This window comes from Pseudopodoces humilis, chromosome 12 (assembly GCF_049639895.1).
Source record: "Pseudopodoces humilis isolate 2021_Gansu_Grassland_sample_001 chromosome 12, ASM4963989v1, whole genome shotgun sequence".
Lineage (NCBI taxonomy): Eukaryota > Metazoa > Chordata > Aves > Passeriformes > Paridae > Pseudopodoces > Pseudopodoces humilis.
Window position 1 is genome coordinate 370,872 of NC_142211.1, and position 144,179 is coordinate 515,050.

General features: G+C 43.1%; 1 protein-coding gene and 1 pseudogene across 1 annotated transcript; one reads left to right on the forward strand and one right to left on the reverse strand.

The window, feature by feature from the left end:
- Positions 1 to 7,099: 7,099 nt before the first annotated feature.
- LOC148183260 (mitochondrial nicotinamide adenine dinucleotide transporter SLC25A51-like) lies at positions 7,100 to 101,919 on the reverse strand. The gene is made up of 2 exons (XM_088061534.1): positions 101,847 to 101,919; positions 7,100 to 9,292 (listed from the first exon to the last, which is right to left on the reverse strand). Exon 2 carries the CDS (start codon positions 9,250 to 9,252, stop codon positions 8,380 to 8,382), a length of 873 nt encoding a protein of 290 aa, XP_087917660.1. The 5' UTR covers positions 9,253 to 9,292; positions 101,847 to 101,919; the 3' UTR covers positions 7,100 to 8,379.
- Positions 53,856 to 54,666, forward strand: LOC148183261 (uncharacterized; annotated as a pseudogene).
- Positions 101,920 to 144,179: the final 42,260 nt, after the last annotated feature.

The window sequence follows — 144,179 nt, forward strand, 5'->3', positions numbered from 1 at the left end:
CTTTCATTCTCTCTGCTTCAGGAGAGTTTCAAGGATATTAGCCTCTAATATCACCACCCATACCAAAGGCTGGTTTGTGCAGACAGGCTTTTACTAAAATATAAAATATTCTCTACAACAGTAGTCTTCTTTCTTTTCCCAGTGCTCCATGTAAATGTACTACTCTAAAAGCATACTTTGAGTCTGTCCATATGTTTACCCTTTTCCCATTACTCAATTCCAGTGCTCTGGTTAAGGCAACCAGTTCTGCCCTCTGGGCAGATGTGTTTGGTGATAGTGCTTTTGCCTCCACTACTCTACTGACTGTTGTTACCGCATATCCAGCGTATCTGGTCCTGTTCTCCACGAAGCTGCTTCCATCTGTGAATAGCTCTCACTCTGGTTGCTCTAGTGGGATGTCTTTCAGGTCTTCTCTTGCTGAATAGGTGTACTCTATTACTTCTACACAGTCATGCTCTAATGGGCCTTCTTCAGTTGTGGTACCTAGGAACAAAGCTGGATTCAAAATGTTAGTTGTCTTTAGTGTGACATCATCCTGCTCAGTCAGGATTACCTGGAATTTCATCATCCTACTTGGAGATAGCCAATGGCACCCCTTTTGTTCTAAAACAGTGGTTACCATATGTGGCATGTAGACATTTATATGTCTACTCATTGTGAGTTTTCTAGCTTCTTGTATCAGCATCACAGTGGCTGCAACTGTCCGCAGGCATGAAGGCCATCCAGCACTCACGTGGTCAAGTTGTTTGGAAAAGCAGCCTACCAGTCCTTTCCAGCTTTCTTGAGAGACCACCAGCTTTTTCACCACTCTTCACAGAAGTAACAGTGAACGCCGTTTATTTCTATCTTTAGCACACTTATATAGGGTTTTACAGGGTCCGCGGGCTAAGCAAGTTACCATTGGCTAATGCACATATGTTTACATTTTTTCTCCTGTACACAAGGATATTGTTTTGCTTTACTCTCTCTTCTGCAGGAAGGTTTCAAGGCCTTCAGCCTTTAATATCACGACTTATTTCAAAGACTGGTTTGTGCAGACAAGCCTTTACTAATATATAAAATATATCAATACAGCTTCCCAAACGTTGGGTCAGCACTCCCAGTGCTAGGTATAGTCTTTCATGTTCAAACAGCTGAAAATCTTTGGACAAATAATCTTAATGCCGGAGCAGTTGTCAATGCATTCTTTAGTTTGAGGAAGTCCTCCTTCTGTGGTTTGCCCCAGGTAAACGGCTGCGTCTTCTGAGCTTCATACAGGGGTTTTGCAATTAGTCCATAGTCCATGATCCACAGGCGGCACCACTCTGTCATCCCAAGGAAAACTCGCAGCTCATGCAGGTTCTGGGGTTCTGGGATAGCACAAATAGCTTGAATACGATTAGTACCCAGCTTATGTTGCCTTTGTGAGATTTCATATCCCAGGTAAATCCCAGTCTGTTGGCCAATTTGTGCCTTTCCTTTAGACACCTTATATCCTCCCATTCCCAGTTGATTTAAAATTTCAATTGTTACCTTTATGCAGGTTGTTTTCTCTTCTGTAGCTATCAGTATATCATCAACATACTGTAACAGTAGGTATTGTTCTCTCGGTACTTGCCCATTCTCAGTCCAAATCTCTAACTCCTTCACCAGCTGGCTTCCAAATAAGGTTGGACTGTTCTTGTATCCTTGTGGGAGTCGTGTTCAGGTGAGCTGAGTTTTCCTTCTGTTTTCTGGATTTTCCCTCTCAAAGGCAAACAGTTTCCTACTTTCTTTGTCAAGGGGTATGCAGAAAAAGGCATCTTTTAAATCAATTGCAGTAAACCATTTATATTTCTCTTTTACGGATGTTAACAATGTGCAAGGATTACTTACCATCTAAATATCTTTAGTTATTCCATTTACTGCTCTCAAATCCTGTACTAGTTTGCAGTGGTCAACACAGAAATTTGGGCTCTAGTGTTAACTGCAGAAGTAATAGGTGCATGTTTATGACCCACTATTGCTATAATCTGTATGTCTCCAGTTTTGTTATTTCTAGTGAGCATTTTAAATACAACTAACTTCCACCTCTCTGCTCACCCATGAGAGGCAGAGTTACCAGTTTCCCTGATTCTAAAGCTGTTTGGGCTCCACGCCCAGAAGCTGAGAAGGAGTCTGCTTTGGCTCACAGCCCAGAGCCTGTGGGGGTGTGCTGGGTTGTACAATGGGGGCATTCGATACAATGAACTTGGGACAGTGCCAATTAGTAACTACTTTACTCAACTTTTAAGTGATAAACCATCCATTATGTTTCTGGGGACCCCCTTTATCTTTAGTGACCACCAATACAGGCAATTTAGAGATTTGTTTTCTCTTTTCTGAGTTTTCGTTAAGAGAACCAATATATCTAACACCCTTTGCTTTCTCTGATTTTTTTTCTGGGATTTTACAGGTCCATAATTTCTACTGTAATTAATTAGCTCTTTTGCAACTTTTCTCCATGTCCAAATTTTATGGTTCCTAGCAGGAGAATGCAATTGTGAACCTGTCGGCTGAGAGGGGGTGGTGAAGAGAGTAAACCCAGGATCAGTGGAACCAGGTCGATCAGTCGGGTTCCCAAGAAATCTATCTAGTCTATCCACAGGGGTTATAGCTGCTATGGTTTGTTATTTTTTTTTTGAAGAAAATTGCTGTAGGTTTAAGTGATTCTGCAAGGCCTTGAATTAAAGGGGTCATAATTTCAGTTTTCACAGGTAACAACATTGGTGATTCATAACCAGCAATTAATTTTCTTTTGTGTATCATTTGCAAGCAGGCAGCTTTGGGAATGTTTTCCAGTAGTTGGTTGGGGCTACCAACTATAGCAATAAAGTCCCCCCTTTCCAAGGGGTTAAGCCCCTCTGCCCAATAAGCTGCATGCTGAGTCAGGGACCTTGGGTTACGTCTGTCTCCTGTTGTTAAGACCACATGTCCCCAGTGCTCACTGCCTTCCTGTTCTCTCAATCAAATTTGATCTCCTCCAGTGAGAGACACTTGGAATACATATTCTGTCTCTGACTCGTGAGGGAGAAGCCCGTACTCTTTTTTTAACTTAGCCAATTCAGTAGCAGTGTTCAGGAGGTTTGTTTTTAGTGGTTATATGTGAATCAAGATCTTCATCATTGATATAATTATATTTTGTTTTAATTAGAGGTTTCAAACTAGGACACCAGTGTTCCCCACAATTTTATCCAAGTTAGCTCCTTTTAAGGGTAAATTTGATTAATGAGAGGGGTTTGCCTCTCTTCTGTTTTTTTTAGCGAGTCAGCATTTTTAAAATTTTTATCATGGAGGGCTGCTCGCCACAGACTGATCTTACTCCTTTCTTCCTTTAATTGTTTTTGAAAAATTTCAACTAGGCTTTGGAAGGAGTCTATTATAGTTCTTTCCTCACTTTTTCCCTTAAAGTTTCTATAGCTGCTGTAAGACAAGCTCCCAAAACTGAGCATAGTTTTATTTTTGCCCAGTTTAAATTTTGTTTGATGTTGTCAAGAACATACTCCATCAATCACATTTTCCAAATTAAACCAGTTATTAAGCACCCATTCTTCCCCTCCCGGAGAAGGTCTGGCATTATGTTTTGCTAAGAGAGCATAAAATGCAGCTTTAACTTCTGCACTGCCATTTTCAGTCATTTTTACAAAGGGAAAACCACTACAGGGAGGTATAAACTTAAATTATACACACACACACACAGCTTTTTGCTTCCCTGTATGGGTGAAAAGACCAAATCTGCTTGGGAGGCACTCCTTCAGTTTAAAATTCTGGTTGTCTCTTCACTACACCAAGCAGTCAAAATTCATACACACAACAACAAAAAACAACAGTCCCCCCCTTTTGCACTAAGAGATCTTTTGCAAAAGTCTGCAGACAGATCCCTCAAGCAAGTGTGAGGTGATTTCCACCTTGGCGTGTGCAGTTTGCAGGAAATTCGAGTCTCCCCCCTTGCTTTCTAGACACCGCTCACTCTTTTGGGAGTGTCGGGCTAGGTGGGGCTGGAGCAAAACGTCCTTCCCCTAATACAGACTGCACAACAAAACCTTCAGCCCCTTCTGTCTGTCAGAAATCCTGTATGTGACTCCAGTTTAAATGTCACGATTCACTAATGCAAGTGGGAGTTGTGAGAAGTTTGTTTGGGCTCAGAGTGCAAAAAGGACACAAAGGGATTTCGGTTTAAATCACAACAGCAATAATGCACCTTTATTTTAGTGCCAACAACAAGGGTTATGCGATAGAGGAGAGGGAGAGGGGGAGATAAAGAAAACAAAGTCAAGAGAGAGAAGAGGGGGTTTATAGCTACCAATGGATGAGATGGGGTTGCTGGGGTCTTCTTCCATGGGGAGATCTCGCTGAAATTAACTTAGTCTTATATAATTCTTCCCCAAAGTTACTTTGTTTACAATGTGCTAATAAGCACCCCAAAGGAGAAGTACCTGGTATGGGAGCATTGCTGCCCAAAACCCCTTTAATCTTCTCCATATTACAACTATAATACAACACAAATGCCGAACCTGCAATGCTTTCGCAGTCGTCTGACAGACAGCGCCTAGGCAATACCAACAGGAATTCCTTTATCCCAACCAAGCGTAGCTTTCGCTGCGTCTTATTGGCAGGCACCCAAAGCAAAGTAAAGCACCTTACCTTTCTCTCCCGAGGACATTGTGAGCAGCAGAGATGGTCGCGGCCGATGAGCTCCTTGAGAATCCCTCGGTGCCGGCTGGAGCGTGATCGGGTCGCGAGCTCACTCAGCAGCACTCACAAGGTCCCATCTGGGTCGCCAAAATGTTAGCATTCAGGAACACACATAATCACGGAATGTTTATATGAAGGTGCTTTATTAAGAGCTCTGGGTGTCAGGGGTACACATACCCAAATCTGACCCATCTTGGTTTTGAACTGAACATGTTTTTATACTCTATCATTATATAACTTACATATTAATTATTAAACTTCCATTGTTCTATTGTATGCATTGTTTCTACCCAAGCATGAATTTCTCGTGATCCTCTCTCAACTCCCTAACATTGTTTCTCGTGTTCTTTAAACAATATCTAATCACATCTAACAATTGTATCATTTATCATATACTGATTACACAGGTGCGGTTTCACATGATCTTTAACAAGCACAAGGCTTAACATCTCCCAGGGCCTACCTTTCCCAGGGCTTGCCAAGTCTAACTTTCTTTCTAAGTCCCCGAATTTTCTGTGATTTTAAAACCTTTTACTATCAGCCCCCTCCCCAATAGATCAGTCTTCTTGGCTCCCTTGAGTCTCACACTCTCTGATAACAGAGGTTCAGTAAATTCCTCCTTGGAGCACTGGTCACTGCTGTCTTCATCTGGATAAGATAATCTAAGAATGCGGGGGGGAGGGGGCGGGGTTCTGACTATCTTTTCAGTTGCTGGGTTATATGAACAAAAGTAGTTTTTATTTTAATACCATGCTACAGCCTAACATATATATGTATTATACCACTATTTCTAAATTTTATCAATAACAAAAATAAAAGAAACTATATTAATACAGCAAAGTTTTCTAACATAATGCATATAGCATTCATTTTAATATTTGCAACAAGCCAATAATATAATATACACTTTTAACATTCTTTACACATATATTCTAACTACTGTTGTGTAGTTATATAGTTCGTATCTAGTCCCAGTACTTTTTCCCACTCTGATAGGCAGAAAGACAAAACACATAGGTCCCAATCCTATCTTGGTTCTTCTTGGGAACCAAGATTGAGATCAGCTTTTCAAGACACATTTTCATAAACAAAGTTTAGCTTCCATCTGAAGGGGGGAGGATTTAGGAGGGGCTTGAACTGGGGGGGTGGGGATTGCCTCACCACTTATGTCTCTAATTGGTGGTTTTTGTCAATTATGCTAGTTAGCTAAAGTTATAAAACTGTATTCGCTCCCTGCAGGACTGGGCATTTTGTGGACATTTTCCATATCTGCCCCTGGAGGCCTCCAATAAAGACCAAACTTTATATTACCTCCTATACTAATATTGTCTCAAAAGTGTGTTGTTTTATTTCTAGGTTCTTTAAGGCATCAATATGTATAAGTAAAACAAAAAATTTCTTGTTAGTGTAATTGAAACTTGAGAGTCTAATCATTATCAGTCTGGATCTAATTGTTACACAGAAAGAAAGAATCATGATGTATTTTAAATTGCAACACAAACCCCCCATGCACACCCACCCACCCCCAGCCTGCATAGTTTTTATTAATTTTCATGGTGTTATGCTTACTCTTTCACTGCTCTCCATGGCCAAGAGTAATATGATGATCATGTTGATGGTTTCTTTGGTTTTTTTCTTCCGCACTCCAGGATTCAATTTGGGTCACATTTATATTTGCTAATACCCTTTTACACCTTTCTGTGTTGGTGAATGAAACATGCAAGTAACCTTCATGCACAGCAGCTGACCACACCACTGCCTTTACTGCATATTGTTATCTGATAACCAAATTAGAAATGCTTGAAGTGTAAGTTATTAGCCACAGAATTCCTTTTATTTTTACTCTATTACCACTGATAGTTACAGAAGGCCTAAAGCATAGGAAAAGAATAACTAAAAATAGTTTCTGAAAGTTCTCCTGCTCCCAATTTCAAAACAAAGAATACTTCATAAACTTTCATGAATAACACACCCCCAAATAAAGAAAAAAAAAAAAGAATTAAGAAAGAATTAAGACACATGTTTGGTAGTTATGCTTGCTTTCCCTTTAAGACCTTAAATGCTTATATCCAGAAATCTCACTTTGTCAGTGCTAATATAAAATTCTGTCACAGCATAAATTAAACAAAAATAGTTTGCAAAAGAAAAAAAAAGAGATGTAAATCAAGTAGTTTTCTAATCAAAGGAAGATATATTACTGTTTGAGCATTACAGAGTGAGATCAGTTTTTTGTTTGCAACAGAAACAAAGCAATACAAAAGCAAAAAACTTAAGTATACCAAATTTGCAAATAGGACTTTCAACAAGTAACACCTTTAAAGCTTGAGATAAAATTCCTGTCATGCTCCTTCCATCTCTTCATTTCAAGGCACACTCATACATAGGCACAATCCCACTTTGCACTTGGTCAATTTACACTGAAGTTAAATATTCAGTAGCTATTGATAAATGAGATGATGCTCATGTTAAAGCTGAGTGGTAAAATGGTTAACAAAATAGTTTGTATAGGCTCAGTTTAAAACTTGAGGTTCAGAAAGAAAGTCATCCTAATAAAAAATTGGTAGCTTCTGTTTAAACTCCTGTGAAAAACGACATTCACTTTCCTGGTAAATTTTAAAAGGTTTAATTAAAAAAAAGACAATAGGAGACAAAGACAATAAAGCAAAGGGTTAAAATGGCCAGATGCTTGGCTCTCTGCCAAGACCACACCTGGTGTTTTGGAAACAACCTTTTATATACCATTTCTATTGCATCAACTTGATGTATATTCACAGACTTTATGCATATTCAAACTTTTCTATTAACTAGTTTACATTTTCCAGCAACTTTTTAGCATGGCCACTCCATGGGTCCACCTTTTTAGAGCATGCGCGTTTCTTGGCTTGTGGTTTTAATCCTCATCACCTTTTAATTTGGGCCTTGGCTCCTTCTTTCCACAGACGTTGAGTGTTGATAATCAGCAGGGTCCCCATCATCTGTTCACTGGAGGTTATCCTAACTAAGCAGACAGTTCAAACATACTATATCGACTATTACAGCAAAGCCATTTTAATATTATACATTTATACATGTAGCATTCATCCTAATACTTGTGAAAAGCCAATATTATAATATGTATTTATAACACTCCAAAGATAATTTAGAGCTCCAAGACATTTGGAAGCTTAGTTTTTAACCCTCTGTATTGTTTCAAACAAGATAATTACCTTTCATTGTCTCTCTCTTTACTTTCAAATTATACAATGTGCAGCATAAAATTTGATTATTGTGAGTATTGGAAAATGTAGGAAATTATAGAATAAGCTACGAGACCAATATACAGATATTTTTTTACTTTGCATTTGTCCAGTTATTCCACTATGGGTAAATTTATCCACCAGCATATAAATACTTTAACTTGTTTAGACGTATATTGAATTGCATCAAGATTTAGATATATTGCCATTTACCCCATAAATATTCAAGGTTGTTGATAAGACTAATTACATTCCACACTAAGCAGCCACTAAAAATATCATCCATCTCCCTACTGAAATGTAATGGCTGCTTTGAATTCTCTCAAAGTTTCACGGTACTCCATGTTATTCACAAAAAGTTTCATAAATTAACCTATTTCCAGAGACAAAGTGACCTAAAATGTACAAATACCCAAGTGAATAGAGATGTTTCAAAGGAAGGTAGCATTTCTCATAATAGCTTTAGCAGGAATTCATATGTTGCATTGATTATGCCCCAGGACAGGACAGAACGATGGCAATTCAGATGGACTCCTCTGAAAAGATGCATCAATTTTTTATCACGTTCTAGCCATATTGTCACAAAAACTTTTGAAAAAGACTGAAATTCACCACCAATTTGAGATTGCATGCGAGTTTTTACAACATTCATTGGGAAAAATAAGGATCCCAGCATGGCACCCAACAGCCCACCACAGATAAAGTCATTGACCAAGTGAGTGCTATAAGAAGTTGCTTCAGGCAGACATTGTTTGATAGGTCCTCGTAGGCCAAAGAAGAAGATATTACTGCTTCCATTCCGGAGCAGAATAGGCACCAAACCCCGATAATATTCTCTAATCCCATAGACTTTTAGTACCTTGAAAGCCTGGTAAGTGTTTGTAAATTTGTCATGATGTTTGTAGTCTTGAAGCAAATTCTGGACTCGTTCAAAAGGTGTAAGAAGGGCTTCTGTGGTCCCTGCAAGCACTGCTGCCATGCTGCAAGTTAGAAGTTCAGGTGCACTTGTGTGACTATGGAGCAAGGAGGAGAAATCTTCATACAAGCCAAACATTAGAGCCAGAGTAGTTGTTTTTTGCATTAATGGAGGAAGAATTCCACGATAGAGATTTCGAATTCCATCTTTCTGCAGCTGATGTACTGCATCCTTTATTTTCAAGCCATACAACTGTTGTCGAAAGAGGACCTTCTGGATGGGAAAGGTGACTATTATATTGGTGAAGGCTGCACAATAGCCACAAAGATAATGTTTACCAGAGTTACCCTTTATGTGATGGCTCATATCTTGCTTTGAATTTGGTGGGACACGATCTTGTGAATCCATCTTTTTTTCCCCCCTCAATATATATCTTAGATTTCTTTTCCTATGTCAAAAAAAGAAAAAGACTGTGAACAAAATGGCATATGACACAGTTTTTTTAGTTTACACACACACATTATGTACACACTGTTCAACATCACACTGTGCAGCATTTTACGTCCTGAAGAAAATTCATCAAATTCAGTGGAACAGTGTGACAAACTGTCATCAACTGATAGATGATGCAAAATGCACAATTTTCCACACTACATCCAAGGGCTTGAAACACCAGATATTTTTGCTCCCTTTATGTTTTGTTGATTAGAACCAAACTAAATTAAAACAAATAGACATATGAATGCCTCCAGTGCCACCTTACAAGTGAAAATGTGAGGAAGAAATCACACATTAAGTTGCCAGTACAGTATGTCAAGGAATTCAAACACTGAATGATCTATTCTAACACTAGTAAGATACAATACAAATTACCAAGGTTTTGGAAAACACACATACTACATACAGCTCAGCATTACAAATTCTGACCATTCCTGCCTGTATTTCCCTGTGGCAGACAGAAATAAATAATTTAAATAGGAATTTAATCATCAGCATTAGTTTACTATAGAGTAGTAAAATAATATAGAAATGCTAAAGAATACATTGAGCTCTGCTAGAGCTAAGGTCCTGAGGGACAGTGAAGGGAGTTTCATTAAATAAAACTGAGAATTAGTCCTTAGTAGGTGATACATGATCTGCTATTTGCATAATGTTATGCTCTTCAATGTTTTCTAAGGAACAGCACCATAGAAGTCATTTACAAAGGTTAAACATTTTATCCTGATATTAAATCATACCAGTAGTGAGAAATTGACATCAGGGAAGTTGTACCACTTCATCTATACTAATATATATTTTTCTTAGGATCAACTTAGTTCTATCTGCATATAGTAAAATAGCCACATCCACAACTAAGCCACAGTTTTATCTGGCAGCCCACTTTTATATATAGTTATACCAAGTCTGGATAAATGTGTCATTCAGTAATACAACATGTAAACCACAGGATTCATAAGACTTTTGACTATTCACCAGTTGTGTTGGCAATAGCAACTTGTGGCCAATATCACTTCTGATTTCTTCTGAGAAAAAAAAAGAGCTCTAACTCAGTTTTATAAGGTACATATTTTCTCATGTAGTTTAAGTAGGTTCTCATGATTATGATTTGAGAACTTGTAATGATCAGGCAATGCAATTTTTCTCAGATGTGTTTATGACAGAACCTTTGTTTTCCGCCTTAATTTTGCAAGGCCCAGCTGTTTCACTGCACTGATTTTGGCTGGGATACAGTTAAACTGGGAGGGAACACAGGTGGGACATCTGACCCCAACTGATCAAAGGGATATTCCATACCATATGACATCATGCTTAGGATATAAAGCTGATGGGAAACAGTGAATTAATTTTTTGATGTGCTTTATTTGCATTCATGACTCTTGATTTACCATAAAGCACAAGATCCAGCAATCCCCAGGAGCAAGAAATCAGACAATGAAGGCAAGAGACTGGCATGGCTGAGTAGGGACCTGCTGGTAAAACCAAAGGGAAGAAGTAAATTCACAGGTAGTGGAAACAAGGACAAGTAACCTGGAAAGAGTATAAAGTTTGGTTTTGTAGGGATGGGGTGAGGAAGGCCAAGGCAAAGCTGGAACCAAACCTGGAAAAGGACACAAAGAATAACAAGAAGGGCTTCTACTGGTGCATTAATCAGACTATGTCAATGAGCAGCTGGAGTGAATGGGAAGGGATGAAGACCTGACTAGGAGCTTATGGGTCAGGATTAAAGGGAGGGCAGGGACAGGTCACATTATAGTGGGGGGCTGCTATAGGCATTAATCAGAAAAGGAAGGTCAAAGGTGTAACCCCTGATAAACAGTGCTGGAAAACTCATAACAACAGATGAGAAGGCTGAGGTGCTTAACTTTATTGCCTCAGTCTTTTATGGCAACCTCTCTCCCCACACCTCTAGAGTGGATGGACAGCAGAATGGGGACTGGGGGAGCAAAGTCCCTCCCACTCTAAGAGAGAATCAGGTTCATGGCTACTTGAGGAACTTGAATGTACATAAGTCCATGGGACCAGATAAGATGCATCCCATAGTCATTGGCTGATGAAGTTTCCAGGACACTCTCCATGATATTCAAAAAGTCATGGCAATTAGGTGAAGTGCCAGGTGACTGGAAAAAGGGAAACACTCTCGCAATCTTTAAAAAGAGCAGAAAGGAGGACCCTGGGAACTAGGGACCTGTCAGACTCACCTCTGTGCCTGAGAAGATCATGGAGCAGATCCTCTGGGAAGCTCTGCTGAGGCACATGGAGGACAGGAGGTGATCTGAGCCAGAACAGCTTCACCAAGGGCAAGTCCTGCCTGATCAACCTAGTGGCCTTCTATGATGGAGTGACTCCATCAGTGGACAAGGGAAGGGCTACAGATGTAATTTATCTGGATTTCTGTAAAGCCTTTGACATGGTTCCCTACAACATCCTTCTCTCTAAATTGGAGAGAGATGGATTGGATAGGTGAACTGTTAAAAGGATAAGAATGTGGTTTGACAGTCACATCCAGAGGACAGTGGTCAATGGCTCAGAGTTCAGATGGAGATCAGTGACAAGTGGTGTCCCTCAGGGGTCTGTATTAGGACCAGTGCTATTTAATATTTTCATTAATGCCATAGACAAAGGGATCGAGTGCACCCTCAGCAAATTTGCAGATGACACCAAGCTGAGTGGTGCAGTTAACACACTTGAAGGTTGGGATGCCATCCAGAGGGACATGGACAAGGTTGAGGAGTGGGTCCATGGGAATCTCATGAGGTTTAATAAGAACAAGTGCAAAGTGCTGCACCTGAGTTGGGGCAACTCCTGGTATTAATCCCAGCTGGGGGATAAACAGATCAAGAGCAGTCCTGCTGAGAAGGACTTGGGGGTGCTGGTGGATGAGAGGATGAACATCAGCTGTCAATGTGTGTGTTCACAGCCCAGAAAGCCAATCATGTCATGGACTGCATCCGCAGCACTGTGGCCAGCAGGGCGAGGGAGGGGATCCTGCCCTTCTACTCTGGTGAAACCCCACCTGAAGTGTTGCATCCAGCCCTGGGGTCCTTAGCACAGGAAGAAAGTTGAGATATTGGAGCAAGTCCAGAGAAGGCCACCAAGACGATTAGAAGGATGGAGCACCTCCCCTATGAGGAAAGGCTGAGAGAATTAGGATTGTTCAGCCTGGAAAAGAGAAGGCTTTAGGGTGACCTAATTGTGGACTTACAGTACCTGAAGGGGGCCTACAAGAAAGATGGAGAGAAACTTTTTCCAAGGGTATGTGGTGATAGGACAAGGGGGAATGGCTTCAAACTGAGAGAGTATGTTTATATTAGATGTTAAGAAGAAAAACTTTACTGTGAGAGTGGTGAGGCACTGGTACAGGTTGTCCAGAGAAATTGTGGATGTCTCTTAGGGGTTAGGTGTCCTTCTTTTAGTACTTTTAGTTACCTGTGGAATTTTTACCCATTAATTGCAGGGAAAACCTAACTGTGGGTACTTGGTGGATACTTGAAGAACACAAAGAGTTCGGCCGGGGCCCAGAGGGGGGAAGGGGGCTGGAAAACGGGGAGGGCAGGGACAGTTTGGCGGGCTTCTTTTGGCTTCGGAGAAGGACACTTTGGGCGCGCAGAGCTGTTGCAGTGGGGATAAGGGAATTTTGCCATCACCCAGACGGAGCTGCTGCTTCTTCATCTCCTTCTTCCTTCTTCGTTGGTGGCCTCACACCCCTTGTCCTGCCCGGATGTGTGGCAGTGCCATCCACCACCGTGGAGCTGCTGATACACCTCAGCCACCAGCCCAGGATCTCAGCTCATCCCTGCTGTTACAGCTGAGTGCTCCTCAGTGCCCTGCAGGAGCACCAGGACTGCCCGCCCGAGGGGGTTTGTGAAGCAAAGCCTCTACTCCATCTCTTCCCGTCTCGGCCGAGAAGGCTGTCACGGGGTCCCTAGTTCTCTTCTTGCTAATGCTGTAGTTATTGCTGTTTGCTGGCCTTGTTATAAATACTAGTAAAAAACGGTTATTCCTATCCCCAGATCTCTGCCTGAAAGCCCTTTTATTTCAGAATTATAATAATTCGGAAGGAGGGGGTCTACATTTTTCATTCCAAGGGAGGCTCCTGCCCTCCCTAGCAGACACTTGTCTTCCAAAACCAAGACAATGCCCCATCAATAGAGAGGTATTCAAGGCTGGGTTGGATGGGGGTCTCAGCAAACTGATGTAGTGAAAGGTTCCCTGGCCATGGCAGAGGGGTTGGAACTAGATGATCTTTAAGCTCCCTTCCAACCCAAGCCATTGTATGATTCTATGATTAAACTGTCTTTATCTCAACCCATGAGGTTTCCCACTTTCAGTCCTCTGATTCTCCCTCCATCCCACTCAGTGGTTCAGTGAGCGAGTGGCTGCATGGTGCTTGGATGCGGGCTGGATTTAAACCATGACAGCCCTTTTTGGTGCCCGACGAGGGGCTCAAAGGGTTCAGGATAATAATTATGGATTTGATTGGGATGTCATCCTGGGGTAACTTTATGATGCTTGTATGCCCAATCGCCTTGTTTATCCTATATATTAAGTTCTGCACCTTTAAGACTGGCTCTGAGAGTGAAGGGGGGGGAAGAAGAAGCCCGCAGTTTGTGTTCAGAAAGAGCACTCACTCCCCCGCATCCTGCTTCTGGACTGTGTTGTCTGCAGCATGGACAGACAGCGGGACAGAGCTCTCCTTTGCTTTTAGTTACTTTTTAGGTAGCTGAGGCAGAGAAGTTCCCCAGACTGGTTCTTTTCCCTTTTTCTTAGATCTGTTCAAACCTGCTCTAGACTGAAAACCCAGACAAACCCTGGGAGCTCACTCCTATGGCCTACCGGGGCCTGGGCCTCGGCACTTTCCAGCTCCAGAGAGACTGATAAGTGACCAGGTGAACTGAGCTATACCACATGAAAAAGACTTTTTCTAGATTTGCCATCTCATCAAACAGCGAGAGGTTTTATTGTTTAATATTATTCCATTTCTGTTAAATAGGTTTTTTCCACTTTTCTCCAAAAAATCTTTTCCTGAACCAGTTGGGAGAGGGGCTGCTTGAATTTGTTTTCTAGAAAGACCCCATTCAGAAGTTCTCTCCCAAATTTGCCCTAAACCAAGACAGAGGTGATAGATGGAATTTATATCTGTTAGTGCTGTTTAGCTTTTAATGGGCAGGCTCCTGTACATGCCATGGGGCTTGCTTGTCTGACTGTAAATTAAAGTCTGTTGTTCATGGCTGCTTTTTGCTGCTTGCTGTGCTACTCATCTGCTCATCTTCTTACTCTGCTGTGCCTGGGACCATTTTGATAACAGCAATGGTGATGTGAATGTGCTGGCAGATGGCCAGGGCATCATTGCTGTTTCTTGTGTTGCTATACTGGACAAGCTAGAACTCCAGTGTGAACTCAAGCTGAAAGGACTGTGGATGAGTCCACACAGGAACAAGACACCCTCAAGTGTCTGTGGCCATGGATAAGTCTATGCCAGAGGGGGTAAATCTCAAAGCATATGTGCCTGTGGTTATATCTGTGCCATAGCAGGTACATCTTGAAGCATCAGTGGCTGTGCATGAGGCCATACTGGAGGACCTCAAGATGTGTGGCCATGACTAAGCCCATGACAGAGCACGTACACCCCTGTTGGGACTGCAGACATGGGTAAGGCCATGTTGGAGAAGGTTTACTTCCGAAGGGACTGTGGGTAAGGCCATGCTGGAGCAGGTGTGAGATGGGGAACATATGTGGCTATGAAAATTCAGAATTTTAGAAACCTATAATGTGCTTAAACAGGTGGAGGGGAAATAGAACACATAGAAGAAACAATCTGTAACAGACCACATAGGAACTTAGTTGCCAGGGAAAAAAACATTATGATATATTGTGAAAACTCAGCAAAGGATGACTTAGGTATGTCGCTCTATTTGGAACGGCTGGGAATGAGCAACACAGACTCTCATGGAGTCGGTTAGGAGAATATCTCATAGTTTATTATTTCAGCTCTGTTTTATAGACTGATCCGTGGAAAGTACAGAAAGGAAACTCTCATTGGTCAGCAAACCACTACACCACCATCACTGGTCAGTGGTGCACAGTACCCCCTGACTTTCTCCTTCAAAGAAAACAAGGGACAGACAAACAGCACCTGGCAAGGCTGTTTTCTGTCTCTGAGAATTGTTTTGAATACTCCCATGAATTTCTCAGGCTAGCTTCTCAGGCAGGACTGAGAGCTATGTGGCCTGTAATTTCTACAGGCTCTCTGTTTCAGAGTTAGACACAGAGTCCACATTAGGTATTATGAAAATCTGACAAAGCAGAACCTGTAGCTCCAGAAACCAGCCAGGACCAGACTTGTGGTTTTAGCCCTGGCAAGTCGACCTGAGAGAGCCAAACCTCCACTGTGCCTGACCAGAAGCAAAGATCAAACAGCGATCACTGAGGAAGACATTTGGCCTTCCTCCCAGAGACCCCAGCCCACAAACACCAGGAGGCGTGGCAGCTAATTATAATACAAAGCAAGAGAAGGCAGAGATGGGCTGGCAGGGAGGTGTGGGTTTGTGGGATCAATGTGTATTTATACCTGGAACCTGTCTTGACCAGGTACACACGGTTTGGAGGAGACATCCCCCCATGTGTCCTTGATGCTGTCAGCTGATAGAAATAAGACATACCGCTTTACAATTTTGGTTGTAAAATCCTAATTCCGCAAATCAGGTGCACCTCAAAGTGACTGTAGTCTGTGGATAAGTCTAAACCAGAGGAATTACTATAGCAGGAACCACCCAAACCAGTGGAGCAAAAACCTCACAAGAAGCAGTTGCAGTGCAGCAGTGACCCTACCTGAGCTGCATTTGGTGCCCAGTAACTCCACACAATACACCAGCTCTCTTGTCCCAAGTGACCACCAGAACAGGTAGACTAAATGAGCTCAATGGACATTTGGTGGATGTTTTGTGGACATTTTACAGGTGTGGATCATAGACGACAAGTGGTGGAGTACTTGAGCTGCTTCCCAATTAAAGTTTATTACAAGGGAATCAGTTCTTGGAAGCTTTGGATTACCTGTGTTATAAATTGTTCACCACAATCAGGTTGGTCAATCAATAAGGCAATTTATTAATTTGTTGATAAGGGACGAGCAATCAGCACTGGGGATGTGGGGAGTCTCTGCTCCACCAACACGTCCGCCTTAACCCTAGTCTCTACCTCTTTTATAGGCAGTTTCTTGTTGGGCTGTGTCATACCTACTGTGCTGGGGTACAAGTCCGGGCAAGCCCGAACATGTTGGCTATCTCCCAAGCAGCAGAGGCTGCAAGCCCCCACCAGGTCTGCACAAAGTTCCAACATGTTGCCAGGTTACACTCTTAGCAAGTAGGTAATGAAACAGAGAAATTAAGAACTAGGAATCAAGCATAAATAAATGCTTTGACTAGAAGAGGGGGCTGCCAAACCCTCTGGAATGCTTACTGCACCCACAAGAGCAGGAAGGGAGCAAGATCACAAGATAAGATAAAGAGCTAGAATATGCAAACAGGATGCAAGGACAAAGGCACCACAGGATAAGGGGATTCTTTGGACCCCTAAGCCGCGAGAAATGGTATCAAAGTCCGAAAGGTAGTCAAAGGACTAAAAGCAGCATGCGCAAGGAGACGAGGTGAAAAGTTCAACCGAGGAGAAAATCGCTGATTTCATCCCAAACACCCCCAGACAACCACCAAAGTGACCAACAAGGAACAGTGCGCAGCCGCAAAGGGGCGTGGAGCTAATTTTAATATGAAGCGGGGACAGGCAGGGTTAGGAAATGAATATGTTTTAGGCGTATTGTGTAACCCTAGTTTGTAGAGAATAAAAGGAGAGGGGCAAGTCTTCAGGGTGTGCGTGTCTTTGGAGGAGCTATCTCCCATGTACCTCAGCGCTGAATAAATTCATACCTGCTCTTATAACTTACTCTGTGAGTTATAGAGTTTTCTTTCCGCATGTCAGTAACAGCAGTAACAAGTTTTTACATGTTCGCACAAGCCTGCTGTTTTCTTTATACATAAAGAGTGGATACAATTCATAATTATTTACTAAGCAATTACATAGTGGCAAAAATACATAACAGCAAAAGCTAGCAATTCACAACAAAGGGATTTAAACAAAAATAATGAAATCATTATATTTTCCTTTGTTTCATGTCCATGTTTTACTTCAAGATCAGTATTCTTGTTTATACTGATCCCATAGTGTGTTTCCATAATGACACAAATCACAAATCAATGTAACATCTCACACCTGTGTTTCCAATATGCACAAATTTCTGCAGCCATTACAATAGTCCATTTCTGTACAGAAGTCCACCCCCCCCCCCGTCCCCCCCAGTTTCAGAACACACTACAAGGGGACACTGACAATTCTATTTTTGACATGTAACAACAAGATCATCTAGAGCTGTGGTCTTCAAATTTTTTAAATCATGCACCCCATCAGTAAAAATCTTTTGACCATGAACCCTTGTTGGAGGTTAGGTTTCTTTCCTTTTGTTCTTTTTACTTATAGATTTTTTTCCCATAAATTGCTAGGAAACACTAACTACTGAGTACTTAAGAAAACAAGTGGCCAAGCTCAGGGGAGGAGGGCATCTGGTTGCACTTCTCTGGGAGTTTCCCTCAGAGGGGCAGACATACTGTGAGAATTGGGCAGGTAAAGGGGCGGGAGCAGCTGCTAGTCTCTCTCTCGCTCGGCTTTGGAGGAGGATAGTCAGAGCTGCTGGTTGGGGAAAGGAATTCGCTGCTGCTGCCAGAGCCCAGCTCAGTCCTACTTTTCTTCTGCTGTGGGGTTAGCCTTTGCTTGTGAGAGCAGCCACTGAACTGGGACCTTATTATCACCTAGCTCACTAAAAGAGGGACCTATCACTCTGCTCAGGTGCCCGGGATCCTGAGCTCGCCCCTCCCTGCCCTGCTGGGAGCCATGTCGCCGCTACCCCACCCCCCACTGTTTCTTTGGCACTGCTCCGGGTTTTCACTGCACTGTAGCCCCGTACCTCCTGCCTGCTGATACATCTTGCCAGCCCAGCTTGCTGCTTCCGAGAGTCTTGCTGGGGCAATGGGATTGACCGCCCCAGGGCTTTGTGAAGCAAAGTCTTTCTTCCATCCCTTCCTGTCTCGTACAAAGCTGCTATTACCGTGTGCTCCCCTAGCACACGGCCACAGTGACCCCTGCAGCCGCAGGGGAATCAACCCACCTGCCCTGTCCACTGGGAGCACCAGCACCCCTGCCGGCTGTGCCCAGAACTGCACCAAAGGGGAAAGTGCCTGCGGCCAAGAAGGCTGTCACTGGGTTCCTGGTTCTGTTTGTCGTTAATGCTGTAGTTGTTGTTTGTTTGCTTTATTAGACATACTAGTAAAGAACTGTTATTCCTATTCTCATATCCTTGCCTAAGAGTCCCTTAATTTCAAAATTATAATAATTCAGAGAGAGGTGGTCTACATTTTCCATTCCAAGGGAGGCTCCTGCCTTCCTTAGCAGACACCTGTCTTTCAAACCAAGAAAACACTGAATATATGTATATTTATTTATAAATTATACACATGTACTAGTGTCTTAATATATTATTATAAAATATGCACAAAAATAGAAATTAAAAAGTATGAGATAAAGATGTAAGAAATGCTGTATTAAAATAATTTTTATTTATTAACACTACCAAAATATTTTCTTTCCATACCACAATGGATTGTCTTGCACATCCACTTTAGAGACCACTGATCTAGACTGTAGTTGTGCTATCCTTAGTAATCTAGCCAGAGACTGAACAAAAGTTCAGAATATTCCCTGATCCAAGGTCCATCCTTTCAGGTTCCTATTACTTCCATACCATCCTGTGGTATATAATATTTAGTCCTTCTAAGAAGACAGAGTTCAGCAAAATTACCTGCCTAAATGACCATGGTTTTCAGAATGGCAAAACTCTACCCACAAGGAAAAAAAAATTTGTACCAAACATCCCTTTATCTCTCTGTGTTCATAACACTGGTGACAGATGTTATGGTATGTGATTAAAAGCTTATCTACATACCACAAAGGAGAAGAGAAAAAATTGGCAGGTGGAGTAGCTTAAATAATATCCTACTGTCCTGGAGTGACTTTATGATGCTTGTATGCCAAATCACCTTGTTTATGTTACATATTAAGTTCTGCACCTTTAAGACTGGCTCTGAGAACGAAGGGGGGGAAAAAGAAGGGCACATCTTGTGTTGAGAAAGAGCACTCACTCCCCCGTGCGCAATCATGTGAACAGTAGTTTTAGAATCTATAAATAAGTGTATAATGTAAATAATAAGCGGCTTCTGCGAAATCATATTGGTTCGTTTTTCAGAGGTCCAGAGCTCCTGCATGTTGGTGACCCTAGCGACGTGATTGTAGCAACAAGATCCGAAGGAACACGACGTGATGACAGTACCGTGATATGAAGCAGGGCCCATAACCCTTTGAACTTTGAAGGGGGTCCTGTGGAGTGAAAAGGTGGGAGACCCAGCTAGAGATTAACACAGCCAGAGTGTGTTGGGGGGAGTCGGAGTGTTGTGGCAAAAGTTGTTAGAATGTTGCTAAGTTAGTTTATGTTTGTAGTTGATAGCTTGAAATGTATCTTTTCCCCTCTTCTAGTCGCGATTTTTCTTTCCCCCATCTCTTTTTCTCCCAGTTCTTACCGAGTCAAGTTACCATGGTTACCAAAGTTTTTTTTCCTTGGCTCCGCAGCGGGAGGCGGCAGGGGGCCTGATGGAGTGGAGGGGAGGCCCTGCTAGCATTTCCAGCTGCTTGGAGTCTCTTTAACCTGGGAAAGCGCAGGGGTGGTAGCGGTGGGACCCTGCTCTCCGGTGCAGGAGCTTGTGGCTTTGTTTACTCTGCCCCAGAATACCTCTGAGTTTCCTTGCACTTTTTAGTTCCTGTGACCCAGCTATGGAAGCCGAGAGGGTATTCTTGCCCTCCCTTTCTTTCCCTCCTGAGTTGCCAGGAAACCATTCCGTTCCCCCCCCCCACCCCGCCTCTTCTGTGAAGTCTACTCCTACACCTCTGTAGGCATTTGAAGAAGTCTATCTGTTATTTCTTACCTTAGTGTTATAAATCTGTATTTTGATATTGGCTTTCACAGGTATTAGGATGAATATTATATGTTAAATGCTTTTTGGCTATGTATGTACTTTTTTCTTGATAACAAGTTTTAAGCTTAAAGGAATTTTGTAGTACAAAGCAAGGAAACCCCAGAGGGCAAAGACAGTGGGGCCGAAGCTGTTATCAGCAGAAGAACAATGGAGACCAGGCTGTTATCAGCAGAAGAACAATGGAGACCAGGCTGTTATCAGCAGCCAGGACCAGGCCGCTGGCAGAGGAAGGATGTGAAGCCTAGTTGTCACCAGTGGCAGGAGAAAGGGGCCCAGACTGTTATCAGCACTGACTGCTTGCAAAGAAAGGAAATCTAATTCAAATAAAATGATGATCAGCAAAAATAAAAACCTTACAAAGCATGCTCTGAAGAGGCGGGTTCAGGGCGTAACCATGCAAAATGCTTCTTAGAAAAGTTTGAATATGCATTAAACCCTCACAGCAGGAGGGGATAAAAAGGATGCTCCCAAGATACTAGGTGTGTTCCTGGCAACGCGCCAGGGCACCCGGTCGTTTTAACCCTTTGCTTTATTTCCTTTGTCTCCTAATTATCTTTTTGTTTATATTAAATTTTTTATAATTTATTAAGAGAATCTCGTTTTTCACATTAGCGTGTGTAACATTGATTTGTAGAAAGTTTGTAAATGTACTATCTGAAGAAATAATTGGTTCTCTCTCTGATGTTCCCTCCCTCCAAGAAACCCTGTTAAAAGAAACCCCCAGACCCCAAACCCTTTGTCTCTCGTCCTCTGGACTTCCCTTCACAGAAATAAACTGTGGAATGCAACCCCGGGGGGGATTTCACCCTTTGTTTCTTTACTTGTTCGAGAAACTTGACATCCAGAAGTGAATCAGAGAGCTCCAAATCCAACTTATGCTGGCTCGAAACCAGAGTGAGGAGAAAACCCCGTCACTGAGCTGGCTGGGACACCGGGGGATCGAATCATCGGAGGATGGCTCCATATGAAGTGAGGGAGAGACAGAGGCTTCCGGGAAGAAAAAACTCTGGATCATATACATAAGTGCTATAGTGGTACACCAGAACAGGTGAGCAGTCGGGGCTAGAAAGAATGGGGAAAGCTCTGTCAAAAGAAGAGCAGGCTACACTAAATATCCTCCAGCATATTCTCTCTAAGAGAGCAATTAAATATGACCCAGAATTCTTAAAAAGACTGCTAAAATGGGATCAGATAGAGAGAAAAAAAAAGATATCAAATGTTTTTAAATCGATTGTGGACATACAGGGGCAAGATATTAACTCTACCTTTGAAGAGGAGCCAGATTTAGTTCGGTTTCCACCCGACCCAGGGGGGCATGGAAAGGGAGCATTGAAGTGTGCGCAGAGAGCAGAGGCACCCCCATGGTGGAGCTGCTGCAGAAGAAGCTCCAAGGCCATGCTAGACAAATATCAGCAATTACAGAGACAGTTGGGCAGAGCCATGGCAGCTCAGGCAGCTTCAAAGGGAGACAAAATAGCCAAAAAATCACTAACTACATGGCATCTAGTTCGAAATTCATTACTGTAATTAAAGGTTGATCAAGAAGCTGCAATGACTGCCTATGTGGCTACCACCTTATAGAGGCTTATAGAGGCTCTCCGCTTAACATCACCTGTTTTTGTAAAATCGTTCCTTTTCCCTCTGTTTGCGAACAATGAGAGATAAGACTATATTGAGAGAAAGAACTGTGTTTGTTAAAGTTAACTTTGTGGGGTTTTTTCTCTCTGTTTTTCCCCTCAGCGAGAGTATGTGGGGGATGGTGAAGAACCTTCTAGAGATAACAGTAGCAGCAGCGGAGCAAAGCCGTTCAGCCTCCCCGCTCTCTCTCTGAGAAGAAGTGCTGGGATAGTACCCAGTTTGTTAAAAAGTCATGATTCATTGTTTTCTTAGAACGTCTTTATACACCTTTTTAGAGTTAATTTTGTGGTTTTTTTAAGTAATTATGAGTTCTTGCAGTTTTACAGTTTTACTGGAGAAATTACTGTGATTCCTTAGAAAATTCAAAAAACCTGTCTTTAGAAATGCTTAGAGTAAAATTAACAAAATTAAAAAGTTACTTTGCAATAATTAGTTTTAAAACCTAATGTCAAAATATTGAGTGATTTACAGCTACTAATAAAACGACCTTCCAATTAATGTTATCCATAGATGATATTCATGGTTTAAAAAATAATTAGCTAGGAAAACTTCACTGTACAAGAAGACAAAGTTAAGTTAACCATATATTACCTGTTTGCTTGGTCTTTCCACAATTTTAATAAGGTAGTTTCATTGTGAATCTTTTTGCTATAAAAACACATGTAACAGCATATATACCTATTTGGACTTTGGATTTTAATTAAAAGTTGGACTTGATGTTTCTGCCAAGTGCTACAGAAGCTGAATGGCAATTTGTCAAACCCTGTGTTGTTGTGGTTTTTCTCTAATAAAACTGTACTTTAAAAGTCCTGATAGACCTGCACTAGGAAAATTCCTACTATGAATTAGTATTTTCAATAATATCTGCAGTTATTATGAGTTATTCTGAAGGCCAAATTACATAAAATCATAATGCATTTGGCACATTTTTATTATCTCTATAGTAAATCCATGTTGCTGTTATATTATGTTCAAAAGTTATATACCAAACTTTCAGTTGCCTTTTTTGTAATAATAGAGTAAGAATGAGTTATGTTTTCATTTGATACAAATTTAGTGTTGATAGAATTAAGCAAAGTTAAATTTTACTATGTTTAAGTCTGAGTGTTCTTAAGTTAGGTTTTATCACTTTGGTATTCTTTTGAGGTTAAGTTTTGTTATTTCCTTGTGTCAAAATTAATTTCTACCAGGTTTGAATATTGTTTAATTTAAATAGTCTCACGTTTTGTTGAAGACACTTATCTAGACTGCAAAGTATAGTTATTTTCCTGGAGAGATGAGGATGACTACGACTGAAACAGCTGTGATGGAACACTGATAAACACCTGCTTGTGGATGGAAGAAGATACAGTCTGTTACACCATTGATTTCATCAAAAGTTTTATTATTTGTTACAATCTCTACTGGTTTTGTTTTCTATAGGTAACAAGGAAGAATAGTGGCTGCTATTAATATTAAGAAGTTTAAAAAGTTTTACCTTGTTTCACTTCTTGCCATTGACACATGAATGTTTTGAAAATGTTAACTTCCTCAGACACTTACTGCTGATATATTCATTGTATAATGTGAATTTACAGATTTTTTATGATGAGCATTATTCATAAGTTATTATTACTGTATTTATAGCCGGCTTTTCATATGCTTTCCAATTTTTGTGTAATTACCTTTAAGATACGTGCCATTTTGAGATCTTTTTGTTTTCTAACTGTAGATGCATCTCTGTAAACAAGCTATACAACTGTTCATGTACAGGGTTTTTCTTGCTCTTTAACCCCTTCCCTTGTTTAAGAAGGCTTGCTCTTGCCTAATTCAGTGTAGCTTTATTGTTTTTCAGTGCTTCTAGAATTCCAGGAAAATGTATTGCTGCTGAAAGCCAGTTACCCTGAGGGAAACTTCAGATTAAACCAACTGCTAGATGGTTTGATTGGTCTGTTGCCTAAGACTTCTAATAATTTCCTTTCCACAAATGCACTTCAACAGTTTGCTGTGCTTTAAGCATCTCATAGCTGCTATTATTAAGAACCTTGTTTTGAAAATGAGTTAAAAGACATCTTTCCAGTTTAAGGCCTAGGCCCTGGCCAAGCCTTGACTTTACCTGGATGGAATGTTTGCCAGAAAATCCAGATGTTTTCTGTACCAAATCAATATTCGAGTCACTTCTGGCTTGGCAATGTGACCCTATCAATATGACAGCTGGATCAATTTTCAACTGGGCTTGGTGAATCATTTCCAGAGGTGTTTATCCAATACTTCACTGATTTGAGGTTTATCAGCTGTTTGCAGACTCTGAGATGCTGGTACAGTGTTCTAGTGGTTAATAGTAATTCTATATCACATATGTTATTAATAATGGTTATTATCTGAGTGATTTCTGACTTCTGTGGGTTTTTTTATCATTATGTGTATAGTTTTATTTTGATAATTTTATGTGTATGATAAAAGAGGTACATCTAATTTTTTTTAAAAAAAAGCAAAAGGAATCAATGCCCTGAGAACATTCAACTAATGTATTATGTACATTAGAAATTTAGACCACAATTCATTTTGAATAATGAAATATTTACACCAAAAATTTAGAAAATATCATAAAATCTGAATTCACAATTAAGTGTACCACAGCTAAGTCTAAATGTTCATTAACATAAAAGGGAGGGATGCCTATATTTTATTGATAGGTTCAAAAGAGTCACCTGACCAGTCACCGACTGCCTCCAAAAACGAGACCTAGTAAACAGAGAAGTCACCATACAGCCTTAGTATTCCAAACAAGATCAGAAGTGGAACTGCCAAGACACAGTTATTCTGAAAACTACACACACAGTTTGCCAAGAGAAGTTTTATGTTATCATCATAATGTTATGTCTCTACTAATTTTCTTCAGTTATTCCCTGTTTCAGGATTTGAAAGAACATTCAGTGATGTTAAGGATCGATGTTTTCAGCTGATTGACTTTTGCCTGCTTAAAGAGCACATCTGGAGTCTCAACTATTTGGACCTTAAAACAATAGTAATTTTTTCGTTTCCCTGGAGGACATTGAACATTTTTTTTGTTCCATTTGCAAAGCTGTGACCCTCGGGTTTTATATCAATGCATAGGGTGCAAAAAACCGGAATATTGTAAAGCTCTTTTGGCAAAAGCGTGGTATTAGCCCTTGCCTTCCTACTCTTGAGGAAGACTATAAGAAGGAATTTGCAAAAGAATCAGAAGTTGTCTATGGATGCTGAATGCAATAAAGCAGGCAGGGAGCACAGTGCCTGTGTGAAACTAGTTCTCACTCTGGCCTGAGAAATTATGAGGAATCCGAACAGTCCTTGGAGAAGGACAACAATCTTTGCAGGTGTTGTTTGTATCCTTGTTGTTTACTTGCAAGAAACAGTCAAGGGGTATAGTTCCTAATTGTCCAATGATGGTGATGTGTTGGTTTAATGACCAATGAGTGTTTTACCTCTTGGACCTTCTTGGACCTGTCTACGAAAGAAGATATGGAATAATAAAACTTGTTCTCTTGTGACACTCATCTAGATAGTCTATGTCGTACTCCTTTGCCATTCTTAATATAGTGCAACAGATGTCCAAATTAAAAAAAATAAAAATTGAGTGTGCACGAAGTACCTTTGTGCCTCATTGTTGAGTTTAAAAAAGTTTAAACATGTTTAAACATGATTAAAAAAAAAAAAAGTGCTGAAAAAATTGATGAAAATTAAAAATTTGAAAAACGAACCTTTTGCCAAAGGATAACCTTAGAGAAATATGGAGTTCAATCAAATGTTAAGCTTGTATTTTGCTTTGTTTGCTTTGTTTGCTTTTAGTAGTGTAGCTTTGTCAGTTAGCCAGCCTAGAACCAATGTTTGAGTGAAACGTCAGATGTTTTAAATCAAATGCTCACTGATGTAGATAGTATTAGACACGGCACACTGCAAAATAGAATTGCTATAGATTTTTGCTGTTAGCACATGGGCACAGGTGTAAGGATTTTAAAAGAATGTATTGTTTTAAACTTCTCTAACCATTCTGCATCCATTCACAGGAAACCTAAACAACTACAAAATAGCATAAAGAAATTAACTGTGAATGATTGGGGTTTAGATAAGTAGTTTAAGGGATGAAGTATAACTAGATAGTTAAAAGATATCGTAAAGAGAGCTTTGTTATTACTAGTAGTCATTATATTGCTTTATATTATTCTATGCATAATAAAATTGGTGCCTCACTTGGTAAAAAATACAGTAAACAGGGTTTGACTGGTGCAGGAAGAAGAAGGGGGAATTGTAGATATGTGTCTGAACAACTTAGGCCATAGTGTGCCCCAGCCAAACTGTCTGTAGAATTTCTTATCAGACCCTCTGGAATTTGTCAAGGTTTCTGAGACATAAGCTGTTCTAAAATAAGAAAGAAAAGGCTGAGAAGCAGGAAAACAAGAGCACAAGAACCCGATAACAGAGGACGGTTGAACACCTGGACTGTAGCAAATCAAACCTGTGGAGTGCGTGCTCAGCACATGGACAAGATAGAAGCACCAATCAAGTAATGCGTGATCACGTGAACAGTAGTTTTATAATCTATAAATAAGTGCATAATGTAAACAATAAATGGCTTCTGTGAAATCATATTGGTTTGTTGATCAGAAGTCCTGAGCTCCTGCACAAGATCACCAGGAATTAGTGGTGAGTGGTGGTAGTGGGTGACTCCCTGGTGCAAGGGATGGAGACACCCATCTGCTGACCTGATGGTCATATAGAGAAGTTTGCTGCTTGACGGAGGTGGGAATCTGAGATGCAATGGAGAAACTGCTGAAGCTTGTCAGACCCTTTGACTATTATACCCTTCATAGAATCATAGAAAGGCTTGAATTGGAAGGGACTTTAATGATTGTTGAGTTCCAAGTCCCCTGCCATGGGCAGGGATGTCACCCACTAGATCAGGTTGCTCAGAGCCCCATTCAGCCTGGTCATGAACACTTCCAGGGATGAGGCATCTACAACCTCTCTGGACAATGTGTTCCAGTGCCTCACCACTCTCACTGTTAAGAATTTCTTCCTAACTTCTAATCTTATTCTCTCCTCATTTAGTTTAAAACTGTTCCCCCTTGTCCTATCACTATCTACCCATGTAAAAAGTCACTCTTCCTCTTTTTTATAAGCCCCCTTTAAGTACTAGAAGACTGCAATGAGGTCTTCCTGGAGCCTTCTCTTCTCCAGGCTGAACAGCCCCAACTCTCAGCCTGTCTTCATAGGAGAGGTGCTCCACCTCTCTGATCATCTTCGCAGCCCTCCTCTGGATTTGTTCTGTCTTGTGCTAAGGGCCCCAGAGCTGGATACAGTACTTCAGGTGGGGTCTCATAAGGGCAGAGTAGAGAAGAATTACCTTCCTTGACCTGCTGGCCACACCTCTTTTGATGCAGCCCAGGGTGCAGTTGGCTGACTGAGCTGCAAGCGCACATTGTTGGCTCATGTCCAACTTTTCATCCACCAGCACCCCCAAGTCCCTCTCTGCAGGGATGCTCTCAGTGAGTTTATTTCCCAGTCTATACTCATGTCTGGGGTTGCTCCAACCCAGGTGCAGCACCTTGCATTTGGACTTATTGAACCGCATGAGGTTCTCATGGGCCCACTTCTCAAGTTTATCCAGGTCCCTATGGATGCCATCCCTTCCTTCTGTTGTGTCACCTGCACCGCTCAGCTTCATGTCACCTGCAAATTTGATGAGGGTGTACTCAATCCCACTGTCTATGTCATTGATGAAGATATTGAAGAGCACCGGTCCCAAGACAGAGCTCTGAGGTATACGACTCATTACCAGCTTCCACCTGGATATAGAACCACTGACCAAAACTCTCTGGCTGTGTCCATCCAGCCAATTACTTATTTACTAAATAGTCCACTCTTCAAACCCATGTCTCTCCAATTTGGAGATAAGAATGTTGTGTGGGACTGTGTCAAAGGCTTTACAGAAATCTAGATAGATGACATTGATCAGTCTTCCCTTGTCAACCTTTGCAGTCACTCCATCATAGAAGGCCACCTGATTGGTCAGGCACAATTTGCCCTTGGTGAAGCTGTGCTGGCTGTCTCAGATCACCTCCTCATCTTATATGTGCCTTAACATTGCTTCCATGAGGATCTGCTCCATGATCTTCCCAGGCACAGAGGTGAGGCTCACCCAACTGCAGTTCCCTGGATTTTCTTTTCTCCCCTTTTTAAATACAGGACCAATGTTTCCTTTTTTCCAGTCACCAGGGACTTCATCTGACTGCCATGACTTTTCAAATATGATGGAGATTGGCTTGGTGACTACATCAGACAGTTCCCTCAGGACCCTGGGATGCATCTCATCATACATTCGTGGCTTTTCAGTTTCATCAAGTGGAAGTTCCTGTACACTAATGCATGCAGTATAAGGAATAAACATGATGAGATAGAGATCTGTGTGCAGTTGTAGGGCTGTGACCTTGTTGGGATCATGGAGATATGGTGGTACTGCTTCCATGTTTGGAATGTTGCAATGGAGGGAAATATACTCTTTAGGAAGAATAGGCTGAGTAAACAAGGAGTGAGTTGCCTTTTATGTAACAGAGCATCTGGAATTTATGGAGTTCTGCCTGGGGATGGATGATGAGCCAACTGCAAACTTATGAGTAAGGATTAAAGAGAAGACAGGTAAAAATGACATTGTAGTGGGTGTTTGATATAGGCTGCCTGACCAGGAAGAACAAGCAGATGAGGCATTCTACAGACAGCTAGAAGTAGCTTCAGTTTTGCGGGTTCTGGTCTGCATGGGGAACTTGAGCCACCCTGATATCTGCTCAAGAGACAGCACAGCAGGGCACAAGCAATCCAGGACATTCCTGAAGAACATCAATAACAGATTCCCAACTCAAGCGATAGACGAGTCAGTGAGGATAGGTGCCCTGATGGACCTCATATTCACAGAAAAAGAGGGTTTCATGGGGGATATGAACGTCAAAAGACACCTTGGCTGCAGTGACCATGAAATAGTGGAGTTCAGGATCCTAAAGAGGAGAGAGTGGGGCAAAAAAACAAGACCACAACCCTGGACTTCAGGAGAGCAGACTTTGGTCTCTTCAAGGATCTGCTTGGAAGAGTCATATGGGATAAGGTCCTGGAGGGGAGAGGGGCCCAAGAAAGTTGGTTGATGATATTCAAGAATCACCACCTCCAAGATCTAGACCAGTCCATCCCAACAAATAGGAAGTCAGGTGAAAATGCCAGGAGGTCTGTATGGGTGAACAAAGAGCTCCTGTACATACTCAAACACAAAAAGGAAGCCCAGAAAGGGTGGAAGCAGGGACAGACAACCTGGGAGGAATACAGACACACCATCCAAGCATACAGAGAGACACGTTCGGAAAGCTAAAGCCCAAATGGAATTGAATCTGGCCAGGGATGTCAAAGATAACAAGGAGGGCCTTTATAAGTACATAGGTGACAGAATGTCTTAGTTTACCCCAGGACACAGAAGGAAGACTACAGAAAAATGTGGGCTAGGGCTGAATGGGGATGAGGCCCTGGTGACCCAGAACATAGAAAAATCTGAGGTACTATCTTCTACACCTCCATCTTTACTAGTAAGACCACCCTTCAGGGATCCTAGGTCCCAGAGACAGGGAAAAAAGACGGAGCAAGGAAGACTTACCTGTAGTGGAAGATGATCAGATTAGGGAATACTTAAGCAAACTGGACATACATAAGTCTATGGGTCCTGTTGGAATACACCCACGAGTGCTGTGAGCTGGCTGATGTCATTGCGAGACCAGTCTCAATAATCTTTAATTAATCATGGCAATTGGGAGAGGTGCCTAAGAAGTAGAGGAAAGTAAATATCACTCCTATCTTCAAAAAAGGCAAGCAGGAGAACCCAGGGAACTACAGGCTAATCAGCCTCACCTTGATACCTGGGAAGATGTGGCAGACCTTTTATCCCTGATACAGCAAAACCTTATCTCCCCATCACTTATGGCTAAAAACAGACCAGAATGGTTTGTCATGTGATGAATTATCTCAGCTGGGAACCTCCTTAGCCAGCGATACACATCCTGACTTGAATGGTGAGAAAAGGAAACCTAAAATCACTGACTGCAGAACACACTCATTTTTACAACTATAAAAGACCACTATGTTATTCATTGAATCAGAAATCTCTTATACACTCTCTGAGTGTGTAGAGAGTTCTCCTTGATGATGAAGACACTCACATCAAGTTACTTTCCCAGGGGATTGAAACAAATTAAGGAGATTCTCTGCATATTGCTATCATTCATTGGTAAATGACATTGACTCCTAATCTAAACCATTTCTTTGCTAGCTGTAACATAAGGTACCGTTATTATTATCGTGCACTGTATCTTTATCTGCTAGTAGTTTGGTTTATTCCTGTGTAGTAAGTAAATCCGTTTAAGCCTTTTGTCTGTTTTCCTTGGTCTCCTCAATAAATAATTCATGTTGTAGTAGGCCTGATTGGTCATTATTAAGAACTTGCAAGCAAGAGTGGGTCTTGAGGTGCTGGCCACCTCAGTAAAGCTGCTATCCCCTTCCAGAAACCTGTAAAGGCAGGGATTTGTCTAAGCTCTCCCCTCTCCATTCCTAACAGAAGATGATGAAGCAGCTAATCTTGGAAATTACTTTCAGGCACCTGAACAAGAAAATCATCAGGAGTAGTGAGCATGGATTCACCAAGGGGAAGTCATGCTTGACCAACTTGATACATTTCTACAATGAAACAACTAGCTTGGTAGACAAAGGGACAGCAGTGGGTATTGTCTACATAGACTTCAGTAGGGCTTTTGACACCATCTCCCACAAGATTCTCATAGGGAAGCTGTTGAAGTATGGGCTGAATGACCAGACAATGTAGTGAAATGAAATCTGTCTGAACAGCCATGCCTAGAGGGTGGTGATCAGTCGCACAAAGATTAGTTGGAGACCAATAATTAGTGGTGTACCTCAGTGGTCAATACTGGGCCTGATCTTGTTCAACATCTTCATTAATGACCTGGATGACTGGGCAAAGCGTACCCTCAGACAGTTTACAGATAACCCAAAAGTGGGAGAAGTGGATGACACACCATTGTGCTACCATCCAGAAGGACCTAACAGGATGGAAAAACAGGAGGACAGGAACCTCATGCAGTTCAGCAAGAAGTGTCACACCCAGCACCTGGGAAGCAACAACCCCAGGCACCAGTACAGGCTGAGGACTGACCAGCCAGAATGCAGTTTTGCAGAGAAGACCCTGGGAGTCCTAGTAGACATCAAGTTGGACATAAGCCAGCAATGTGGGCTTGCAGCAAAGAAGGCTAATTGTCTTCTGGGATGCATGAAGAGGATTATTGCCAGCAGGTCAAGGGATGTGAACCCTCCCTTTATTCAGACCATTAAGGCCATACCTGGAGTACTCCATCCAGTTCTGGGCTCCCTTAGTACAAGATTGTACTGGTTTTGGCTGGGATAGTTAATTTTATTCATAGTAACTTGTATGGTTCTAAATTTTGGATTTGTGATAAAAACAATGTTGATAATGCAGGGCTGTTTTATGTATTGCTGAGCAATGCTTACATAGAGTCAAGGCCTTTTCTGCTTCTCACACTGCCCCACCAGTGAGTAGGCATGGGGTGCACAAGAAACTGGGAGGGAACACAGATGGGACAGCTGACCCCAAGTGACCAAAGGGACATTCCATACAACATGACATCATACTCAGCAATAAAACCTTGGGGAGAGGTTTGCTGGAACAGCCATTTCTCAAAGACCAGCTAGACATCAGTTGCCTGGTGGTGAGCAATTGCTGTTTTTTTTCATCACGTGTTTTTGCTTTTCTTTGTTTTTCTTTCTTTCTTATGAAACTGTCATATGAACCCATGTTTCCACACTTCTACCCTTCTGATTCTCTTCCCCATCCAACTGACAGTTCATTTTGGTGCCAAACATGTGAGAGGAATGATGAGCTTGTCTTTACAAACAAGCTGTGGGTCAGTTGATAAGATGTAGCTATCAGTGAGAGACGATGGAAACAATGGGATGGATTCCAGAAGAAGATCAAAGAGGCACTGAAAGAACACTATGAATTCCATAAAAGTTAAGAAGGGATTATGCATTGGGGGGGGGAAGGGGGAAGGTATTGCCGCAGGTATCAGGCGTTCCGGGAAGTCTGTACCTCTCAAGTACCTCAGCCTATGGGGAAAGAGAGAAGGGACAAGCAGCCGGGAATTAGGATAAAAAGGAGGCTGCGCCCTCCAAAAATTTGAGAGACCCCAGGGGAATGCTCCATGGCCTCTCCCTTTATTCGAATAAAGTAAAAGGACTCCTCTGTCTCCTTTTTGGACATAAACCTCTGGCGTTTGTGGATTAATTTTCCTGACAATTTTTGGGGGCTCGTCCGGTATATTTCCACCGTCCGGGGCGGCGGGCAGCGAGCGGAGCTGAAGGCGCACCTCACCCAGTTTTGGTGATCAGCTCCCCTTGGTGGCCGCCAGCACTGGGTGATCGATTGGGTTCCCGAGACTGTCCAGGAGACAGACGAGTGGCGGACCAGGGGGGTCCGTGAAGAGTCCACAGGGAAGGACCACTGAAAATCTCACCGGTGAGTAAAATGGGATCTTCGGGGAGGAAGCCTGGGAGGGCACCCAGGGAGGGTAGCATAGGCAAGCCTGGGAGGGCACCCAGGGAAGGGAGCACAGGCTAAACAGAGCACCCATGGAGGTTTGCAAGGGTACAGCCGGGAAGGGGTCCCAGCAAAAGGGATGATGATCCCATAATAGCCCCGGAGAGTCCCTTGGGGAGAATGCTAAGATCTTGGGACAGATTATGCATTCACACAGAGGTAACTATAGAGATGATGGTAAAATATTGTTATTATGTATGGCCAGAGTATAAGTTGCCAAATGGACTTATATGGCCACCTTAGAAAGCAGAATTCATTTGTGTTGAGTTCTGTGAAGATATCTAGAGGAGAATTAGAAAAAATGGATTAAAAGGGAATGTGGATTGATATGGTTTAAACAAACAACAAGAGAAATCTATGTGTTGAGAAAAAAGGAGAAGAGGAAAAAGGTGGGGGGGGGAGGGGGAAGAAGAAAACAGTGAAGATTAAAATGTTTTTCAGCACCTTCCCCCATCTTGTCCTCCGGTGTTACCAGCTGACCTAAGGCCAGCTGCAAGTCCCTGTATCCTCACCTTCCAGAACTAGAAGGGATCAGGGAAATGCTGTTCCTACAGCTTCACCTGAAAATAACAGTGGTGTAGAGGGAAGGGAGCAGCATATCATATCAACGCCTGGAACTAGAAGGGATCTCGAGAATCCACGCCCGGGGTGGGGGGGGGCAATAAGGGGAGTCAAGAAAGAGTCTTTGACAGCAAGGGAATGATAGATTGTGTTAGTGTGCTGGAACAGAATTGGTTAATGCAGAGTGTGGAGAGATGTGGTTGAAGCAGGGACCAGGAGTAGAGGTGCGGGACCAGGACTGGAGGTGCGGGACCAGGAGCACAGGCTGGGGGCCTGTGAGGCTGCTGGGACTCAGCACTGGGCAGTGCCTGACCCCACCGGCCCCGGGCAGAGGCAGCAGCAGCTGCCGGCCCTTTGAGGCTGCAGGACGCTCTGGCTGCCTGTAGTGCTGCTGGCAGTGCCCACCGGGAGCACTGGAGTGGGGAGGAGCTGTTTGGACAATGTAGCAGGACAGGGACTGGCTCTGGTATTCAGTGTGTGGTAAATAGAGTGAGCAAAATGAGGAAAGGCGAAGGTGATGGCCTTTTTCAGGCCAAAGAAGGAAAAACCGCAAGGTCCAAGGGGTCCCCCGGGACAGAGGGGACAGGATCGGCCACAAGGAAGTGGCAGAGGATTTCTCTCCCGAGCAGGGGAGACCCAACCCAAACAGCGGTTGGGAAAGGATCAGTGTGCTGTCTTCAGGGCATAAGACACTGAAAAAGGCAATGTCTGCAAAAAAGCCAAAAACAACTGGACTGCCGAGAAAGTCCAGAAGATAAGAGAAATTGATTGTTAAGAGTGTCAAAAGCTCTCATTATATCCACCAACCTAGAGCCGTTGTCAACTTTTAAAGTGGGTCTGAATCGAGGAGAAGTGTGTGTCTTAGTAAAAACAAAGACCTCTCGATTCACCTTAATTTTTATCCCCGAGGGGGAAAATTGTCTAAAGAATTTTTTTAATCGTTCAAAAGAGTTGTGAGAATTGTAGTTTCTTCTGTGGGCTCAGAAGTTTGAACACATCTTTCTCTGAAAGAATTGTAAAAATTGTAGTAAATTAATTTGGAGATTTAATTAATTTGTCTACATGAAGTTTTGTGCAGAATGGCTCCAGTTTGGAGGGGACCATACCCCTCTGCTTTTTGTATGTTTTGTTGTAAAAAGCCAGAATTGGCAAGTTTCAGTTATGAAGCCAATGCTGCAAGTCATACCTTGTGAGGAACATCCCCACCAGTCTGTGGTTTGTTGTAGCCTTAAAGCAAATTCTGTAACTGCAACCTTGTGAAAATAGTGTCCTATGGAAAGCCTGAGTATTTGTCATGCACTTCCTCTGTGGAAGTTATGATAAAACTTTAAAGGAAAGTATTTTGTTTCTTTCCTTAATAGAAGTTTTAAATGTTAAAAGTTATAAAATGTTATAAATATTAGAATTTCCTGAATGGAAGTTAATTTGTTAGTCACCTCCCTATGCCTAAGATGAACTTGATGCAAAAATTGAGATAGAGAGTAGTTAGTTACTAAAAAAATAAAGAAATGAGTCTTGTTTATTAGAACAAGAAAATTTAGAATTTAAAAGCAGGGAAGGTTTTAACCCAGCCTCCTGTTTGAATGGCCCTAAAGAAGGGAGCCAAGGCAAATTCCACGATTGTATTCAAGTAATAGATCTGCAGACTAGAGCAAGGAATGATTTGCGAGACATCCCATGGCCTGAAGGGGAAAACATGTTTATTGATAGGTCTTCAAGGGTAATAGAAAGAAGATGCAGAGCTGTATGCTCTTGTGAGTGCCTGCGAGTTATACCAAGACAAGACAGTAAATATTTTTACTGATTCTAAATATGCATATGGTGTGATACACACATTTGGTAAACTGTGAGAAGAGAGAGGTTTATTAACCTGCAGAGGAAAAACGTTGGCTCATGAGAACTTAATCTCCCGCCTATTAGAGGTGGTGAATTTGCCAAAAAAGATGGCAATAATACACATCAAGGGGCACCAGGCAGGGTGCTCGGAAGAGGCAATAGGAAATAGACTGGCTGATGAAGAAGCTCGGAAAGCTGCATTGTTGCCAGAAATCTTTAAGTTACTTCCCTTGCTCCCAGTAACTGCCCCCTTGCCAGAGAAGCTGTCTTTTCCACCAGAAGAACTTGAGATAGTTAAAAAGAGTGAGGCAGAAAAAAGAGAGGGTAATTGGTTTACAAGAGATGGTAAGCAGTGGATACCGAAAGTTTTAGCCTCACAACTGCTAAAACAGCTCCACGAAGGGAGTCATTGGGGCTCCTGAGGGATATCAGAAGCCTTCCTCAAAACTATGCTGCTGTAGGTCTTTTTGCTCTGGCAAAAAAACGAGCTGTTGATGGTTGTTTGATTTGTGCTAAGACAAATAACAAAGTTACAAAGAAACTGGCAGGGGGGGTAGGCCTTGGGCTGTAAGTCCCTTCCAGAGATGCCAAGTGGATTTTACTGAGATGCCCCAGGTGAAGAGATTTTTTAGTAATAGTATGTCAGTTATGAGTAGCCAGAAGTGTTCCCAGGTGTTTCCGCAACTACAAGGTCAGTTATTAAAGTCTTTTTTTTAAAAACAAGATCAGGTCGAGTTGAAAAGATGAATGAAAAAATAAAGAAGCATCTTCTGAAGCTGTTGATAGAAACTGATATGCCATGGGTGCGGCTCTTGACACTAGCTTTAGCAAGAGTAAGGGCCAGACCGAAGAGAGATATTCAACTATCTCCCTTTGAACTGATGTTTAGAATTCCTTATCCTTGTAATTCTCGGCCTGGGTCAGGAGTAGAGTTAAGTGATGCATATTTTGAACAATTTGCGGCCTGGATACTGTCTCTTGTGAAATTTATTCGACAGGAAACTCAGCTGACACAGACCCTGCCTTTGGACAAGTGAAAACCAAGAGACTGAGTCCTAGTTAAGGAGTGGAAAGAAGCACCACTGGTGGCTAAGTGGCGTGGACATTTCCAGGTGTTGCTGACCACAGAAACAGCCGTCAAGAGAGCTGAACACGAGTCAAGGTCTCTGAGGCCCCAGAGGTTTGGACATCTCAGCTGGAGAAGAATGGGAAGCCGTGACTAACACTCCACAGGAGTGGACTGGAGCAGTAGCAGTGCATCGACATCAGGGGAAGCCACAGACTGCCTGTTGAAATAGTCTGTATGGGCATCCCTACTCTCAAATCTCCAGAGAGTGGGAGCCAATCCATGCTGTCATTGCTTTCTTTATGCTAAGCTGTTTCTGTGCTTTCACTTGTCACAGGTGGTGTAGAAGACAACGTGAAATTGAAAAATAGAAATTAGATTATAACTCTATTAGAATGTTGCTCTTAATAATTTTACCTTTATATTTTCAGTTAAGTTAGGGTCTAAAGCGGGAAAATAATTTTTTTACTTTAAGAGAACAAGTAGCAAAGACCTTTAACCTTAGAAACTGTTGAGTCTGCGGAAGGCCAGGAGGATCTGAAAGCTGGCCATGGGTGGCCAGCCCAGTCGAGCCTAAATGGTGGGTTAGCACCCTGAGTGAAGTCCATAATGGAACACGATTTTGGGACAAAGAAGGAAGTCCATGGCAGCTTCATTCTTCTGAAAGAAGCATTTATTGCTTAAACAGAACAAGAAGCACATATGTGAGAAAGAGCGTTTGTGACTGGACTTTGGGTTTAGATTGTTAGACCCCCAACTGCCCTCCTTATGACTGTTCCAGATATCGAGGCAGATGGAATCAAACGCATGTTAAGCTCACTAATGGTAGCTGAGTAAAGTGTTCCTTCCATAATTACCAAAAAGATTTTGAAGGCTGTAAAGCAGTGGGGAAGGATAAGTTTTTTGACCCTTTATTTTTAAGCTGCCCCCAGGATAATTCCACAAGTCAGACACATGTTGTCTGAGACTACCAGTGGAAATGGCAACACCGGAATGGAATTCGAACCCTTTTCAGTAAGTTCTGGTCCAGATCTAATAAAACAGATCTGGGATGTGATTGCAAGTGGAAACCTCATGTAGGAGCTTAGAAATGTAAATATTGTGTTTCTTATGGCGAGGCAACTATTGTGGGTGGACCCCTAGGCCCTGGAAGCAAGCTGTATTTTGACCCACCAGTTGATGATAAAAATTGGAAAGGTCCCTTCGCTAATGGGACCTGGGCTCTAAAGGGGCATTACTGGATTTGTGGCCAAAATGCTTACCGCAGGCTACCTCCAAACTGGTATGGGATATGTTATGTGGGGTATATTAGACCATTGTTCTTTCTGATACCACAAGTTCAAGGAAATCAGTTAGGAATCAAAGTATATGATGATCTAATTAGAGAGAAGCAGTCCATTGATACATCCCTGGTTGGAAAGAGCACCCAAAAGTGGGGAAAAGATGAATGGCCACCTGAACAAATCATACAACACTATGGACCAGCTACCTGGAACCCAAATGAATTAATATCAGGTGCCAGAGAACCCATTTAGAATCTAAATCGGATAATTAGGTTGCAAGCTGTCTTTGAAATAATAATCAACCAGACAGCTACAGCTCTTGACTTTCTTGCTGACCAGTCTACTCAGATGAGAAATGCAACATTTCAACATCGGATGGTATTAGACTATTTATTAGCAGAAGAAGGGGGGGTGTGTGGAAAATTTAATGACTCAAACTGCTGTTTGCAAATAGATGACAATGGAAAAGTAGTAAAACAAATAACAGAAGGAATAAGAAAGTTAGCCCATGTACAGGTCCAAACATGGAAAGGATGGGAATGGGACATGTTTTCATGGTTACCTGCTGGCCTATGGGTCAAACAAATGCTTTTTTTCCTCTTGTGTTGTAGCAGCTCTAATCTTTTTACCATGCATGATCCCTTGCTTAATACAACTCATTCAACATGTGATCAAAGGAATGAAGGTAGTAGCCGTGCCTACTGATCCAGAGATAGCTACAAAAGGGCAGAAAGTAATGCCACTGCAAATAGTTGCAAAGCCAAAAAGGACCCAAGAACAAGAAATTAAGTCAATGACAACTAAAGTTTGTAAAGACAATTACTAACAAAAATTAAAAGAGGAGGGATTGAGAGGAGTGATGAGCTTGTCTTTACAAACAAGCTGTGGGTCAGTTGATAAGATGTAGCTATTGTGATAAATGTAACCTTGGATAAAAAAATTCGTGAAAGAATAAATAAGTATATAACTAGATTTGTAACAATGTAAAAAGTATATAAAATATAGTGTGGCCGAAGAATTTCCCCAAACCCAGCAGTAACTACCCATTCAGGCGGTAACGACCCTAGGCGACGTTCATCAGCCTGAAAGAAAAAGCAGGACACGAACGATTAAGCTAAACAAAGAAAGGAGCCAGGCCGAGATGGCCATCGACTCCACACCGCACCTGGGCACCCCTTCCTGCAAACCCTGACTGAAGATGCAATCAGGCCGGACAATAAGTGGAAGCCCAGCCGAGATATCTGTCGACTCAGCACCGGACTTGTATACTTCACTCTGAGAGCCCAACCGAAGATACAATCAAGAAGCACTCAGAACCTTTTACATGCGAGAGGACTCTGCCCAGTCGTCTATTGATTCAGTTCCACGGTTCCAGGAAATTCATTCAACCAGCCATCTAAACTCTTTGTTGAACAGTAACTGCTCAGAGTTTTGGCCTCAGGACACAAAATCCCTATAAAAACCCCGGACAGTCTACCCTCCTTCGTGGATTTGGGAACACCTATACCTTTGGGTATAGACCCCTGTCCACCCAGCGCTGCGCTGTTTATTTTATTGTGGTTTTTCCTCATTGTTTATTTTTATTATAAAAATTGTTTTATAATAAATTGTTCTTTTATTTAACCCAAATTTGCCTTTGCATTTATAACAGATCGGTGCCGTGAACTCGGATCGGAGAAACTGCGGGGAATCTCACTGCCCAGGACGGGTACCCCCGCTGATTTTGGCGGCCTGGTGAGTTGAGAGCCCCCGTAGCTCGTTCTGACGTCCGAACCAAATTTAGGCTGAGATAAAAACCACAATAAAAAGGAAAAGGATCTGGATCGGAGAGCTCGGGAAGGCACGGAGCCTTCGGGAAGCCGCGGCTTGTTTTGCTCGTAAAACGTCTATTGTGCACAAAGACACCCACGCAGGAAAATAGCTGTAAGTACTGCTGGTTGAGTGGGCGATCGGGCGAGTGTGTGAGACGTGATCTGATCACGGGGCGAGTGTGGACTTCAAGGCCGCGTTTCCATCCTCCCGCGAGGGAATTGGCCGGCCGCGAAGGAAGCGATCCAGAGTGAAAGTTTTTTTTCTCGACACACACTTGTAAAAACCTGAGGCCAAAGGGTGTCTTGAGGGACTGATCGCAAGGAACTAAAAGGGGAAGGATACGTCCTGTCGAGCTCGGGAACTGGTAAACCCTTTTAGTTAACGGACCCAGGTAGAGGTCCGGAAGAGGATCAAAAGTACCGATTACAAGAGACCTCAGCTCAGCTCGCTGAAGGGTGAGTATCGGCAAATTTTGATTCCTAGAGTAAGTACACAACGCAGAAACGGATACCGACTCACGGAGAAGTCGAAGACAGGTAAGAAAATATATTTGCGAAGTATGGGGCAGAAAAAGAGTAAGCTTCAAAGAAGAAGCACAGGGAAAAATTCCTCCGATCAGGGGGAGGAATCACCAGACATCCCGCTGGAAAGTCCCTTGGGGTGGATGCTAAAACACTGGGAAGATTGTCCCCAGAGGAAGGAGAAATCAAAGGCAAAATTGATACACTATTGTATGGAGGTTTGGGGAGGACAGGAGTTGAGAAGTCATCTCACTTGGCCAGTGTTAGGCACATTTGAAAAATGGACGTGTAATAAGTTGTTCTCCTATGTGGAGAACAAGGTCCCCTCAGATCCTGAGGAGAGGGAATATGCTAAGCTCTGGGTAAACGTCAGAGTAGGGCTATTCCCAATAAAACAAAAAGAAAAACGTGAGTCGAGAGCTGAGTCCTGGGAACCCCTCGATCACTTACCACCCCCATATCGTGGACCGGCGGGACCTTCCTCTGCAGATCAAGTGGTGCCTTCAGCACCCTTGGGCCCCCGAGACCAACCCACTGAGATACGTGTGTCTCAAGCGGGAGACTCGGGGCCAGCAGCGATGCCGGCAGCCCTTCCCCTTTCCCCGCCTGCAAACACCGTAGCCACAGCAGCCTCTTCGGAGGTTTCTCCTGCACAAGGCTGGGGATCACCCTATCCGTCCTTGCCGGTCCAGCCGCCACAACCGGGACCCTCCCATACAACGGAGGGGATCCCTCCCTTCAGCCGGGTGGCGGCAGAGTTCCCACAATTGATAACGGGGAGGCAACCCACAATCACCAACTCCCCTCCCGCAAGTAGAACCCGTCTGAGAGCGAGAATGATGGATAATGAATGGGGAGAGAGTGAAGAGGGGCACCGGTTGTTCCCTCTTAGGGAAGTACCGACAGCCCCGGGAGTGATCGGTTTTGTGAATGTACCCCTTAACTCTGGAGATGTAAGGGCATTTAAAAAAGAGATGGGGCGGTTGTTGGATGACCCTTTTGGTGTGGCTGAGAGGTTAGACGAATTTTTAGGGAGTAGTATCTATACCTTTGACGATCTTATGGCAATCCTGAGATCATTGTTTAATCAGGAGGAAAGAGAGATGATTAAACAAGCCGGTATCAGAGACTGGGACAGACTCAATCCACAGGGGATGCCAGGTAACCAGAAATGGCCTAGTGTAAGCCCGAGCTGGAATGCACAGACGGAGGAAGGCAGACGGAACATGATGGATTTAAGGAGCATAATTGTACAAGGTATAAGAGAAGCGGTCCCTAGGGGCCAGAATATTAGCAAAGTTTTTAGAGAGTGTCAAGGAAAAGAGGAACCACCCACTGAATGGATCGAGAGATTACGGCGAAGTTTACAGATTTACTCTGGGACTGACCCGAACTCTCCTGTGGGGGAGGTTCTGTTAAAAACACAATTCGTTGCTAAATCTTGGGAAGACATTAGGAGAAAATTAGAAAAGATCAAGGGGTAGCAAGATAAAAGCCTCCAGGAGCTCCTAAGGGAAGCTCAAAAAGTATACATGAGGAGAGAAGTGGGAATGCTCCCTCCAATTCCAATCTGCAGCCAATGTAACAAAACTGTCTGGATAGGAGGAAAAAGACAATCCACCTTTTTAGCATATTATAAGGTTAACCCTTTATGTTACAATAAAGCAAACTTAAAAATGTGTACCATGGGAGGGAAAGTGTATTGAGAAGGTAAAAATTTAAAACATGAAGAGAAAGCCTCTTTTAATAATGAACCGATAATTCTTGATTTGTTAAAAAGTGATGATGACCGAGTATGTTTGCAATTCGACCAAGTGTTCTGCTTCTCCAGAGATGAGGAAGGGATGGACCCTGAAAACAAAATAAAACAACTAACCCTAGAATTAAAGAGGCGAGAAGTGGAAACTCGGAAAAAGAGACTAGAACAAGAGAGGCTTAACTCTCTTAGTGAGCACTATGAGCAATTAGAGAGACAATACAGCAATTGGGGATTGCCAGCCCCCAACCAGAATATTTTCATAGATCTAATGCAAGAAATAGCCACAGAATTAGGTCTATCTAACTGTTGGATCTGTGGCGGTTTAAAATCGGCTGAAAGGTGGCCTTGGAAGGGAGAGGGACTCACCCCAGAGCAACTCCTAAAATGGGAAGGCTCTAAAATGTCAAAAACAAAACAAAGACCAGAGGGATGGGTTATAGACCAAAGGATAATCGGTACCGTCTGCATTAGCAGAGAAGGAAAAGAATTCACTGATTTAGTAGGCTATACCCCGTGTGTAAGCACACTCACGGTGAATTCTGACAGCAAAACAAAAGTTTAGCAACCTGAACCACCCGCGAGCTATTGGAGTCGCTCCCGGGAAAATAACTGTGAATGGATAGAAATAATTGGACTTTGCTGGTACAAAAACTCTGGGGCCAATCCCTTCCATGAGCTAATAGGCCTGAAAGAATATTGGGATGATCCGGCAAAGTTGAACAAGGGTTGGGAAGCTCCTGATGGCATATATTGGATATGTGGAAAAAAGGCATACAGCGAGCTACCTAGAAGGTGGAAAGGATCCTGCACACTTGGAATAATTCGGCCCTTTTTCTTTACTCTACCTAAAACAGAGAGTAAATCATTGGGAGCCCCTCTCTTTGAGACATTAAACAGACAAAGGAGGGAATTAAAACGGGAACTACCAATGGCGGGAGGCAACCAGAAGTGGAACGAGGAAGAATGGCCTGCCGAAAGAATCATTCAATATTATGGGCCCGCTACTTGGGCAAATGATGGCAGCTGGGGTTACAGAACCCCCATTTATCTCCTCAACAGACTTATCAGGTTGCAAGCGGTGGTAGAGGTAGTTTCCAACCACACTTCAGAAGCCCTGGAACTCCTAGCAAAACAACATTCACAAATGAGAGCTTTTGTGTATCAAAACAGACTAGCTCTCGATTATCTGCTAGCCGAGGAGGGAGGAGTGTGTGGCAGATACAACGAATCTGAGTGTTGTATGGAAATAGACGATTACGGGGAAACAATAAAAGGATTGGCTGCTGAAATAAAGAAAGTAGCGCATGTACCAGTCCAAAAATGGAATTCAATCCTACAATCCTCCTGGTGGGACCAAATATTCGGGCAAGGGGCTTGGTGGAAGAAGCTAGAATTCTTCATAGTTTGTTCAATTGCCGGAATCATTTTCCTTCCCTGCTTAATTCCTTGCTTCATCAGACTAATTCACTCTGTTGTGCAAGGAATGCAGATTGCCACCCTTCCAATCGATCCTGAGAAGGCACAAGGGAAACCTACTTCCCTCTCTAAACTAATGAAATTAGAGGAGGAAAAGGAAAACAAAAACGCAATGAAGGCTTTAAAGAATTTTGAAAATAAACATAACCTGGCACAAGAATATTGTGGGAATTCGTTAACGGACTGGGAAGAAAATGAATGTGAGTGAAAATTATAGTCCTTCCCCCGTAGAATTGGATAAAATAACACGAATTTTTAATGTGATGGATTATTAGGCGGGGGACTGTGATAAATGAACTTATAAAAATTCGTAGAGATCTAAATAAATATATTTGTAGCGATAATAATATAAAATATAAAGTACAGTGTGGCCCACAAGTCCTTCCCAGATCTAGTCGCGAATTCCCACTCGAGAGATAACGATCCTAGCCGCCGCCCATCAACGGAAAAGAATGAGCAGGACATGGGCCATCAGGCTGACAAAGGGACGAGCTCGGACGAGATACTCATCACCGGACCTGAACACCCCGCCTTGCAGGCCACTGTTGGGGAAGCAATCAGGCAGACAAAGGGAAAAAGTCCAGCCGAGATATCCATCAGCTCCAACCCGGATCCAACCATCCTATCCAGATGGCCTGAACCAAAATGAAATCAAGGAACACTCAGAACTTCTTTACATATGAGGAGACTCTGCCCGGACGTCTATTTGACTCTATTCTCCAACACCAAGAAATCAATTCATCCAACAATCAAGGACCCTTGGTGAATGGTGCCTGCCTGGAATTTGGCCTCAGGACACAAAATCCCTATAAAAACCCCGGACAGTCTACCCTCCTTCGTGGATTTGGGAACACCTATACCTTTGGGTATAGACCCCTGTCCACCCAGCGCTGCGCTGTTTATTTTATTGTGGTTTTTCATCATTGTTTATTTTTATTATAAAAATTGTTTTATAATAAATTGTTCTTTTATTTAACCCAAATTTGCCTTTGCATTTATAACATTTTGTTGTAAAAAGGCAGAATTGGCAGGTTTTAGTTATGAAGCCAATTCTGCAACTCCTATCTTGTGGGGAACCCCCCCACCAGTCTGTGGTCTGTTGTGGAGAGCTAGAATTGGCAGGTTCTAATCCTGAGGTAAATTCTGCAGCTGCTGCCTTGTGTGGATGGTGTTGTCCCTATGCAGGCCTAAGTATTTATCATGCAGCTTCCTCTGTGGGGGCTATAAGAAAACTTTACGGGTAAGAGTTTTATTATCTTTCCTTGGTTAATTTGTTAGTCATCTCCCTACACCTAAGATGGACTTGATGGGAAAAATTTGGACAGGGAGCAATTGGTTACTAAAAAAATGTGATTGGCTTAAGGCAGTGGCATTGCTTGCCGCTGAACTGGATCATGTTTAAAAGCAAAATCACTGGAACAAAAGGAGGGAAAATGGTAAAGCAACAATTGACATAGACAGTCCTCCTGCAGGGATATACAGTCACCTGTTTTGTTTGGGCAAGCTTTGCACAAAATATTAGGAGAGTTTACTCCACCCTCAGGAGTTAAGTTGTTTCAGTAGGTGGATGTTAAACAAAGTCATGCTAAAGGAGTTTTGGTGCAAGAGCATGGGGGAACACAGAGGCCTGTTGCCTATTTTTCTAAACTGTTAAACCCGATAGCCAGAGGCTGGCCCCATTGTCTGCAGAACTGCGCAGCCACAGCTCTGATGGTGGCTGAGGCCCGAAACCTGACAAGGGGAGGGTATCTGAATGTTAAAGTTTCACATCAGATTAAAGCTTTGTTAACTGAGAGAGCCTCTAAGTGGATGACCAGCGCTCGGTTATTACAGTATGAATTTTGTTTAATGGAACAGGAGGATACAGAATTTAAAAGCAGGGAAGGGTTTAACCCAGGCTCCTGTTTGAACGGCCCTGAAGCAGGAGGCCAGGAAGAAAACCATGACTGCAATCAGGTGGTAGACCCCAGCAAGGGAAGATTTGGGAGATACTCCCTGGCCTGAGGGAGAAAATGTGTTTATTGATGGGTCTTCAAGGGTGATAGAAGGAAGACGATTTACAGGATACTCTGTCCTGAATGGAAAACAATTAAAGGAAGGGGGAAGGTTACCACCCACCTGGTCAGCTCAGACAGCGGAGCTGTATGCTCTTGTGAGAGCATGTGAATTATATCAAAACAAGACAGTAAATGTTTTTACTTATTCTAAATATGCATATGGTGTGATACAGGCATTTGGGAAACTGTGGGAAGAAAGAGGTTTATTAACCTGCAGAGGAAAAACGTTGGCTCATGAGAACTTAATCTCCCGCCTATTAGAGGTGGTGAATTTACCAAAAAAGATAGCAATAATACACATCAAGGGACACCAGGCAGGGTGCTCGGAAGAGGCAATAGGAAACAGACTGGCTGATGAAGAAGCTCGGAAAGCTGCATTGTTGCCAGAAATCTTTAAGTTACTTCCCTTGCTCCCAGTAACTGCCCCCTTGCCAGAGAAGCTGTCTTTTCCACCAGAAGAACTTGAGATAGTTAAAAAGAGTGGGGCAGAGGAAAGAGGGGGCAATTGGTTTACAAGAGATGGTAAGTAGTGGATACCGAAAGCTTTAGCCTCACAGCTGTTAAAACAGCTCCACGAAGGGAGTCATTGGGGCTCCTGAGGGATATCAGAAGCCTTCCTCAAAATGTATGCTGCTGTAGGTCTTTTTGCTCTGGCAAAAAAACGAGCTGTTGATGGTTGTTTGATTTGTGCTAAGACAAATAACAAAGTTACAAAGAAACTGGCGGGGGGGGGGGGGGGGGGGGGGGGGGGGGGGAGGGCCTTGGGCTGTATGTCCCTTCCAAAGATGCCAAGTAGATTTTACTGAGATGCCCCGGGTGGGGAGATTTAAATATATTTTGGTAACAGTATGTCAGTTAACAGGGTGGCCAGAAGCCTTCCCAGCTGTTTCAGCAACTACAGGGTCAGTTATTAAAGTATTTTTTGGAACAAATAATTCCAAGATATGGGATGGTGGAAGCAATAGACTCAGATAGAGGAACTCATTTTACTGGAAAAATTCTTAAAGGACTAATGACTGCTTTAGGGATACAATGGAACCTCCACACTCCCTGGCACCCCAAAAGCTCAGGCCAGGTTGAAAGGATGAATGGAGAAATAAAAAAACATCTTCTGAAGCTAGTGATAGAAACGAAAATGCCATGGCTCTTACCACTGGCTCTAGCAAGAATAAGGACCAGACCCAGGGAAGATATTCAGCTATCTCTTTTTGAATTGATGTTTGGAATTCCTTATCCTTGTAATTCTCAGCCTGCAGCGGGGGTAGAGATAAGTGATGTATATCTAAAACAGTATGTGGCTCGGATACTGTCTCTTGTGAAATCTCTTCAACAGGAAACTCAGCTGACACAGACCCTGCCTTTGGACTTTGCTGTGCATAATATCCAACCAGGAGACTGGATCTAAGTTAAGGAGTGGAAAGAAGCACCATTGGTGGCTAAGTGGCGTGGACCTTTCCAGGTGTTGCTGACCACAGAAACAGCCGTCAAGACAGCTGAACACGAGTGGAATCATCACATTTGGGTCAAGGTCTCTAAAGCTCCAGAGGTTTGGACATCTCAGCTGGAGGAGAAGGATGGGAAGCCGTGACTGACACTCCGCAGGAGTGGATTGGAGCAGTAGCTGTGTGTTGACATCGGGGGCAGCCCCGAGTGCCTACCCACAGACTGCCTGCTAAAATAGTCTGTATGGGCATCCCTACTCTCAAATCTCCAGTCACTGGGGGCCAATCCTCGCTGTCATTGCTTTCTTTATGCTAAGCTCTTTCTGTGACTTCACTTGCCACAGGTGGTGCAAAAGACATCGTGAAAGTGAAAATTAGGTTAGGAAATTAGATTATTACACTGCTAGAATGTTTCTCTTAATAAGCTTACTTTTATATTATCAGTTAGGTAGGGGCCAAAAGTGGGAAAATAATTTTTTAACCTTAAGAGAAGTAGCAAAAACCTTTAACCTTAGCAATAGTTGGGTCTGCGGAGGGCCAGGGGGATCTGAAAACTGGTCATGGGTGGCCAGCCCAGTCGAACCTAAATGGTGGGTTAGCACACTGAGTGAAGTCCATAATGGAACACGATTTTGGGACAAAGAAGGAAGTCCATGGCAGCTTCATTCTTCTGAAAGAGGCATTTATTGTCTAAATATAAGAGGAAGCATATATGTGAGAAAAAGCGTTTGTGACTGGACTTTATCTTTGGGTTTAGATTGTTGGACTCCCAACTGCCCTCCTTATGACTGTTCCAGATATCGAGGCAGATAGAATCAAATGCATGTTAAGCTCACTAATGGTAGCTGGGTAAGATGTTCCTTCCATAATTACCAAAAGGATTTTGAAGGCTGTAAAGCAGTGGGGAAGGATAAGTTTTTTGACCCTTTATTTTTAAGCTGCCCCCAGGATAATTCCACAAGTCAGACACATGTTGTCTGAGACTACCAGTGGAAATGGCAACACCGGAATGGAACTCAAACCCTTTTCAATAGGTTCTGGTCCAGATCTAACAAAACAGATCTGGGATGTGATTGCAAGTGGAAACCTCATGTGGGAGCTTGGAAATGCAAATACTGTGATTCTTATGGCAAGACAACTATTGTTGGGGGACCACTAGGCCCCGGAAGCAAGCTGTATTTTGACCCACCAGTTGATGATGGAAATTAGCAAGGTCCCTTTGCCAATGGGACCTGGGCTTTAAAGGGGCATTACTGGATTTGTGGCCAATATGCTTACTGCAGGTTACCCCCAAACTGGTCAGGAATATGTTATGTGGGGTATATTAGACCAGTGCTCTTTCTGATACCACAAGTTCAAGGAAATCAGTTAGGAATCAAAGTATATGATGATCTAATTAGAGAGAAGCGGTCCATTGATACATCCCTGGTTGGAAAGAGCACCCAAAAGTGGGGAAAAGATGAATGGCCACCTGAACGAATCATACAACACTATGGACCAGCTACCTGGAACCCAAATGAATTAATATCAGGTGCCAGAGAACCCATTTATAATCTAAATTGGATAATTAGGTTGCAAGCTATCTTTGAAATAATAATCAATCAGACAGCTACAGCTCTTGACCTTCTTGCTGACCAGTCTACTCAGATGAGAAATGCAACATTTCATCATTGGATGGTATTAGACTATTGGCAGAAGAAGGGGGAGTGTGTGGCAAATTAAATGACTCAAACTGGTGTTTGCAAATAGATGACAAGGGAAAGGTGGTGAAGCATAACAAAAGGAGTAAGTTAGCTCACGTACCCATCCGAATATGAAAAGGATGAGAATGTGACATGTTTTCATGGTTACCTGGTGGCCTATGGGTTAAACAAATTTTTTTTCCTCTTATGTGTTGTAGCAACTCTAATCTTTTTACCATGCATGATCCCTTGCTTAGTACAACTTATTCAACATATGATCAAATGATGCAGGTAGTAGCCATGCCTACTGATCCAGACATGGCTAGAAAAGGACAGAAAGTGATGCCAATGCAAATAATTGCAAAACCAAAAAAGACCCAAGAACAAGAAATTAAGTAAATGATAACTAAAGTTTGTTAAGACAATTATTAAAAATTAAAAGAGGTAGGATTGAGAGGAATGACAGGTTTGTCTTTACAAACAAGCTGTGGGTCTGCTGATAACATGAAACTATCACTGAGAGATAAAAGAAACAATGGGATGGATTCCACTGAAAGATGAAAGGGACACTGGGGAAACACCATAAATTCCACAAGAGTTAAGAATTAAGAGCGGGGGGGTTACACATTAGAGGGGAATCTTAGGTATTAGGCATTCTGGGAAGTCTGTACCTCTCAAGTACCTCAGCTAATGGGGAAAGAGAGAGGGACATGCGGCTGGGAAATTAGGATAAAAAGGAGGCTGTGCCCTTCAAAAATCAAGAGACCCCAGGGTGATAGTAAAAGGTTTTAAAATCTTAGAAAGTTCAGGGACTTCGAAAGAAAGTTAGGCTTGGCAAGCCCTGGGAAAGGTAGGCCCTGAGAAATGTTAGACCTTGTACTTGCTAAAGATCATGTCAAACTGCACCTGTGTAACCAGTAGATGATCATGATACAATTGTTAGATATGATTAGGTATAATTATTGTTTAAAGAACATGAGGAACAATGTTAGAGGGTTGAGGGGGGATCACGAGAAATTCACACTTGGGTAAAAACAGTATATACAATAGAACAATGTAAGTTTAATAATTAATATGTAAGTTGTATAACGATAGAGTATAAAACATGTTCAGTTCAAAACCAAGATGGGTCAGATTTGGCAGTGTACCCCTGACACCCAGAGCTCTTAATAAAGCATCTTCATATAATCATTCCATGATTATGTGTGTTCCTGAACGCTAACAAGGGGAATGGCTCATGGCCTCTCCCTTTATTCAAATAAATTAAAAGGACTCCTCTGTCTCCTTTTTGGACATAAACCTCTGGTGTTTGTGGATTAATTTTCTTGACACCATCAATTTATAAAGGGGCAGAACCAATGTGTATTCCTGTAGTGATAGGAAGATCTCAACAGGTGTATGTGTTGGAGGCTGTTATAAACGTAATAGCAAAATAAGGTTAATATAAAAACCAATTTATTATAAAACAATTTCAATCATAAGCAACGAGAGAAAAAAACACAATAAAATAAATCAGCGCAGCGCCGGGTGGACAGGGGTCTGCACCCAGAGGTACAGATTTTCCCAAATCCACGAAGGAGGGATTGCAGTCAGGGGTTTTTATAAGGATTTTCGTATCCTGAGGCAAAACCCGGAGTGGGCACAGTCTAACAAAGAGTCTAGATGTGCGGTTGAATAGATTTCCCGGATCCATCATCCATCGAGCTGAGTCAATAGTCAACTGGGCAGAGTCCTTTCACATGCGAATGGTTCTGGGTGCCTTCTGATTGCATCTTTTGGTTGGACTCCCAGGGTGGAGTGTCTAGGTCGGTGTGAAGCAGATGGATATCTCAGCCGGGCTACTCTCATTGTCTGGCTTGATTGCCTGTGTCCTGCTCTTTATCTCGGGCTGATAAGTGTTGCTGTGGATCGTTACCGCCTGACTCGGGAAGGAATCTTTAGATCATACTACATTTTATATCTTTACATTATTATAAATATAACATATATTTCTTTATTCTCCTTCACGAATTTTTATCCAATGCCACATTTATCACAGAGGCTGAGGTGATTCTAACAGGGTTTAGGGTTTATCCTTTTGGATATACTTTTGTTGGGGTTTAGGATTTATCCTTTTGTTCCTTTCGATCATGGAATTTTGTCACAGAGGTTGCTAGGAAACAATAACTATCAATACTTAAGAGAGACAAAAGAAGTTGTCCCAGGAAGGGTTCGGCTGGCTGCTCTCTTATCTGAGGTTTTTCTCTTGGAGGGGCAGAGATACCACGAGACTTTGGCTGGGGAAAAAAGGGCTAGGAACAGCTCCTAGGCTCACTTCACTCTCAGTATTTAGAGAGGAAGGAGACTGCAGTTGCCATGGGAAGAATTCACCTCCACTGCATGGTTCTGTCTTCTGCTGCTTTCTACCATGAGTGGAGCTCTGCTCGTAAGAGTGGCCATTGCACTGGGACCTTGTTAATACTCTACCTCACTAAAAAAACAACTTTCACCATCTGCTCAGATGCCTCAAGGGAAAACCCCAGGAACCCGACCCCTTTCCCGTCCCAGGGAGACTTTCCCTTGCCATGCTGGGGAGCTGGGCTGCCTCTGTCCCACCCCCGCCATTTTTTGCCACTGCTTTGAGGTTTCTTTGCTACACTGTAACTCATACCCCCTGCCTGCCTGGACACCCTGCGGTCCAGCTACAGCTGCCAAGTTCCTGATACATCTCATCCAGCACTCTGGGACTTTGCTCACCCCTGCCTTCCCAGCTTGCTAATCTGAGGTTCCTGCTACAGCTCCTTTTGCTATCCAGAGGGGGCACTGGGATTGGCTACCCCTGGGGGTTTGTAGAGGAAGACCTGTTTCCATCCCTTCCGCCAAGCCCGTCCGCCATTGTCCACATGGAGGGAGACTGCCGAAACTCGTGCCACAACTCCCCCTGCAGCCACGGGGGAGTAATCGCACCCACCCTGCCAGCTGTGACCGTAACTACACTGTGATACATGGCATGAATAAATTTGTGCTAAAGTTATAATCTTGTCTGATAAGAATCCTAGCATATGTCCAGGAAACCTCCGTCCGATAAGATTACAGCGATATGCACCAAAATCAGCATGAATATTTTTCTGCAAGGAGTATATTCCAAGGGACCCCTGAAAAGCCTGAAAACATATAAAAGCACCGTGTGACAGTCACAGTTTGTGAAAAACAGTGGAAGGTGCTATAGAGCCCCTCTGTCTCACCCAACGCTGTTCGCCCAGTACAGCATCGATCTGATTTTTGCTGGTGGCTTTTACAATTGTATTTTGATTACAGAATAAATTCTTTTTATTAATCAAACTGGCTACTCATTTATAACAGACTGGTGACCGCGATGCGATGTAACTTCGGGTCTGCGACTCTTCCTCTCCGACCAGGAGGTGCCCCACTATTTATTAGTGGACTAACTGTGGGAGACCAGCAACCCCATTGCATCTGAACATTGAATTAAAGTAAAAGCCATAAGCAAGAGAGAGAGAAACAAGTTCGGTGTTCCCAGGGGCCCATAGAGGACCCAAAGAGAAGTCTTTGGAACCGCGGTATATTCTACTCATAATTCTACGTGCACAGAGACCCACACGGGAAACAGGAGGCTGTAAGTACCGCTGATTGAGTAGGTGTGACTGAGCGTATGAATGAGACCTGACATAGTCATGGAGCGAGAGCTGACTCCCAATAAACTGTAGTTCCTATATCCTGCAAGGGGTAAGGTCGGTGAAGGGAGGAAGTGAGTCTGAAGACACTCATTACATATGTAAAATCCCAATTTTGGGGGAAGGAGTCCAGAGATTGGTCCCGGGGGGGGGGGGGGCGGGGTGGGCTAAAAGGAAACGTACATTCTCAGGAATTTGAGGGACAGGTAAGCCTTTTAACCTAGGACTGGGGAGGTCCAGGGGAGAGAGAAGGAGAGAAAATAAAAGGGAGCATATTACCAATCAGAACTCCATGGGATGGTGTTGGAGTCTGAGATACAGATTGAGTGCCCTTGTTTCTAATACTTAGTTATAGGATTCAAAAAAACACTGAATTTCATATAATATGAAATTCATGAGCATGTTTTCATGGTGATACATGAGAACAAATGCTAAGGTTAGATAGGAAAAGTGTAAGTGTGTAGATTAGAAAGTTTCTTAAATCACTGGGTGAAAAAGTAGTTTAGAGAACAAGAGACAAGATGGAGGATTTAGGGTGTTGTCTCTTGTCCTTCTTTCTTCTTCACGTTCTTCTCCTAGGGGTTTTTGGGTGGTAGTAGGTGATTGGGTAAAAAATGCCGCAGTGCAGCACACAGGTGTTGGGTCATTGGGTCACTAATAAAAATAATTTAGTTGGCATCTGTTAATTGGGTAAATGGACATAGAAAAGACCTTGAAGAAGATCTTTGTTAGCCATTTTACCCCTTTTCTATCTTAGTGCACGTAGCTCTTTGTACCTTGTAATGCTGATAAGAAAAAATAAATAACTGAGACTGAACAAGAGAAAACTGCCTCCGTCTCATCAATCTTCAGTTCAAAGGGAAAAAGAACCCAAATCCAAAAGTCCTTAATGAGACAGGACGGTTCCCCGCCAGCTGGAAGATCGGTAAAAACGGAAACGGGACTGACTGGGAAAGGTGAGTACCGGCCAATTGAAAATCAGTATGTGTGACTGAATAAGACGCAACATGAAACTGTAGAGCAATTGCAAACCCCCCCTGAAGCGTGTTTTTCAGTATCCTACTGAAGACCTGGACACTGAGGGGAGAAGTGATTGAGAATTAGACTGAAACATTTAGTAAAATGGGGCAGAGAAAAAGTAAAACCCAGAGAGGATTCCAAGAAAAGTCCTCAGGAGAAAGGATGAGGGAAATCCCAGAAATTCCACCAGATAGCCCACTGGGGTTTTTGTTAGAAAACTGTGAAGATTTGCCCTCAAGAGAAGGAAAATCTAAAGAGAAGGTGATTCATTATTGTATAGAAGTTTGGGGGGGGGAAGGAGATTAGAAGCCATTTGATCTGGCCCATGTTTGGGTCCTTCGAGGGCTGGGTGTGTCAAGCACTAAATATTTATGTAAATAGTAAAGAACCCTCAGATCAGGAGGAGAGAGACTGCAAAAATATGGATAAGATCAGCAGCTAGGTTATTTACCGTTAACACCAGGAAACCATTTGAGACCGAGAATGAGGCTTGGGATCCACTTGACAACCTACCCCCCCTGTATCTGGAGCCTCAGCCTCAGCTCATTCAGCCTCCACAATTGCCAACCCAACCCCCACCTCAGCCTGCGCAGACCTGCGGCTCCCCTTAAGGTAACTTGTTCTCTCCCTCCAAGGAGGACACGGAGAAAAATAAGAAAAAAAATTAGTAGTGAGAATAGCGAGATTGATGAGGATAGGGAAAAGGGACAGAACCTTCTCCCGCTGAGGGAAGTACCGACAGCACCAGGGGTAATCGGATATGTTAATGTCCCCCTTAACACTGGGGATGTTCGAGCCTTCAAAAAGGAGATGGGTAAGCTGATGGATGACCCTCTGGGGGTGTCAGACAGGTGAGACTGGTTTTTGGGACCCAGTATGTATACGTGGGATGATATGCAGGCTATACTAAGGACGTTGCTTACTACCGAGAAGAGGGAGATGATCAGACAGGCAGGAATGAGAGAATGGGAGCGCAGAAATCCACAAGGGGTACCTAGAAACCAGAAGTGGCCAAACCAAAGAGCCGGGTGGGATGCTCAGACAGAAGGGGGTCATCGAAACATGACAGATTTAAGGGATATGATAATACAAGGGGTCCAGGAAGCTGTTCCCCGGGGGCAGAACATTAGCAAAGTATTTGGAGAATGTCAGGAAAAAGACGGATCTCCTACAGACTGGCTCAAAAGATTACGGAAAAGCCTGCAAATGTATTCATTGGTAGACCCTAATTCTCCAATAGGAGAAGCATTGTTAAAAACACAATTTGTAGCAAAATCATGGGAAGATATACAAAAGAAACTTGAAAAGTTGGAAAACTGTCAAGAGAGAGGATTACAGGAATTGTTGAGAGAAGCACAGAAAGTTTATGTAAGGAAGGATGAGGAAAAACAGAAGGTTCAAGCAAAAATATTAGTTGCAGCTGTTAAAGAAGTTGAAAAGCAAGAGCACCCCCGAAGCCCTGTAAGATCAGTACAGAACCAGGGAAGCCAAAAGAAGCAGTCTGTCCCACAAAAAGGGACATCAGAGTGTCCTCAAGACAGATGTCCTGAATGCTATTATTGCAAGAAAAAAGGGCATCTAAAAAAGAATTGTAGAAAAAGAATGCAGGATAAGAGGATCTTTCAAGAGGACTAGGAGCGTCAGGGGCTCTTTATTTTGGGGTCCAAACCACCACCCGAGCCCTTGATAAAATTTAAAATAGGACCCCAAAAGGAAGAGGTATTTTTTCTGATTAATACAGGGGCCGAACAGAGTACTGTTCAAAAATTGCCAAGAGGATGCATGAAAAGTAAAGATACAATGATAGTAGTAGGGGCAAAAGGGGAACCCTTTAAAGTCCCAGTTATTAGAGATGTAGAAATAGAGTCAGAAACTAAGATTTGTTTAGGAAATATGTTGCTTGTTGAAGAGGCAAATTATAATTTATTAGGAAGAGATCTTATTGCAGCTCTGGGAATAAGCTTGACAGTACAAGGAAAAGATCTAGTAAGCCTGTACAGTCTAACTCAAGAGGATGAGAGTAAAATTGATCCTCAGGTCTGGCACACTCAAGGAGAAATCAGAAGGTTGGAAATGGAGCCAATTTTCATTGAAATACAAAGGCCAGAAGACCCAATTAGGGTCAAACAATATCCCATTTCTATGGAAGGGAGAAAGGGATTAAAACCTGTAATTGATGAATTAATAAAAAGGGGGACTCGGGAGCCTTGCATGTCGAGGCACAACACCCCCATCTTATCAGTACGGAAAACTGATGGAACCTATAGGTTAGTTCAAGATCTGAGGGCAGTAAACCAAAGGACAAAAACATGTTTTCCAGTGGTTGCAAACCCATACACCCTTCTGAACCAAATTTCTCCAGAAGACACCTGGTATAGTGTAATAGATCTGAAAGATGCCTTCTGGACTTGTCCCTTAGCAAAAAATAGTTGGGATTATTTTGCCTTTCAGTGGGAAGACCCGGAGACAAAAAGAAAACAACAGCTTAGGTGGACAGTGATCCCCCAGGGGTTTGTTGATTCTCCCAATTTATTTGGACGAGCACTGGAGCAGCTATTAAGTCAGTTTGTGCCAACAGAGGGAACCAAGCTCTTGCAATATGTTGATGACTTATTAATAGCCTATCAGAAGGAAGATGAAGTAAGGGCAAACACAATAGCATTGTTAAATTTCTTAGGGAAGAAAGGGTTAAAGGTATCAAAATCGAAGTTACAGTTTACTGAACCAGAGGTAAAGTACCTAGGGCACTAGATTACAAAAGGGAAAAAGAAATTAGACCCTGAAAGAGTGGCTGGAATTGTTGCATTACCACCCCCGCAGACAAAAAGAGAAGTTAGACAACTATTGGGACTTTTAGGGTATTGCAGGCAATGGATTGAAGGGTATAGTGAGAAAGTAAAATTCTTATATGAGAAATTGACTACTGAGAGAGTAAAATGGACAGAGCAAGATGAAAGAGGATTTAGAGAATTAAAGGGGGCTCTTATAACAGCTCCAGTATTAAGCCTTCCTGATGTAAAGAGGCAGTTTCAGCTGTTTGTAGATGTTAACAACCATACTGCTCATGGAGCATTAACACAGGATTGGGCCAGAACTAAAAAACCTGTGGGGTATATGCCGAAGCTTTTAGACCCCATAAGCTGAGGCTGGCCCACTTGCTTACAAGCAATAGTAGCAGTGGCACTATTAGTAGAAGAGGCCAAAAAGATCACCTTTGGAGCTCTACTAATAGTATATACCACTCACAATGTAAGAAGCATTTTGCAACAGAAAGCAGACAAATGGCTCACAGATGCTAGGCTTTTAAAATATGAGGCTATACTAATTCATTCACCTGACCTGGAATAGCGAATAACTACTGCTCAAAATCCAGCACAGTTCCTATTTGGTGAGCCACTGGAGGTATATAATCATAATTGTGCAGAAGTGGTGGAATTACAAAGAAAGATAAGACTAGATTTAGAAGAAGAAGAAATAGAGGAAGGAGAAAAGTGGTTTGTGGATGGGTCCTCGAGAGTCAGAGAATGGAAAAGAAGATCAGGATATGCAATAATAGATGGAATGTCAGGAGAAGTGGTAGACTCAGGACCCTTAAGTGCTAGTTCGTCAGCACAAGCTTGCGAACTGTGTGCAGTTTTACAAATGCTTAAAAGGTTAAAAGAAAAGAAAGGGACAATTTTTATGGACTCCAAATATGCCTTTGGGGTAGTCCACACCTTTGGGAAAATTTGGGAAGAAAGAGGTTATGATGGTTTGGCATTTAAGAAAAAAAAAGAAAAAAAACCCACAGAAATGAAGGCTTTGAGAGAGAGGCTGCTGGGAGTTTTTTCTCTGTCTGCGACCTGGTCAATAGCTGGCTATTTCTGAGAATTGACAGTGTTGTTCACAATAGAGAAATGAGGTCAACACTGTGAATACCACCTTTTAAACCTAAGCCCGGGACTTTCTATCTCTCTTTGTTTCTGGCTTTGAAAGGTAACAGAACTCCGGCTGGCTCCCATCCCCTCCGCCCACGGGGCTTTCCTCCCAGGCTGGGGCCAGGCTCTGCTGCAGCCTTCCCAGGAAGCCTCTGGGTCTTCTTCCAGCAGGGTGGCTGAAGCTTTTCTCATGGAGGCCTCAGCCCTAGACACTGCCGAGCTGAAATCCAACACCATGAATACCTAGCTGCAGCTTGAGCCAGATTTTAACTCTTTCACTAGCCAGATGAGACCTGCAGATTTAATCCTTTTTCCAGAAAGAGGGAGACAGTGATCAACATGTAAAGAGACAACATAAACAGTCAAAGTCAATGAAGGAAGGAATCAAGCCTCAGATGGGAAGAGAATGAGGAAATGCTTTAATGAGCTGAAATATTCTTTTGGTAAGGCCATGGAGATGGACAAAAATGTTCTGAAAAACTCCTTTAATTCATGAAAGAGTATTTGGGGGAATGTGTTGCTGTATTTTATATATTGGTAAAGGTCTGTCTGCACAAACCAGCCTCTGGGATAAGTCGCAATATTAAAGGCTAAAATCCTTGAAACTTGCCTGTAGAAAGTAAAACAATGTTCCTGTGTACAAGGATAAGAATGTAAACTTGTGTGTACTAGCCAATAGTAGCTTGCTCTGCCCGCAGACCCTGTAGAACCCTATAAAAGGTGTTCTAAAGATAGAAATAAACGGCATTCACAATTACTTCTGTGAAGACTGGTGAACAGCTCGGGGGTCTTTCAATATCTGGCGCTCAGACCAAGGACACCCCTGCGGGCAGAGGGGCTTTGGAGTCAGCGGAGTGGATCTGGGCATTAGACGTCGCGGGCTTGGATCGGCACCGGATAGGCAGCCTGAGCGTGGTGAGACGCTGAGCGGTAGGACGTGGAAAGTCAGGCTGCTGGGGGGGGCCCAGGCAGGCAAGGGTGTGGTAGAAGGGTCGCAACCTTCCCCCTTGCGGGTTGCCGTCAGCATGGATGTGGAATTTGAGGCGGCAGATAAACTGCTTCTCTGCATCCTCGTTAAACGAGGCGAAGCAGCCCAGGAAAAGGACCTGGATATGCTCATTATATGGGCTAATTGTCATGGGCATTTGCAGTGCCCACACTGCTTTTTGCGGTGCAAGAACGGACTGATATATCGGCTCTGATATGGGAAACGGCAATTACGGAAAAGAGCAAGAACACTGTGTCTCTCGGTTGAACTTGGCAGATTGTAATTAATACCTTAAAAGACAGAAAAGCAAGATATACTGAGGCTGTGAGCTCCGTAATTCTACCTGCGTCACAGCGGCAGATGCCTTTACCTCCCACTGTTGCAGGCACTCCTATCTGTGCTGCTCATGGAGAGAGGGAGGGAGAGTCAAAGAGAAGAAAATAATGAGAAAAAAAGTTCCACAGCGAACGCTGAAACAACGAACAGAATCTGTTCAGTTATGGCAGGATGTGATACATCCAGAAATATTTGCTTCATTTTTGGAGTCACTTTTAGCATTACAATCTTATTTAAGTTCCATCTTTACCACCCTGGAAGAAAAGAAGCCAAATTTAGATTGGTTTCCACCCGAACCAGGGGGACATGGGGGAGCGAGGTGGGTGCAGAGAACAAAGGCACCCTCGGGGTAGAAGCAGCGCAAGAAAAGTTCCAAGGCCACGCTGATAAGCTGCAATGATCACCGCTGTTAGCACCTGGCCGCGAGAGACTTTTCGTGTAACATCGCCTGCTTCTGTAAAATCGTGCCCTTTTTTTCCTCTATCGGCGAACAACAAGAGAGATTGAGAGAAAAAACTGCATTTGTTAAAGTTAACTTTGTGAGGTTTTGGTTTTTTTTTCTTTCTCTCCATTTTTCTTCTCTGCGAGAGTACATGGAGAATGTGAAGAAAGAGAAGAGCAGCAGAGAGCAGCAGCAGGTCGGGCAGTCAAACCCCACCCTGCTCCCTCTCTAAGAAGAAGCGTCGGGATTGTACTTAGTTTGTTAAAAAGTCGTGATTTATTGGGTTTTCAAAATGTTTTTATTTACCATTTTAGAGTTAATTCTGTGTTTTAAGTAATTATGAGTTTATGCAATTGCAGTTTTTAGAGTGTTAGTGGAGAAATTATTGTGAGTCTTTGACAGTGGAAAAAAAAAAAAAAAAAGAGAGAGAAAAAGTGTTTAACAGAAGTTGCCTTGCAATAACTGGTTTTAGAACCCAAGGTTAAAATATGGTGTGATTTACAGCTTCTAGGAAAACCTTCCAATTAATGTTATCTACAGAAGAGATTTATGGTTTAAAAAAAAAAAAAAAATTAGTTAAGAGAACTTTACTGTACAAGACAAAGTTAAGTAAAAGTATATATTATCCATTTGCTTGTTTTTTCCACAATTTTAATAAGGTAATTTTAATGTGAGTCCTTTTGTTATATAAAACACATATAACTGCATATACACCAATTTGGATTTTGGATTTTAGTTTAAAAATTGGACCTGATGCTTCTGAAAAGTGCTACAAAAGCTAAATGGCAGCTTGCCAATTCCTGTGTTGTTGTGGTTTTTCTCCAGAAAAACTACACTTTAAAATCCTAACCAATTTAAACATATACTAGGCAAATTCCTGTTATGAATAAGTATTTTTAGTAACATTTGCAGTTATTGTGGGTTATTCTTAAAGTTAGATGACATAGAATTTGTTACATTTTTATAATCTTTATAGTGAATCCATGTTATTGTTATATTGTGTTTGAAAGGTATATATCAAACTTTTAGTTGCTTTTTTGTAGTAACAGAATAAGATTAAGTTATGTTTTTATTTAGTATAGATTAAGTGTTAATAGAATTAAGGATAGTTAAGTTTTATAATGTTTAGGCTTGAATGTTTTTAAGTTAAGTTTTCTAACTTAGATATTCTTTTAAGGTTAAGTTTGTTATTTCCTTTTGTCATAAATAATTATTGTTAGGTTTAAATATTGTTTAATTTAAATTGTTTTATGTTTTATTGGAGACACTTGTTTAAACTGCAAAGTATAGTTATTTTCCTAGAGAGATGAAGACAGCCACAACTGAAACAGCAGTGATGGAACACTGGTGAACACCTGTTTGTGGATGGAGGTGAATGCAGTCTGTGACACCCTTGACTTCACTGGGAGTTCTATTGGTTGTTGCAATCTCTGCAGTTTTTGTTTGTTATAGCTTTCTTATTTTTCAGTGTTTCCAGAATTTTAAGAAGATGTATCATTGTTGAAGATCAGCTGCCATGGGAGAGGCTTCAGATTAAACCAACTGCTGCATGGTTTAATTGGTCTGGTACCTAAGGCTTCTGATAATTTGCTTTGTACAAATTCATTTTAACAGTTTGCTGTGCTGTAAGCATCTCATAGCTGCTACTATTGAGAACCTTGTTCTAGAAATATGTTAAGAGGCATCTTTCCAGTTTAAAGCCAGGCCCTGGCCAAGCCTTGACTTTACCTGGGTGGAATGTTTGCCAGCAGACCCAGATGTTTTCTGTACCAAATCAGTATTTGAGTCACTTTTTGGCTCAGCAATCTGACCCTATTAATATGACAGCTGGATCAATTTTGAAGTGGGCTTGGAGAATCATTTCCGGAGATGATTACCCAATCCTTCACTGATCTTTTTTTGTTTCTGTTTGTTTGCTAACTATGGGATGCTGGTGCAGTGTTTTAGTAATTAATAGTAGTTTTATATTACATATGTTATTAATAATGTTTATGATTTAATTGATTTTTAACTGGTATAAGTTCTTATTAATTGTGTATATGGTTTTGTGTTGATGTTGATGTTTGTGGCAGAAGTACATCTCATTTTATTTTTTTTTAAGAAAACGGGGGAAATGGATGCCCTAAAAGCATTTGATTAGTGTAATTCATTAACTTCAAGGAGAGAAGTGTCTGTGTTTTGTTGGCAGGTTCAAAAAGGTCACCTGTCCATCTGACCAGACTGTCTGCCTCTGAACACATGAGATCCAGTGAACAGAGATGTCATCACACAGCCTTGGTACTCCACACATGGATCAGAAGTGGACCTGTCAGGACACAGTTGTGTCTGAACACTATACAGACAGTTGCCAACAGAAATTTTATGTTGTTATTGTGATGTTGTGTCTCTACCAATTTTTCAGGTATCCTTTGTTTTAAGATTTAGAAGGATCTGAAGAACAACTTGAACATCAAAGCCCTCAGTCACCGATCAGCTGCCAGCTGACATCACGGGAGCAGTGAACATTCCAGGACTGAATCGTGTTAGAGAAATTCTGTAGAAGATCTAAGAAGTGTAGAGACTCCATTTAACTGTCTATAAAGCAAATTGTAGTTGTGTTTTTATCCTTTCAGCAAATTGCTTTCACGCTTAGACTACGTATATACCAGAGCACGTGTGTTAAAAATAGTTAGATAATAGTTTAAGATAAAGAGTTTAGCCTGTGTAGTAATTGTTATGTTAGTATAAAGTATAAGTATTCCCCCTTCAAGAGCTAGTGTAAGCATCTTTGAAAGTTCATTTAACGTTAAAGTTTTAGCTGTGAGTTTGCAAATATGATGTCATTTACATGGAACCAACTGCTTATGGTAATTGTGATGTGTATAGTCCCAACCGTCTGCTAACCAACATCCAAAAGTGACAGAACGTATGGGTCACTCTGGCACATTGAACTGGCCAAAGGTCAATGTGTTTGAGCCTAGCCACACCTGGAGATCCTTTTTGCACCTGTCTCATGGGAGTCCCTGAATGGGATCCTCCAGCATTTAAAGGTTTAATTAGTAACGAGACTCGACTGAATCGATTGGCAATGTTGCAAGAATGCAGTCGCACTGTTGGCTTCACATTAAGACAACTTGAAGCCTGTTGGCAAGCAAAAATTACCAAAGTTCTCAATGTTACAACCCTCAGAAGAATTAGATTTGTTAAGTTCCACCAATACCTCAGGTGGATGGATAATGTTTGAACCCCCGACAAAAAGTCATTCTAACAAAGTAATGTGGCACTGAGCTGCAGTCAACCCTATAGCTGATCTTGTTACTACCATTGAAAGTAAAGCCTTTATTTGTGGTGCAATCTCATAGGACAATTACCAAAGTGATTACCTAGTTCCATCTTCCTCATCTGTGGAGATAGAGCATGGAATTAGATTCCTGCTAGTCCACAGAGGACCCTGTTATCTTGGGAAACTAACTTTGTTCCACCCAAGTTTACATCAATTGTTGAATGTAACTAGCAAAATGAAAAACATCAAACAGTCAAAGCGAAGCCTGAATGAATTAAGGCCTAGCAACTCTAAAAAGGCTCGCTTGCTAGACTAAGGAAGGATTGAACTTAACATCCACGATGTTAAGTGAGCTTTCAGCCGATGTGAGTAGTGTGTCATGCAGTATTATGAAATCGAGCTGCAATTGACTTTTTGCTCTTAGCACAAGGACATGGTGGTGAAGAGTTTGAAGGCATGTGCTGCTTGGATCTTACTGATCATTCAGCTTCCATCCATAAGCAACTACAACAGCTACAGGATGGGTTACATGCCCTGAAGGAAGATAGTGACCCCATTGGAAGCTGGTTCGCCAGCTGGGGCATCACCGGATGGTTAAGGTCTCTTGTGCTAGAAGGGGGACGGACTTTACTTATAATGTTAATTGAGATGACAGTTTAAGTTGTTTGTTATCTTATCCAAAGCCTGGTTTGTGCAAAAAGAGAAAGGGGGAATTGTTGCTGTATTTTATATATTGGTAAAGGTCTGTCTGCACAAACCAGCCTCTGGGATAAGTCGCAATATTAAAGGCTAAAATCCTTGAAACTTGCCTGTAGAAAGTAAAACAATGTTCCTGTGTACAAGGATAAGAATGTAAACTTGTGTGTACTAGCCAATAGTAGCTTGCTCTGCCCGCAGACCCTGTAGAACCCTATAAAAGGTGTGCTAAAGATAGAAATAAACGGCATTCACAATTACTTCTGTGAAGACTGGTGAACAGCTCGGGGGTCTTTCAATAGGAATGAAGTATTTCAAAGTGTAGATCTGAGCAAAGGTAATCCACTGATGAAGCTGAGCAGATGGGGAAGTAGTTGTGATCCTAAGAGATGCTGGAATAGAGAAAAAAAAAAAGTGAGAGTTGCTGAAGACTCATGGCCCCCAGGAAAAAAAAGAGAAAACCTCTGTTCCCAGAGATGATCACAGAAACAGATGAAGAGAACTTTTGCTTTTGAATAACTCATCCTTAAAATGACACCCCTTGAGTTCATGGCCCATGAACACATCTCAGAGTGGTGTGAAATGGGAGGATGATCTGATGGCAGAGTTTTCCAGGCGGCTGACATCATGGGAATGAAAAGCCATGAGAAAACTGTTATCTTGTGGAGAACTCTCCATGGAATGACAAAAGGAAACTTCTTTTCTCTACAAAGACTGATGAAAAGACTATTGTATAGTTGGTACTGTTTTAACCACCAGGTTTTGTCTCTGTGTTGTCAGTTGGACAAAGGAAAGGTTGGGTGGTGGGGAGGAAGGGTTTCTGAAGGTTTTTTTCTGGTTTTTTATTCTTGTAGTTTTGTTAATAAACTTTCCTTATTCCTTTTAAGTTTTAAGCCTGTTTTGCCCTTCTCCTGATCCATATCTCACAGCAAGAGATGAGTAAATTTTCTGGTGATTTTTACCTAGTGCTTTAAAACCACCACATTATTTAGTGTATTGGCTGGGAAACGAAATTGGCGAATCTAAGCTAATACAGAAGAAGATGTCTGTTCCCAGAGATGAAGATGATCACAGAGACAGATGAAGAGAACCTTTGCTTTTGAACAGCTAATCCTTAAAACACTACCCCAATAAGTTGACATGGCTTGTGAACTCAACTCTGGGAAGGCTGTGAAAATTGGAGGTACTTCACGATTGTGTAGGGAAACATTTTAACAGAGTAAAAGCATGATATTTTAGTAAAAGACTGTCTGCACAACCCAGCTTTCAATCCAGGCAACAATATTAAAGGCAGTGTCCTTGAAACTCTCCTGGAACAGCGAGAATAAAGAAAAACAATGGCATTGTGTACTTGGAAAAGAATGCAAAACAATATGTGTTAACCAATAGTAGCTTGTTAAGTCCCGCGAGCCCTGTCGGACCCTATAAAGTGTGCTAAAGATAGAAATAAACTGTGTTCGCTATACTTCTATGAAGACTCAGTGAATAGTCTGAGCGGTTCTCCATTAAGATTGCAGATTTTCCAGGCAGCTGCTATTCGTGGAAATTAAAAAGCCATGAGAGAACTGTTTCTTGTGGAGAAGTCTCCATGGCATGGCAAGAGAAACTCCTCTCCCTACAAGAACTGACGAAAGACTATTGTAGAGGTGGTAACGGATTGAAAATCCCAGGTTTTGTCTCTACATTGTCAGTTGGGAAAGAAAAGAAGTCAGGCAGGGGGAGGAAAAGTGTTCTGAAGGTTTTATTCTGATTCTTATTTTTCTTTTAGTCCTGTTAATTAAGTTTTCTTTATACCTTTTAAGTTTTGAGACTGCTTTGCCCTCCTCCTAACTCATATCTCACAGCAGGAAATGACTAAAGAGTTCTAGTAGGTGCAATGGCTATTTTAGCCAGTGCTAAAGCCACTACAGAGAAGGTAAAAGTGAGAAAGGGAAAAGAGTAATTCAGATTCTTTGGAAAGCTGGTTCGGCCATAAAACAAATAAGGTCAAAGGACCTGCACAGAGCATCCAGTTTTTAAGAATAAAATGTCAAGATGGGTGTTGTCATGTTCCTATGGATATGATCAATAAAATAACTACTTTGTCTCCACCAACTAACAAAGAAGAAACACAGGCTTTCTTAGGTGTAGCAGGTTTTTGGAGAATGCATATTCCAGGTTTTAGTTTGATCTTAAGCTTTCTCTCTTGAATGACACAGAAGAATGGTTTTGAATAGGGCCCTGAGCAGTGACAGACCTTTGAACAAATTAAATGGGGGAGAGTTCATGTGATGGTCCTTGGGCCAGTCCAGACAGGACAAGATATGAAAAACATGCTTTACACTGTAGCCTGGGACCTTGGCCTCACGTGGAGCCTTTGGCAGAAAGCACCTGGAGAGATTTGAGGTCATCCTCTAGGGTTTTAGAGCTGGGGATATAGAAGATCTGAGGCCCACTACACTCCAACTGAAAAAGAAATATTAACAGCATATGAAGAGGTTTGAGGTGCTTTAGAAGTAGTTGGTACTGAAGTACAGCTCTTCTTAGCACCACAATTTGCTCGGCTGGATGTTCAAAGGGATGGTCATACAACTGATGCTACATGGAGTGTGGGTTGCACTGATCATGCAATGGGCTCAAATGGGAAACCCTGACCACTCAGGACTTTTGGGAGTTATCATGGACTGGCCAAAAGACAGAAACTCCACTGTTGCTAGAGGTGACTCATGCTAAAGAGGCCCCACTGTATAAGAAATTAGAAGAAAATGAGAAGCAATATGCCCTGTTTACTGATGGCTGTCTTTAGATACTGCTGAATGAGAAAAATGGCCAGTATTCTGTCTATACTGAGTCATGGATAGTGGCAAATGTCCTGTGGGGGTGGTTGCAGCAATGGAAGCAGAATAGCTGGCAGTGCAGATGCAAACCTATCTGGGCTGCTGTGAAGAATATTTTGTATTTTAGTAAAAGCCTGTCTGCACAAACCAGCCTTTGGTATAAGTGGTGATATTAAAAGCTAATGTCCTTGAAACTCTCCTGAAGCAGAGAGAATGAAAGAAAAACAATATCCTTGTGTACGGGAGAAAAAATGTAAACCAATGTACATTAACCAATGGTAACTTGCTTAGCCCATGGACCCTGTAAAACCCTGTAAAAGTGTGCTAAAGATAGAAATAAACGACGTTCACCATACTTCTGTGAAGACTAGGCTGAATAGTCTGAGCGGTTTTTCAATAGACTGCCACACTGTGGCAAGATAGTACTGCTCGAGTAGAGAACCTGGTTATAAAAGTACATCACACAGATGCTCACATACCCAAGGGTCAGGTCACTGAGGAACATCAAAACAATGAGCAGGTGGATCAGGCTGCTAGAATTGAAGTAGCTCAGGTAGATCTGGACTGTTAACATAAGGGTGAGTGATTCAAAGCTTGATGGGTCCATGACACACCAGGATATTTAGGAGGGGATGTGACATAAAAATGGGCTCACGACTGAGGGGTGGATTTGACTAATGATGCCATTGCATGTTGTATTGCATTATGTTACATGGTTTATTCCTGTTGCTTCCCCTCTGATCTGTGGTTCTGTTGGTTCCTTCCTCCTCAATCCTCCCCTTCGGTTTCTCCCCATTGGTTGTAACCTGCTTTTCCCCATCGTCCTGGTTTAGGGCAAGTTTGGGAGAAAACCTTCAATGGGGCCCCCTCCAGGAAGCAAACTCATCTGGCCCCTTTCTCCCACCCCCCCAACTGGTTCGGGAAGAAATTTCTCTGAGAGAAGTGGAAAAAACACGGTTCAGGAAGAGATTTCTCTGAGAGAAGTGGAAAAACCCTGTTTATTTAACAGGCAAAGCACTACCCAGCACAAGAATGAACAATATCAAATTACAAGACCTCTCGCTGCTCTGAAGAGATGACAAATTCAGAGGGTCTCCTTCCTGTGGATGTTCGCTCTGTTATCAATCCCTCTGGCACTGGAAAATGCCACTGCCCAGACTAGGCTCCCGGTAGTCCATTGGTGCAAACTCCCGGTGCTCCCCCGAGTCCCTAGTCCAGAGCAGGGTCGATCTGCTCCAATAAAAGGGAAAGAAAACAGTCGAGGAAGACCTCTCTGCTTCTGCTAGCTGTAAAGCCAAGGCAATCTTTCGTCTGTTTGTGCTGTAGTCAAAACCCCGTCCCGGGATGCAGGGGGAGCAAGTACAGTCTCAGATAACAGACTCGGTGCTTCTTCTCCACTCATTTTTACTCTTAGATGAAGTTTTAAGGATGCAAAACCTATTTCTGGGTTAGGTGGACGAATGGGGATACAATTTAACATCACAATCACCCCAGGACACCCACTCCCTTTCCCTCCGTTCAGAAGTCCAGCACGAGAAATTCTCATTCTCTTTTCTGCCCTGGACGCATTTGGAATAAACTGAGGGACAGCGTACTGGAAGAAGAGATCCTCCTTTATCTTTTGTCCTTGCTAAATCCGCTCTCCGCCTGGTGAACTGTAGCTGCTTGGGTGACTTTCCGGGGGTGAAAGAAATAGGATAGTAGCAATTGCACATGAATGTCAAATGTGTGTGTAGAATCCTGGGCAGTAAGGAGTTAATGCATTGCAATGACTCAAACACTGATGACCATTCAAGTGGTGTTTGGGTCAGAAGCACAGAAAATAGGCCCTTATCTGTGGTGCCTGGCTCTGACACTCAAGAGAGCACTGAATTTCACATAACACCATGGAGACAGCTGTTAAAGTTAAGTAGAGAAACTGGGAATGTGAGTGTGTGAGTTAGAGTTTTCTTAAGCCACTGGGTGATAAAGTTAGAGTTTAGGGTTTAAGCTCTATTAGAAAATAAGAGACAATATGGAGGATTTAGGGCATTGTCCTTTTCTCCTTCCTTCTTCATCTTCTTCTTCTAAAGGTTTTTGGGTAATAATGAGTGATTGGATAAAGAAATCCGCAGTGCAGCACACAGGTGTCGGGTCATTGTGTCACTAAGAAAAATAATTTACTTGGCATTTGTTAATTAGACAAATAGACATATAAAAGACCTTAAAGAGATTCCTCGTTAGCCATTTTGCACCTTTCTATCTTAGTGTATGTAGCTCCTTGTACTCTGTATACATGTAATATAGATAAGGAAAGAATAAACAACCATGTCCGAACATGAGAAAATGGTCTCTCTCTCTCTCTCATCAATCTCAGTCCTGGGGAAAAGAACCCAGACACTAGAGTTGCCGCAACAAAGTGGGCAAGTTAAAACAGGATATGCCTGGAAAGGTGGGGGGGGGAGGGGTATACGAACGTAGGGCAGCAACTTTCTGGAGCCAATTTTCCTGTTCAGGTCTATGGCAATTACACAATATACAGCACAAGCAGAGAACTGGAGTCAAGGAGCAGACAAGACCAATAGAGGGGGATCAAGACCACCAAGGACCCCAAAGCATCCCCTGACTAGGTTACTCCTTCCCTGGGAAAAGGCTAAATCATTGATGGGATTACTTTTGCCCAGGACCTGGGTGCACTTGGTGGTAATGTAGAAGGGTGGGGGATTCCAACGTGTACCTCTAGGAGCTGTAATCTTGGGTGAAAATCACCCATGATTTGAGTTGCATGATGCTATTGCTGTATGATGCCAGTGTTATATGATGTTGTATGTTGCCACTACTGTGGCTGCCACATGTCAAAGGTATTATAACAGGACTTAACTGAACCAGTAAAGACTGAATCTCGTGAAGAACGAGTCAGGTGTGGGGATGACACAACATGAAATGTCTTCAGTGTGCAGCAATCCAACACAACACACTATCTCTCCTTTCCTGAGTGACCCCCATAATAGATGGAGCCTAAAGTCACAGACTAAATTAATTTGATGGACATCTTATGGGCATTTTATGAATACTTTAGAGGGCTGCCCATAGACTAAGGGAATTATATCCGTGTATATTTCAAAGGATGGGAAGGGGGGTGGAGGTTAATGATGATGTATTGGATACTGTGGGACCTGAGCATGACGAAAATTACATGGAATAAGGGCTGGAGAATGTACTGGTTTTTGCTGGAAAGCATCTTATTAAGGACATTGTCCAAATGCCTCTAAAACACTGACAGGCTGGGGGCATCAATCACCTTTCTAGGAAGCCTGTTCCAGTGTCTGACCACCCTATCTGGAAAGAAATGCTTCATAATATCAAGTCTGAACCTCCCCTAAAACAGCTTTGAACCATTCCCACATGTCCTGTCACTGGATACCAGAGACAATAGATCAGCACCTCCCTCTCTACTTCTGTCCTCAGGAAGCTGTAGAGAAATGAGGTCCCTCCTCAGGATCCTTCTCTCCAAACTGGACAAACCCCAAGTCCTTAGTCACTCCTCATTGGACATGCCTTCCAGCCCTTTCATCAGCATTGTTGCCTGTCGCCCTGAAAACTCAGCTTCTGAGCTTGCTGACATGGTTTTCTAAGGACTTTCCCAGGACAGTAACTGTAAACATAGATATGTGTACATTCTTTCTGTTACACGTCTTGTGATGGGCATCTCTCATGGCCAGTGCAGTGAGAAAGTGTTATCCTGACCATCCAATCCCTGGCCTTGGTCAGAAGCCTATAAATCCTGGGAGGAAAAATAAACTCTCTCTTCTTTTCACCACACCTCGACCTGTGTCCGTGTGATCTATTCATCTTCAGCGGCAACAGTTGCCCTCCTCTGGATGCAGACCAGAGACTGTCTGCAGCCCATGGTGAAGACCAGTGTTCAAGGCCAGGTTGGATGGGGCTTTAAGCCTACCATCAACCAACACTCCCAGATCCCTTTCTGCAGGGCTGCTCTTCAGCCATTCCTCTCCCAATCTATACTTCTGTCTAGCATTGCTCCATCCCAGGTGCAGAATCCAGCATTTTTTCTTGTTAAATTTCATGTCACTGATGATTTCCCAATGATCCAATCTATCCAGATCCCTCTGCAAGGCCTCTTGTCCCTCAAGACAGTCAACAGCACCTCCCAGTTTGGTATCATCAGCAGACTTGCTAAGGGTGCATTCAATTCCTGCATGCAGATCACTGATAAAAATATTGACCAGAACCGGCCCTAGAATTGAGCCCCAAGGAACACCGCTGGTGACTGATCACCAGCCAGATGTAGCCCCAGTTACTACAACCCTTTGACTGCTGTCCTTCAACCAGTTCTTCACCCAGTGCACTGCATACCTGCTCATCTCACAGTTGGACAGCTTGTTCAGAAGGATGCCGTGAGGGACAACATCAAAAACTTTACTAAAATCCAGAAAAACAACATCTGCCGCCTTCCCTTCATCCACTAGGAGGGCGATCTTATTGTAGAAGGATGTTAAATCAGCTAGGCAGGACCCTTTTTGAACCCCTGTTGACTGTGCCTGATGATTTGTATTATCCTTTAAATGCCTTTCAATAGTACCCAGTATGATCTTCTCCATAATTTTTCCAGGTACTGAGGTTAGTCTAACAGCTCTCTAGTTTCCTGGGTCTTCTCTCACACCCTTCTTGTAAATTGGAATACTGCTGGCTAGCTCTGAGTCAGCAGGGACCTTCCCAGACTTTGTTTTGGATTTGTGATGAAAACATTGCTGATAACATATTGGTGTTTTCGTTAGTGATGAGCAGAGCTTACATGAACTTTAGGCCTTTTCTGCTTCTCACACCTCTCTCCCAACAAGTAGACTGGGGGTGCAGAAGAAGTTTGGAGGGGACACAACTGGGACATCTGACCCCAATGGACCAAAGGGATATTCCATATCATATGATGTGTTCAGCAATAAAACCCATGTGAGGGGAAAGTGTGCTGGGGCTGCCATTGTTCATGAACTGGCTGTGCATCAGTTGCATCAGTCAGCTGGTGGTGAGCAATTGGGATTTTTTTTCAGCACTTATTTTTCTCGAGTTTGCTTTTCTTTTTTTTTCCTTTTTTATTTTCTTATTAAACTGTCTTTATCTCAACCTATAAGTTTTTGCACTTTTACCCTTTTGATTCTCTCCCATCCCACTGAGGGAGTGAGCAAGCAGCTGTGTAGTGCTTAGTGGCCTACCAGGGTTAAACCACCACAGACATGGGCATACTAGAAAAAGCCCAAGGAAGGGCCACAAAGATAATTAATGGACTGGAACACCTCTCATATGAGGAAAGGCTGAGACAGCTGGGACTTTATAACCTGGAAAAGGGAAGGCTCAGAGGGATCTTATCAATGTATATAACTACCTGAGAAGAGGGTGCAAAGCAGACAGAGCCAGACTTTTCAGTGGTGCACAGTGACAGGACCAGGGGCACAAGCTGAAACACAGGGGATTCTTTCCGAACATCAGGAAATGCTTCTTTATTCTGAGGGTGACCAAACACTGGAACAGATTTCCTAGAGAAGCTGTGGAGTCTGCCTCCTTGAAAATATTCAAAAGCCATCTAGACACGGTCCTAGGCATCCTGCTCTCAGTGGCCCTGTTTGAGCACGGGGGTTCGACAAGATGATCTCCTGAGGTCCCTTCCAACCAACACCCTCTTGTGATTCAATGGGCAGCTCCCCTAAGCACCTTTCACACTGAGAGTGATAACTAATAATGTATTCCATACATCTTGGGATGCAGGGGAAGAGCCTTTTGGGATTGTACAAGACTTATAGGATGTTTAGGGGAAGAACCAAAGGCGGGGAATTAAAAGGATCTAGGAGACTTGGGAAGGAACAAGTCTGGGGAAAAGAGAGGGATGAGGGGATAAAAATGGCCAATTGTGTCAAAGCAGGTGGATAGTCAGTATGCTTGTTTGGCAATGCCTTGTGCCTGACCAATTGTGGTGGGTTGACCTTGGCTAGATGCCAGGTGCCCACCAAGCCTCTCTATCACTGCCCCATCTTAGCTGGACAAGGGAGAGAAAATAAGATGGAAGACAACTTGCAGGTTGAGATAAGGCAGTTTACTAAAGCAAGTGCAAAAGCTTGCACCCACACAAGCAAAGAGAAAAAATTAATCTCTACTTCCCATCAGCGAGCAATGTCCAGCCACTTCCTGGGAAGCAGGGCTTCAGCACATGTAGTAGTTGCTCCAGAAGGCAAACATTGTAAATAACAAATGCCCCTCATTCCTCCTCCTTCCCTTAGCTTTTATATCTGAGCTGACATCATATGGTGTGGAATACCCCTTTGGTCAGTTTGGGTCAGCTGGCCTAGTTGCGTCCCCTCCCAAGATCTTGCCCACCCCCAGCCCCCTTGATGGGGGGGCAGAATGTTGGAGAGAGCACTGATGCTGTGCTAGCACTGGACAACAGTAACCAAAACACTGGTGTGTTATCAACACCTTTCCAGCTACCAATGCAAAGCATGGCACTGTGAAGGCTGCTATGGGGAAATGAACTCCATTCTCAGCTAGACACAATACACCAACACAGCCTGACCTGTCTTGCTATTAAATTCCATTTCAAATTAATTTCTTGGGTGAGGTACTCTCAATTCTGTGTGTGTGTACAAAGATTTAAGTGTCACAAACTGCAGTGGGGATCACAGGCCATGTGTCTGTGGTATCAGCAACTGGAGTGAGGGTATGGTATGTAAGTCAGTGCACGATTGCTAGCAACTATTAAATCAGAATAGACAGCAAATAGGTGAAGTGGCTTGAGAGCTGGGTACGCATGGTGTCTCTAAGGGTGAGACACCTGGAGGAACTGGGAATCAGAGGGACCAGGGGGTTCAAGCCAACTGCCTGTAGCAGGGCATCTTCCCCCACCACAGGAGAGCTTGTCTGTTGCTTGTTAGATGGTGCAATAACTCAGGGCATCTTGCTCTCACATGAGCCTCACATGAGCCTTGGTGGAGTAACTCAATCAGGACAGTTTGCCTTGTAGTGAGTTATTTCGGCACCATGGAATTACTACTTTCTGCTGACAGTAAGCATCTTGCTGTGGAAGCAAGATGTGGAAAGATAAGCTGGAATTTCTGACTGACAGACGCTTCACTTTACAGACTATGAAAGCTGCACCATACTTTCACAAAGCATAAATTTTCTGCTCATTCCTTGAAACATGTGGAGTTTTCTCCCCAAAGTTGTGACACTGCCTTTTGTGGTTACTCTCTGTTGTGAATTCATGTTGTAAATATTGGCTTTTCACAATTATTCTGATAAATATATATTATATGCTTTCACTATATTCTTTTCTCTCTTAGCAAGTTATAGGCTTAGATAGGAATTCTGAATGGTAAGGATATGTTTCATCCGGACAAGGCAAGACAATGGGAGGATCAAGCTGTGGAAAACAGGCTATTATCAGCAGCAGGAAATGGAGAGCAAACTGTTATCAAAAAGCCGATACCAGGACGTGGGCAGGGGGGAAAGATAAGCTCAGCTGCCCTCAGAAGAAGGATGAGGGGCCCAGACCCTTATCAACAACTGACCATCTGCAGAAAAAAGGAAACCAGACTCCAAAAGAATGCTGACCAGCTAGAATAATGATGACCAGCAAAAAAATTATGCTGACCAGCAGAAAATGAGACTGTGCAAGAGCATGATCCAAGAAGGTGGAACCAGGGAGGGGACATGCTTGAATATGCATTAACCCCTTACAGCAAGGATGGGATAAAAGGGGTATCCCTAAGATACCAGGTGTGCTCTTGGCAGTGCGCCAAGGCACCCAGCCGTAACTCTTTGCTTTACTTTATGTCTCTTATTGTCTTTATTAAACCTTTTTAAAATTTTACAGGAGTGAACTTCGTTTTTCACAGAAATTGGGGGCTCGTCCGGGATGAAGCACCTCGCCCCGGGGAAACCAGGAGATTCCAGGCAGGGGAAGGCGCCTCCCTGCCAGCTTTGGTAATCCGCTTTGGCTCTTCTGGTGTCATCGGTGGTAGCAGGGCAACACCCGGAGGACAAGAGAGAGACAAGTAAAGCAAAGAAAAATAAAAAAATCAAAGTAATAAAGCGCTCCTTCAAAACCCCATAATCTTTCAGGACCTGAACAGGAATTGGTAAGTACTGATCAGTGGGGTGGAAACGGGGGGATGAATGTGTGTGAATGAGACGCAAGCTGGTTACCCCAGACCTGCGGAGCAAGAGTGGAGTCCATACTACCGCGGTTCCTATCTTTCGCGAGAAAATAGGCCGGGAATTGGACGAAGCGAATGAAAAAGGAGTGAAAGAATCCCCCCAGGGTTACTGGGACTGGGGTCTCAGGGAGGGGTTGGACCCCTGGAAAGGAAGGAGTCGGGAGTTTTCCTAAGTTCAGTGTACTAGGAGACGAGACAAAAAGGGGATAAAAAAATAATAAATCCCCGGGAATATTGCCAGGTTGAGGGTGCAAACCATGGGAAGTGTGGGATACAGTACCCAAGAAAATCTGGGGGGTTGGCCAACAACACTGAAGGTACCTTATTATTGTATTGTCTTGGTGTGAGTGAAAGTGAGTGTGGAAAGCCTATTAAAGAAATGAGAATGCATGTGTGAATGAGAGATCGTGTATAACTGTATCTTGAAGGGGGGAAGGTGGACTGTAACAAGAACATTGAGAGAGGGATTTGGGGTTTGTTGGTTTTGTTGGTGGTGTTGTGAAGGGTGATTAGTGCTTTAAAGAAGTGAACTCGTGTTTTTTTTAAGGGAGTTAACATAGGTATTTTAAAGAAGTGAACTGGTGCTTTAAAGGAGTGGAATTGGTATTCTAAAATAGTACAATTGGTGTTCTAAATAGTGGTACTTAAAAGGAGTAGGGTGAAACGGAGAACACTTGGAAAAATGGGACAGAGAACCAGTAAGCTGGCCTTAAGAGAAAAAAGAATTAATAAAATACCAGAGGATATACCTCAAGATAGTCCCCTCGGGGTCAAACTAGCAAATTGGGATACAGATCCCGATACAAAGGGGAAAGACAAAGTAAAAATGATCCAATTCTGCATGAAGGAGTGGGTAAAAAAGGAAATTAGACCTGATCATGTTTACTGGCCAAAATACGGGTCCTTGGAGGCTTGGATCTGCCAGGCTCTAAATATATTTGTGAATTCAAAAGAGCCATACAATCCAGAAGAAAGAGAATATGCCTCTTGATGGTTAGGAAACACAGAACCTCTGGGAGCCAGAGTTTTTAAAGTATCTAAAACTCCAGAGGTTGAGCAAACAGAAAATAAAAAAAATGGGACCCCCTGGATGTCTTACCTCCACCACTAACACAGGGAGCCCTCCCGCTGCAGCCAGCCGCAGGGGTTCCCCAGCCTCCGGGAATTCCTCCGCCTCCAATGGCGCTGGGAATCCTCCCACCCCCGCTGATGCTGGGAATTCCACCCATCCCGGGAACTCCTGCCCCCCCCTTCGAACCGGGGAGAGCGCTGCGTGTCCCGACTCTGGCTTCTGCTCCACCCGCCCTGGCGGCCCCGGCTTCACTGCCGGACATCAGCACTCCGGCTGCAGCAGCTCCGGCTTCAATGCCGGACCCCAGCAGCTCTGCACAGGCGGCCCTGGCTTCACTGCCAGGCCCCGTCCTCACTCCTTCTGCACTAGGGATCCCAGCTTCCCTGCCGGACTCTGTTTCTGCCTCTTTTCCTTTGGAGAGTTCAGCGCCTGCCGCCCAGATAACATCTCTTCTTAATGAAGGGGCACCATATCAGAACACAAGGGGAGCAATTAAAGCTCAAAAGCAGCCTGATAACCTCTCTGTTACCAACACTAATACAAAACAAGGGAAGGGGGGTGTAAAAACAGATAGACAGGGAGAGTGGAACCAAGAAATCAATTTATTCCCATTACGAGAAGTACCTATGGGAGGAGTCCAGGGGGGAATGGGATTTGTGAATGCTCCTTTAACTTCTACAGAAGTTAGGAATTTCAAAAAGGAGATTAAAGGGCTATTAGAAGACCCTATAGGTACGGCTGAACAATTAGATCAATTCCTAGGGCCCAATATTTTCACTTGGGAAGAAATGCAATCAATAATGAAAATAATATTTTCCCAAGAGGAAAGAGATATGATTAGAACTGCTGGGATAAAAATATGGGAAAGAGAAAACCAACAAGGCCCACCGGGAGAACAGAAATTGCCAACTGCACCTCCTGATTGGAACCAGAATGATGAAGTTGGGAGGGGAAGTATGAATGATTATCGTAATTTGATAATCAAAGGGATAAAGGAGGGAGCGCCCCGAGGGCAAAATGTTAGAAAAGCCTTTGAGGGACAACAGGGAAAAGAGGAAACCCCAACTGAATGGCTGGAAAGGCTCCGAAAAAATATGAAACAATACTCTGGAATAGACCCTGAGTCCCTAGCAGGACAAGCCCTGCTAAGGGTCAATTTTGTCACCCGGGCATGGCCAGATATTAGAAAAAAACTAGAAAATTTGGAAGACTGGCACGACAAACCCTTAAATGACTTATTAAGAGAAGCTCAAAGGGTTTATGTATGGAGAGATGAAGAAAAAGCTAAAGTGGAAGCAAAAATCATGATAGCTACTATGAGGGAAAACACTTTCCAGAAAAATCTGAATCAAAAACCCTCAGGAATTCCTCCTAAACACTCAGGGGCTAGAAGTGGGGAAAAGGGAAGAAATAAAAATCCAGCACAATCAAAATTCCCGGGACAACCCAGGAATACCTGTTTTTATTGCAAAAAGGAAGGGCATTTTAAACGAGAATGCCCTCACTTAAGGAGGGATCTAAAGATATTTCAAGAGACCCCCAGAGGAAGAATAGGGGAGTCACGGGCTCTATTTTTTGGGGGACAAATACCATCTGGAGCCTTTGATAACTTTAAAAGTGGGCCCCCAAGAGGAGACATTAGAATTTATAGTTGATACTGGGGCAGAAAGGACTTGTGTTGTTAATATTCCAAAGGGATGTGATATAAGTAATGATACTGTAAAAGTAACAGGGGCAAAAGGGGAAGGGTTTAAAGTTCCTGTCATTAAAAATGTGGTCATAGAAGGAGAAACAAAAATAGGAATAGGAGATGTTTTACTAGTTCCTGGGGCTGGCAGCAACTTATTGGGAAGGGATTTACAGATACAATTAGGAATTGGGGTTATCCCAGAAGAAGGGAAAATGACAGCCAAAGTGTTAAAACTTGGCCAAGAAGATGAAGAGAAAATTAACAAAGAAGTTTGGGCTGGAAAAGGAAATAGGGGTGGATTGAATATTGACCCCATAAGGGTCACTATTGAAAGGGAAGAACGTCCCATACGTGTACATCAGTATCCTATTTCTTTGGAGGGGAGAGAAGGCTTAAAGCCAGTAATAGAAGAATTGATAAAGGATGGGACATTGGAACCTTGTAAATCTCCTCATAACACCCCTGTACTCCCAGTAAAGAAACCTGATGGAAATTACAGATTAGTGCAAGATTTAAGGGAGGTAAATAAAAGAACACGAGCCCGTTACCCTGTGGTTCCTAATCCTTATACTCTTTTAAGTAAAGTCCCACCTCAACATCAGTGGTTCAGTGTGGTGGATCTTAAAGATGCTTTCTGGGCCTGCCCACTGGCAGAAGAAAGTCGAGATATTTTTGCCTTTGAATGGGAAGATCCAAATACCGGGAGAAAGCAACAATTAAGATGGACAAAATTACCACAAGGATTCACAGAGTCCCCAAATCTATTCGGGCAAGCCTTAGAAGAGATACTACAAACTTTCCCCACTCCTGTAGGAATACAAATTATCCAATATGTGGATGATCTCCTAATATCAGGAGAAATAGAAGCTGAAGTTAGAGAAGCTACTATATAACTTCTGAATTTTCTTGGGGAAAAGGGACTCAGAGTATCAAAAGGAAAGTTACAGTTTGTGGAATCAGAGGTAAAATATCTTGGTCACCTGATAAGCAAAGGTAGCAGGAAATTAAATCCTGAAAGAATTGCAGGGATCCTATTCCTTCCTCCTCCCTCTTCAAAGAAAGAGGTTAGGAAACTGCTAGGACTGTTAGGATATTGTAGATTGTGGATTGAAGGATACACACAAGCAGTAAAATTTTTGTATGAGAAATTGACAGGGGGAGACAATATAAGATGGACTAAAGATGATGATGATAAATTAGAACAATTGAAATTGAAACTAGCCTCAGTACCAGCCCTAAGCCTACCCTCCTTAGAAAAACCCTTTCATTTATATGTTAATGTGGAAAACGGAGTAGCTCATGGGGTTTTAGTTCAAGAATGGGGGGGGTGAAGAAACCAATAGCCTTTTTATCCAAATTATTGGATCCAGTGAGCCATGGCTGGCCAGTATGTATTCAGGCAATAGCAGCTACTGCTATTTTGGTGGAGGAAAGCCGTAAGCTCACCTTTGGAAGTAAATTAATTGTATGCACACCCCATGCTGTCCGAAATGTGCTAAATCAAAAAGCTGAAAAATGGTTAACAGACTCCAGGATGTTAAAATATGAAGCAATCTTAATTGACAATAATGATTTGACAATAGAAACAAGCAGGAGTGTCAATCCGGCCCAATTTCTGTATGGGGAACCAAAAGATGATTTGGCACATAATTGTCTGGAAATCATACAATGCCAAGCTAAAGTTCGGGAAGATTTAGCAGAACAAGCCCTTTTGGAGGGAAAAAAAATATATGTTGATGGTTCATCCAGATGCTTGCAAGGAAAAAGAATGTCGGGATATGCTGTAGTTGATGGGGAAAATATGCAGACCATTGAAAAAGGAAGTCTACCTTCAAACTGGTCTGCTCAATCTTGTGAATTATATGCTCTAAAAAGAGCACTGGAGCATTTAGCACATAAAAAGGGGACCATCTATACTGACTCAAAGTATGCCTTTGGAGTAATTCATACCTTTGGGAAAATTTGGGAAGAAAGGGGGTTACTAAACTCAAAAGGGAAGGGACTAGTACATGAGAGACTTATTTTAGAAGTTTTAGAAGCGTTAAAACTGCCTGAGGAGATAGCTGTAGTACATATCAAAGGACACCAAAAGGGAATGACACCTGAAATAAGAGGGAATAACTTGGCGGATCAGGAGGCTAAAGAAGCGGAAGAAAATGGGGACAAACGAGTAATGTTAATTTTAACCCCAGACAGGGAAGAATTGGAAATCCCTAAATTTAGTGAGAAAGAAGAAAAAGAATTGCTTAAGATAGGGGGAGAACGGGATCAGTCTGGAAAGTGGAAACTCCCTGATGGGAGACAGTTACTTAATAAGCCACTCACCAGAAAAATATTAGAAGATATGCATCAGAAAACTCATTGGGGTACTCAGGCTTTGTGTGATCACTTTCTAAGGGATTTTGGATGCATTGGAATTTTTGGGATAGCAAAACAAATAACTGAAAACTGCATAACTTTCCAAAAGGTAAATAGAAAAATAATGAGAAAAACACCATTAGGTGGCCGTGAATTAGCCTTACGGCCATTCCAAAGTATTCAAGTGGATTTCACTGAACTTCCCCAAGTCCAAAAATGGAAGTTCCTATTGGTAATAGTAGACCACTTAACTCACTGGGTGGAAGCTATTCCCCCTGCCAGGGCCACAGCTAATGTGGTGTGTAAAACTCTTTTGGAACAGATTATTCCCAGGTATGGAATGATTAATAAAATAGACTCAGATAGAGGAACACATTTTACATCTAAAGTCTTACAGCAAATAACCCAAACCTTGGGAAGAAAATGGGAATTGCATACCCCCTGGCACCCACAAAGTTCAGGCCGGGTGGAAAGAATGAAGCAAACTTTAAAGAAGACCTTAACAAAATTAATGATTGAAACCCAGATGTCCTGGGTAAAATGTTTACCTCTGGCTCTATTAAGGGTTTGAACACAACCCAGCTCAGACCTGGGAGTGTCACCCTATGAAATGATGTTTGGATTACCCTTCCTTACCACCCGACATGAAACTGCCACTTATGAAGTAGGGGAAATAAGTGTCAGAAAATATGTCACCACAATTGCTAAAACACTTGAAAACCTAAGGCTAAAAGGAATGATCCCTCAAACCACCCCTTTGGAGTTCAAAATTCATAATATTCATCCAGGAGAATGGGTACTGGTAAAGACATGGAAGGAACAATCTTTAACTCCTCAATGGGAAGGTCCTTTTCAGGTACTGCTGACAACGGAGGCTGCAATCCGGACCAGGGAGCGAGGTTGGATCCATGCCAGTAGAATCAAGGGACCTGTGAAAAGACCTGAGGAGTGGAATATAACTTCTGAACCGGGTGATACCAAATTGACTCTAAAGCGGGGGCTGGGTGGTAATGAACTGGGACAATCCACAGGATCCAAGGGATGAGCAAAGAATCACGCCTAATTGGGAAGTGAGACCAAGCCTGTATCAGTGGTTTCAAGTCCTGCCTGGACAAGTTCTGAGACACCTTCGATATCCACCTTGGGGAGGAATACTCCCTCTCCAAACAGGAGGATCGGGGCTGTTTCAGTTGGGAAATCCTCATATTTTTGCTTTGGCTTGTGATCTGTATAAAGAAGGGGGAGAATCACAACTTCCATCAGTGCCACACCATATACCTTGTATAAATCATCCCAATACGGGACATGCTAGCTGGGTTAAATATAAGTGTTTAAGTTGTGGGAAAAATTGGTATTGCAGCTCACACAATCGGCGTTCTTGTTGTAGGGAGTGTCGAGCACATAATTGATCCTCTATCCAAACAGAATTGCAGGCAACTGAAATAATAACTCTGCTCTGTGGATGGGAATTACTGGTGCCTGTTGAGTGGGAAATACCTGAAGAACGGTGGGATACTACTGTTAAAAGGTGTCAAAAGAGATTTGCTTGGAAATTACAAAAGAGGAAGTGACAAGGAAATAGGGGGCAAGACCAGATTGGCCTCTATAACTCGCCACCAAGAAGAATATAAAACACCTGCTGTGAGCCGCAACCTCATAGGCAGGATGGGTGGGGGTGTAAGCCATACTGGACCCCTATTATTCCTTCTTCTGTCACTTATCCTTTTCCCTTTTGGGACACCAGCAAAGCCATGTTACAAATGCTATCGAAAACTTTACATGGAAAGACGCCGGGGTTTCTTTCTTATTACCCACACCAATATCAATAGTCACTGCTATAACCCATCCAAGTACCTGTATACATAAAGGGAAAAATATTGGATCACAGAAAACTTAGGAGTCAGTGGTACTAGACTGGGAAGCACTTGCCCAAAAGGGGGAAAATGGATTTGCTTCACGGGGGCGGTCAAGGGAAAGACCCAAGATTTGATAAAAGAGCAAGTGATAAGAAAAAAGATAAAACCAACACAGAAACCTAAACCTAACTTAACCTCATGTCAGGACCCGTATGCAAGGCTCAAACAGCAATTAAAAGGGGAAATAGATATCTCAAGACTAGGGAAAAACCTGTTTGTGGATTTAGGGGAGAGGATAAGTAAAGAACTTAACATAACGAACTGCTGGGTCTGTGGAGGAGCCTTGATGACGGAGGAATGGCCATGGAAAGGTAGTAGCATAGGCCCGGTGGAACTCCTTAAGTGGAACCGGACCAATATAAGAGGGGGGACTCGACCAGAAGGATGGATTCTAAGTTCAACAGTGATAGGGGAAGAATGTTTATGGCAAACTGGTAAGGAATTTATTAAAGAAATAGGGAAAACTCCCTGTAAAAGGTATAAGGTTAGCAATGGAACTTCTACATGGTGGATCCCAGAGGAACCAACTCTGTATTGGACTCAAGGAAAAGTAAAAGAAAAGAATTGTGTGTATGATAATCGAACCAGACTCTTCAGATGTAATGGTAAAGGGAAAAATCCTTACTCTGGAATCCCAGAAATATCTAAATTTTGGGAAAATATAAATCAACAGAAAAATGACTATTGGAAGGCACCAGATGGCTTATTTTGGATATGTGGGAAAAGGGCATACCCAAAGCTCCCTTCACAATGGAAAGGGAGTTGTACTCTGGGAATCATTCAACCAGGATTCTTCCTTTTGCCAGGACCAGATGGAGATCAATTGGGAGTGCCGGTTTATGAGGACCTAAAAAGAAATAAAAGGGAATTGTTTGGAGGACCTCAAAAATGGGGAGATGAGGAATGGCCCCCTGAACGCATACTAGAAACATATGGGCCAGCTACTTGGGCACAAGATGGAAGTTGGGGATATCGAACCCCAATTTACATGCTAAATCGCATTATAAGACTCCAAGCTGTAGTAGAAATCATAACCAATGAAACAGCTGGGGCTATGGAATTAATAGTCAGTCAGCAACGCCAAGCCAGAGCTGCAATATATCAGAATAGACTGGCTTTGGACTATCTATTGGCTGAAGAGGGGGGTGTTTGCGGGAAATTGAATACATCAGATTGTTGTTTGCAAATTGATGACAATGGAAATGCCGTTCTAGATATCGCCAAGAACATCAGAAAAATAGCCCATGTGCCAGTCCAAAAATGGGAGTCAATGATGACCACCAATTGGTGGAATAACCTGTTGGGGACAGAATGGTGGAAGAAGCTAGGTTTCTTCCTCCTATGCACTACAGCTGGTTTAATATTCCTTCCTTGTCTAATCCCCTGTTTCATCCAACTAATCACCAAAGTGGTGCAGGGCATGCAAATAGTAGCAATGCCTACAGACCCAAAATTGGCTACATCTGGAACGGCACAAAAAATCATGATATTAAGAAAACAAAATAATGTGAAAGATCCGCTAGAAGAAGCTAAATTGATTTGTGAGAAAAATGAACGAGTGCTAGAAGCTAGGAAACAAGAATTATTGCTCAAGCCAAATGATTTATAAAAAAAATAAAAGGAGGAGTTGTTGTGAATTCATGTTGTAAATATTGGCTTTTCACAATTATTCTGATAAATATATATTATATGCTTTCACTATATTCTTTTCTCTCTTAGCAAGTTATAGGCTTAGATAGGAATTCTGAATGGTAAGGATATGTTTCATCCAGACAAGGCAAGACAATGGGAGGATCAAGCTGTGGAAAACAGGCTATTATCAGCAGCAGGAAATGGAGGGCAAACTGTTATCAAAAAGCCGGTACCAGGACGTGGGCAGGGGGGAAAGATAAGCTCAGCTGCCCTCAGAAGAAGGATGAGGGGCCCAGACCCTTATCAACAACTGACCATCTGCAGAAAAAAGGAAACCAGACTCCAAAAGAATGCTGACCAGCTAGAATAATGATGACCAGCAAAAAAATTATGCTGACCAGCAGAAAATGAGACTGTGCAAGAGCATGATCCAAGAAGGCGGAACCAGGGAGGGGACATGCTTGAATATGCATTAACCCCTCACAGCAAGGATGGGATAAAAGGGGTATCCCTAAGATACCAGGTGTGCTCTTGGCAGCGCGCCAAGGCACCCGGCCGTAACTCTTTGCTTTACTTTATGTCTCTTATTGTCTTTATTAAACTTTTTAAAATTTTACAGGAGTGAACTTCGTTTTTCACATCTCCCAGGGGTTAAGTGAAAGGACTCTGTGTTGTGGTGGTTTCACATTGATTGACATTTGAGAAAAAAGTAAGAAACTACCTGTGGAAGTGATTTCTTTAAGAGAAGCTGCTGGGAGCTTCCTCTGTGCCTAGGACAGGCCAATAACTAGCTAGTTCTACAAACTGACATTTTGCACCATTTAGAAATTAGATCCGCCTCTGTGAATACCACCTTTTATAAACCACAAACCCGGGAACTTCTCTCTCTCTCTTAGCTTCCGGCCTTGAACAGGTAACTGGGGGCCAGCCCCTGCTCAGCCCGTGCAGCCTGGTGGTGCTGGCCCCTCCTGGGAAGCCCTCCGGGTCCCGTTCTGGCAGGTTGGCTGAGGCCCTTTCCCAGGGGGGTGAGCCCTTCCCAGGGAGCCCGCCGAACCCTTTCCAACAGCGCCGCTGGGCCAGGCTGGTCCCTGGCTTGGCTGAAATTCTGCTGCTGATGAGTTTCACCAGAAACTGCTGGGCAGGGGGAGGGGAAGCCATTGGCCTCTGGCGTGGTGTCTCTAAATACAGCCAACTCCAGCAGCTGCCCCTGGCAGAGATGACATGACCATCCACACGCCTGGGCAAGATTTAACCCTTTCACTACACAGATGAAACCTGCAGACCTTGATCCTCTCTCCAAGGAAAGAAAAAGGAATGATGACATGTAAAAAAACAACATGAAAACACCAAGGTCAGTAAAAAAAAGAGTCAAGTCTCAGAAAAAGGATGAGGAGATGCCCTAAGGGGGCTGAAAATTCTTTTGGTAATACCATAAACTGAAATATCTCTTTTAATTCATGAGAAAAGTATGGGGGGATGAAGTATTTCAACTGTAAATCTGAGCAGAGGCCTCCATTGATGAAGCCAAGTAGATGTTAGAGTAGCTGTGATCCTGTTGGGGTCAGAGATGCAAAATATATACCTTTATCTGTAATGCCTAACTCTGACACCCAAGAAAGCACTGAGTTTCACATAGCACCATGGAGACAATGGTTAGAGTTAAGTAGAAAAGACTGAAAATTTAAGTGTGTGAATTAAAGTTTCTTGAGTCACTGGGTGAATGGGTTGAAGTTTAGAGTTTAAGGTAGTTTAGAGAGCAAAAGACAAGATGGAGGATTTAGGGTGTTGTCTCTTGTCCTTCTTTCTTCTTCATGTTCTTCTCCTAGGGGCTTTTGGGTAGTAGTAAGTGATTGGGTAAAAAATGCCACAGTGCAGCACACAGGTGTTGGGTCATTGGGTCACTACGAAAAATAATTTAGTTGGCATCTGTTAATTGGGTAAATGGACATATAAAAGACCTTGAAGAGGATCTTTGTTAGCCATTTTACCCCTTTTCTATCATAGTGCACATAGCTCCTTGTACCTTGTAATGCTGATAAGAAAAAAATAAACAACTGAGACTGAACAAGAGAAAACTAGCCTCCCTCTCGTCAGTCTTCAGTTCAAAGGGAAAAAGAACCCAATCCAAAGTCCTTTAACGAGACATGATCCCATGAGAAGCTTGAACAGAGGGAGAGAGATGAGAGTTGATGAAGACCCTTTGGCCCCAGGGAGAGAAGAAGAAAACCTCTGTTCCCAAAAATTATCACAAAGACCAATAAAGAAAACCTTTACCTTTAAACAGCTCATCCTTAAAATAATACCCCATAAGTTCATGGCCCATAGACACACCTCTTAGAAAGCTGTAAAAATAAGAAGAATGTCACAATGCCGAACTTTTTGCCCGGGCAGCTGCTATTTGTGGAAATTAAAAGCCACGAAAAAACTGTTTCTTGTAAAAAAAGTCTCCATAACATGACAAGAAAAAACTCCTCTTCCTACAAGAACTGATGAAAGACTATTATATAGTTGGTACTGTTTTAACATGCCAGGTTTTGTCTCTATGTAGTCATTTAAGAAAAAAAAAAGTTAAGCAGGGGGAGGAAAGGTGCTCTGGAGGTTTTATTCTGATACTTCTTATTCTTGTAATCCTGTTAATAAAGTCTCTTTATACCTTTTAAGTTTTAAGCCTGTTTTACCCTTCTCCTAATCCATATCTCACAACAAAAAAATAAGTATCCTGGTGATTTTAGCCAGCGCTAAAACCTACCACATTATTTAGTACATTAGCCAAAAAACTCAAATTAACAAATCTAAACCACTACATGTGTACACTATTGTCAATTCAGTGGTAAGTTGCATTGACTCCTAATCTATACTATTTCTTTGCTAGCTTTAATATAGGTACCTTAATGACATGCACTGTTTTATGTAATCAACTAGTAGTTAATTTTATACTGTGTAGTAAGTAACTCTGTTTAAGGCCTTTTGTCTGTTACCTCCCATCTATTCAATAAATAACTCATTTTATAATAGACCTAATCAGCCATTCTTAAGAACTTGTGAGCCAGAGCAATTTAGGTGCGGGTCACCTAAGTAGAGCTGCTGCCAAAAATCTGAGCCTAAGGCAGGGCTTGTCTAAGCTCTCATTCAATCTATAACACTGCTGAAGAATTTGTGGGATCTGGGGATAGAATAGAAGGCTCATTTACATATGTGTGTGTGTTTCTGTGGAAGGCGACTGGGGGGGATACAGGGGCCAGCTACTGGATAGATTGTCTAAGCCCAGCTACTGGGGAATCCAGCATATGTACGTGTTAATTACTTTTGTGAATGTGTTGCTCAAAGCACGAGAATTAGAGATAGTAAGATACTACACAAATGTTGCTGTTAAGGAACAAAGTATCCTAGTGATGCTGTGCTGATTTTTGCCTTTTTAATTTTATATATTCTCTCTATTATTTACACATATATTTGTAGCTCTGTAGCTTATTATTGTAACTTAGCTTCAGTATTTTCCTAGGCAGAAAGACAAAACACATTTCAAGACCCCTATGCTATCTCAGTTCTCCTTAGAAACCAAGGTTGAAAACCAGCTCAATCAGCACACATTTTCACAAACAAAGTTCAGTTTCCACCTGAGGGGGTGTTGGGGGTTAAGTGTCCTTTCTTTTTAGTTCTGGCTTGCCCGTGGAATTTTTACCCATGAGTTGCGGAGACAACCTACCTGTGAGTACTTGGTGGGTGCTTGACAAAAGACAAAGATTTTGGCCGGGGCCCAGGTGGGGAAGGGGGCAGAAAAAGGGGAGGGTGGGGATAGAGGGCTTTCTTCAGCTTCGGAGTGTCATGGAGTTACTTTACCTTTAAGAAAGTTTAAGTTGCTGGGATCTGCCTGGCGTCTTTTCTCCTGACCAATTATCGGTCATTGCTGAGAATTGACAGCAGTTTAGGCCATTGAAAAGTGGGATCAACTTGTGAACCCTACCTTAAAGTGTAAAACCAGAGCTCTCTTGGTTCTCTTTGTTTCCTGGCTGTGGGTGGCAGAGCTTCAGGCCTCCCGTTCCCTGCCCAGGCCATGCGGCCGGGCGGGGAATGGGCTGGGCCCAGCGTCTCCCGGCCGGGAGATGCGGGCCCAGCGGAAGGTTTTCTCCGGGCTCTGGCCGGGCCGGGCCGAGCCGATCTCTGGCTCGGCTGCAGGTTTTTGCTGTAACTAAATTCACTAGAAACTGCTGAGTGAAGAAAGAGAGAGGCTCTAGACCTGCAGCGGGCTGGGCGCGGCGACTGCACTCTCCAGAGCAGCCATGAGGAGCTTTCCATCGCAGACGGCTCCAGCTCCTGCACCGGCCGAGGCCACAGAACTACCTACAACAGCCTGGGCAAGATTTTAACTCTTTCATTTCCCAGACGAGACTTGCGGATTAATCTTTTTATCCAGACAGAGAAAAGAGAGTGATCAACATGAAAAGAGACTTTATAAACTACCAGTGACAGGAAAGAAAAGGAGCTTCAGAAAAGGTAGAGAATTAAGAAGATGCTTTAATTAAGCTGAAATATCTTTCTGTTAAAACTATAGAAATGGACAATAAGGTCTTGAAAACACTCCTTTAATTCATGACAGTATATAGGGAGGAATAGAGTGTTCAAAGTGTAAATTTTGAGTAAAAAGTAGAGTAATTATGGTACAGTGAAGTGCTGGAAGATTTGAAGCCTTGAGAGGCAATGAGAAAACTGTTTTCTAGTGATGCTCACAGAAACAGATGAAGAAGACTTTTTGCCTTTGAATAACTTATCCTTAAAAATCCCATCCCTAGACTCATGGCCCATACACACTTGAGAGTGATGTGAAAATGGGAGGAGTGGGCTCTAATAACAGCAGCTCTGGGCAGCTAACATTAGAGCAATGGAAAACTATAACAAAAATAGTTTTTCTTGTGAGAAACTCCATAAATTAACAGGAAGAAACTTCTGTTTCTCTATAAAGACTGGTGAAAAGACTGTAGCAAGAATTGGGACTGTTTTAACCATCAAAGTTCCAAAGGTTTTGTCTCTTTTGTCATGTGAACAAGGGAATAGTGGGTAGACAGGGGATGAAAAGGTTTTTCTGGAAGTTTATTCTGGTGTTCTTATTGTAGTTTGTCAATAAACTTTCTTTTTTTTCCCTTTTAAGTTTTATGCCTGTTTTGCTCTTGTTCTAATCCATATCTCACAGCAAGAAATAAGTAATTTTCTTAGTTATTGGTTTAAAACCACGACACGGAGAAGGACACGTTGGGTGCAGAGCTGTTGCAGTGGGGAGAAGGGAATTTCGCCATCACCCAGACGGAGGTGCTGCTGCTTCTCTTTGTTGTGAATTCATGTTGTAAATATTGGCTTTTCACAATTATTCTGATAAATATATATTATATGCTTTCACTATATTCTTTTCTCTCTTAGCAAGTTATAGGCTTAGATAGGAATTCTGAATGGTAAGGATATGTTTCATCCGGACAAGGCAAGACAATGGGAGGATCAAGCTGTGGAAAACAGGCTATTATCAGCAGCAGGAAATGGAGAGCAAACTGTTATCAAAAAGCCGGTACCAGGACGTGGGCAGGGGGGAAAGATAAGCTCAGCTGCCCTCAGAAGAAGGATGAGGGGCCCAGACCCTTATCAACAACTGACCATCTGCAGAAAAAAGGAAACCAGACTCCAAAAGAATGCTGACCAGCTAGAGTAATGATGACCAGCAAAAAAATTATGCTGACCAGCAGAAAATGAGACTGTGCAAGAGCATGATCCAAGAAGGCGGAACCAGGGAGGGGACATGCTTGAATATGCATTAACCCCTCACAGCAAGGATGGGATAAAAGGGGTATCCCTAAGATACCAGGTGTGTTCCTGGCAAGGTGCCAGGGCACCCGGCCGTTTTAACCCTTTGCTTTATTTCTTATGTCTCCTAATTGTCTTTTATTTATATTAAATTCTTTTTATAATTTATTAAGTGAATCTCATTTTTAAGATCTTTCTTCCCTCTTTGTTGATGGCCTCGCACCCCCTGTCCTGCCGGGACGTGTGGCAGTGCCAGGCACCACAGCGGAGCTGCTGATACACCTCAGCCACCGGCCCAGGATCTCTGCTCATCCCTGCTGTTCCAGCCAACTGTTCCTCAGAGCCCTGCAGGAGCACTGGGACTGACTGCCCGAAGGGGTTTGTGAAACAAAGCCTCTCCTCCATCCCATCTCAGCTGATAAAGCTGTCACAGGGCCCCTGGTTCTGTTTTCTTGCTAATGCTGTAGTTATTGTTGTTTGTTTGCCTGGTTATACTAGTAAAGAACTGTTATTCCTATCCCCAGATCTCTGCCTAAAGGCCCCTTGATTTCAGAATTATAATAATTCGGAGGGAGGGGGGTCTACATTTTTTATTCTAAGAGAAGCTCCTGCCCTCCCTAACATGTCGTTCTAATTAGGAACGGCGGGAAAGAACGACACAGACTCTCAAGGGAGTCAGAACAGGAGAATATCCTAGTTTATTGCTCCAGGCCTGTTTTATAGACAGATACGTGGAAAGTACAGAAAGGAAACTCTTATTGGTTTGTAAACTGCTACATTACCATCATTGGTCAGTGGGGCTCACCACCGCCCTGACTTTCTCCTGCAAGGAAAACAAGGAATAGAAAACAACACCTGCAAGGCTGTTTTGTGTCCCTGAGGATTGTTTTGATTCCTCTTTAAAACTTCCCAGGCTACTTTCTCAGGCTGGACTTGAGAAAGCTATGCAGCCTGTAATTTGTACAGGCACTGTGGTTCAGATTTAGCATCCATACTAACAGACACCTGTCTTCCAAAACTGAGACAGATTTTGGTGCCCAGCCATGGGGCACTGAGAGAAAAAGGGCAAAAAAGGAATAACAGTTCTTAAATAACCTAACTTTTGTGTGCTGGATTTAGAAACCTTGTTAGGTAGAACCATGTTGTTTAGCATACCCAGGTTCACGGGGCATGTAGTCACGGCTATATTTCTCCCATTTTCTGCACCTTACCTAAATATGGGTCCTATAACTAAGGCTACTGTGGCTATTATCCAGATTGTTTTGTGGATTGATAAGGTGAGGAATTCATGGATGTTTAACTTCCTCTGGATGGTGGATTCATGGATTCAGAGCTATCACACACTAACTGGATGGTTTTGGGGTTACTTTAATAATGGTATCTACTGGGAGAAAAAGACAGCTGGGGAAATTTTCTCCCAACCTTTCACCCAGTTCCTTGGGCCTACCCCACCGGTTTTCAAAGGGTTAAAATCTTCTCTGGATGCTAATGACATCATACAGTGTCTGGTGTTGCTGATAGGCCTGTTCTACTTAGCATTCAGAGATAAATGGAAATTGACTGGGATAAGCACCCTGACACCTACCCCAGAGACTAGGGGTGTTGTCCCAGACCATGACACAGACCCAGAGACTAGGGGTGTTGCCCCAGAACCTGACACATCCCCAGAGACAGGGGGTGCTGCCCCAGAGCCTGCCCCTGTCCCTCAGCCCACCTCAGAAATGAACCACCCAGAGTGGGTGGGGGTTCTGGTGAAGGAGATACGTGAGATGAGCCAGAAGATAGAATGCATTTCCTCAGCTGCTGGGAAACCCTCCCCCTGCCTCAAAGAGGGAGAGTCTGATGGTGCAGCAGTAGAACCCACAGACGTTACAACCGTCCAGGTTCCAGCTGAACCACAAGGGCAGTCACAGCCAGCAGCAGTTGCCCCTGTGGAAACGAGGAAGACTAAGATGAAATCAAAGCACCCTGTTGATAAGGATAAGAAAGGAGGGCCCTCACAACCCACAGGGGAGCCAGAAGTTGAAATCATTACAGAGTCCCTGACATATGACTGTCTCCATAATCTGCAAAAAGACATTGTGAGGCGGGGGCGTGAGGCTTATACAACCTGGTTACTTCGGGTCTGGGACCTTATGGGTACAGGCGTGCAGCTGGATGGTGGTGAGGCAAGGAATGTGGGACCCTTGACCCAGGACTCAGGTGTGAATCAGGTATTCGTCAGGGAGCCAGGGCCTCTTTCCCTCTGGGAGCGGCTTTTGATGAGTGTAAGAGAGAGGTCTGTGCACAGAGAATGGAAGAGAACTATCATAGAAGGGGCTGGAAAACCATTGAGGAAGGGATCCAACAGCTGAGAGAAGTGGCAGTATTAGAGGTCCTTTTTGGGAGGGGTGGACAGCATGATAATGACCCCGACAAAGTCAGGTGCACTGGGCAGATGTTGTAGAGTCTGGCAAATCTAGGGCCACGTGAATATACCACCTTCATTGCAACGATTAATGCCGATAACAACCACGAGACAGTGGGTTCTGTCGCCACCAGGCTTAGAAATTTCGACAGTATGGTCCATGGCCCGCAGCAGGCTCGGGTTTTTGCTGTGATTAAGGAACTCAAAGAAGAGATGAGGGAAATGAGGAAAAAGATGAGGAAGAGCAGTTCCTATATGGCACCAGTGCGAGTCACAAGCCCAAAACTCCAAGCCCAGCATCCCCCAGCTAGAGAGAGAGGGTACACCCCACGAGCTGAGCTGTGGTCTTTCTATGTGACCATGGGGAAGACATGGGAAAGTGAGACGGGAAACCCACTTCTGCCCTGGCAGCACAAGTGCGTCAACTCAGGGAGGGAACCATTAAGGAGAAAGGTTCCTGCTACCCACCACGCCACCGACGCTACATGGAGCAAATAGATCGCCCCCATCACGCAGTGTGCCTGTAATGGAAACCCAAATCACCCTGGGATTTTAGAAATAATTACAAACTGGCCAGAAAGTGAAAACATTAGTCTCAGTGATGAAGAAGAACAGGAACAAGTGACACGGGCTGAAGAAGCTCCACTGTATAACCAACTGACAGCAGAAGGAACATGCGATGCTCTGTTCACTGAGAGTTCCTGTCGCATCGTAAGGATGAACCGGAAGTGGAAAGCAGCCGTATGGAGCCCCACACAGCAGGTCACAGAAGCTACTGAAAGAGAGGGTGGATCAAGCCAACTTGCTGAACTCAAAGCTGTTCAGCTGGCCCTGGACATTGCTGAAAGAGAGAAGTGGCCAAAGCTCTACCTCTACACTGATTCATGGATGGTAGCCAATGCTCTGTGGAGATGGCTAGAAAGGTGGAAAAGGACCAATTGGCAGCATACGGGAAAACCAATCTGGGCTGCTGATGAGTGGAAAGACATCGCCACCAGGGTAAAGAAACTGTCTGTGAGGGTCCGTCATGTAGATGCCCATGTCCCCAAGAGTAGGGCTAATGAAGAGCACCGAAACAATGAGCAGGTAGATCAAGCTGCAAAGATAGAAGTGTCAAAGATAGACTTAAATTGGCAACACAAAGGAGAGTTGTTCCTAGCTCGATGGGCTTATGATGCCTCAAGTCATCAGGGTAAAGATGCCACCTATAAGTGGGCACGAGACCGAGGGGTGGACCTATCCATAGACAGCATTTCTCAGGTTATTCATGACTGTGAGACGTGTGCCACGATCAAGCAGGCCAAGCGGCTGAAGCCACTGTGGTATGGTGGGTGTTGGTCCAAATATAAGTATGGGGAAGCCTGGCAGATTGACTACATCACACCGTCCCAAACCCGCCAAGGCAAGCACTACATGCTCACGATGGTAGAAGCCACCACTGGATGGTTGGAAACCTACCTTGTGCCTCATGCCACTGCTCGGAACACCATCCTGAGACTTGAAAAGCAGGTCCTTTAGAGGCATGGCACCCCTGAGAGAATTGAATCAGACAATAGGACTCATTTCAAGAACAGCCTTATAAACACCTGGGCTAGGGAACATGGCATTGAGCGGGTGTACCATATCCCCTACCATGCACCCACTGCTGGAAAAGTTGAACGGTGCAATGGCCTGCTTAAAACCAGCTTAAAGGCACTGGGTGGGGGAACTTTCAGGAACTGGGAGATTAACCTAGCAAAAGCCACATGGTTAGTGAACACCCGAGGTTCCACTAACCGAGCAAGCTCTGCCCAATCTGAGCCCTTTAGAACAACAGATGGAGATAAGGTTCCAGTGGTACATATGAGAGGTATGCTGGGAAAAACTGTTTGGGTTAATTCTGCCTCCAGCAAAGACAATCCCATCCGTGGGCTTGTCTTTGCTCAGGGACTGGGTTGCACCTGGTGGGTGATGCAAAAGGATGAAGAGACCCGGTGCATACCTCAAGGGGACCTGGTTTTAGGGTGAACTACCCATGACACTGTACTTGTATCTGTATCTGCATGTATATATGTATATAGTTAGTGTATGTTTGTGTATAATTTAAAGGTTTAATATTTGATGTAACATTTTGGTATGGGAAAAAATTCAGGGTGGATAATGTTGAGGGTTATGTGTCTTTTTTTTTTACTTCTGTCTTGCCTGTAGAATTTTTACCCATTAGTTGCAGAGACAACCTAACTGTGAGTACTTGGTGGGTGCTTGACAAAAGACAAAGATTTTGGCCGGGGCCCAGGTGGGGAAGGGGGCTGGAAAAGGGGAGGGTGGGGATAGTTTGGCGGGCTTTCTTCAGCTTCAGAAAAAACCACTTTGAGCGCGGAGCTGTTGCAGTGGAGAGAAGGGAATTTCGCCATCACCCAGACGGAGCTGCTGCTTCTTCTTCTTCCCTCTTTGTTGGTGGCCTCGCACCCCCTGTCCTGCCAGGATGTGTGGCAGTGCCAGGCACCGCCGCGGAGCTGCTGATACACCTCAGCCACTGGCCCGGGATCTCAGCTCATCCCTGCTGTTCCAGCTGGCTGTTCCTCAGAGCCCTGCAAGAGTACTGGGACTGCCCACCCGAGGGGGTTTGTGAAGCAATGCCTCTCCTCCATCCCTTCCCGTCTCAGCCCAGAAGGCTGTCACAGGATCCCTGGTTCTGTTTTCTTGCTAATGCTGTAGTTATTGTTGTTTGTTTGCCTTGTTATAAATACTAGTAAAGAACTGTTATTCCTATCCCCAGATCTCTGCCTGAGAGCCCCTTGATTTCAGAATTATAATAATTCGGAGGGAGAGGGTCTACATTTTTTATTCTAAGAGAAGCTCCTGCCCTCCCCAGCAGACACCTGTCTTCTAAAACTGAGACATTAAGGCATCACTAGGCTATTTTAATTTAGTTCTCCAAGCAATAATAATGTTGAGGTCTTACACATGAGCATTTGTAAAGTAAAAAGTTTTGTTTGGGACACGTATATTATGTGCTAGGTACATGCAAAATTCAGCAAAATGCATTAAATACTTCAGGTTATTAAATATGTGCAATGCAACTAAGTCAATAACAAGATTACATTTTTGAAAGGCTTAGTTTGATACATTGTCTGATTTTCACTTTCTGGTTCAGTGATACTTCACCTTTCAGCAACAGCTGGCAACAAAGATTCCCTTGAATGTTTGCAGTATATCTATACTTAGCATAAATGGCAGGTTTTTGGTAGAATGGGTCTGCAAGATTGATCTGTGCAAGCATAGGCTATGAACTGTCCTGTGCTAGTCACAGCTGGTTACAACTTGCTAGCACAGCAACTGATGAAAACAACCCACTACATAGCAAAACTTCAACATGATGCCTCTGCACAAACATATTTAACAAAGGGTGGTAGCAGCTAGGGACAGGACACACAGGAAGGGACATGTGAGGACAGGTGAGGAAAACCAGAAAGAGACACTTTGGGACACAGCTGGAGACTCTCAGATGTTCCACATCAGAAGAGGTGGTATGTCTCTGAGGGGACTACAGCCCATGGATAATCCACAACAAAGCAGATATACCCCCAAAAGGAGCTGCAGCCTGTAGATAAACACATGCCAGAGCAGAGGAAATTAATAAAAAGCCAGGAGCAGTGTAAGAAAAACCACTATGCACTGTTCCAAACATCCTGCACTGTCCATTGCCTCACTGAAGGGACAAAGTGTAACGCATGGCAAAAATAAGGGCAGTGGAGACTAGGGAGGGGGGAAGAGAGGTGTCTGGACTGAAGTTGGGCCTGGGGAAGGGAGAAGAAAGGTATTTTCCCTAAGTGTTTATTTATTTGTCTTCTTTGTTTCTCAATACTTGAATTAATAACTAAATAGTTTAAGTTAAATTCTCTGAGTCAACACCATCTTGCATAACAATATCCCAACCATTCCCCTACCAAATGACTAGAAGGCATGCATTTCAGCTTGTGGTGGTGCATGCCTAGTCATGAGGGACACCCATTTTGGCCACATAACATATCCTTCCAATTGTGTGATAAGTTGTTTAGGTAGCCACTGTCTGCGGTCTTTATAACGTCTCAAAACATTTTCCAATCTTGGAGATCCAGGAAATGCTAAATTAACTCTTATGGAGAGTCAGATATAGTCAGTGGGTCACAAATTAGACATCACTAGTATAAACAGCTGTGAGGAAAGAGCAAAGCCTGACACTGCAGAAAATTCCTGGGAAGCACAAGAGAAAGTAGATTACACACTATCTGAGAACAGGAAAGGTGTCCTCTTTCTTCGAAGCCTGCAAACCTTGAGGAAACTAAAAAACTGTCAGGCCAACAGATTTATTACAGGCTTGCAACTGGGTTGCATGTGAAGGACTGAACAGAGATTCTCACACTAAGTGTATAAGTACTGTCTTAACTCTGCAATAAACAGATTCATTTTGCTCTCAGCTTGTGAGTCTCGCATTCATACGCCAACAAACAGCAGATGTTCATTTCAATTGTCTTTTGATAAGCCTCAGGAAAGGGAACAGTCTAATACTGTAACTACACAAATCATTAAAAGTAAAAACAAAATACACAAATTGCTTGGCTACAAATATTTTATAACTATAGAAATTTTCAGGGTTGGGGAAATGTTAAGGGCAAAATATGAAGAAAAACTATAAAATCCTGAAAATGGTTCTCTCTCCCCTAAGACTAGGGGCTATGAAATGAAACTAGCAGGTTCAGAACAAAAGGAGAGTACTTCACAATATGTAGTTAAGCTACAAAACTCGTTACCGCAGCCAAGTTCCCATAGGTTATAAATGCAACTACGTATATTTATGGAAGAAAAATCTGCTAGGGACTATGAACTACTCAGACACTACGTCTGCCTTGGGAAGTCACTAACATTGAAATTACTGGAGGATTCATTCCACATATTTGTTGCTATGGCTTACAGCTTTACAATTCACTTTGATATCTCCTGAAAGAAATTTAGAACATCCTTTTTTCAAATGTCAGAATGATTTATTCTCAAGAATAAGAGGATGAGCATTTTTTTACTTAATATTTTGATCATAAACTTGAAAGAACCATTAATAGAGGGTGTGCTTAGTAAATAAATGTTTGAATTATTGACTTACATCACCATTTACTACTGGTGAGCAAGCATCCCTACAATACAGAAAGAAATACAGTATGATTTTCTGAAGCTAATATTTTTTATTTATATAGATTATAAATAAAAGCTACAAAGAGTAAATGGAAGTGTTTTGATTTCCTGGGAGAACAAGATGGAATTTCACCATCTGTTCATCCATCTCCCTTCAGTTATTAACTTCCAAATCTCTTGGCCAATCCCAACCAAATTTAACAGAGGGTTAAGTAGATACTGAATTCCTCGAAGGTTTGGTGAAGTTGGTAGCTGGGTATGGAAAGAGCAAAATTTATAACTACCTTCTCAGAGTCTTAACTGAAACCCTTATCCTCTTACAAAGGGTGGTGGTGCGGGGAATAGTCAGTTTGCACAGATGTAGCTAAGAATTAGCCACTCTACATGTTTCCACCTGCCCAACAAGACATTGACCCACTTAAAAAAGTATACATGCAAGTGTACTTGCAGTGAAAACACATTGGGATCAAAACCTTTTGTTACTTGTAAAACAAAATCATCACTATCAAGTTATGTGAAATATAGTAGTTTTTAATTGTGATTCACCACTTTATTACTCTTCCCAGTAATAAAACATTAAAAATGGTTCACGTGAGAGTGCAATTTAAAACAATGCACCAAACAACACCTAAATAAGCCTGTGAATTCATCCCTCTCTCAAAAGCTTGCTTAAAGTTCACTGTAACGTCTCTCTTTTGTTGGTTTTATAATGTAATCAAGATCTAGTATGCTTCAAATATTCTATTAAGTAGAACAAATGAAAAAATAACATACTAATTTATTTAGTCTAAAAATAATCAAATTTAGTTTTCTCCTTACCAGATAAATTTAACACAATTTACTATTTGCACTTTAACATCCCTCCCCAACAGTAACAATTTATATTTAGGTGTATTTGACATTGTATTGGGTTTACATGGTGAGGTTTTGGTAGTGGAGGGGGGATGCAGGCATGTTTTTTCTGAGAAGACACCAGAAGCTGCCCCCATGTCTGACAGAGCTAGATAGTTCCAGCCAGCTCCAAGATGGACCCACCGCTGGCAAAAGCTGAGCCAGTCAGCAATGTTGGTAGTGCCTCTGTGATAACATATTTGAGGAAGGGTAAAAAAATGGCTGTGCAAGAGTAGCTGGGAGAGAGACAAGTGAGAATATGAGGGAGAAACAACTCTGCAGACACCAAGGTCAGGGAAGAAGGAGGGGGAGGAGGTGCTCCAGGCACCGGAGCTGAGATTCCCCTGCCGCCCGTGGTGAAGACCATGGTGACGCAGGTTGTTCCCCTGCAGCCCATGGAGGTCCATGGTGGAGCAGATGCCCACCCTGCAGCCTGGGGAAGACCCCATGCCAGAGCAGGTGGATGTGCCCTGAAGGAAGCTACAGCCTGTAGATAGTTGAAACAGGAATAGGCTCCTAGCAGAACCTGTGTCTCTGTGGGGAGGAGCCCACACAAAAGCAGGTTTTCTGGCAGGACCTGTGACCCCATGGGGGATCCAAGATGGAGAAGTTTGTGAAGAACTGCAGCCCATGGGAAGGACCCACATTGGAGAAGATCGTGGCTTGGGAGCCTGGTATGCATGTGTCTCTAAAGGTGGGGCACCTGGAGGAATTGGCTACTGCAGGGACCAGAGGGTCCAAGACAACTGCCAACAAGACCTTGCGGTCTGGGAGTGGAATAAGAAACTCATTTACGTGTGTGAGTGTGTTTCTGTAGGGGGCAGTTGGGGAGACTGAGGGGACTTAGGGGCCAGCTACTATGTATATCAAGTGTAGCTACTATGTAGATCAAAAGTGTCTAAGCCCAGCTAGCATGTGCATGTGAGGGGGGGTCTGTACTAGCAACTGGAGTTGGGCTATGAGCCTTGGAGACTCATATGCCCAGATGTGAGCAACTAGGGAGACATAGGGATCCAGGGGCCAGATACTATATAGACTCTAAATCCAGTTACTGGATGGATACACATTGCATATACATATATATTTCCCACTAATGAACCTTCATCCTGATCAGCCAGAGAGGGGAACAGGATGAGGCCATTGTTGCTGTTTGTCTGAGTGCTGAGTGTTTCTGTCGGTGTTGTTCTGTGTTGCTGGCCATATGTATATGTACACTATATATGTGTTTGTGTACTTACTGGGAATACATTCTCAGCCTTGCTGCTGGTTGGATCTGGGGATATGCAGCTGTGGCAGACTTGTTTCTATGGTGCTGCCAGATTCAGCAATTCCATAAAAAGCCATCAGGATGTTTTCCATCTTGATTGAACTACTGAGCACTGTAGAGTGTGTACCACTGAAAAGTCCTGATGGCTTTCAGGTCACAGGTTATTCAATTAGTTAACCAGAACAACACTGCAAACTGGTAGACCCGCACCACCAAATATGGGAAATGCTGGTCCTATCTATTTAGTTTTTATCCCCATCCTAATGCCAAGCACAAGCATGACAATTAAAGTAAAAAGTTTTATGAGGTTTTGTTCATTTTTCAGGTTTGATAACTTATCACTAGGACAGTGTCTAATTACTGCCTGCTGGTTCTTGAGCTGGTAATTATTAATCAATATCAACCAACTTAAAACAGGAACAATACAATATTTTTCAAAACCTGACTACAGATGGTTTCTAACTATCTGCATTAACCTTCAAGTCTGACACTTTTCAAGATATAGTTATGCATGTAAATAAGAAATTCTTCAGTCTTGGTAGCTCATTATAATAGAGGAATCCTTAATACGTCTTACAGATACCAGTGAAGGCCTGTTAAGTAAGACCTATTAGTCGCACTATAGCATTTTGCACAAGTAGTCAACACACTGAAGAATCATAATTATTTTGGTGTTAAAGCAAAAAGGGCTAAGTAAAAACAGAAGTGGATGAGTGACTTGCTAGTGCCAAAATGGTTGCATAGTTACTGTTTACATTGAACTAAAATATGGCAAAATTTTAAAAAAGCACAAAGCTATTTGACCGATCAACCAGTGGACAATGATGATCCAGGGAAAGGACCCTCAAAGCCAGCATCCAGTTACCTGTTCAAAAGCTGGAAGTAAGAGAGTTTTTTCCCAGGGCTTGTTAATTTTGAAATGTGATTTCACAGAGGCATATTCAGCTCTCTTAAGTGGTTTAACAGGGTGTCAATATTCAAAACTAGTCAGCTGATTGGTTGTCAGGTCCGAAGGAAGCTGCCAAGGTCCTTAAAGGGGATCACTTCCGTAGCTGGTAGATTTTTCCTTAACTAAAAACCAAACTATGTTAAACCATGACAACTACTTAACAAAAGACACTAAAATTTGAAGTGAACTCTTCCCCCCCGCCCAGTAACTCTGCATATACATCTGGGGGAAAATAAATAGCAATATTATGTAATATTCTTTAACCTGTTTCTCCACAGCTCTCCATACAACTAATAGTTACCATGAGCTGACAGGTTTATGATATTTCATAGAATCATAGAATTGCTACTGTTGGAAAAAAACTTCTAAGATCATCATGTTGGGCCTTCTTGATTGTATGATTTCATCAGAAATTAAATATCATAAAGGAAATTAAATTGGTTTCCCAGTTTGTTTTTATTTTCTAAGATATATATCTTCGCTTACATTTGGTCTCAATTTCCAAAGAATACCCTCACAACTAACGGGAACTGAACGAGATCAAAGCAGAGGCTAACAAGTGTGATATTGTGGCAGGGGTCTGTTACAGACAGGGTAAGGAAGCAGACAAAGCCTTCTTTAAGCAACTGGAGGAAGTCTACAGATCACAGATCAAGGGCAACAAGAACTTCTACCACTTTAATAGTAAAAGACTGAACAAGAAGGTGGGAAGGATGATCTAGTGACAGTGGACATAGATGAGGCTAAGGCACTCAATGCCTTCTTGGCCTCAGTCCTCACTGGTGGTTTTCCAGGCCTCTGTGCTTAGGGTTCAAGGAAAACTACCAACAGTAGAAGAGGATTGAATCAGGGGTTATTTCAAGGAACCTAATCTGTTCAAATTCATGGGACCAGATGGGCTGCATCCAAGTATGCTGAGAGGACTGTCTGGTTTCATAGTGAGGCTATTCTCTTATCAGCTTTGAAAAGTCATGAAGTTCAGGGGAATTCCCTGATGACTAGAGAAGGACAAATGTTTCATTCATCTTAAAACAAACAAAGCAACAAAGTTTCAAGCCAGGGAACTTCAGTTCCTTGGAAAATCATAGAGAAAGTCCTCTTGGAACATGTTTTTTGAGCACATGAAGGAGGTGGCGATTTGGAACAGTCAGCATGCATTTACCAAGGGACTATCATGCCTGAACAACCTAAGTGCCTTCTGTGATAAAATTTCAGGATTTGTGGATGAAAGGAGAGCATTGGGTGCCATTTACCTCAACTTTAGCAGGGCTTTCAATACTGTATCCTCCAATATTCTTGTATCCAAGTTGGGATATTATAGTCTGGATGGGTAGACAACTAGATGGGTTTAAAAACTAGTTCATGACTGAGTTCAGAGTGGTGGTTAATGGGTTGTAGTCTGCTGGGATGCCTGTGACAAGTGGGGCACTGCAGGGGTCTATTCTGGGACCTGTCCCGTTTAAAATCTTTATCAAACACCTGGAGGAGGTGATGCCTCTTTCTCTTAATGAGTTTGCAGGAGTTGGAAGGATGAAGTAAATACACTCAAGGGCAGGACTGCCTCCAGAGAGATCTAGACAGATTGAAGAAATGGGCTGACACGGAATTAATTTAATTCAACAGGGACAAATGTCAAGTCCTGAACCTAGGGAAGAAGAATCCCTGGCATCAATACCATCTGCAGACTGGCTGGGAAGCAGCTCTGCTGAAAAGGACCCAATGATCTTGAAAAACAGCATGCTGAACATGAGCTAGACCTGTGCCCTAGCAGCAAAGGTGGTTAGCTGTATCCTGGGCTATATTACCAGGACCATAGCTAGTAGATTGGGGGGAAGTGATTATCCTCCTTTACTCAGTGCTCATTAGATCGTATCTAAAATGATGTGTCAAATTTTGGGCAGCCCAATACAAGAAAGTAATTGATAAAGAGGATCAGCAGAGGGCCACCAAATGTCAGGGCAATGAAGTACTTGCACTATGAGGAAAGGCTAAGGGAACTGTGCTTGTTCCACCTGGAGGAAGGAAGGCTGCAGAGGCACCTAACAGGAGGCTATCAAGAAGACAGAGCCAGGCTCTTCAGTGTTGCATAGTGGGAAGATGACACAATAGGCACAAATTGAAACAAGCAAGGTTTATGCTGACTATAAGGAAACTGGTTTTCACCATGAGGACAGTCAAGCAGTGGAACAGGGCCCCTGAGAAGTTGTGCAGTCTCCAGTCTTGGAGGTTTTCAAGCCCTGACCAGAGGGAACCCTGAGCAAACTGGTCTGAATTAGGTGTTGACCTTACTTTAAGCAGGAGGTTGGAGTAGACACCTCTAGAAATCCCTTCCAACCTGAATTGTTAATTGTTCTCTTTTTTTTTTTTTGTCTTCTAGGCTGAGAAGAGGCTCTCTGAAAAGAAGTAGAACAGCCAAAAGTAAAGACACCTAAACACAGTGTTGAGTTTGGAAAGCAGCAGCCACTGCATTCTTTTCTTTAGCCTTAGCCTTTTCCCGGTGTCTGCATCAGGAACAATGCAGGGATTTAGAGAAGCATTCTGAGTGTGTTTGTGTCCTGAGCAGGATCAGGCTTTCAAGCTCTGCTCTGTAGACTGCCACTAGCTCCTCGGCAGCAGGTACTGCAGAGTTCACTGCCTGCGTGGATGAGAAAAAGTGACCAAGGGATCAACAGCTAGGATTCCAGGCGGCTTGCAGAAGATTGCCGCATGCTATTGTTATTTTCCCTACTCATGTCCAGTCGTCACCTACTCCGCAGCATGGCGGAATGTCTCTCCTGCTGTTCCCACTGAGTAGCGTGTCCCAAGACGCCACTCCCAGTCTGGAGCGCGGGGACGAATTGATGAAGCCCGGCTACCGTACACCATCACCTCCCTGCCTTTCCCGGGTGCTCCCCAGCCCCCTCCACGCTGCCGTGACAGTCTAGGACGTTCATGCTCCAGAGGCAGCAGCGGTCTAGCCCGGCGCGACCTTCACCACCGACGGGAATCCTTATGATACAGGAGTAAGGGACGAGAGAGAGGCCGCACAAGGTGGTCCCGCCGCAGTGGAGAGATACGAACAGCAGTACACCCTCTCCCCAGTGACTCACCTGTTGCGTCTTCCATGCCACCTGAAAACGCAATTCGGAGATAAAAGTTGCCACTGCCGCCGACCAAACTGGATGCTGCATTCACTACCTCATATTCTCGATGACGTAGCAGGTGCAGCACGGAAACACGACTCGCGTCAACTACACGTGACCAAGAAAAAGAGCAGATGGGAGGAGTAAACCGCACCCCGTCTCCCCTTTCCTCAGCCAATCACAGAACTGCCTGGGTACGGCCTCGCTCCAGAAGGCGATCGTGAGTGTCATAAATACTCGTGCTTGGTGAGCTGTGCTTGTGGTAGGATCCATAGCAGGGTAAAATGTGCTGCACAGCAGCAGCTGGGAGAGAGAGGAGTAAAAAAAGGTGAGAGAAACAACCCTGCAGACACCAAGGTCAGTGAAGAAGGAGGGGGAGGATGTGCTTCAGGCACCAGAGCACAGATTCCCTTGAAGCCCGTAGCAAAGACCACGCTGTCTCCCTGCAACCCATGGAGGTCCACGGCAGAGCAGAGATCCACCTGCAGCCCGTGGAGGACCCCATGCCAGAGCAAGGGACGTGCCCTAAAGGGAGCTCTGACCCCATGAGAGAATCCACGCAGAATTGAGCTCCTGGGAGGAACTGCAGTCTGTGGAGAGGAGCCCATGTAGAAGCAGGTTTTCTGGCAGGACCTGTGACCCCGTGGGGGATCCATGCAAGATCAGTCTTCTCCTTGTGAAAAACGAGGTTCACATTTTTTAATATAAAATTTAAGAAGTTTAATAGAAAGACAATTAGGAAATAGAAATAAAGCAAAATGAACAAATACAGCCGGGCGCCTCAGCCTTCAGCCAAGAGAGCACACCTTACTAACAAAGGAGTGTCTCTTAAAAACAGAAACCTATTACATATTCATAAATTCTCATACATGATTCAAACATTCCTCTTAAGTTTGGGATGTTCCTTTGTTTAGCTTCAACTCGCCCCCTCCCCAATAGATCAGTCTTCTTGGCTCCCTTGAGTCTCACACTCCCTGATAACAGAGGTTCAATAAATTCTTCCCTTGGAGCTCTGGTCACTGCTGTCTTCATCTGAATAAGATAATCTAAGAATGCAGGGGGGTTTCTGACTCTCTTTTCAATTGCTGGGTTATATGAACCAAAGCAGTTTTTATTTTAATACTATGCTACAGCCTTTATCAATAACAGAAATAAAAGAAACTATATTAATACAGCAAAGTTTTCCAACATTATACATATAACATTCATTTTAATATTTGTGAAAGGCCAATAATATGTATCTATAACATCCTGAAGGACTGTAGCCCCTGGAAAGGACCCATGCTGGAGTGGTTTGTGAAGAACTACAGCCTGTGGGAAAGACCCACATTGAAGAAGTCTGTGAAGGACTATATCCTGTGGGAGGGACCCCATGCTGGAGTAGGGGAAGAGCGTGAGGAGGAAGGAGCTGCAGAGACAAAACGTTATTGACTGCAGCCCCCATTCTGCCCATCACCCTGTGCTGCTTGGGAGGGGAGGGGGAGGTGTAGAAGAGTCAAGAGTGAAGCTGAGCCTTGGAAAAAGGGAGGGGTGGGGGGGAGGTGGTTTTAGATTTATTCTTATTTCTCATTATCCTGCTCTGTTACAATTAATTGACGGTAATTCAATTAATTTCCCCAAGTTGAGTCAGTTTTGCCTGTAATTGGTAAGTAATCTCCCAGTCCTTATCTCTCTCTCTCTTCTCCAGGCTGAACAGGCCTAGCTCTCTCAGCCTCTCCTTGGATGTCACATTCTCTAGCCCCTGACCAGCTTGGTGGCCCTCTGCTAGGCTTGTTACAGTATGTCACTATCCTTCTTGTACTGGGGAGCTCAAAACTGGACACAGTACTGCAGATGCAGTCTCACAAGTGCTGAATAAGGGGAAAGGATCACTCCCTGGACCTGCTGGCTGCACTTTTGCTAATACAGCTCAAAATGCACTTAGTCATCTTTGCTGCAAGGGCACATGGCTGACATTGTCAACTTGTCTGCCAGGACCCCCAGATCCTTTTTTGGGGAGCTGCTTCCCAGACAGTTGGCCTCTGCCTTGTATTGTTGCATAGGGTTATTTCATTCCAGATGCAGGACTTTGGATCTGATTGTCTTGAGCTTCATGAGGTTCCAGTCATCCCATTTCTCCAGCCTGTCCAGGTGCCTCTGAATGGCAGCCCTGATCTCCAGCATATTGACTACTCCCCCAATTTGGTGTCATCTACAAACTTGCTGAGAATGCACTCCATCCCATTGTCCAGATCATTAATGAAGACATTAAATACCAGTATTGGTCCCAGTACTGATCCCTGAGGGACCCCACTAGTTACTGTCCCTCAGCTGGGCTTTGTACCACCAATCACAACTCCTTGAGCTCAGCAGCCCAGCTAATTTTCCATCTACCTTATCATGCCCATATCCCAACAATTTAGAGATAAGACTATAGGAGACTGCATCAAAGGCCTTGCTAAAATCAAGGTATAAAACATCCACTGCCTTCTGCTCTTCCACGGTCCCAGTCGCTTCATTGCAGAAAGCAATGAAATTGGTCAGGCATGATTTGCCCTTGCTGAAACCATGTTGGCTGCTCCAAATCACCATCTTATCTTTCATCTCTTTAGAAATGGCTTCTAAGAGGATTTGCTCCATAATCTTCCTGGGAAAAGAGGGTAAGGCTGACCAGCCTGTAGTTCTCTGGATCCTCTTTCTTGTCCTTCCTGAAAATGGGAGTGATGTTTGGCCTGTTCCAGCCGTCAGGAACCTCCCCCAATTTCCATAGCCTTTCAAAGATGATAGACAGTGGCCTCCAAATGATACTGGCCAGCTCCTTCCCATCTGGTCCCATAGACCCATATACATCCAATTGGCTTGGAGAGAGCAGGCCTTACCAGTAAAAACTGAAGCAAAAGAAAGCATTGAGTAACTTGGATTTCACAAGGTACTTGATCACTGGGTCCCCTGCCCCACTGGGCAATGGGTGCACTGTGAATAAAAGTACAAACTTAGGTCACTTAATAGGATGGACCTTACCCTAGTTTCAGTGAGCTTTCCAAGAACTTAATGAGGGAAGACATTGAAGCACAAAAGCTCATCTAGTTACGACAACCTTGCCTGACAATAAACCTGTGGAAACTGGTTCTGAGGGTGTAACAAAGAATGAAAACCAGCCCCGACCATTGTCTCTCATCACACAGCCACACGAAGGATCGGCCCACTGTAGATAAGATTAGGACTGTAATTGGGTGATAGTCCACCTGTATATTTGTCATGGAGTGACTTTACCTTTAAGATAGTTTTGAGAGCTAAGGAAGTTGAAGCTGCTGGTGACTGATGGGAGTCTTTTCTCCTGACCAATTATCAGTCATTTCTAAGAATTGACAGCAGTTTTGACCACTGAAAAGTGAGATCAACTTGTGAACACCAGCTTAAGATGTAAAGCCAGAGCTCTCTTATTCTCTTTGGGTTTCCAGCTTCTGACAAGGTAACAAGGCTCTGTCTCAGCCTCCTTCCCCCCCCCCCTCCAGGCCGGACAAGGCCACAGAGGGTGGGGGGCGGTGGGGAGAAACAGAGCCGGCCAGCCTGGTTTAGTTTGTAGTTTCTGCTGCTGGACTGAAACCTGACACCATGAACACTTGCGGCTTTTCCAAGACTTTAATTCTTTTACTACCTGGATAAAGCATACTTTTTCCCAGAGAGACAGAAAGAGAGAGAGACAATCAACATGAAGAAGACAGTGAAGAAAAGAGTTAAGTTTTAGATGGGGAAGAGAGAATAAGGAGATGCTTTATAAGCTGAAATATTTTTCTGTTAAAGCTATGGAAATGGACAATAGAGTTTTGAAAAAACTCCTTTAATTCATGACAGAGTATATTGGGAGGAATGGAGTGTTCAAAGTGTGGATTTTGAGAAAAAAGTAGAGTAATTGTGATACAGTGAGGTGCTGGAACAGAGTGGAGCAAAGATTTGAGGCCTTGAGGGCAATGAGAAAACTGTTTTCCAACAAAGCTCACAGAGACAGATGAAGAGGACTTTTGCCTTTGAATAACTCATCCTTAAAAAATGACTTCCCTAGACTCATGACCTATACACACCTCAGAGTGATGTGAAATGGGAGGAGTGAACTGATGGCAGATTTCCGGGCAGCTGGCATCAGAGAAATAGAAAACTATAACAGAAAAAGTTTTCTCGTGAGAAACTCCATAGATTAGCAGAAGAAGACTTCTGTTTCTCTACAAAGACGGATGAAAAGACTCTAGCAGGAATTGGGACTGTTTTAAACACCAAAGTTCCAAAGTTTTTTGTCTCTATGTTGTCATGTGAACAAGGGAATGGTGAGTAGTAGGGGATAAAAGGGTTTTCTGGAAATTTATTCTGGTGTTCTTATTCTTGTAGTTTTGTTAATAAACTTTTTTTATTCCTTTTAAGTTTTAAGCCTGTTTTGCTCTTGCTCTAATCCATATCTCACAGCAAGAAATAAGTAAGACTTCTAGTAATTTTTTAGTTACTGCTTTAAAACCACAACAATATTCTATATAACCTGTGTGTTACTTATGATTAGGGCCCCTCAGAACAAGGCTGGGCCACTGCATGCACATTGCAGTAAAGTATTTCCTTTTGCAATTCTGTACTTAAGGATGTCTGCATCTCCTTCTTTGTTCAGCAATAAAGAATCCTGCAACAGTTTTGGCACCCCAGAAGGGACTTGGACAACTCACTTGACTACACCAGCCACTACGACCCCCTGTGAGTCAACGACCCACTGATGGCAAAAGGTGAGTTTACCTGGGTAACTTGAGCACAGGGGGTACCATTTGGACAGATCATTTTTTTGCAGCAAGGAGGTGAGAGTTAATAATGTGTCATGAATAAAATCTCTCAAGAAATCCACCCCAGTTAAAATACTGTGTTTAGTTATGTACAGTTAATGTTCTTATCCCATTTGTAAACATTGTACCCCTTGTTTACTCCGATGGTTATTAGTAATGTTAATTACTTACCAGTTTCTGAAGTGTTTTAAAGGTTCTTATGAGACATTGTTCTATCCCTTTCCTTTACTTCCCTGCTACTATGTAGCAAAGCTGCTTCCATGGGGGCTGGGCCACACTAACAAAAGCTACCCATTAGAAAGGTATGCCACAGAAGCTGCTCCCATGGAAGCTGTGCAGCATTAGAACAAAGAAAGTCCCATGAAGCTGTGCAAGCGAGTAATATGCAAACTAAGGCATGCAGGACACCAAAACAACCAGCTAACAGAAGAATAAAAGGACAAGGAAACATATTCTAGCAAGCTATGATGAAAGATCATCTCCCTGCATCACCTAAACCTGCTTAGAAACCATCTTCCTGCATCACCATGACCTTAAGACGACTGGAAAGAACTGACCACCCTAGACAACCAGCCAGAACGACAGGTCTCCTGGCTACTCTCACGAGGATGGAAGCCCCAGCTCTGCAGTGTGTGCTGCAAAGCTGAATTGTGCCTCCTCCTTGGAGCTGCCAGTGTGGGAACGGCCATGGTGCAAGCAACTCCTCGGGCCCCCCACCCCAAGAGCTGAATTCTAATAAAAGCATCAAACAGGAGTTTTATCTCCTGGCTGATTTCTTTCAATAAGGATCAGACACAGTACAGTGAAAGGGTCACCTTTAGGTGAATTGCTAATCAGTTGGGTGAAAATAGATGGAACCTGAGGGTTATCTAAGAGCACTGGAACTGCATCTAGATACCTGGCCCACATTGACCACCAATTGGTGGAATTGAAAGCCTACAGTGGCCTGAGGTGGGCATTTTTAATTATGATAGGCTGTATTTTTTTGCAGCTCAAATTAGAGGAACAGTTTCACAGGGCAAATGCATTATTGGTATACTTGAAATAGTTATATCTGGTGTGATAGATTGACATTTAAGAAACGAAGAGAAACACCTAAGGAAGTTTAGGCTGCTGGAGGCTGATGGGAGTTTTCCTCCTGGCCAATAACTGGCCAGTTCTGAGAATTGACAGTAGTTTTGACCATTGAAAAGTGAGATCAATCTGTGAACACCACCTTAAGACCTAAGCTCGAGAATTTCTTTGTCTCTTTGGTTTCCTGCTTTGAAAGGTAGCAGAAGTTCAGCTGGCTCTTGTACCCTGCCCAGGCCATGCGGCCCAGGCGGGGGGCTGGGCTGGGCCTGCTGCGGTCCCTGGGCAGGAGATGGGGCCTGCGGAACTTCCCCTCGAGCCCAGGCCGGGGCTGGGCTCTGCTGCAGCTTCCCGGGAAGCCTCCTGGGTGGCTGAAGCTTTTCCCAGGGGGGTCTCCGGCTCTAGGTGCGGCTGAGCTGAAACCTGGCACCATGAACACCTGCGGCTTAAGCAAGATTTTAACCCTTTTACCACCCAGCTGAGACTTGCAGATTTAATCCTTTTTCCAGAAAGAAGGCAAGAAAGAGTGATCAACAGGTAAAGAGACAACATAAACTATCAAAGACAGTGAAGAAAGGAATTAAGCTTCAGATGGGGGAGAGAAATAAGGAGATGCTTTAATAAGCTGAAATATTCTTTTGCTAAAACTATGGAGATAGACAATAGTGTTCTGAAAAAAATCCTTTAATTCATGATAGAGTATTTTGGGGGGAATGGTGTATTTCAAAGTGTGGATCTAAACAAATAGTGAAGTAGTTGTGATCCTATGAGATGCTGGAACAGAAAAAGAGAAGTGATAGTTGTTGAAGATTTGTGGCCCTTAAGAGGCAAAGAAAAAACAACTGTTTTCAGAGATGCTCACAGAGACAGATGAAGAGAACTTCTTCCTTTGAATAACTCATCTTTAAAATGACACCCCTTAACTTATGACCCATAACACACCTCAGAGTGGTGTGAAATGGGAGGAGTGAACTGATGACAGAGTTTTCCGGGCAGCTGGCATCAGAGAAATAGAAAGCCATGAGAAAATTATTTTCTTGTGATAAACTCCATAGATTGACAGAAGAGGACTTCTTTTTCTCTACAAAGACTGATGAAAAGACTATAGCAAAGTTGAGACTGTTTTAACTACCAGGTTTTTTTGTCTCTATGTTGTCATGTGAATGTGATAAATGAACTTATAAAAATTCGTAGAGATCTAAATAAATATATTTGTAGCGATAATAATATAAAATATAAAGTACAGTGTGGCCCACAAGTCCTTCCCAGATCTAGTCGCGAATTCCCACTCGAGAGATAACGATCCTAGCCGCCGCCCATCAACGGAAAAGAATGAACAGGACATGGGCCATCAGGCTGACAGGGAAGGGCTCGGACGAGATACTCATCACCGGACCTGAACACCCCGCCCTGCAGGCCACTGTTGGGGAAGCAATCAGGCAGACAAAGGGAAAAAAAGTCCAGCCGAGATATCCATCAGCTCCAACCCGGATCCAACCATCCCATCCAGATGGCCTGAACCAAAATGAAATCAAGGAACACTCAGAACTTCTTTACATATGAGGAGACTCTGCCCGGACGTCTATTTGACTCTATTCTCCAACGCCAGGAAATCAATTCATCCAACAATCAAGGACCCTTGGTGAATGGTGCCTGCCTGGAATTTGGCCTCAGGACACAAAATCCCTATAAAAACCCCGGACAGTCTACCCTCCTTCGTGGATTTGGGAACACCTATACCTTTGGGTATAGACCCCTGTCCACCCAGCGCTGCGCTGTTTATTTTATTGTGGTTTTTCCTCATTGTTTATTTTTTATAAAAATTGTTTTATAATAAATTGTTCTTTTATTTAACCCAAATTTGCCTTTGCATTTATAACATGAACAAGAGAATAGTTAAGTAATGGGGAAAAAGGGTTTCTGGAAGTTTTATTCTGGTTTCTTATTCTTGTAGTTTTGTTAATAAATTTTGTTTATTCCTTTAAAGTTTTAAGCCTGTTTTGCTCTTCTTCTAATCCATATCTCACAGCAAGAAATGAATAAGTTTTCTAGTGATGTTTTAGCTAATGCTTTAAAAGCACAACATCTGGCAATGGAAACTTCCCCCTCCAAAAGGGAACCAATCTCAAGGTTCCTGTCCAAATGGGGACTTTGTTCAAACCTCTTCCCTGAAATCCCCTTCTAAACCCATTAATGCTCCTCTTTTCCCTATAATATTGCAGAAAAGAGTCCAGGATGCGGGCAGGCATAGTGAGAAGATAGAAGCATCCATGTGGGTACTCAGGGGATCTGCAAATGTGTGTGTGCACGTGTGCTTTCACTAGTGAATTTATATCCCTTCCAGCTCTCTGTGTTTGTTTTATTTGAATCCTAGTTTGTGTGTGGTGTTGGCAACACCACTGTTGAGATGAATAATAAGGCATGGGACCACCTTGCTTTGAGATGATTTATTGCCCAAGTATCCAGATAAGATATCCGTCTGAAGGCATGAGATTTAGAGGTGCAACAAGTCAGCCATAGCTCAAGGTAGTCACGGGTTTCTTCTTCACACAGCAATATATAACATTTTGGTTCAATAGACAGTTATCACAAAACTTGTTTTTACTTAATAACCGATCACCTTTGCTTAATTTTGCCGCACTGCCTCTGTCTTTCAGCCAATAAACTGACAGGTCACGTACTCATACAAACACCACTATCGTAGCTTCTAGATCCTTAGCCTACTCTGTAAGTCACATTATTACAGCTCAAACCTCACACCATTTTACCTAATATAATTTCTTACTTAAGACATATTCTTACTTATAACTATAGGAACATAAGTTTATAACTTTTCTACCCAATGTCTATGTACCTTCATCATTACATTAACCCAAGCTCTTTCCAGGGCTGCAGATTGAACCCTTCATCATCTGTTGGAATTTTCCATTTTTCCATTTCCCACATCTCCCCTCTCCCTTTGCACTAAAAAATCTCCATTAATGGATCTTCTAGAGAGATAATGGATAAGCATATGGTATCTAAACCTGAAGCATTAGATAAAGTCACACAAACATTGCTTCTAGGCTGACTAAATGACGAAGCTACACTACTAAAGGCAAACAAATCAAACAAAGTAAAAAACAAAATATTTGATTGAACTCCATATTTCTCTAAGGTTATCTTTTGGCAAAAGGTTCTTTTGTCAATTTTTTTTAACTTTTAGGAAAATTTTTAAGCATATTCTATTTTTTAATTTTTTCCCAATTTTGTTCATGGATTAACCAAGGATAAATACAAAGTTATTCTGTGGACATTCAATTTTTTAAAAATGTGCACATCTTCTGATTCTTTTGCAAATTCCTTCTTATAGTCTTCCTCAAGAATAGGAAGGCAAGGGCTAATACCACGCTTTTGCCAAAAGAGCTTTACAATATTCCTGGTTTTTTACACCCTTTACATTGATATAAAAACCAATGCTCACAGCTGTTGGATTGCATGAAATAGAAATTCCCCTGAGTCCCTCAGGGAGAAAAAGAAATCTAAAGACTGAATTAAAATCTTTAGAGTTAAAATCTTTAGAGAAACTTGAACATGTTAAACAATAAGTATAAAGTAAAAGTTTTAGTTTTAAGTAAGTTTTAATATAGCTTAAATACCTTAAGTGCCTGTGTTAACTGGTGAAAAGCCTTATTACCCTGTTTAAAGTTCAGTGATAATACCCTTCACAAATTAAACTTAGCTCTAGACATAATGAAAATATAATTTACATTTTCAGATAAAACAGATAGAATAACTCACATAAGCAGATAATACCCTATACGTAAGATTTAGGTAAAGAGAACATTGCTTTCTCATGTTAGAATTAAGTTCAGATTAGTGTAAAAAATATTGTTTTAGAAGCGTGTATTGAGAGACCACCAGCTATTCACGAGTCTTCACAGAAGTAAGAGTGAACTTCCGTTTATTTCTGTCTTTAGCACACCTTTTATAGGGTCTGACAGAGTCCGCGGGCTAAACAAGTTACTAACGGCTAATACACACAGGTTTACATTTTTTCTCCTGTACACAAGGATATTGTTTTGCCTTATTCTCTCTTCTGCAGGAAAGTTCCAAGGACTTTAGTCTTTAATATCACGACTTATTCCAAAGGCTGGTATGTGCAGACAGGCCCTTACTAATATATCATGTCCACCTTCTATTAATATATTACCTACAAACGTGTTTTTAGCTGATTGGATGATTTATGAATTTAATCCCCTGTACTGAGGATCAGAATACCACCACCTTCATCCTCCACCTTCATCCTCCATCTTCACCTTCATCCACCAATTGATCCATCAATCCATCAGACCGAGGAAGAACAGCAGCTCCATCATCAACAACTGCTTCTACGGCCCGGGACAACAGAACTCCATGCCGAGAAGCTGCTGCCCCGAACATCAGGGCCTTGTGCCCATGAGCTGCTGCTCAGAGCTCGAGACTTTGTGCCAAAACTTTTAGTAAGGACTTGAATTTTCTAAAACTTTTGCCTTTGAGACTGATGCTTTTTTACAATAAAAATCTTTCTAGCAAACATCAACTACTCATGTCTCTGAGACCTGGAAATATTTCTGGAATCGCCACTGAAACTCAACACACAACTTTGCAAATGGAACAAAAAAATGTTCAATGTCCTCCAGGGAAACGGAAAAATTACTATTGTTTTAAGGTCCAAATAGTTGAGACTCCAGATGTGCTCTTTAAGCAGGCAAAAGTCAATCAGCTGAAAACATCGATCCTTAACATCACTGAATGTTCTTTCAAATCCTGAAACAGGGAATAACTGAAGAAAATTAGTAGAGACATAACATTATGATGATAACATAAAACTTCTCTTGGCAAACTGTGTGTGTAGTTTTCAGAATAACTGTGTCTTGGCAGTTCCACTTCTGATCTTGTTTGGAATACTAAGGCTGTATGGTGACTTCTCTGTTTACTAGGTCTCGTTTTTGGAGGCAGTCGGTGACTGGTCAGGTGACTCTTTTGAACCTATCAATAAAATATAGGCATCCCTCCCTTTTATGTTAATGAACATTTAGACTTAGCTGTGGTACACTTAATTGTGAATTCAGATTTTATGATATTTTCTAAATTTTTGGTGTAAATATTTCATTATTCAAAATGAATTGTGGTCTAAATTTCTAATGTACATAATACATTAGTTGAATGTTCTCAGGGCATTGATTCCTTTTGCTTTTTTTTAAAAAAAATTAGATGTACCTCTTTTATCATACACATAAAATTATCAAAATAAAACTATACACATAATGATAAAAAAACCCACAGAAGTCAGAAATCACTCAGATAATAACCATTATTAATAACATATGTGATATAGAATTACTATTAACCACTAGAACACTGTACCAGCATCTCAGAGTCTGCAAACAGCTGATAAACCTCAAATCAGTGAAGTATTGGATAAACACCTCTGGAAATGATTCACCAAGCCCAGTTGAAAATTGATCCAGCTGTCATATTGATAGGGTCACATTGCCAAGCCAGAAGTGACTCGAATATTGATTTGGTACAGAAAACATCTGGATTTTCTGGCAAACATTCCATCCAGGTAAAGTCAAGGCTTGGCCAGGGCCTAGGCCTTAAACTGGAAAGATGTCTTTTAACTCATTTTCAAAACAAGGTTCTTAATAATAGCAGCTATGAGATGCTTAAAGCACAGCAAACTGTTGAAGTGCATTTGTGGAAAGGAAATTATTAGAAGTCTTAGGCAACAGACCAATCAAACCATCTAGCAGTTGGTTTAATCTGAAGTTTCCCTCAGGGTAACTGGCTTTCAGCAGCAATACATTTTCCTGGAATTCTAGAAGCACTGAAAAACAATAAAGCTACACTGAATTAGGCAAGAGCAAGCCTTCTTAAACAAGGGAAGGGGTTAAAGAGCAAGAAAAACCCTGTACATGAACAGTTGTATAGCTTGTTTACAGAGATGCATCTACAGTTAGAAAACAAAAAGATCTCAAAATGGCACGTATCTTAAAGGTAATTACACAAAAATTGGAAAGCATATGAAAAGCCGGCTATAAATACAGTAATAATAACTTATGAATAATGCTCATCATAAAAAATCTGTAAATTCACATTATACAATGAATATATCAGCAGTAAGTGTCTGAGGAAGTTAACATTTTCAAAACATTCATGTGTCAATGGCAAGAAGTGAAACAAGGTAAAACTTTTTAAACTTCTTAATATTAATAGCAGCCACTATTCTTCCTTGTTACCTATAGAAAACAAAACCAGTAGAGATTGTAACAAATAATAAAACTTTTGATGAAATCAATGGTGTAACAGACTGTATCTTCTTCCATCCACAAGCAGGTGTTTATCAGTGTTCCATCACAGCTGTTTCAGTCGTAGTCATCCTCATCTCTCCAGGAAAATAACTATACTTTGCAGTCTAGATAAGTGTCTTCAACAAAACGTGAGACTATTTAAATTAAACAATATTCAAACCTGGTAGAAATTAATTTTGACACAAGGAAATAACAAAACTTAACCTCAAAAGAATACCAAAGTGATAAAACCTAACTTAAGAACACTCAGACTTAAACATAGTAAAATTTAACTTTGCTTAATTCTATCAACACTAAATTTGTATCAAATGAAAACATAACTCATTCTTACTCTATTATTACAAAAAAGGCAACTGAAAGTTTGGTATATAACTTTTGAACATAATATAACAGCAACATGGATTTACTATAGAGATAATAAAAATGTGCCAAATGCATTATGATTTTATGTAATTTGGCCTTCAGAATAACTCATAATAACTGCAGATATTATTGAAAATACTAATTCATAGTAGGAATTTTCCTAGTGCAGGTCTATCAGGACTTTTAAAGTACAGTTTTATTAGAGAAAAACCACAACAACACAGGGTTTGACAAATTGCCATTCAGCTTTTGTAGCACTTGGCAGAAACATCAAGTCCAACTTTTAATTAAAATCCAAAGTCCAAATAGGTATATATGCTGTTACATGTGTTTTTATAGCAAAAAGATTCACAATGAAACTACCTTATTAAAATTGTGGAAAGACCAAGCAAACAGGTAATATATGGTTAACTTAACTTTGTCTTCTTGTACAGTGAAGTTTTCCTAGCTAATTATTTTTTAAACCATGAATATCGTCTATGGATAACATTAATTGGAAGGTCGTTTTATTAGTAGCTGTAAATCACTCAATATTTTGACATTAGGTTTTAAAACTAATTATTGCAAAGTAACTTTTTAATTTTGTTAATTTTACTCTAAGCATTTCTAAAGACAGGTTTTTTGAATTTTCTAAGGAATCACAGTAATTTCTCCAGTAAAACTGTAAAACTGCAAGAACTCATAATTACTTAAAAAAAACACAAAATTAACTCTAAAAAGGTGTATAAAGACGTTCTAAGAAAACAATGAATCATGACTTTTTAACAAACTGGGTACTATCCCAGCACTTCTTCTCGGAGAGAGAGCGGGGGGGGCTGAACGGCTCTGCTCCGCTGCTGCTACTGTTATCTCTAGAAGATTCTTCACCATCCCCCACATACTCTCGCTGAGGGGAAAAACAGAGAGAAAAAACCCCACAAAGTTAACTTTAACAAACATAGTTCTTTCTCTCAATATAGTCTTATCTCTCATTGTTCGCAAACAGAGGGAAAAGGAACGATTTTACAAAAACAGGTGATGTTAAGCGGAGAGCCTCTATAAGCCAGGTGGTAGCCACATAGGCAGCCATTGCAGCTTCTTGATCAACCTTTAATTACAGTAATGAATTTCGAACTAGATGCCATGTAGTTAGTGATTTTTTGGCTATTTTGTCTCCCTTTGAAGCTGCCTGAGCTGCCATGGCTCTGCCCAACTGTCTCTGTAATTGCTGATATTTGTCTAGCATGGCCTTGGAGCTTCTTCTGCAGCAGCTCCACCATGGGGGTGCCTCTGCTCTCTGCGCACACTTCAATGCTCCCTTTCCATGCCCCCCTGGGTCGGGTGGAAACCGAACTAAATCTGGCTCCTCTTCAAAGGTAGAGTTAATATCTTGCCCCTGTATGTCCACAATTGATTTAAAAACATTGGATATCTTTTTTTTTTCTCTCGGATTCTCCCCCCTCTCTCCAAGGGCAGCATAGCCAGGAATGCTTGCCCAGCAGTGGGAGGTAAAGATGGCTGCTGCTGTGGTGCAGGTAGAATTATGGGATTTACAGCCTGTGTAGATTGTTCGTTAATGATCTTAATTAACAAAAAATGTTGGGGAGGATGAAGCAGGGAAACCTTACGAATGTGATTGTTTGGCAGAAGATTCTGAAAATACGAAGCCTAGAATCGAAGTAGAAATGAAAGCCTGCTTTGAGTCATGAAGCTGAGTACTAGTTACCGTATAACCAAAGAACAATAGCCTAGCCAGCTAAAGGAGAATCCCTGGTTGATAAAACAATGTCCTTCTGCTGATAGGAAGTCCAAAGGTCAAGAAGCAAGGAAAGAACTTGTAAAGCTTTTAGAGTTTAAAATGCAACACTGTATGTTAATATAGGGATGCTCATAGGCTGTATGTAAATTCTTTAGTGGGTGTATCTCGTAGTGATTGGTCACTGGGAATTAGAATATTCACTATACAAAAAGATATATTGTATTGTAACAAGAACTTTGCTCTCTTAGCCTCTTAGCCTTCCCCTACTCTCAGCTCTTAGTCCTCCCCTGCTCCTCCCCCTCTCTTAGCCTTTCCCTACCCCTCTCTTAGTTCCTTTTAGCCTCTCCTAGCCCTTCCCTTTCCCTACCCCTCTCTTACTTCTTACCCCGCTCTTACCTCTTAGCCTTTCCCTACCACTTAGCCCCTCCCTGCTCTTACCCCTTTCCTCACCTCTTAGCCTTTCCCCACCTCATAGCCTTTCCCTACCCCTCTCCCTGCTCCTACCCCGCTCCTAGTTTCTCCCTCCCTTACCCTCTTAGTTTTCCCCGCTCTCTCTCTTGCTTTTCCCTCTTTCCCCCTCTTACCCCTCTCTTGTCCTCCCCCTCTCTCATAAACCTCCCTGATTCCCCGCTCTCCCTCTGTTGCTCTTGTTTCTTCCCTCCCCCTCTTTAACCTAACCTCTTCTGCTCTCCCTGTCTTGCTCTCTCCCCTCCCCCTGACCACGTGGACGCTGAGGCTGGTGGCAGACACGGGTCTCTCCCTCTCTTTACCCATATAATAAACTGCTTATACCTGAACAGTTTGACCCAGGAGAAGTGTCTCACCGCGAGCGAGCATTTTGTACACCAATAAAAAAGCACAGAAAAACCAGCAAAGGTAGCTGATCTCCCATAGCATTTCAGAGAAACTTTTTAAAGTCTGACTTAAGGTCCATATCAAGCAAATTCCACTGCACCCAAATGAGAAAGCTTCTTAATTCTTGCTTAGGAGGATACTTACTTTTTATCAATTTTTTTTTCCTTTTTTTTTTTTTCCTTTAATTTATAATAAACAGCCCTCTATTGCTTTAAAATTTCATTTCCCATCCAAATACCCCAGTCCTCACCTGACTTGTCAAGGCCAGGAATGAAAATGAGCACCTCTGCTGTCCTCGTCAATCGAGTGACTGCATAGGTTTCTTTTCAACCACTTCTTGGTTACTCGTTGAAGCCTTCCTTTCAGACCAAAGCTTAATTCCCGGGATCACATTCACTTGGGCTTTCTCGACGCTACTTCTAGCGAACGACCTCACAGAGGCGCCATATTGTCAAGATGAAGAATGAGGCATGGGACCACCATGCTTTGAGATGATTTATTGCTCAAGTAGCCAGATAAGATATCAATCTCAAGGTGTGAGATTTAGTGGAGCAACACATCAACTGTAGCTCAAGGTAGACACGAGTTTCTTTGCATGGTAATATATAACAGTTTAGCTCAGTAGGCAGTTGACACAAAACTTGTTTTCGCTTATTAACCTATCACCTTTGCTTAATTTTGCTGCACTGCATCTCTCTCTTAGCCACTAAGCTGACATGTCACGTACTCATACACACCTCTGTTATAGTTTCTAGATCTCTAACCTACTCTATAACTCACACTATTACAGCTCAAACCTCAAATTATTTTACCTAATTTAATTTCTTACCTACTCTAAGCATATTCTTGCTTATAACTATAGAGACATAAGATTATAATTTCTCTACCCAATGTCTGTGTACCTTCATCACTACATCAATCCAAGCTCTTTCTAAGGATGCAGATTGAACCCTTCAGCATCTGTAGAAGTTCCTATTTTTCCATTTTCAACAGATGATGATGATGATGATGATGATGATGATGATGATGAAGATGATGATGATGATGCGGGAGAAGGACCCTCAATGCCTCATGACATAAAATCAAGAGTCAAAACACCTGGCACAAGATCAGAGGCTAATACTGAGTCCTTTTCCCTGAAAGACCTTCATGGCCTAAGGAAGGACTACACTTGATAATCTGATAAATCTATCATCAGTTGGTTAGTCCGTCTGTGGGATGCTGCAGGCAAGGCCACAATTCTGGATGGCACTGAAGCAAGGCATTTGGGATCCTTGCCACATGATTTGGTTATTGACCAGGGGATGATGAGGGGGACTAACCCTCGCAGTCTCCGGGCATGGGTCCTGGGAAGTGTAGTACAAAGATATCCCTGTGTAGACAATCTCTACATGCAGCAAACAGTGGAAAACCATTGAACAAGAGATCCAACGCCTGAGAGAAATGGCAGTGGCAGAGATTGTCTTTTCAGATGACATACCAACTAGGAATCCAGACTTGGTGCCATGTACATCTGTGATGTGGCAAAAACTGGTACGATTTGGGCCACAAGAATACACTTCTGCTTTAGCAATAATGAAGCGGGATGACAGGGATGAGACCATGCTGGATATGGCAAAGAAGCTCCGAGCATATGCAGATGCCATGCATGGCCCCACACATGCAAGAATTGCAGCTGTGGAAACACGTCTGCAGAAATTAGAAGATAAGATAGAGGAGAATCACAGGAAACTTAGAGAGGAGATTAAAGAGGACCTTCTCCAAATTTCAGCAGTACATATCAGAGGTCCTGGTACTCAACGCAGACATTCCCCAGATGGGGAGAGAAAGTACACCCCACAAGCTGAGCTGTGGTTCTTCCTGCGTGATTGCGGAGAAAACATGAGGAGATGGGATGGGAAATCTTCTGCGGCTCTGGCACAACAGGTACATGAATTGAAGGAAGGCAAGAATCAGAAAGGAAGTTCCACCAAAAGGGAAGCAGCTCCAGTTGCCTGTAGCCAAACTGCCAGGTATGATGATGATGACATGTCTGATCCCCTTGAAGGAACCTCCAAGATATATACCAAATTAAAGAAGGATAACCAGGCTTAGAGGGGCCCTGCCTCTAGCCAGGTAGAGGCTAGGGAAAATCGTGTTTTTTGGACTGTGTTGATCCGTTGGCATTGCACTTCTGAACCACAAGAACATAAGGCTTTGGTCGATACTGGTGTGCAGTGCACATTAATCCCATCGAAACGTGGGGGCAGAATCTGTTTCTATTGCTGGCGTGACAGGTGGATTGCAGGATTTTACCTTGGTGGAAGCAGATGTGAGCCTGACTAGAAGTGAGTGGAAGAAACACCCTATTGTGACAGGCCCAGAGGACCCATGCATTTTGGGCATAGACTACCTCCGAAGTGGGTATTTCAAAGACCCAAGAGGACTCAGGTGGGCATTTGGGATAGCAACTGTAGTGACAGAGGGTGTCCAGCAACTGAACACCTTGCCTGGACTATCAGAGAACCCATCTGCATTAGGACTTCTGAAGGTGAAAGAACAGCAAGTACCAATTGCCACCTCGACGGTGCACTGCCGACAGTATAGAACAACTCGAGATGTTGTGATTCCCATCCATAAGATAATCCGAGAGCTGGAGAGCCAAGGGGTGGTCAGTAAAACCCACTCACCCTTCAACAGCCCTGTTGGGAAGGTAGAATTAGAAAGGAATTATAAATATGCTCCTTAGCCAGAAAGGCTAAGGAAGAAATACAAATGAAAGCAGGGTTTGAATAATTCAAAGAAACCGGTCTGGTATGCCAGAACACATTCTTTCCCCCAATAAAACTTAGCTGAGACCCCTCTCCCCAGCCTTATAAGGAAAGATCTGAGATAACTAAAAAATATGCAAAAGCAGCGATTTCTATAGGTCGCACACAAATGTTACTGTATTAGTATACTTAGAAAGATTGGTCAGTAAAGGAATAGAATATTCAAATGTATAGGTTATATAAGTAATTGTAAAGGAGAGCTCGCTCTCTGGCCTCGCTCTTGTTTCTCTTGCTACGCTCTTGCCTCTCTTGATTCACTCTTGCTGCTCTTTCTGCTCTTCTCTCTTCATCTGCTTCTTTTTCCGGCTTTCTCACTTCTGTTCTGTTACTCTCTTTCTTAGCTATCTTAAGTCTAGAAATCATGTATTCATCTTCTACCCCCTTTTCTATTATACCCTCTGAGCCTGCTTTGAGCTTCATCTGCTGGCTTCTAGCAAGGCTCTCTCTCTCTCCCACGCCCTGAAATAAACTACTAACATCTAACTCGACTATAGTGGTCTCTGCCATGTCCCAGACCGTCCGCGCCCCGATGTATCTCTTACACAGCCCCATTTGGCCTGTGTGTAAATCTGAAGGAGAATGGAGATTGACTGTGGACTATCGTCCATTGAATAAAGTGACTCCACCGCTGAGCGCTGCTGTGCCGGACATGCTGGAGATCCAGTATGAGCTGGAGTCCAAGGCAGCAAAGTGGCACGCTGTTGCAGTCAGCAACCTCAGGATCTTGTCCAGGGAAGCAGCAGGATTCTGGGGACCAGCATCAAACACCAACGAGATGGGCTCCCATTCATGAAACCATTTATTCAGCATGAGAACAAACTCAGGTCCAGAACAGAGAGCTCTGAACAGAGGCACAGCAGGGGTTTTTGAGGGACAGAACTCTTAAGGGTTTCCACCTTTAAGGGTGGAGTTCAGGGTCAGGGACCAGTAGAAGCACACCAAGGGAGAACCCCCCAGGGGCTCAAACCCAATCAGAACACCTGGGCTGCCCTTCACAAGGGGTATGGGGTGGGACAATGTAACTCTTTGTCTCCCCTGAGGCCGCTGCCACATCTGCTCCTTTTTATTATATATATTTTTTTTTTCAAATTTTAATTAGGAGCTTAAAATGTTTCCAAACATACACCTTAAAATCTCACCTCCTCCACAGAGCACCCGCTTTGCTTTGTGGGGCACTAAAAACTCAATAACAAAACACATTAAGCAAACAGAAAAAACAAAATTAAAAACAAACACTTAAATCTCGGACCACGCTGGGCAAATTAAAGAGTGATGGTACTTAATACAAACATAATGGTTTTTTAGTTCAGTCTCTTCCAGTTTAGGATTCTCTTTTAGGAAGGGTGCAGCTCTTAGATCTCCTCTCACGAGGGGCAGAGTTCTTTGATCTCTAGCTTCGGCTCCAGCTCCCATGTGGGCGTCGCCTCTTTAGATGTTCTCAGTGAAATGCTGGCATTGGCAGATCAGGTTACAGTTTTGATTTCCCTGGAGGGGGTGTTGCCCATGATGGAAAAGGCAGAGCCCCCAGGGGTGGAGCACCGAACAAAGGGGTGGGACCAGAGCAGGAGTTACTGGGGGAAGGGAAGGTTCGGGACTGGAAAAGAAGGAGCAAGGCGGGAAACAAGGGATCCCAGACTGCATGGCCAGCGCCATCTTGGGATGGGGGGGGGCGGTCCAGGACGGACTTTCCCGGACCGGGAACGGGGAATATGGAAAGACAGGAGGTGAAGGAGGACATGGAATGGCCGGCAGACAGCAGCAGACCCGCATCACTCTGGATGTTCTCCGTCCCTTGCCTACCTTCAGGAAAACAGGGGATGGGATGGCAGAAAGACACCGGGGTGACAGGGAGACAGCAGCGACCCCGAGCCATCTTGGCTTTTTTCACTCTTTGTCCTGCCCTTAGGAACAGAGGAAAGGGGAAGGTACAGGGAGGTATACACCAAAAAAAAAAAAAAAAAAGGAACTTCATAGAAGACAAAAAACAGTCCACCGGAAGAGCCATACCGTCCATAATCGTCCATAATGTTAATATCGTCCATAATATGTCTCGTTGGGTGATGTAAGGTGTTTATCCCAGCATCTGGTCTCGGCTCCCACACCTCCGTAAACCCTTTTCTTCCCCATGCCCGAGGCACTCTCAACCCAGTCTCCCTGCCAGGTACTCTCGAGTCCTCCTTTCCAAGGTGGGGGTCTCGCCGTCTCTCAAGCCATCAGCCGGTGACTTACGAGGTGTCCATGGAGCCGGGTCCTGCTGTTCTCTTGCTTCGCTGAATGCCACGCATTCTCTCACCATTTGTTGCAGTCAGCAACCTCAGGATCTCATCCAGGGAAGCAGCAGGATTCTGGGGACCAGCATCAAACACCAATGAGACGGGCTCCCATTCACGAAACCATTTATTCAGCATGAGAACAAACTCAGGTCCAGAACAGAGAGCTCTGAACAGAGGCACAGCAGGGGTTTTTGAGGGACAGAACTCTTAAGGGTTTCCACCTTTAAGGGTGGAGTTCAGGGTCAGGGACCAGTAGAAGCACACCAAGGGAGAACCCCCCAGGGGCTCAAACCCAATCAGAACACCTGGGCTGCCCTTCACAAGGGGTTTGGGGTGGGACAATGTAACTCTTTGTCTCCCCTGAGGCCGCTGCCACAGTACGCCACTATTGACATTGCCAACACATTTTTCTCCATTCTCTCATCCATGAGGCAGCAGAATGCAGGCCTCAGTTTGCCTTCACCTGGAGGGGCATGCAGTACACCTGGAACTGACTGCCCCAGGGGTGGAAGCACAGCCCCACCATCTGCCATGGACTGATCCAAGCTGCCCTGGAAAAGGGTGAGGCTCCGGAACATCTACAGTATATCGATGACATCATTGTGTGTGGCATCACAGCAGCGTAAGTGTTTGAGAAAGGAGAGAAAATTATCCACATCCTCCTGGAAGCTGATTTTGCCATCAAGAAGAGCAAAGTTAAGGGACCAGCTCATGAGATTCAGTTCCTGGGAGTAAAGTGGCAAGATGGATGGCGTCAGATTCCTACCGATGTCATCAACAACATCACAACAATATCTCCACCAACAAATAAGAAAGAAACAAAAACTTTCTTAGGTGCCATCGGCTTTTGGAGAATGCATATTCCTGAGTACAGTCAGATCGTGAGCCCTCTTTACCTGGTCACCCAGAAGAATGATAATTTCCACTGGGGCCCTCAACAGCAACAAGCCTTTGCCCAGATCAAGCAGGAGATCTCTCATACGGTAGCCCTTGGCCCAGTCAGAAAGGGACCAGATGTGAAGAACGTGCTCTACTCTGCCACCAGGAGCCATGGTCTGTCCTAGAGCCTTTGGCAGAAAGTGCCTGGGGAAACTCGAGGCCGACCATTAGGATTTTGGAGTCGAAGCTACAGAGGGTCTGAAGCCAACTACACTCCAGCAGAAAAAGAAATTTTAGCAGCCTATGAAGGAGTCCAAGCTGCCTTGGAGGTGATTGGCACAGAAGCACAACTCCTCCTGGCACCCTGACTACCAGTGCTAGGATGGATGTTCAAAGGAAAGGTTCCCTCCACCCATCATGCAACCAGTGCCACATGGAGCAAGTGGATTGCTCTTATCACACAGAGTGTCCGTATTATGAAACTGAATCGCCCTGGGATTTTGGAAATAATTACAAACTGGCCTGAAGGTGAAAATTTTGGTCTCACAGATGAAGAACAAGAGCAAGTGACACGGGCTGAAGAATCTCCACCATATAACCAACTACCAGCAGAGGAAACACGATACGCTCTTTTCACTGATGGTTCCTGTCACATCATAGGGATGAACCGGAAGTGGAAAGCAGCCGTATGGAGCCCCACACGACAGGTCGCAGAGGCCACTGAAGGAGAAGGTGGATCAAGTCAACTTGCAGAACTCAAAATTGTTCAACTGGTTTTGGATATTGCTGAAAGAGAGAGGTGGCCAAAGATTTACCTCTACACAGATTCATGGATGGTGGCCAATGCTCTGTGGGGATGGCTGGAGAGGTGGAAAGAGGCTAATTGGCAGCATAGAGGAAAACCAATTTGGGCTGCTAAAGAGTGGAAAGATATTGCTACCAGGGTAGGGAGACTACCAGTGAAAGTCTGCCACGTAGATGCCCATGTCCCCAAGAGTAGAGCTAATGAGGAACACCAAAATAATAAGCAGGTAGATCAGGCTGCAAAGATAGAGGTGTCGAAGATAGACTTAGACTGGCAAGACAAGGGAGAGTTATTCCTAGCTTGATGGGCCCATGACGCTTCAGGTCATCAGGGTAGAGATGCCACCTATAAGTGGACACGGGACAGAGGGGTGGATCTAACCATGGACAGCCTTCTGAGGTTATCCGTGACTGTGAGACGTGCTGCAATCAAGCAGGCCAAGAGGATTAAGTCCCTATGGTATGGTGGATGGTGGTTCAGATACAAGTATGGGGAGGCCTGGCAGATTGACTACATCACACTGTCCCAAACCCGCCAAGGCAAGCACTACGTACTCACAATGTTAGAAACCACTACAGGATGGTTGGAAACCTACCCTGTGCCTCATGCTACAGCCCGTAACACCATCCTGGGATTTGAAAAGCAGGTCCTTTTGAGGCATGGTACCCCTGAGAGGATTGAGTCAGACAACGGGACTCATTTCAATAGTAACCTTATAAACACTTGGGTTAGGGGACATGGCATTGAGTGGGTGTACCATATCCCCTACCATGCACCTGCTGCTGGGAAAGTGGAGAGGTACAATGGACTGTTAAAAACCACCTTAAAGGCACTGGGTGAGGGATCTTTTAAAAACTGGGAGCAACATCTTGCAAAGACCACCTGGTTAGTCAACACCAGAGGTTCCACCAGCCAAGCAGGTCCTGCCCAATCTGAGTCTTTGCATGTAGTAGATGGAGACAAAGTCCCAGTGGTACATGACAGAGGTTTGTTAGGAAAGACAGTTTTGATCAATTCTGCTTCGAGTACAGACAAACCCATTCGTGGGGTTGTCTTTGCTCAAGGACCAGGTTGCACATGGTGGATAATGTAGAGAGATGGAACAACACAATGTATACCTCAGGGAGACCTGATCATTGGGTAAAAGGTTACTGCCATTGTACATTAAACCACGCAGACATGAAATAGAAGGTAATGTGTAAGTGTTGAAGGTATGAGCAAGTGAAAGACGGAGTTTTAAGTGAGTAAAATGATAGTGTGGAATCCTGCAGCTCTCCAGCACGCGGGCCTGGATTCAGTGGCTTGGTGTGGGACATGACAGGGGCATGATGGGTATTGCTTGCATTTTTTTTTTATTTTTTTTTTCGGTGGAACAGGGGGGAAGTTTTTACGTGAATATGTATGTGTGTGCAGAGTTAGAATACGTTAGTTTTGGCAGTAAGCTGACTATATGGGGATAAGGGGTGGAATGTCCTGGGGTGATTGTGATGTTAATTATATCCCCATTTGTCCACCTAGCCCAGAAATAAGTTTTGTATCCTTAAAATTTCATCTGAGAGTAAAAGTGAGTGGAGAAGAAGCACCGAGTCTGTTATCAGAGACTGTACTTGCTCCTCCCGCATTCCGGGATGGGGTTTTGACTACAGCACAGACAGACAACAAGGGACAGATAGGCTTGGCTTTCCAGCTAGCTGAAGCAGAGAAGTCTTCCTGGACTGTTTTATTTCCCTTTTCTTGGAGCGGTTCGAACCTGCTCTGGACTGGGGATTCGGGCGAGCACCGGGAGCTTGCACCCTTGGACTACCAGGAGCCCAGCCTGGGCAGTGGCATTTTCCAGCACCAGAGGGATTGATATCAGAATGAACACCCACAGGAGAGAGACCATCTGAATTTGTCATCTCTTCAGAGCAGCAAGAGGTTTTGTAATTTGATATTGATCATTCTTGTGCTGGGTAGTGCTGTGCCTGTTAAATAAACAAGTTCTTTCCACTTCTCTCAGAGAAATCTCTTCCTGAACCGGTTAGGGGGTGGAGGGAAGGGGCCATGTGAGTTTGCTTCCTGGAGGAGGCCCCATTGGAGGTTTTCTCCCAAATTTTCCCTAAAGCAGGACACAGGTGTTGGGCTTGCTTGCACATTACTACAGGGATCCCTGGAATGCCAGCCTTAGAGAAGGTTAGAAATTGTAAATGAAAAAAAAGGAAGGTACCTTCTGGGTTATAGTCTCACTGCCTGTATACTGAAAGCCATGCCAGCTATTTTGTGGGTGAGATTACACAGGTGCCCTGTGTTTCTAGATCTGCGGTCTGTGAGTGGGTGTTGGACACACCTCAGGGTAAAAAGGTGTGAGTAGGTCTTGCACACCCCTCTCAAAGGAAAATTTAATTTTGTTTTATTATATTCTGTGATGGGTTCTGACCCATAATCAAAAAGGAGGGGTTTGGATAAATGAGCCCTAGGGTGTATTTTGAAACACTGGAGGGAGATAGGATGTGCAATGGGAGCATATCTCTCCAGAAACAGGTAACTGGATATTGTAATAATTGGTGGCCTTTGTACCCTTTGGATGTGTCTCGGTTTGAAAGACAGGTGCCTGCCAAGGAAGGCGGGAACCTCCCTTGGAATGGAAAATATGACCTCCTACCCTACAAATTATTTTAACTTTGAAATTATGGGGCTTTCAGGCAAAGATATGGGAAAAGGAATAACAGTTCTTTACTAGAATATATATATATGTGCGTATATGTATATGTGTATATATATGTGTGTATATATATGTGTGTGTGTATATATATGTATATATGTTGGAGTCAGAGGCACAGAGAATATCCCTGTGTCTGTGCTGACAAGCTCAGACACTCACGAGAACACTGAGTTTAACCTAAGACCATGGAGAAAGCTCCTACAACTAAGCGGAGAAACTGAGAATGTGTGTGTAAGTTAGAGTTTTCTTAAGTCACTGGGTGAGAAAGTTAGAGTTGAGTGTTTAAGCTACATTAGTGAATAAGAGACAACATGGAGGATTTAGGGCGTTGTCCCTTTCTCCTTCTTCATCTTCTTCATCTTCTTCTAGGGTTTTTGAATAATAATAGGTGATTGGATGAAAGAATCCGCATTGCGGGACACAAGTGTTTGGGTATTGGGTTAGAAGTGAAAATAAGTTACCCAGCATTTCATTATTGGGCATGTTGACACTTAAAAGATCTAGGAGAGATACTTCACCCTCCATTTTGTAGCTTGTTAGCCTAGTGTACATAGCTCCTTCCTGTCTGTAAATATGTAATATAGGTAAGGAAGAATAAACAACTGAGCTTGAACACAAAAACAGTCTCTGTCTCATTAATCTTGGTCCTGAGGAAAAGAACTGAGCTATCAGTTTAATGCCCTGACAATACCCTGCCTTGTTATATATAACAAGGCAAACAAACAACAGTAGCAGCAGCAACAAACAAAAAAATACAAATCAAGTAACAGCCTTGTCTCAGCCATCCAGCCTTTCCCCTTTTGGTGTAGTTATGGCCACAGCCAACAGGGGTGCTGTTGGCTCCTGGCAGGGCAAGACAGGTTTTGCCCTGAAAACTAAGCCTTCTGATCTTGTTTTCATAGTTTTAGTTACTTTCCCAGGAAAGTAAGTATAAACATAAGTTGTTTATACATTCCTTTTAAGAAACATCCTTTGATGGACGTTTCGCATGACCAGTGTGATGGGGAAGGTGGTAACTTAGTTATCCAATCCCTGGTCATAGTCAAGAATCTATAAATACTGGAGTCAGAAAATAAAGTTGCTTCTTTTCCTGTTATATCACTGAGACATGTTTGTGTGAATCATTCTGTGTCCTTTAGCAACAGGCAGGTGCAATGTTTCCCCATAGCTGAAGGAGGCACTGTGGCATGAGCTCAGCAGCCTCTCCACATGGTTAATGGCGGCTCAGTCGGCAGGAGAGATAGAAAAGGGCCTTCCTTTGCAACCTCACAGGAAGCAGCTGGTCTCAGTGCCCCTCCAGGTAGTGAAATGGACTGTAGCAGGAACCTCAGAGCAGTAGGCTGGAGCAGCAGAGGTGAGTACACCTGGGGTGGCAAACAAAGTGTAGCAAAAACTCCAGATCTGTGCCTGGAGCCACAGGGTGTAGGACGGACACACAGTGTTGAGCTAAAGTGTAGTGTTATAAATGCAAAGGCAGATTTGGGTTAAATAAAAACAATTTATTATAAAACAATTTCTATAAAAAAATAAACAATGAGGAAAAACCACAATAAAACAAACAGCGCAGCGCTGGGTGGACAGGGGTCTATACCCAAAGGTATAGGTGTTCCCAAATCCACGAAGGAGGGTAGACTGTCCGGGGTTTTTATAGGGATTTTGTGTCCTGAGGCCAAATTCCAGGCAGGCACCATTCACCAAGGGTCCTTGATTGTTGGATGAATTGATTTCCTGGCGTTGGAGAATAGAGTCAAATAGACGTCCGGGCAGAGTCTCCTCATATGTAAAGAAGTTCTGGGTGTTTCTTGATTTCATTGTGGTTCAGGCCATCTGGATGGGATGGTTGGATCCGGGTTGGAGCTGATGGATATCTCGGCTGGACTTTTTCCTTTTGTCTACCTGATGGCTTCCTCCAACGGTAGCCTGCAAGGCGGGGTGTTCAGGTCCGGTGATGAGTATCTCGTCGGAGCCTCTCCTTGTTAGCTTGATGATTCATGTCCTGTCTATTCTTTTCCGTTGATGGGCACCGAGCCTGTCCCTGTCAGCTTGATGATCCTTGTCCTGTCTATTCTTTTTCGTTGATGGGCGCCGGCTAGGATCGTTATCCTTTGAGTGGGAATTCGCGACTAGATCTGGGAAGGGCTTGTGGGCCATACTGTACTTTATATTTTATATTATTATTGTTATATACATTTATTTAGATTTCTACGAATTTTTACAAGTTCATTTCTCACAGTCCCCCGCCTAATAATCCATTACATTAAAAATTCGTGTTATTTCATCCAATTCTGCAGGGGAAGGACTATAATTTTTTTACTCACATTCATTCTCTTCCCAGTCCGTTAACGAATTCTCACTATATGTTTGTGCCAGGTTATGTCTATTTTCAAAATTCTTTAAGGCCTTCATCGCGTTTTTGTTTTCCTTTTCTTCCTCTAATTTCATTAGTTTAGAGAGAGAAGTAGCTCTCCCTTGTGCTTTCTCAGGATCGATTGGAAGTGTGGTAATCTGCATTCCTTGCACAACAGAGTGAATTAGTCTGATGAAGCAAGGAATTAAGCAGGGAAGGAAAATGATTCCGGCAACTGAACAAGTGATGAAAAATACTAGCTTCTTCCACCAAGCCCCTTGCTCAAATATCTGGTCCCACCAGGAGGCTTGTAGGATTGAATTCCATTTTTGGACTGGCACATGTGCTACTTTTTTATTTCAGCAGCCAATCTTTTTATTGTTTCTCCGTAATCGTCTATTTCCATACAACACTCGGATTCGTTGTATCTGCCACACACTCCTCTCTCCTCGGCTAGCAAATAATCGAGAGCTAGTCTGTTTTGGTACACAAAAGCTCTCATTTGTGAATGTTGTTTGGCTAGGAGTTCTAGGGCTTCTGAAGTGTGGTTGGAAACTATCTCTACCACCGCTTGCAACCTGATAAGTCTGTTGAGGAGATAAATGGGGGTTCTGTAACCCCAGCTGCCATCATTTGCCCAAGTAGCGGGCCCGTAATATTGAATGATCCTTTCGGCAGGTCATTCTTCCTCGTTCCACTTCTGGTTGCCTCCCGCCATTGGTAGTTCCCGTTTTAATTCCCTCCTTTGTCTGTTTAATGTCTCAAAGAGAGGGGCTCCCAATGATTTACTCTCTGTTTTAGGTAGAGTAAAGAAAAAGGGCCGAATTATTCCAAGTGTGCAGGATCTTTTCCATTTTCTGGGTAGCTCGCTGTATGCCTTTTTCCACATATCCAATATATACCATCAGGAGCTTCCCAACCCTTGTTCAACTTTGCCGGATCATCCCAATATTCCTTCAATCCTATTAGCTCATGGAAGGGATTGGCCCCAGAGTTTTTGTACCAGCAAAGTCTAATTATTTCCATCCATTCACAGTTATTCCCCCGGGAGCGACTCCAATAGCCCGCGGGTGGTTCAGGTTGCCAGGTTTTTGTTTTGCTTTCCGAATTCACCGTGAGTGTGCTTACACACGGGGTATAGCCTACTAAATCAGTGAATTCTTTTCCCTCTCTGCTAATGCAGACAGTACCGATTATTCTTTGGTCTATAACCCATCCCTCTGGTCTTTGTTTTGTTTTTGATATTTTAGAGCCTTCCCATTTTTAGAAGTTGCTCTGGGGTTAGTCCCTCTCCCTTCCAAGGCTACCTTTCAGCTGATTTTAAACCGCCACAGATCCAACAGTTAGATAGACCTAATTCTGTGGCTATTTCTTGCATTAGATCTATGAAAAGGTTCTGGTTGGGGGTTGGCAACCCCCAATTGCTGTATTGTTTCTCTAATTGCTCATAATGATCACTAAGAGAGTTAAGCCTCTCTTGTTCTAGCCTCTTTTTCCGAGCTTCCGCTTCTCGCCTCTTTAACTCTAGGGTTAGTTGTTTTGTTTTGTTTTCAGGGTCTACTCCTTCCTCATCCCTGTAGAAGCAGAACACTTGGTCGAATTGCAAACATACTCGGTCATCACCACTTTTTAACAAATCAAGAATTATCGGTTCATTATTAAAAGAGGCTTTTTCTTCATGTTTTAAATTTTTACCTTCTCAATACACTTTCTCCCCATGGTACACATTTTTTAAGTTTGCTTTATTGTAACATAAATGGTTAACTTTATAATATGCTAAAAAGGTGGATTGTCTTTTTCTTCTTATCTAGACAGTTTTGTTACATTGGCTGCAGATTGGAATTGGAGGGAGCATTCCCACTTCTCTCTTATACTTGAAGTGGGTAGCTTTAGTAGTTTTTTTTTTTTTCTTATAGGAGTTTTAGACTGCCCGTCCTTAAACCTTGCCCCTGAGTGGTAACACTAGACCTTCCCCTTTAATTTACAAAGATTATACTGAGTGCTGTTAGACAAACAACGTTCCGGAGGACAGTAGTTAACTATTCGTCTGGTATCTGTGGCAGTCTGACACTGCTCACACTTCCCCAGGAGACGCTCCCCCGGAGGTACTTCAGGAATCATTCTCTCGGCCAAGCACACGGCTAGACTCAGGACAGTCAGGATTCCCCACCGGTGTATCCCTCTGCCTTGCCCTTCGCCCGTATAGAAATATACGGTGGGGATTACTATCTTCTCGGCAGCAAGGATATTCTTCAGGGGCCCTTGTAGTCTTTATGGCGTACCTTCTCTTGAAAGCAGCCCACCGAGACGACTTAATTGTGTCTGTCCTGCTCGGTACCTTGACTGTCTTTTGGCACTCAATTTTTAAAGTTTTTGCCTTGGAGTCTAGTTTACCTCTAATCCCCTTTTGAAAAAGCAGGTACCACTCAGGAGAGTTAAGTTCTAAAAACCCCGCCCGGGTGACAAGTATTAAGAAACGGCTAGTCAGCTCCTGTTCTTTAGTCAGACAATTGGTACACAATCCCTTAGGTTTGTACTCTCCCCAACAGTGGGTTACTCAAATTTGTTTACAATAAGCACATTTAAAATGTATAAATGGAAAACAATCACAGTTTGCGTTGATGTAACTTATCTGGTCTGCAGCTCTATGATCTCAGAACAATCATGTACTAATTTTTCTGAATAGAAACTGAGCAGGATTTTTGTGCAGTGGTTTTCAATTCTAAACCAGGTGGGCTGATTAAGATGGCTTCATATTTTAGAAGCTTGGAATCAGTCAGCCACTTCTCTGCTTTTTGCTGCAATATGTTTTTCACATCGTGGGGAGTGTAAACTACCAGGGGAGGAAAAGTTATTTTCCTTGCTTCTCCCACTAACAGAGCCACTGTTACAATTGCTGGTAAACACGTAGGCCAACCCCGACTGATTGGATCTAAGATCTTTGAAGCCTATAGGCTTCCTTTTGTCTGCCCATTCCTGAGTCAGGACTCCCTGTGTTGTTTGTTTACTCACATTCACAAACAACTGGAATTCTTTATTCGTATCTGGTAGAGTTAGTACCGGGGCAGTCATAAGAACAGTTTTTAATTTCTGGAAATTAGACTCATCCTGTTCAGTCTACTTCAGCCTGTCAGTGTTTAATCTTTCATACAAAAACTTCACTTTTTCACTTAAACCCTCAATCCACTGCCTGCAATATCCCAAGAGCCCTAGAATTTGTCTAATTTGCCTTTTTGTTTTTGGTGCAGGCAATGCAAGGATGCCTGCTACCCTCTCCGGGTCTAATTTTTTCCTTGAGATATCCAATGTCTGAGGTATTTTATTTTTTATTTCAGGCTCTGTGAATTGCAGCTTGGATTTTGATACTTTCAAACTTTTCTTTCTTAGAAAGTTTAACAAGGCAATCGTGCTTTTCTTCACACTCTCTTCAGTCGGTCCAGCTATTAGCAAGTCATCTACATACTGCGAAAGCTTTGTCCTGTCCTCAAGAGCAAATTGGGTTAACATTTGTTCTAAAGCTTGTCTGAAAAGGTTCGGAGACTCCACAAACTCCTGGGGGAGGACCGTCCACCTTAGCTGTTGCTTACGGTTTGTATCTGGGTCCTCCCACTGAAATGCAAAATAATCTCTACTCCTTTCATCCAGAGGGCAAGTCTAAAAAGCATCTTTCAAATTAATCACACTATACCACACATCTTCTGGTGTGAGTCTATTTAGTAAAGTATAGGGATTGGCCACCACCGGGAATCTAGTCCGGGTCCTAGCGTTTACCGCTCGTAGGTCCTGGACTAATCGGACGCTACCATCCGTCTTTTTTACAGCCAGGATGGGGGTGTTGTGTTGAGACATGCAAGGCTCTAAAGTACCCCCGTTTAGGAGGTCATCAATTATTTGTTTCAACTCCCTTCTCCCTTTGAATGCTATACTTCAGGGTTTATTTTCTCCTCATTTTTAGGAGTCAACTTAAATATTTTCACCACCAATTCAGAATTTTTAATCATGATATTAATTCTTAAAGCGACAATCATGTCCCTCCCCAACAAATTGTAATCTGCTTCTTCTACTAATAGTAAATTCTCTAAGCAAATTTTATTTTCAGATTCTATTTCCACATTTTTTATTACAGGCACTTCAAAGGGGTCTCCCTTTGCACCGATTACAAAAACTTTTTCTCTGCTAGCCACACATCCGTATGGCAATTTCTGCAGGGTACTTCTCTCTGCCCCAGTATCTACAAGAAAACTTACTTCCTGTCGTTGGGGGCCCACTTTTAATTTTATCAAGGGCTTCTTGGATGTTCTGGTCCCCAAATTAAAGAGCCCCTGACACTCCTAATCCTCTTGAAAAATTTTCTCATCTTTTATTCTTTGTTTACAATTCCGCTGAACGTGTCCTACCTTTTTACAGTAGTAGCATTCCGGGGGTTCTCTCCGTGGGGCCGGGGCTGCCCAGTGAGAACCTCGACTTTTTCCGGGTAGTGTTTTAAACTTACCCTGCATCTGTTCTTGTTTCTGGATCTCTTTTACCGCAGTTACTAAAACCTTAGCCTGCAATTTCTGCTTCTCATCTTCTCTCCTCATGTATACTTTTTGAGCTTCCCTTAGGAGCTCCTGGAGGCTTTTATCTTGCCACTCCTCGATCTTTTCTAATTTTCTCCTAATGTCCTCCCAAGATTTAGCAACGAATTGTGTTTTTTAACAGAACCTCCCCCACAGGAGAGTTCGGGTCAGTCTCAGAGTAAACCTGTAAACTTCGCCATAATCTCTCGATCTATTCAGTGGGTGGTTCTTCTTTTCCTTGACATTCTCTAAAAATTTTGCTAACATTCTGGCCCCTAGGGACCGCTTCTCTTATACTTTGTACAATTATGCTCCTTAAATCCATCATGTTCCGTCTGCCTTCCTCCGTCTGTGCATTCCAGCTCGGGCTTACACTAGGCTATTTCTGGTTACCTGGCGTCCCCTGTGGATTGCGTCTGTCCCAGTCTCTGATACCGGCTTGTTTAATCATCTCTCTTTCTTCCTGATTAAACAATGATCTCAGGATTGCCATAAGATCGTCAAAGGTATAAATACTACTCCCTAAAAATTCATCTAACCTCTCAGCCACCCCAAAAGGGTCATCTAACAACCGCCCCATCTCTTTTTAAAAGCCCTTACATTTCCAGAGCTAAGGGGTACATTCACAAAACCGATCACTCCCGGGGCCGTCGGTACTTCCCTAAGAGGGAACAACCGGTGCCCCTCTTCGCTCTCTCCCCATTCATTATCTATCATTCTCGCTCTTAAACGGGTTCTACTTGCGGGAGGGGAATTGGTGATTGTGGGTTGCCTCCCTGTTATCAATTGTGGGAATTCTGCCGCCACCCGGCTGAAGGGAGGAGTCCCCTCCGTTGTATGGGAGGGTCCCGGTTGTGGCGGCTGGACCGGCAGGGACGGATAGGGTGATCCCCAGCCTTGTGCAGGAAAAACCTCCGAGGAGGTTGCTGTGGTTACAGTGTTTACAGGCGGGGAAAGGGGAAGGGCTGCCGGCATCGCTGCTGGCCCCGACTCTCCCGCTTGAGACACACGTATCTCAGTGGGTTGGTCTCGGGGGCCCAAGGGTGCTGAGGGCACCACTTGATCTGCAGAGGAAGGTCCCGCTGGTCCTCGATACGGGGGTGGTAAGTGATCGAGGGGTTCCCAGGACTCAGCTCTCGACTCACGTTTTTCTTTTTGTTTTATTGGAAATAGCCCTACTCTGACATTTACCCAGAGCTTAGCATATTCCCTCTCCTCAGGATCTGAGGGGACCTTGTTCTCCACATAGGAGAACAACTTGTTACACGTCCATTTTTCAAATGTGCCTAACACTGGCCAAGTGAGGTGACTTCTCAACTCCTGTCCTCCCCAAACCTCCATACAATAATGTATTAATTTCTCCTTTGATTTCCCCTTTCTCTGGGGACAATCTTCCCAGTGTTTTAGCATCCACCCCAAGGGACTCTCCAGTGGGATGTCTGGTGATTCCTCCCCCTGATCGGAGGAATCTTTTCCTGTGCTTCTTCCTTGAAGCTTACTCTTTTTCTGCCCCATACTTCGCAAATATATTCTTACCTTTCTTCGACTTCTCCGGGAGTCGATATCTGTTTCTGCGTTGTGTACTTAGGAATCAAAATTTGCCGATACTCACCTTTCAGCGAGCTGAGCTGAGGTCTCTTGTAAACGGTACTTTTGATTCTTTCCTGGACCTCTCCCTGGGTCCGTTTACTAAGAGGGTTTACCAATTCTCGAGCTCGACAAGACGTCCCTTCCCCTCTTAGTACCTTGCGATCAGTTCCTGAGACACCCTTTGGCCTCAGGTTTTACGAGTGTGTGTCGAGAGAAAAAAAAAAAAAAACTTTCACTCTGTATCGCTTCCTTCGCGGCCGGCCAATTCCCTCGCGGGAGGATGGAAACGCGACCTTGAAGTCCGCACTCGCTTCGTGATCAGATCACGTCTCACACACTCGCCCGATCGCCCACTCAACCAGCAGTACTTACAGCTATTTTCCTGCGTGGATGTCTTTGTGCACAACAGACGTTTTACGAGCAAAGCAAGCCGCGGCTTCCCGAAGGCTCCGTGCCTTCCCGAGCTCTCCGATCCGGATCCTTTTCCTTTTTATTGTGGTTTTTACCTCCGCCTAAATTTGGTTCGGATATCGGAATGAACTACGGGGGTTCTCAACTCACCAGGCCGCCAAAATCAGCGGGGGTACCCGTCCTGGGCAGCGAGATTCCCCGCAGTTTCTCCGATCCGAGTCACGGCACCAATCTGTTATAAATGCAAAGGCAGATTTGGGTTAAATAAAAACAATTTATTATAAAACAATTTCTATAAAAAAATAAACAATGAGGAAAAACCACAATAAAACAAACAGCGCAGCGCTGGGTGGACAGGGGTCTATACCCAAAGGTATAGGTGTTCCCAAATCCACGAAGGAGGGTAGACTGTCCGGGGTTTTTATAGGGATTTTGTGTCCTGAGGCCAAATTCCAGGCAGGCACCATTCACCAAGGGTCCTTGATTGTTGGATGAATTGATTTCCTGGCGTTGGAGAATAGAGTCAAATAGACGTCCGGGCAGAGTCTCCTCATATGTAAAGAAGTTCTGGGTGTTTCTTGATTTCATTGTGGTTCAGGCCATCTGGATGGGATGGTTGGATCCGGGTTGGAGCTGATGGATATCTCGGCTGGACTTTTTCCTTTTGTCTACCTGATGGCTTCCTCCAACGGTAGCCTGCAAGGCGGGGTGTTCAGGTCCGGTGATGAGTATCTCATCGGAGCCTCTCCTTGTTAGCTTGATGATTCATGTCCTGTCTATTCTTTTCCGTTGATGGGCACCGAGCCTGTCCCTGTCAGCTTGATGATCCTTGTCCTGTCTATTCTTTTTCGTTGATGGGCGCCGGCTAGGATCGTTATCCTTTGAGTGGGAATTCGCGACTAGATCTGGGAAGGGCTTGTGGGCCATACTGTACTTTATATTTTATATTATTATTGTTATATACATTTATTTAGATTTCTACGAATTTTTACAAGTTCATTTCTCACAGTAGCAAAAAGCCTGAAGCAGCAGCAGAAAACAGCGGGGCTGGGTAGCAGCAGGCAGGATCCTACAAACAGCTGGGACATGCTCCTTCCAGAGGGGGTCAAGAGTCGGGGTCCTAAGCAGAGGGTGAGTCCTTTCCAGTGAGGTGGGGTGTTGAATAGATCCCAGTTTAACAGCTGCTCTTATGAGCAAAGGCTCACCCACAGTAAGGAGCAGTGAAGGACAGAACTCTGTGGTGGAAGCGAATTCTCCCTGCAGCAGAAGCAGACTGTCCTGAGGTGACTTTATGATACTGGTATTCCCAATCTCCTGCTTAATGTATATATATCAAGTTCTGCACCTTTAAGATTATATTTGAGAGCTAGGGAAGTTGAAACTGCTAGAGGCTTATGGGAGTTTTTTCTCCTGACCAATTACTATCCATTTCTGAGAACTGGCAGTGATTTTAACCATTGAAAAGTGAGATCAACCTGTGAATACCTACTTTAAGATGTCTGTTAGTCTGGAATACAGAGTGTGTGCCCTTGTTTCTTATACTTAGTTATAAGATCCAGAAAAACACTGAATTTCATATAATATGAAATTCATGAGCATGTTTTCATGGTGATACATGAAAACAAATGTTAAAGTTAGATAGAAAAAGCTAAAAGTGTGAGTAGATTAGAGAGTTTTCTTAAATCACTGGGTGAAAAGGTTAGTTTAGAGAACAAGAGACAAGATGGAGGATTTAGGGTGTTGTCTCTTGTCCCTTCTTTCTTTTTCATGTTCTCCTAGAGGTTTTTGGGTAATAGTAAGTGATTGGACAGAAAATGCCGCAGGGCAGCACAGAGGTGATGAGTCATTGGGTCATTAAGAGAAAAATAATATACGTGTCTATTGTTAATTGGGTGAAAATAGGTATAAAGATAAAAAACCTGCATATTTCAGGGCCATTTTGTACATCAGACACGAAGTGTGCCACAAGGCCTTGTTGTACCATCAGAAGAAAAAAATGTACTAGACTGCAAAGATTAACCTTGTGTATCCAGCCTAGAAAGACCTGCCAAGTTTTGTGATAACCTTCTAATAAACACGAGAAACAAGATTCTAACGAGCTCAGGAGTTTTCTTCAAATCATAAGAACTGAGATAAGCAGGGCTCCCCATGAGGGAGGATCCCAAAAGAATTCAGTCCAAAGTAGGCTGAGAAATCTGGGAAGAGATGGAAAAACACAGAAGAGATGCAGCAGAAACAGAGAAAGAGAAAAAAGGTTTTTTAGAGAAAAGTTACATAAGTCTGGGGATTTCTTGCTCTCTTTGGTTTCTGGCTTCTGACGAGGTAACTGGCTCCAGCTTGATCCCCCCCGCCCCCCCCCCCCCCCCCCCCCCCCCCGCCCCAGGCCACACAAGGCCTTGGAGGCGGGGGGGGGGGGGAAGGCGAATGGCACCAGGCCGGGTCAGGCCAGTTCCCCCGGCTCAGCTGCAGTTTCTGCCGCTGCTGAGTTTTTTCAGAGACTGCTGAGTAAAAAGAGGGGGAGCCATTGACCTGCAGCGTGCTGAGACAGTGGCCACACTCTCCCAGAATAGCCATGAGAAATTATCTTCCATCGCAAACAGCTCCAGCTGCTGCTCCGGCAGAAAGACCACCTACAAAGCCTGGGCAAGATTTTAACTCTTTCATTACCCAGATGAGACTTGCAGATTAATCCTTTTTCCAGAGAGAGAAAGAGAGTGTTCAACATGTAAAGAGACCCCATAAACTATCAAAGACAGTGAAGAAAAGAATTAAGCCTCAGTGGGTGTAGAGAAAGAAGGAGATGTTTTAATAAGCTGAAAATTTTTCTGTTAAAGACTATGGAGATGGACAATAGTGTTCTGAAAAAACTCCTTTAATTCATGACAGAGTATATTGGGAGGAATGGAGTGCTTCAAAGTGTGGATTTTGAGCAAATGGTGAAATTGTTGTGATACTGTGAGATACTGGAACAGAGAGGGAGAAGTAATAGTTGAAGATTTGTGGCCTTTACGAGGCAAAGAGAGAACTTCTGTTTCCAAAGAGGCTCACAAAAACAGATGAAGAGAACTTTTGCCTTTGAATAACTCATCCTTAAAAATTACATCCATAGACTCATTTGACCCATAACACACCTCAGAGTGATGTGAAATGGGAGGAGTAAACTGATGGCAGAATTTCCTGGCAGCTGGCATCAGAGAAATAGAAAGCTATGAAGAAAATAGTTTTCTTGTGAAAAACTCCATAGATTAACAGAAGACTTCTGTTTCTCTACAAAGACTGATGAAAGGATTATAGAAAGAATTGAGACTGTTTTAACCACCAAAGTTTTTTGTCTCTATGTTGTCATGTGAACAAGGGAATGGTTGGGTAGTGGGAGAGAAAAGGTTTGTTCTGGAGGTTTTATTCTGGTTTCTTATTCTTGTAGTTTTTGTTAATAAACTTTCCTCGTTCCTTTTAAGTTTTAAGCCTGTTTTGCTCTTGTTCTAATCCATATCTCACAACAAAAAATAAGTAAATTTTCTAGTGATTTTCTTTAGTTACTGTTTTATAACCATGACACAGACCAACCGTCTCCCTTCCAATTCCAAGAGCAAGAAAGAGCGAGGAGCTGAGCCCAGCCCATTGACTCCTGTTGTGGTTTCACTGTGGCCAAATGCCAGGCATTCATAAAAGCCACTAGCTCACCCTCCCCTGCCACAGCTGGGCAGAGAAAAAAAAAGATTAACAAGGGTTCATGAGTTGCGATAACAACCAGGAGAAAACACTCCAAGGGTAAAACAGGCTCAGCTTAGAGGTACAAAGTGAATTTATTACTAACAGAGTCAGAGGAAGAAAATGAGAAGAAAAATAAGCCATTAAAACACCTTTTTTTTCCCCCAACCCCTCCCTCCTTCCCACCAACAGTGCAGGGAGACAGGGCATGGGGGTTTTGGTCAGTTTGTAACCCGAGGATTTTCCTCCGCTGCTCAGGGAGAGGAGTCCTTCCTCTATGAGACTGTGGGGTCCCTACCACAGGAGACAGTTCTCTTTGAACTTCACCAGTGTGGGTCCACTCTCATGAGTAGCAGTCCTCCCAGAACTGCTGCAAAGTGAATTCCTCCCATGGGCAAAGTCTTCCCTAAAGTGCTGCAGTGTGGGTCACTCTTCCACGGGGTGCAGACCTCCAAGGACAGGCTGGTCCAGCCTGGGAGCAGGGGCCCCTTTACCTCCACCAGGTCTCCCTCTGGATCACAGCTTCCTCCAGGCATCCACCGGCTCCGGCGTGGGCACCACCCCCACGGAGCTGTGGATGGATCTCTGAATCCCTCATGGACCTCCATGGGCTGCAGGAGTACAGCCTGATTCACCATGGTCTCAGATGGCTGCTGTTCCCCTTCTGGTTTCTTGCCTGTCCTTTCCTCTTGCAAACTCGATGCAGCACCTATTCCCTTAACTGCTCCCCCCTGCACTCTGCCATCACTGGATGTTTTGGCAGGCGGTGCCTGCTGTGCCTTACTTGCTGTTTTTGCATTCCACACAGCTTTCTTTTCTTATGCAAGATATCAAGCTTGATATTGATTTCCTATCTAAGGTATTGAATCCAGGCCATGTCTCATCATTTTCTAATTCATAAGCTGGCCATATTTTTTCTGAGCATCTAATAAATCTGGATTTTAAAAGCAATGACTCCCCACCAGTCAATTCTCCCCAGTTTTTCAGTACTAACACTAAGGGACTGTACTGTCTCTCAGAATATTACTATTACACTCACAGGAGAATAAACATCCCATATATTAACACTTATGAGTAAGAAAGTAACCAAGAAGAGAGAGAGAGAGAGCAAGAATGAGTAAGATAAGAGATTAGAACTCACAACCTTGAGAGTGGCAGCGCTCAAGCTAACCCACTGTGCCACCATTGGCCCCAGACCAACACTTAACACTGCAATCCTAAAACTGCTTTTTCAGAGGGTGTCCCCTCCTACTACTAGTGGACAAGATGGAGAGCAACAAACAAATGTAAAAGCAGCTCTGCCTAGACCCACTAGGGTCTTTCCACACTAAAAAAACCCTATGAGATCTCTTAACACCTAACTCAGGTGCTAAAACTGCTAAAACAAACAATATGCCAACTTTATTCAGTTACTCATGTGCCTCTGTGCCAGATCCAAGGATTCTTGAACTCTGATACCTTCTGGACTGCAGCTGGGGCCCCCCTCAGAGTGCTGTCAAGAGTGGGGGGGACAGCTGAGTGTTCCTCTGGTCCAGGGGTTTTCCAGATGCCTTTCTGTCCCTTTGTGGGTTGGCAAAGAACTGATGCTTAAAGAGGCTACCTGGAACACAGGCTGGACAGAGTTAAAGGAATAAAGTAGGTATTTATTAAAAACGCCTTCAAAGGGTACACCTTGAGTGGTACAAGAGCCTGGCCATGGCTCTGCCCAAGATGGACACAAGATGGACGACTGGTCACGAGTTTTCACACTTTTATAAATTTTGGTCCATTTACATATTTGGTTTAATTGTCCAATTACAGCTTCAGGTTATGAAGTCCCCTCCTCCTTGTTCACTCTCTTCAATTTGGTGTTGTTTATACTTCTTAGGCCTGAAGCTGCAACGGTGTCCTTGGTTCTCAGGCTGGAAAAGGATTGTTTTGTCTAACTACACTGTGAAGAGAATTTACTAACACTTTATATGAAATTCAGAGTCACACTAAGGCAGTACAGAATCTGCAAAATATGAAAGCCAAAACTTAAGGCATCAACACGTCCAGACATTTGCAACTCTCCATGCTGCCTTTCTCCGCTGGGCTCCGTCTCTCCTCTCCACATGGCTGGCTGTTACCAATCGCGTCGGGGTCACCATATGCAGTTGTTGAGACAGACAAGACTTGACACTCCAAGGTTCATGCAGCAACAGCAAACTTTATTGTTCACAACTCACACATTTATAGGGTTTTCAAAGATCGTGCACTCGATCCCAATTGGCTAGAAACTTGTTATCACCCAGTTCACTAACCAATAACTGCCTGCATATGTGCTCGCCAAAGATTGACTGGCAACTGTTCCCTGCATTCAAGTGCCCCTCAGTGCCCTTCTCCCCAAAGATGTCCAATTCCTTTCTTCCACGGGTATAGGCTGATCAAGTTAAAGTCAGGGTTACTCATGTCTGTGAGGCCTTCAAGGCAGCTGTTAGCCATCACACTGTGTCCCAACTTTGCTTTGATTTTCTCCTTAAATATGTGTTGGGGGTTAGGTGTCCTTTTTTTGTTCTGGCTTGCTTGTGGAATTTTTACCCATTAGTTGCGGGGACAACCTAACTGTGGGTACTTAGTGAGTGCTCGACAAAGGACAAAGAGTGGCTGGGCCCAGGGGGGGGAAGGGGGCAGGAAAGGAGGGTGGGGACAGGTTTTGGCTGGCTTTCTCCGGCTTCGGGAAAAAGACATTCTTTTTTTTTGGGGTGCGGAGCTGCTGCAGTAGACAGAAGGGAATTTCGCCATCATCCAGACTGAGCTGCTGCTTCTTCTCCTTCTTCCCTCTTCGTTGGTTGGCCTCACACCCCCTGTCCTGCCAGGACGTGTGGCAGTGCCAGGCACTGCCGTGGATACACCTCATCCACCAGCCCAGGATCTCTGCTCATCCCTGCTGTTCCAGCCAACTGTTCCTCGGAGCCCTGCAGGAGCACCGGGACTGACTGCCCAAGGGGGTTTGTGGAACAAAGCCTCTCCTCCACCCCGTCTCAGCCGAGAAAGCTGTCACGGGGTCCCTGGTTCTGTTTTCTTGTTAATGCTGTAGTTATTGTTGTTTGTTTGCCTGGTTATACTAGTAAAGAACTGTTATTCCTATCCCCAGATCTCTGCCTGAAAGCCCCTTGATTTCAAAATTATAATAATTCGGAGGGAGGGGGTCTACATTCTTTCATCCCAAGGGAAGCTCCTGCCCTCCCTAGCAGACACCTGTCTTCTAGAACCAAGACAATATGTTATCACAGGGGCATTACCAACCTCTCTAATTGGCCCAGCCTTGGCCAGCAGCATGTCCATCTTCAGAGCCATCAGGGATTGGCCCTGCTGGACATGGTGGAAGCTTCTATCAGCTTCTCACAGAAGCCACCTCCATGGCCGATCCATTACCAAAAATCAGGCCGTGCAAAACCAACACAACCCCCCAGCCAAAATCTTGCTTTATCCCTGCCCTTCCAAAGAGAAAGCCCCCCCAGCTAAGAGGGTAGACAACTTCCCCCTCCTCCTCCTCCTCCCAGCCACATCTTTTGTCTTGTATCATCATTATCATCCCTTAGGCAAGAAACAAGAGAAAAATTCCCTGAGAGGAAGAAAAAAAAAAGAAAAATCCTAACCTCCAGCAGGATGATGGTGAAAAATGTCCAAAGAATGGAACTTTATGTTATCATGCAGTGTTAAAATTGTTTTGTCATTGGGAAAGGAAATGGAATGAGGTGTCATATGTAGATTTGTTTTTCACACAGCGTAATCAGCTGGAATGGAAAAAAAAAAAAAAGTGTTACATATTACCAAGTAATCCCATAATTTTGGCTTTAGAGTAAGATAAAAAAAACCTCAAAAACCTAAGCGATGCTGCTTGGCTTGTAGTATTGGGAAGCGTTGCTTAAATTATGATTGCATAGAGGAAGGGGAGGTTGATTTACTGGTAGTCCCTGAGAAGGGAGAGGATGGATGCAGAAGGAAGACGTTTGGAGTGATGGCATTTGTCTTCCCAAGAAAAACTGTTACGTGTGATGGGGCCCTGCTCTCTGGGAGATGGCTGAACACTTACCTGCCCATGGGAAATACTGAATTAATTTCTTGTACTCTTCCAATTCTCTCCCTGATTCCACTGGTGAGACAGTGTGATGTTTTTTAGCACTAGCAAAAAATCACCAGAATGCTTACTCATTTCTTGCTGTGAGATATGAATTAGGAGAAGGGTAAAACAGGCTTAAAACTTAAAATGAATAAAGAAACTTTATTAATAGGACTACAAGAATAAGAAACCAGAATAAAACCTCCAGAAACTTTTTTCCCCCCCCACCCAACATTTTTCCTTTCTCAACTGACACTGTACAGAAAAAATATGGGATGTTAAAGCAGTACCAACTATACAATAGTCTTTTTCATCAGTCTCTGTAGGGAGATTAGTTTTCTCTTGTCATTCCATGGAGTGTTCTCTGCAAGAAACAGTTTTCTCCTGGCTTTTCATTTCTATGATTGGCAGCCACCTGGGAAAAAAGCTCTGCCATGATGCCTTACTCCCATTTTCACACCACTCAGAGGTGTGTTCATGGGCCATGAACTCAAGGGGTATTATTTAAAGGATGAGTTATTCAAAGGCAAAGGTTCTCTTTATCTAATTCTATTATCATCTCTGGGAACAGAGATTTTCTCCCTTTCTCCCTGGGGAAAAAGGGTTTTCATCAACTCTCATCTCTCTCTGTTCAAGCTTCTCATGGGATCACAGTTACTCCACCATTTGCTTAGCTTCATCAAATGGATACCTTTTCTCAGATCTACAGTTTGAAATACTTCATTCCCCCCTATACTCTTTCATGAATTAAAGGAGTTTTTCAGAACATTATTGTCCATCTCCATGGCCTTACCAAAAGAATATTTTAGCTTATTAAAGCATCTCCTCATGCTCCTTCCATCTGTGGCTTGACTCCCTCTTTTACTGACCTTGATATTTCATGTTGTCTCTCTATATGTCGATTACTCTGACTTTTCTCTCTCTGGAGAGGAAATTAAAGTCTGCAGGTCACATCTGTGTAGTGAAAGAGTT

Bases quoted from the DNA above. Each gene is read 5' to 3' on its own strand.
- LOC148183260 (XM_088061534.1), bottom strand. From the start codon at position 9,252: ATGGATTCACAAGATCGTGTCCCACCAAATTCAAAGCAAGATATGAGC.